Source organism: Haliotis rufescens, unplaced genomic scaffold, assembly GCF_023055435.1.
Source record: "Haliotis rufescens isolate VD_foot unplaced genomic scaffold, xgHalRufe1.0.p SCAF_54, whole genome shotgun sequence".
Classification (NCBI taxonomy): domain Eukaryota; kingdom Metazoa; phylum Mollusca; class Gastropoda; order Lepetellida; family Haliotidae; genus Haliotis; species Haliotis rufescens.
In genome coordinates, this window is record NW_025964268.1 from 2,857,556 (window position 1) to 3,001,734 (window position 144,179).

The 144,179-nt window shown below is 41.4% G+C and overlaps 2 protein-coding genes across 3 annotated transcripts; one reads left to right on the forward strand and one right to left on the reverse strand.

Annotated features, from left to right (window-relative positions):
• The first annotated feature begins 824 nt into the window (after window positions 1-824).
• LOC124111694 (60S ribosomal protein L26-like) lies at window positions 825-12,781 on the forward strand. Its single transcript, XM_046471450.1, has 4 exons — window positions 825-965; window positions 2,111-2,298; window positions 2,476-2,616; window positions 12,636-12,781. The coding sequence occupies exons 2-4, from the start codon at window positions 2,131-2,133 to the stop codon at window positions 12,759-12,761; spliced, it is 435 nt and encodes a 144-aa protein (XP_046327406.1). The 5' UTR covers window positions 825-965; window positions 2,111-2,130; the 3' UTR covers window positions 12,762-12,781.
• A 7,683-nt stretch (window positions 12,782-20,464) lies between these two features.
• LOC124111712 (VPS10 domain-containing receptor SorCS1-like) lies at window positions 20,465-80,930 on the reverse strand. 2 transcript variants are annotated; one of them, XM_048385141.1, is made up of 26 exons: window positions 80,612-80,930; window positions 78,594-78,658; window positions 74,015-74,117; window positions 72,430-72,594; window positions 71,849-71,922; window positions 70,884-70,945; window positions 69,754-69,875; window positions 69,407-69,496; window positions 68,560-68,727; window positions 65,878-66,012; window positions 65,111-65,281; window positions 60,149-60,249; window positions 59,677-59,787; window positions 59,056-59,173; window positions 51,015-51,154; window positions 47,927-48,037; window positions 45,062-45,233; window positions 42,456-42,639; window positions 37,460-37,599; window positions 36,734-36,872; window positions 34,775-34,890; window positions 33,698-33,811; window positions 30,625-30,733; window positions 24,719-24,836; window positions 23,124-23,281; window positions 20,465-21,817 (listed from the first exon to the last, which is right to left on the reverse strand). In XM_048385141.1, the coding sequence occupies exons 1-26, from the start codon at window positions 80,918-80,920 to the stop codon at window positions 21,807-21,809; spliced, it is 3,306 nt and encodes a 1,101-aa protein (XP_048241098.1). In that variant the 5' UTR covers window positions 80,921-80,930; the 3' UTR covers window positions 20,465-21,806. The 2 variants fall into 2 exon arrangements, with proteins under 2 accessions (XP_048241098.1, XP_048241097.1); XM_048385140.1 differs by having other exon boundaries at window positions 20,465-21,821.
• Between the last annotated feature and the right edge of the window lie 63,249 nt (window positions 80,931-144,179).

Consider the following 144,179-nt stretch of genomic DNA (forward strand, 5'->3'; position numbering starts at 1 on the left):
CTTATTGGGTTGATAAAGGGACCAAGTCTGTCTCAGTGGCCCGTATAATAAGGACCGACGCTTGCCAAATAATAACAGGGGTCCACAAACGGTATTTCTTCAGGTCTCGTCTCGTTTTGTCGCTTTCTCGTCTTGTGTTTTCACTTTCTTGCGGCCACAATTGAAGGCGAGAAAGCGATGTGCCCTCTCGGCCACTACAGAAATAGGCACCGTCAGTAAGATCCACACTAAAAGAAAATGGGAACAGATATGGGCATCATCCTTAAAGGACTTCATCTCTTTGGCATCGAGTCTTTATTAATACATAATTACAGTTGACGACGTGCACATGGAAGAACAGGGAACAACACTCCAACTTTCAGTCGTCTTGCCAGCGCCATTTTAATTAGCCCGCGTCATCACCAGACGCCAATAAGCGCCAGCGACCCAACAAACAAGGCTTTTGACAAGCGAGGGGTCAACTGGAAAACCTCCTTGACAGCGAGGGTTAATCAGCGAATGGATGATGCTCACTATAACCTCTTTCACCTTGCAAGTCATCTGCGGGTGTAAATGTGTATATACAGTTATGTAGTTTGGTATGCGGAAAATACGTTTACGTAGTATCTGTTTAACAATGAAATTCAGTTCATATACTCAACAGCAAAGACCATCATATTTTAGGCAAACTGTAAATGACACAACTACTCCCATGAACCCAGTCAGTTCTTGAGATAGAGTGACTTCCCCTGGCCGTAATAGTCTAAAAAGTTATTTTTATCACATGCTTCTCAGTGCGCTTGAATTTCATTTTGAGCATGCATTTGAATCTGGATACAAAATAATAGTAGTAAATATAGTTGAAATTAAAAGCTGTAAATTTTTATTATGTAATATTAGAAACACAAGGAACTTTCTCGGCAGGGGACATCACTCATATCAATCACCCGGATGTTCCCTTTCAGCCGAGCGGCCATTGACGCGAGGTTAGCTTAATGTGTCTTTGTCAGAATCGGTGCACATCGGCCCATTTCTTCTTCATTTGGCCAAATAAACTAGTCAGATTGATTTTCACGACATTCATTTATTCATCTATGCATCTATTTTTCATAGGATGAGCTATTTATGTATCTAAATTGACATGTAAACATCGCATGATACACACGTTTCGTCAATTGTTCTTCTATCACATTGAGCAGGCCGGTAGAAGTTAGTTTATTACCTTTTTCTTTTATTTCGTTGACATTACTTCGACAGTTGTGTGGTTAATTATGTTGTTGAACCAGTTACTGTATGTTAGATGCGATGGACATGAGTGGGTGCCACCTATGACGATTGAGTCCTTTCCTTGAGAGCTTGGTATCGAGTATGGGTTTGATAACACGTTAGTAGTTTGCAACTTACCCTATGGGACCTAGCTTTTTCGTGCAGCAAGTAGGCTTTACCAACGTTTAGGTTATAATGCACTAGTATCCATCCTGGATTCCTCTTGTTCTGAGATGAACTTCATCTTCTGTTGTAAATTTGCTGGACATTTTGCTGTGAGAGGGAGTAATTTAGATTTGATTTTTTGTGCCAAATTTGGAAAACATTGACACTAATAAGGGACCAGATTTACCATGTTTACGTTGATGTATTGACCACGTTTGTAATCTGTTGCTCACTCTCGCTAAGAGTAGGACCTCAACTGTGGTATGGTCAACACAGCGTTTGAAATTGGCACTAGTCCTGTAGTCCTTGTCAAACTGCCCAATAGTTAAGATATAAGGACTAGTGGACTAAAACGGTTAGTTTCTACCACTGCAACACTGAGCATGTAGCAAATAATACTGGTGACAAATGACTTGCTGTAAAGACACCAGTGTGTGGTCCACTGCTGGCACCCCAAATCATGATCTGTTTGGGTGTTAGTGTGCTTTATGAGCTAAGATCAGTAAAGATGATGTACTGTACTGGTTAGCTTATGTGCAAAGGGTGAATTCCATCTTAAATTTTTCAGTTCACATATTGTAATCTATGGATAAATGTCTTCCTTCGGCTTTGGAAACATTGGTCATTTGTTCGGCTGATATTGTATTTTGTTACAAATAGCTCATCTTTGTTGACAGATAACCTTTATATGTTGTTTCAGGACGCTCCTCTGACTTCAGTATGAAGTTCAATAAGATGGTAACCTCCTCACGGAGGAAGAACCGCAAGAGGCATTTCAACGCCCCCTCCCACATCAGACGCAAGATCATGAGCTCCGCTCTTTCAAAGGAACTGCGTCAAAAATACAATGTTAGAAGTATGCCCATTAGGAAGGACGATGAAGTGCAGGTGTGCATTGTTGGATAAAATGTTTATAAATGTGTAAATAGTGGTGAACTACATATAATGTAGGGAACAATTTAAAGTAGACAGTTCTGAAATTCATTGCTGACTAATGGTAATTTATAACGGCCCTAATTTACGAGGTATTCTAAATATTGACTAGCCATTGGTGTTACTTTTCAGGTTGTCCGAGGCCATTATAAAGGCCAGCAGGTCGGGAAAGTTGTCCAGGTGTACAGAAAGAAATATGTTATCTACATTGAGAGGATACAGAGAGAAAAGGCCAATGGTGCCACTGTACATGTTGGCATCCATCCTTCAAAGGTTTGTAGTCGTGCCAAAACGTTTTTAAAGGTTTGCACAATAATCAAAAGCCAAATTGACAGCTGTTCATGAATGATGCAGTGGTGTAAAACCATTCATGAACAATGTAATGTAAGTAGGAAATTGCAGTGATTGGTTGCCATGGTTATGGCTAGCAGGTTGGTCTCCCCCCCCCCCCAATGATTTCAGAATCTTCTTTTGTCTGATTGCTGGGTCATTATATGGTATTAGGTTTAATTGTACATATGGATTGCCACTATTTATCTGTACTTCATTGATGTGGAAAGAAGTGTTGGAGAACCATGTGTTTAAACCCTTTCTTTATATCTGGCTTCTCGTCTCCTATGATGAGCGGCCTCCAAGAAAGGGGAGATAATAAGTTTGTGTAGCTGGAGATCATCCTCACACATAGGATAGGTCCATTACCAACCTAACGACATTCCCTGTTATTAAGCAGCTTTGTCAATATTCCCTCCATTTTATGCTCATGATCAGAGCATTCACTGGTTTCCCTCACATTAGTCCATGTGTGAATGGGAAACATACTCAATACCAAACCTGTGAATATTGTCCATGTTGTGAAGACCGCCTTTGTGGTCTAATGGTAGAGCATCTACCTGGAGAGCTGAAGGTCCGAGGTTCGATCCCGGACCGCGTCATACCTAAAGACCATAAAAGATGGTACTTGTTGTTACCCTGTCTGGTGCTCGGCATTAAGGGGCTAAAACAAGGACTGTTCGGCTCGGCGTCGGTATACTGTGTCTGAATGGGGTGTTAAACTGCAGCATGGTATTTTAGTGAGCTAGTACTATAAATCGGAATCAGTCTGGACTAGTACATGTGCACACACACACACACACACACACACACACACACACACACACACACACACGCCACTATATAAGTGCAATAATCTTGGACGGGACGTTAAACCCAATTTCACCTCACCATGTTGTGAAACTTAGTCATGAATAATAAATCTGGACTCTTCACCTTTTAAGATCTGAAGAGCAGATATTCTGTACTTGGCACCCAAATTTCCAAAAATCAAATACTGTTACCAAGACGACAATCTCCAGTTTTTGTTGTTAGCATTGTCAAATATGTTTTACTACATACTCTAGGGGATCTGTGAAGATCCGGGGTAGAATAGGTCTTCAGCAACCCATGCTTGCCGTGAAATGCGACTATGCTTGTTGCAAGAGGGAGGTGACTAGTGGCATTGGTTGGTTGATATGTCATCGTATCCCAATTGTGTGAATCGATGCTCATGTCAATCACTGATTCTGGTCCAGATTATCTACAGACCACTGTCATATAGCTGGAATATTGCCGAGTGCAGCGTTAAACAACAAACAAAACATACTCTGAGGTTTTTGTCGATTTTTTTAAAAATAGTTTGTCACATGCTGCAAATGTTACAGCCTCGGTCGTGTATGTCATCTTGTATCATCTAGGCATTTGTGGTTTAAAGTGTTGGAACCCTTTCTATTTATATGGCTATTTGTCGCCTATGATGAGTGGCCTCGAAAAAAGGGGAGATAATAAGTTTGTGTAGCTGGAGATCATCCTCACATGGGATAGGTCCATTACCAACCGTATGATAAAACCATATAATTGTGAAATCACTGAGCATCAGTTAAGATCTTTTTTTGGCAAATTGATGTGAACAAGTGAAGATATTTAAGTTAAATAACACAACAGATTTTGACCACCCCGCCAATATATTTATAATTGTTGTTGGGATATTCTTTGGCTCAACCTCATTGTGTACAATTGTTAAGGTGAGGTTCTCTAAATTGTTTTTGAAAAGAAAAATATTAACAATTCAAAGTATTATCCAGATGTAGAAGACAGAAATAACATAGGGTAACATACAAAATTCATTATGAAACCCTGCTACCAAATGAGACTAAATATGTTCTTGTTGAAGGTTGTCCGATGGAAATTGAATTGTTGAGATTAACATGGTTATTTCTGAATCTTGGGTGTTGCCCCATATTCAGCTGCTTTCTTGCTGACATTACAAGTCAGCATGCTGTAGCACATGGACTTGGGAAGAATAAATGTTTGGTAAGCAGAGAACTGTTTTCCTAGACAGGTTCACTTTACCAACCATACTACAGAGGCTTGCCTCCCTGTTTATTATAAGATGCTTTCTGTTAATATTGCCAGTCCAGTGTTATGCATACTTAGCTGTTTAGGGTGATTGTTTCATGTTAGTTACTGGGTTAGGTGCGAGTCTTTCTTGCATTGTAATTCAATTGAGCCTTAAGTCATCAAATGAAACTTTTCACAATGTGCTATAAAAAGATGAATTTTGCCAAGTTACTTGCTACGTTAAGTTTTGTTTTTGATACATCTGAAGGAATGATGTTGTAGACAGTATTTTGTGTTTGAGTGTTTTGAACCCAACTGGATCTGCTCTGTGCTGATGAAATGTGATGGCAGTATTTGCATGAGCCCTTTCTTTCTTATTGTTTCTTGTCTCCTATGATGAGTGACCTCCAAGAAAGGGGAGATAATAAGTTTGTGTAGCTGGAGATCATCCTCACACATAGGATACATCCATTACCAACCGAACGACATTCCCAGTGATTAAAGTTTTGGATAATTTATTACCATCCCATCCGTAGTCTTGATCATGTTTCAATGAAACATGGAAATTATCATTGGAGTCAAACTTATTAACTCACATTGGACGGTGTCTGTACACTTGTATCAATTATCAAAGGTTGATGTCTTAGAGCCTGATACAAGTCCACCTGTATTCCAACTTTTGCCAATAGGTCCATAACTTTACTTGAACACTATCAGTGTTAATATGTTTTGTTTTGTTGGTTTCTGGTTTGTATTGAGGGAAGTGTAGGGAAACATTGCATCTTATTTTATCCCAAGTTTTGCATCATTAACCATTGTTAACACATATAATAATAACAAAATCATGTCATTTGAGACAGTTGATGTAAGGTAAGTTTTGAACCTCTTTCTTTATATCTGGCTTCTTGTCTTCTATGATGAGCGGCCTCCAAGAAAGCGGAGATAATAAGTTTGTGTAGCTGGAGATCATCCTCACACATAGGATAGGTCCATTACCAACCGAACGACAAAGTCTTTATGATTATGCAATCACGGGGCATCTGTTAATATATATATTTGGCAGATTTATGTGTGAACATATGAAGGTCTTAAATTTATGTAGCAAAACATATTTTGACCACCCCACCAATATTTTAATGTTTGTCATTCAGGATATTCTTTGGATTAATTTCATTGTTTACAACTGTGATGGTGAGGGTCTGTAATTTTCTTTGAAAAGGAAAATATTAACAGTTCAAAGCATTATTGGGATGTAGATGATATAAGGTTAGGATATCTTACAAAATTCATTATGAAACCGTAACAAGTTCTTGTTGAAGGTTGTCCGATGGAAATTGAATTGTTGAGATTAACATGGTTATTTCTGAATCTTGGGTGTTGCCCCATATTCAGCTGCTTTCTTGCTGACATTACAAGTCAGCATGCTGTAGCACATGGACTTGGGAAGAATAAATGTTTGGTAAGCAGAGAACTGTTTTCCTAGACAGGTTCACTTTACCAACCATACTACAGAGGCTTGCCTCCCTGTTTATTATAAGATGCTTTCTGTTAATATTGCCAGTCCAGTGTTATGCATACTTAGCTGTTTAGGGTGATTGTTTCATGTTAGTTACTGGGTTAGGTGCGAGTCTTTCTTGCATTGTAATTCAATTGAGCCTTAAGTCATCAAATGAAACTTTTCACAATGTGCTATAAAAAGATGAATTTTGCCAAGTTACTTGCTACGTTAAGTTTTGTTTTTGATACATCTGAAGGAATGATGTTGTAGACAGTATTTTGTGTTTGAGTGTTTTGAACCCAACTGGATCTGCTCTGTGCTGATGAAATGTGATGGCAGTATTTGCATGAGCCCTTTCTTTCTTATTGTTTCTTGTCTCCTATGATGAGTGACCTCCAAGAAAGGGGAGATAATAAGTTTGTGTAGCTGGAGATCATCCTCACACATAGGATAGGTCCATTACCAACCGAACGACATTCCCAGTGATTAAAGTTTTGGATAATTTATTACCATCCCATCCGTAGTCTTGATCATGTTTCAATGAAACATGGAAATTATCATTGGAGTCAAACTTATTAACTCACATTGGACGGTGTCTGTACACTTGTATCAATTATCAAAGGTTGATGTCTTAGAGCCTGATACAAGTCCACCTGTATTCCAACTTTTGCCAATAGGTCCATAACTTTACTTGAACACTATCAGTGTTAATATGTTTTGTTTTGTTGGTTTCTGGTTTGTATTGAAGGAAGTGTAGGGAAACATTGCATCTTATTTTATCCCAAGTTTTGCATCATTAACCATTGTTGACACATATAATAATAACAAAATCATGTCATTTGAGACAGTTGATGTAAGGTAAGTTTTGAACCTCTTTCTTTATATCTGGCTTCTTGTCTTCTATGATGAGCGGCCTCCAAGAAAGCGGAGATAATAAGTTTGTGTAGCTGGAGATCATCCTCACACATAGGATAGGTCCATTACCAACCGAACGACAAAGTCTTTACGATTATGCAATCACGGGGCATCTGTTAATATATATATTTGGCAGATTTATGTGTGAACATATGAAGGTCTTAAATTTATGTAGCAAAACAGATTTTGACCACCCCACCAATATTTTAATGTTTGTCATTCAGGATATTCTTTGGATTAATTTCATTGTTTACAACTGTGATGGTGAGGGTCTGTAATTTTCTTTGAAAAGGAAAATATTAACAGTTCAAAGCATTATTGGGATGTAGATGATATAAGGTTAGGATATCTTACAAAATTCATTATGAAACCGTAACAAGTTCTTGTTGAAGGTTGTCCGATGGAAATTGAATTGTTGAGATTAACATGGTTATTGTGAATCTTGGGTGTTGCCCCATATTCAGCTGCTTTCTTGCTGACATTACAAGTCAGCATGCTGTAGCACATGGACTTGGGAAGAATAAATGTTTGGTAAGCAGAGAACTGTTTTCCTAGACAGGATCACTTTACCAACCATACTACAGAGGCTTGCCTCCCTGTTTATTATAAGATGTTTTCTGTCAATATTGCCAGTCCAGTGTTATGCATACTTAGCTGTTTAGGGTGATTGTTTTATGTTAGTTACTGGGTTAGGTGCGAGTCTTTCTTGCATTGTTATTCAATTGAACCTTAACTCTTTCAACACCGTAGGCCGGTTATCCGGCCAAGAAGCATCGAGTCCCCAGACACCGCAGGTCGGTTATCCGGCCAAGCCGTAGTCACGTCAAAATAGTATATATTTTTATGGACCTACCTGTAATGTCATTCATTTATTAAATCTATCACATTTCACAATGTCTGAAATACATATTCCATTTCAATTTAACATTTTTTATCGTTAAATTAAAAAATCATTCACCATTTCTCGCGATGTTATTGAAAATAAAATTCTCGGACACACATTTCGACAACAGGTCCACATCGAACACGTCAAAGAGGAAAATAAAGTTGTTTTAAACAAATCATTAAATATATTATACAAAGTAATAAATAAAATCAACAAAAATATATCTAAAATTAATCAAACTTACATCTAAGTTAGTATTTCCATCTTTTCGTGCTATCGTGTGTCATGTAAGTCAAATGACATCTTGGCTTTCGTCGCCTTGAATTCTCGGCTCGGACACAATGTTTAATGCAAAAATATATGCATGAAAAATCTTTGTCACAGCTCGTAACCTAGCACAATACATTCACGAAGTTCCATATTTTTAATATATATAGTGATTTCCTGCTCAAAACGTTCAGAATAACACGATTTAACAAAGTTCTTTCGCAAACTTCTGTAATTTATCGAACACGAGCTTGGTATCACAGCTGTAATTTGATTGGCTGCCTTAGGTCACGTGCTCAAAATTGACCAATCACGAAACTTGTAGCAGATTTCAACAAGAAAGCGTCATTAGAAACCATTTTTAATACAATGAAATCGCTTGTTATAACTATGAAAAAACACCAGTCGATGTTACGAGCGTGTAGATGAAGGAATAAGCTTTCCAGCGATGTGTCATATGCCATTCTTCGACGAACATGTTATTCACACGAAACCTCGAAAACGGGGGTATTTCTTCATTTTACTGAGCGGACAGTCGCTGTTATCGGGAAATGGGTGATGACAGAAACTATTTATAATTCTTTTTAAAATGATTTTCCAATTACGTAAACAATGAAAATAAAACAGAAATAGGTACGTGGATATTATGAAATCATATATTTGCCGATAATCGTCAAGTTTTCGCTTCCTTGGTCCTTAATCTGCATGTTAACGTGTTAGCGTACATTTTTTATTTACAACGAATTTAATTATGTTGTAAATGCATTATTTTAAATAATGTGAAAAACATAACTTTCATATTTATAAACCATAGGATCAGACCTTTCAAATGGTGTATAACATGTAGTAGCAAATATATTTTACAAGCAGGTATTTTCTTTGATAAATGTTGGCTTCATCTATCACACAAGAGTCTCTGGGAACTCGGTGTCCCAGCAGTAAACACTTCTGGTTGACTGGTGTTGAAAGAGTTAAGTCATCAAATGAAACTTTTCACAATGTGCTATAAAAAGATGAATTTTGCCCAGTTACTGCTACGTTAAGGTTTGTTTTTGATACATCTGAAGGAATGATGTTGTAGACAGTATTTTGAACCCAACTGGATCTGCTCTGTGCTGATGAAATGTGATGGCAGTATTTGCATGAGCCCTTTCTTTCTTATTGTTTCTTGTCTCCTATGATGAGTGACCTCCAAGAAAGGGGAGATAATAAGTTTGTGTAGCTGGAGATCATCCTCACACATAGGATACATCCATTACCAACCGAACGACATTCCCAGTGATTAAAGTTTTGGATAATTTATTACCATCCTATCCATAGTCTTGATCATGTTTCAATTAAACATGGAAATTATCATTGGAGTCAAACTTATTAACTCACATTGGACGGTGTCTGTACACTTGTATCAATTATCAAAGGTTGATGTCTTAGAGCCTGATACAAGTCCACCTATATTCCAATTTTTGCCAATAGGTCCATAACTTTACTTGAACACTATCAGTGTTAATATGTTTTGTTTTGTTGGTTTCTGGTTTGTATTGAGGGAAGTGTAGGGAAACATTGCATCTTATTTTATCCCAAGTTTTACATCATTAACCATTGTTAACACATATAATAATAACAAAATCATGTCATATGAGACAGTTGATGTAAGGTAAGTTTTGAACCTCTTTCTTTATATCTGGCTTCTTGTCTCCTATGATGAGCGGCCTCCAAGAAAGCGGAGATAATAAGTTTGTGTAGCTGGAGATCATCCTCACACATAGGATAGGTCCATTACCAACCGAACGACAAAGTCTTTATGATTATGCAATCACGGGGCATCAGTTAAGATCTTTTTTTGGCAAATTGATATGTGAACAAGTGAAGATCTTTAAGTTAAATAATGCAACAGATTTTGACCACCCCGCCAATATATTTATAATTGTTGTTGGGATATTCTTTGGCTCAATCTCATTGTGTACAATTTTTAAGGTGAGGTTCTCTAAATTGTTTTTGAAAAGAAAAATATTAACAATTCAAAGTATTATCCAGATGTAGAAGACAGAAATAACATAGGGTAACATACAAAATTCATTATGAAACCCTGCTACCAAATGAGACTAAATATGTTCTTGTTGAAAGTTGTCCGATGGAAATTGAATTGAGATTAACATGGTTATTTCTAAATCTTGGGTGTTGCCCCATATTCAGCTGCTTTCTTGCTGACATTACAAGTCAGCATGCTGTAGCACATGGACTTGGGAAGAATAAATGTTTGGTAAGCAGAGAACTGTTTTCCTAGACAGGTTCACTTTACCAACCATACTACAGAGGCTTGCCTCCCTGTTTATTATAAGATGCTTTCTGTTAATATTGCCAGTCCAGTGTTATGCATACTTAGCTGTTTAGGGTGATTGTTTCATGTTAGTTACTGGGTTAGGTGCGAGTCTTTCTTGCATTGTAATTCAATTGAGCCTTAAGTCATCAAATGAAACTTTTCACAATGTGCTATAAAAAGATGAATTTTGCCAAGTTACTTGCTACGTTAAGTTTTGTTTTTGATACATCTGAAGGAATGATGTTGTAGACAGTATTTTGTGTTTGAGTGTTTTGAACCCAACTGGATCTGCTCTGTGCTGATGAAATGTGATGGCAGTATTTGCATGAGCCCTTTCTTTCTTATTGTTTCTTGTCTCCTATGATGAGTGACCTCCAAGAAAGGGGAGATAATAAGTTTGTGTAGCTGGAGATCATCCTCACACATAGGATAGGTCCATTACCAACCGAACGACATTCACAGTGATTAAAGTTTTGGATAATTTATTACCATCCCATCCTTAGTCTTGATCATGTTTCAATTAAACATAGAAATAATTATTGGAGTCAAACTTATAACTCACATTGGACGGTGTCTGTACACTTGTATCAATAATCAAAGGTTGATGTCTTAGAACCTGATACAAGTCCACCTGTATTCCAATTTTTGCCAATAGGTCCATAACTTTACTTGAACACTATCAGTGTTAATATGTTTTGTTTTGTTGGTTTCTGGTTTGTATTGAAGGAAGTGTAGGGAAACATTGCATCTTATTTTATCCCAAGTTTTACATCATTAACCATTAACACATATAATAACAAAATCATGTCATTTGAGACAGTTGATGTAAGGTAAGTTTTGAACCTCTTTCTTTATATCTGGCTTCTTGTCTTCTATGATGAGCGGCCTCCAAGAAAGCGGAGATAATAAGTTTGTGTAGCTGGAGATCATCCTCACACATAAGTTAGGTCCATTACCAACCGAACGACAAAGTCTTTATGATTATGCAATCATGGGGCATCTGTTAATATATATATTTGGCAGATTTATGTGTGAACATGTGAAGGTCTTAAATTTATGTAGCAAAACATATTTTGACCACCCCACCAATATTTTAATGTTTGTCATTCAGGATATTCTTTCGCTTAATTTCATTGTTTTCATAGAATAAATGTTTGGTAAGCAGAGAACTGTTTTCCTAGACAGGTTCACTTTACCAACCATACTACAGAGGCTTGCCTCCCTGTTTATTATAAGATGTTTTCTGTCAATATTGCCAGTCCAGTGTTATGCATACTTAGCTGTTTAAGGTGATCATTTTATGTTAGTTACTGGGTGAGGTGCGAGTCTTTCTTGCATTGTTATTCAATTGAGCCTTAAGTCATCAAATGAAACTGTTCACAATGTGCTATAAAAAGATGAATTTTGCCCAGTTACTGCTACGTTAAGGTTTGTTTTTGATACATCTGAAGGAATGATGTTGTAGTATTTTGTGTTTGAATGTTTTGAACCCAACTGGATCTGCTCTGTGCTGATGAAATGTGATGGCAGTATTTGCATGAGCCCTTTCTTTCTTATTGTTTCTTGTCTCCTATGATGAGTGACCTCCAAGAAAGGGGAGATAATAAGTTTGTGTAGCTGGAGATCATCCTCACACATAGGATACATCCATTACCAACCGAACGACATTCCCAGTGATTAAAGTTTTGGATAATTTATTACCACCCCTATTGGGTACAAAATAAGAAAGCCTAAGAATGTAATCTAGATCATGTTTAATTTAAAATTATCATTCAGGTGTCAAACTTAACTTACATAAAACCGTAGCTGCACACTTAAATCCACCTAAATTACAGCTTGCACGTGTAAAGTCTATAACTTCACCTGAGCACTATCAGTGTTAATATGTTTTGTTTACTTGGTTTTTGTAGCTTGAGAAACTCCTTGCACATAGGATAGGTCCATTACCAACCTAACAACAAAACTCCACTGATCAGCTGTTCCTTTGGTTGTGTAAACATGTGGATTATTTCTTCAAATGATGTATGTTCCAGGTGGTGCTGGTCAAACTGAAGATGGACAAGGATAGGAAACGCATTCTGGAGCGCAAGGCTCGCTCTCGGCAACAAGCTATGGCCGACAAAGGCAAGCACACAGAAGAAACCATCATGGAGTCTTAAAAATAAATGCCTGATGTGTACTTGTAATGTTTGTTTTGATGTCCAACAGTATAAATTTAGAACCTGAAATGGTTTGTTTGATGTATTCCATGGGAAGAGTGAGTGAGTTGGGTTTAAGGCTACTTTGAATGGTATTCCAGTTATATCATGGCGTGTCAGCTTGTCTGGGGAAAGCCTGAAGTGACGCATGTCTTAGACGTTTACCACTTTGGTGAAACCGAGAACAAGTATGATGCTGACACCTAGACACATAATCAGTATTAACTTGGATTCAGACCCATGATCGTATGTTTCTGGTGTGCCACTGATGTCCCTACATTTTGGGGAGTTAATGTTGCCACCTGGAGGACAAGGCATGGTAACTGTTTCCATTTGGGGGACATGGCATGGTAACTGTTTCCATTTGGGGGACATGGCATGGTAACTGTTTCCATTTGGGGGACATGGCATGGTAACTGTTTCCATTTGGAGGACATGGCATGGTAACTGTTTCCATTTGGAGGACATGGCATGGTTACTGTTTCCATATGGAGGACATGGCATGGTAACTGTTTCCATTTGGAGGACAAAGCATGGTAACTGTTTCCATTTGGGGGACATGGCATGGTAACTGTTTCCATTTGGAGGACATGGCATGGTAACTGTTTCCATATGGAGGACATGGCATAACTGTTTCCTAAAAAGGGAATTGTTTTGTAACGCTGTGATGGCATGACCAGCTGATACAATTGAGTCCCAATATAACGTAATGGGGACCTATTTTTAATCCCACTTGTCCTTGATATTTTTCTTGTTTTGCCATTGGACAGCCTCTGGTCTAGTGGTTGAGCATCTGCCCTGAGAGCAGAAGGTGAGGCTTTGATCACCACAGTGTTGTACCAAAGGACGTTAACAGATGGTACTTGTTGTTGCATTAAGGGGTTCAAACGGACTGGTCGGCTTAGGAATTGGTAAACTGTGTTGGAGAGGGTATTCATGTTAAACTGTGGTATGGTATCTCATTGGGCTGCCACTATTAAAATCGGCATTAGTCCGGACTCACTCACCACCATTGCATGGCAGTACTTGCAGTTGATGAGGACAACACCTGCTCAGGGATGTTTATGTAGTGACATTTCAACCAGGTTGAGCACTGACGATCCCTATGGGGGATCGTGTATATTGTAAGAAATGTTTTCCACACAGTATTACAAATCTATACGAAAGTAAATGAGTTCATGTAATTGGTTCAACACTACTTGAGTTCAAAATTACTCTGCACATAACTTGGGTTGAGCGGTGCACTGTGTAGACATGGACGTCCATGAAACATACAAGTAAGGGATTCTGGGGAATGCCTCTTGAAAGAAGTAACATTTCTAATATTGGAACATTCAGATACATTCATTTCGAGGACCAATTATTTTTACCCCACATAGACAACAAAAAACTATTGTGTTTTATTTGTTTATTTACAAGAACAGAATGATTATGTACAGCAAAAGTTACAGAAAGATTGGACAAAAATGTTACCAGTTACATGCATTTCAGTGAAAATAACATCCATTGCTTGTCCATTTTTATTGAGGTACAATTTCACCTCGCCCCAGTTAGTATTTCTTTACACAGTATCCTATAGTTGTGGCAAGAAGTACATGCATTAATTGTGCAAGAGAAGGGTTTCTAATTTTCAGGTCAAAGCATTTTGAACTGCTTAGAATGACATTCTCATCAACACCTTTCCCAGCACCAATTTAACTCCGACCTCTGTGAGATAATGTTGGTTTTGGAACTGAAAGACTGAACCCACGGAGTGTGTTTTTGAGATGCAACCTTGTTAAACCAATCCAAGTGTGTTCCCCTCATTGTCCTGTATCTAACATTGAGAAACAAAGTAGCGAAGATTGAATCAGGGCAGCGCACAAAATATAAAATATGAAAATATTTTTGATCAATACTATTTCTGTAGGTGTGCAAAGTAACTTGGGACAACAGACTAGTCATGAACATAAAACCCAAATGAACGATGATCAGTTGAGCTAAGATCATTAAGTGAGTGAGTGGTGTTTATGTCCCTTTCAGCAATGTTCCAACAAGATCACTGCAGGAGACACCAATGGCCTTCAAACATTGTACCCATGTGGTGAATCAAATCATGTGATGAGCACATGCTTTAACCAGAAGGGTGTTGCAGCCCACTTTGTAAATGAGTTGATGCAGAGTCACTGACAGCTTCACACAGCATGAAGAAGCACTGGTCCTGGATTTATAGAAGATTGGCATTTCTAGGGAAGACAGTGGAAAGTGACAGCAGTGCTCTCCAGCTTTTCAAGAGGTGCATGGCTGCCATGTCAATACATGCCAAATGCTCTGTTCCATACTGCTGTTGTTTTTGGCAGAAACAACACAACTTAGGATAATATAAATATCATGATTACCGGTATGTAATCATACATTTTTCTTACATATACATTAACATTATATATTTAAGGACAAAATACAATGCTGTTTCCTTGTAATCAGTTTTCCCACTCACTTTGTTGAACAGCAGTTGATCAGACTGAAAAGTGATTTCTTTCACAAAAGTCGATTAGAATAGTTCTAAGATCCAAAACTGACCTGATTGAACATGTTGCTTCATTTATACTTCTACTTGCCTCAAACACAAACACTGGATGAAAACCTAGGGTATACAAATTTATTTAAGCCCAACACATACTGAGTTCTACTTCACAATAGCTATTTACATGAGATTTCTAAAGGTGACACATAACGATATGTTGCAGGATATGACTAGTTGAAAACTGGCAATAACATAGAACGCAAGCCACAGGGTAAGGAGTGACATTATCTGAGTGTTTAAATAGGAAGAGAGTGTGTCTGGTCCTGGACATAAAAGCCCACAAGTTTATAGATCTCGAAACATGTCAGTATGTCCAAATTTAATAACTCACAATTTCAATCATAATCTATAAGTGCTTTCTTCTGCCAAAATGGATTACTGACAGATTCATATGAACAATATATTGATATTTCAGACCTGATGAAAATGAAAACTTAATAGAAATCTCAGTCTTGTGTTTAAACATAAAACAATTGTACAAATCCTTCATAACAAATAAGCACACCAACATAGCATAATATTAATGAAACACAGAAATCACAATCAATGTAGGTTAATACATAGCTTTGAATCTGTTTTCCAAAGAAACATCAATAGCAAAAAGTTATATATATAAAACAAATCTATGACGCTATGTACAGCAGAATACAAATGGCATCTAGCATTACATGGATGGAAGGAACGTGTGGCACAACCAGGTGTAGCATCACTATGTGTACAATATTACAGTCATCAGTGTGTTATCCCAAGGGAGCTTAGAATGAAATTTGAAAAAGCAGCTGATCCAATGACTCGGGTAATGATGCTCTGAGAATATGCCCTCTGGGAAGGGGAATTTGTGGCCATAGCATCATCATCATCATCATCATCATCACAAGATGACTTTGTAAGTGTTTAGATGAGGTTTGGTTGTGTAAATTGTTTGTAATTTCCTAGAAGAGGTGTGTGTGAATATGCCCTCTGGGAAGGGGAATTTGTGGCCATAGCATCATCATCATCATCATCATCACAAGATGACTTTGTAAGTGTTTAGATGAGGTTTGGTTGTGTAAATTGTTTGTAATTTCCTAGAAGAGGTGTGTGTGAATATGCCCTCTTGGAAGGGGAATTTGTGGCCATAGCATCATCATCATCATCATCATCATCATCATCACAAGATGACTTTGTAATTTTTTAGATGAGGTTTGTTTGTGTAAATTATCTGCAAGTACAAATACTTTTTATTAAGAAGCATTGAATATATTGCTATGAAGTACCACAGGTGAGTGGGTGAGTTAAAATGTTACAGCGCATCAGCAATATTACAGGTATATAGCGACACCATTGCTAGGTGTGATAACATTCACGCCACATGCTATTAATTTGAATCTTTTTAGAAAATGAACATATACTTTCTATATGAATAACAATATAACTCAAGAACAAAGTGGGGTTTCAACAGATTCACCTGTAGTCTACTGTTGGTAACTTTTCCAGATATGTGATCTTAGGTGTGGTGGCATGCAAAGTGAATCCACATGGAGCAGAACGGGTCCAAAGCATCCTTGAGATACTGAAACACTTGCACATCAAAACAAACTGGATGCAAATGGATATTTGTGTGTGTGTGTGTGTGTGTGTGGGAGTGTGTGAGTGAGACAGTGTTTTGTGTGTGTGTGTGTGTGTGTGTGTGTGTGTGTGTGTGTGTGTGTGTGTGTGTGTGACAGTGTGCGTGTGAGTGTGTGTGACTGGGTGTGTGTGTAAAGAGGGACATGGATCTGTAAAAACAAGTAATTAACTTGGTCTGGCCTAATACACGAAGCCCCACAAAACATGTAACTATACTTATCTCACCTTACATTAAAATACTAGCCTCTGATTGGTTAAGGAGCAGGCAATTATTTTCTTTGTAGCCCATTCGTGTAGCCAGCTCATGTACCAGTGAGATAAATGTGTTGTCAACTGATCCCTCAGGGCATATGGTGGGATGTACCCTGTGTGATGCTGATACTTCATAGGGTCACACACAGGGTACATCACACCATATGCCCCTCGTGGTCGGCCAACAACATATATTGTTCCATGTCTTTGTTGTCACATTATTCAACTATAGTGTGGAAAGGTTGGTGAAAATGTGTTGGGTGACATGTCACAGAACACACTATACACAGAAGATTTTCTGTAAGAACCAATTCTTGAATAACAGTTATAATTACTATACCAACTATAAGTCTATTTTCTATTTGTAGATTATTCCAATCCACCAAGAATTTTTTAAATAAAAAATAATCCATGAACCAAGAAAAAATATAGTGTTGCCTCATATACAAACATATAACAATGAAACAAAACCACACAGACACTAACCTGTTATACAGGTACATAGGTTAGTTGCTACATAGTTCACATATTGCACAATTAAACACCACACCAAACATAAATGATAACATCACCAATAATGGGTAATACAGTTAGGACATACACAATGTTCATATTTTCTCTCTGCCAGCTTGACTCAGATGCTGATAACCATCGCAAAGCATCAATAACTTGTCCTGCTCTACAAATGTTTAGGATTTCAAGTTACAAAGTATTCATAGTTCATATTTATTTGGGGAAACAAATTTTGTGCTGTGTCTGAATGAAAGTTACCAAATGTCTTACTAGCACAAGTATCATCTAAAAATAGATTCTTTGAATAGAATGCATTTAGAACCTCTTTACATATCATAAAATGCTGCGACATAAGGCCGGCTGGAAGCCAGTCTGTATGAACTGGGCTTTATTACTTCTTGGGACAAAACCCTGGTGATGCCGAGGGAAGAGCTGTATGGCACAATTATTGGTAAGCATCAAGGAAATGGAGAGAGTCTGTTGAATCTGCATCTTAAACCCTGGTTTCATAATCACTGAAGTAGATGTTTATTTAATACCAAACAAAAACTGCATCCAACTTTTGAAGAAATAGCAAACTGTGATTTGAAGAATTCTTTTCATTAATAACTAAACATAAGAATTTCGGAATCAGTGGTGGAATTTCCAGGATTTTATCAATGAAATCATCAAGGACAGGATCTCTAAACAACTGGACATGTGTAGTAAACAGTGCATATGAAACACAAAGGCAATGTCATCTATATCCCTGCTACATTTGAATATGTTAATAAAATCATAAACTCAAGTATATGTATGTCACATAGCTGATGTAACTAATCCAAACTGTGCTATACTTGCGAGTGCACGTGACACTGTGACAGACACTGGCTGAGTCTAGGAATCCTTCTGTCCTGCAAATGCTTTCTCTACCTTCCAATCAAGTGGATAAGAAAGGTACTGTTCAATAATCAGAACATTTCATTCAGAAATAGTTGACAGCAATGTTATATTATTCAGAAACTATAAATAATGAAAGAAAAAAGGTTTAAACAACCTCTGTTTAGAAAGAGGAACCATCTTAGCACTTGCCTGATGTAGATTCAAATATTCACTTAAGAATTGACTTCAATATCTTTTCTGTTTATGGAGGCATAAATGTTTAAACCAATGTATTTATGCAAAGAATGCACACCAGTGTTTATGTTTTTAACTCCATCAATGCAAAAACATGTAGTCAACTCTTATAAATATATACATCAACAATAATAACTTCACAGACTGCTACTTAAAGCATGAACACAAAAAAAATGTAAAAAAACGTAGAAAGCAGTACAAAATCAGTTGACATTGTTCAGCATAATAATTCTATTATCAGCCCTCCCATTCTATCATCAGCCCTCCCATTCTCTTTTCAGCCCTCCCATTCTCTTATCACCCCTCCCATTCTATCATCAGCCCTCCCATTCTATTATCAGCCCTCCCATGCTCTTATCAGCCCTCCCATTCTCTTATCAGCCCTCCAATGCTCTTATCAGCCCTCCCATTCTCTTATCAGCCCTCCCATTCTATTATCAGCCCCCCCATTCTATCATCAGCCCTCCCATTCTATTATCAGCCCTCCCATTCTATTATCAGCCCTCCCATGCTCTTATCAGCCCTCCCATTCTATTATCAGCCCTCCAATGCTCTTATCAGCCCTCCCATGCTCTTATCAGCCCTCCCATTCTCTTATCAGCCCTCCCATTCTCTTATCAGCCCTCCCATGCTCTTATCAGCCCTCCCATTCTATTATCAGCCCTCCAATGCTCTTATCAGCCCTCCCATGCTCTTATCAGCCCTCCCATGCTCTTATCAGCCCTCCCATGCTCTTATCAGCCCTCCCATTCTATTATCAGCCCTCCCATGCTCTTATCAGCCCTCCCATTCTATTATCAGCCCTCCAATGCTCTTATCAGCCCTCCCATGCTCTTATCAGCCCTCCCATGCTCTTATCAGCCCTCCTAAATGAGTGCTCAGTGTTCAATATAAGTGCCTGCCCATAGGCCCATGGCAGGTAGATTTCGGGCTGGTAGTTCTAAATTTGTATCGGTCCTTATGCAGTAAATTTATGTGTCAATGTATTGAACACAGTGAGCTGCAGTTGCTAAAGTCTGTGGGTCCTGATGGAAGCCTGACAATTGTTATATATCATACACTGGCTCAGATTACATCTGCAATATTTCTTCTGCAGCATATGCCAGTCTTAGTCTTAGAGCCTCTCTCTACACTTTGCTTCAGAGTCAGGCAGTGGTAGGGTTTGCACAGTGTTCATGCCATAGAATGGAGACTGACTCATTTGACTTCCGTGACTTATACCGAACCTCATTTCAGCTTGTTGACTTAAAATAGACACACTCTTACACCACAAAGCAACGTTTTATATATTGATGGGTGATGGTGGCATGTTGTATATGAACCAAAGACATATTGAGGATGACTCAGGTCAAAATACACACAAAACTGACTTCAAGAAATACTGACACCAACCATGCACAATGTGTATCAGTGATACATACATACAATAGTAAGAAAATAACATGTACATATGTTGTGGTATTCTTCATCTCATATAAAATGAACTTCCAATCATTTGTTTCATAACGCTTTCCAGGTATGTGAAATACTTTGAAATGATTATTAAAATAAGAAAATGGAATATCAAATCAAATCTTACATTTAAAGAATTTCAAGAGGGCTGGAGCAAATCAAATCAAACATGTCAAATATCTTCTTCATCCATAAATCAACATTTATCAAAAAACCGTTCAATACCTTTCAGATGTTTATCTTACATATCATGCTTAAAGAGCTAGCAACACCTGGAACGAAATATAAAGTGTTTGAGTAATGTACTTCTGGTTGGGAGGATTTAAAACTCAAATTGATGCTATTACAGGTACAACTGAGAATGTCTGCCACAACTACCTGACAACGTATAGAGGTCTGTGCCAAACACTTTTGAGTCCAAACTTGTCACTTGACACCATTTCCAGTAGATCTTGGTGTTAACAATTTCCACTTTTCTTAACAAGGCTTACTAAACCAATTACAAATCCCAGGTCTCAGAATAGTCTCTAAGGCTGCTGACTTCTGGTGGATCTACAGAGGAGAGTTCAGGGTCTGCACCCCTCCACCGTCTCCGACACCTCAGGTGTCCAGTAATTATGTGTTTCTGCCCACTGGTAGTGTGCACCCCCTCTTTTCCAAAACCCTGGATACGCCTCAATGTAGGCTTTAATTATTACAATGACTCATTTTGAAGTGAATGAAGCTGAAATAATTTTACACTGAAACTATAATGATATTTCTGTACTGTGGCCATGCAGGTCAAATTGTTTTCAGAAAATGTAAATGCACAAGAAAATATTCATTTGCACAATCCGACTGTAAACAATTAATGTTAATGCTCCAACTAAGGGAGGTAATTTCCTCTTCAACAAAGCTGAACATTCCAAATCTGATAAGTATTTGTCCTTGAGGTCTTTCAAGCATTGCATCACGAAACATCAGTATCTCCTTCATCTGAGACAATGACAGTAGGAGAACAAACCAATCATAAAATATCAGGATCAAAATATATTTAAGCATGTTTCAATTCAAAAAGTGATACAACTGTTACATTTTCCCCAAGTAACAATGACAAGCATCAAATATAATTTTTAATACCATGACAACAATCAGATATAATTTTTGCCGTAACCATGGGAACAATCTTAAGTACCTTTCTCCAGTAACATGACAATGGTGCGACATTACCAGAAAACATAACTTTTCTAAACGTATTTTCAAGTGACCATGGCAACTATCAGATGTCATTCTTCCAAAACACAAAATAACAAACAATTGTAACAATTCAGACTATGTTTGCTTATCAAGCTATACTTACTATCAGTCACACACAACACACTCTCCCTCCCACTCTCCTCTCGTTCTTCATCTATGCAACTACTTCATCACAGATCATTTTGGAATGTCCTTCTTCATCACTCATTAATATCTTCTTCAGCAGTTGATAGAGTTGTCTCCCCCATCTCCACGTCCAGTGACCATCACCAGGTGACTGCCTTGAAAAATATAATCCATATCAACAAAGTATACATGTATATTTTCTAACCTGCCATGAAGCTAAATAACATATATAACTCTTTGATAAAGGTTTGACAGGTTTGACAATAACAGATTCTGCTTCACTTAGGCATTTCTGATAGGTCAATCAAGTTTGATTGCCAAGTTGATGGTTTCCTATAGAACAGGATGAAAAGAAACAGGTCCATCTAATGTCTTCAGTGAGAAAAGTTTAATGGTTTTTTTAATGGTAAGGCTTGATATTGTTGCAACCTAACACCTTGTTTCTCAAATCTGTAATTTGATGACATTTTGCAGTTATGGCCTCAAATCTGCAGAGTTGAACTATCTGATTTCAGAACTTGGGGGATTTGACATCAGTTACTCTCACTCAACATAGTCTACTTCACAGACACATTAGCTCAGCTTGCAGGTGTATATATATATAGCAACCGGAAAGTTCACTTGCCCACATTTCGACACCATATAAGGACACCCAAAGGCCTAGCATTCTACTTGACCTCAAGCTACAGTTCAAAAGGCAAGTGCAAATTTCTATTCTTGCTTCAAGCAAGTTAGATAATATATTTATGTAAAAATTAACACTTAAGAATTTTCTTATTTTAAAAAGTACCAAATTGAACCAAAGTAAGGGGAAAAAATGTTAGATTAATAAAAAAAATAATAATTTACCTTGAACAAAATATAAATATGACAATAATAATAAATATTAACCATTTGATAATTTTCCTCCTATTCAGAGACAAAAAGTAGTGAGTGAATGAATGTTGTTTAATGCTGCAGTCAGCAATATTCTAGATATGTGGTAATATAAATAATGGAGTCTGGACTTAGGAAACCAGTGACTGAAAATAGGAGAAATTATCCATCCACACCATATCGGCTAAGTCACAGAGCCTAACACCCGTGAAGATCTGGGTTAGAATTGGTCTCCAGCAACCCATGCCTGTCATAAGAGGTGACTAACGGGAATGGGTGGTCAGGCTTGCTGACTTGGTTGAGGCATGTCGTAATATCCAAATTGGGTGGATTGATGCTTATGATATCAATCACCAGATTGTTTGGTTCAGACTCGATTATTTACAGACCTCCGTCATATAGATGGAATATTGCTGAGTGTGGTGTTAAAAAACAAACAAACAAACAAAAGCCTGATCACCTGATGTCAGTTGGCTGGTAAATCAAGCATTGTTAACTGACCAATTCTATACGTAACTATGACCAGTTCTATTAAAAAACTAACAAAACAAAACAAAACAAAACTATAGTGAGTCTCCGACCTGTTCCCAGGTCCAATTGGTCATCATCTGCACGATCATTGCTGCCAAAGTCTGGGTTCAAATCCAGTGGCGGGTCATCATCTTCATCAGCTCCCAACAGGGCATCGGAGTCCGACCTCTGTCTCAGGATGGAGTATCGACGTACTTCACGGAACTTCCTGTAGGACCACAAAAGAAATGACCGGGGTTCAGAAGCTCACCTTCAAATGTTGGGGTTTCATACTGCACGTAACAATTGAATGGAAATAAACTCTCAGGGTAAAGATTAACCTGGATTTTCAAATCCATTTGGTGCTATTGTGACAAAAGACATGCTGAAGGACAAAATGGCAACTCTCAACTCCTAGCCGAGGGTTCTGATATGTATATGTACCAACAGTTCCATATATCATGGTGACACCTTGATATCCTTCAGTCACTAGCTGGCTACTGACACTGAATGGGGAGTCAAACAGTGGTGTAGATGGGTTGCTGCTCTCTAGCCTGATAGAGTCTCCTGTGCCACATGATTAGCAACAGTTAGTAAAGCGGGAGATCACGCAAAACCAGAATATGGAGTACTGATGTCAAAGAAACACTGAGTATTTGTCATCAGCAAAAGATAATAAGAGGGCCCCTTTTATCGGGCACAAAAGATTAAGGAGAGAAGGAGTGAATGTAACACCGCATTATCATCATCATTATCATCATCATACAGACTAAAATAAATATATTCAGCAAAGAGGGTTTGGGTGATCCTGGCACAATCATGCTTGTTAGGCTCATCATCAGCTCTGGGCTCTTACCCCATCTACAGCGAATGGGAACCCACTGAGAACTTTTAAGAGAATGTGAAACAGATTGAGAGGTATCATTATTATTGTTATTATTATTTACAGATTACAATAAAAAATGAAGATAAGTGGGTTTGGGTGATCCTGGCACAATCAGGCTTGTTAGGCTCATCATCAGCTCAGGGCCCTTGCCCCCTCTACATGCAGCCCAGACAGCGAATGGGTCTCCTCCCAGGAAGCGCTGCCTCGTCGACCCGACCCAGGACTTTTCGGAGAATGTGATGACATCCCAGCACTGCAGCCTTCTGCATTACTCAGATTGTCAGAAGGGCTGTATTCCTGGTAGCAAATCCGGGTACTCTCCCAATGTCAGTCAACAGATTGGGAGGTACCAAACCTAAGGCACCGAGAACAATGGGGACTCGGACAACATGGTACTTGGGATGCAAGTGTGATATTTCCAAAGCGAGGTCTGCATATTTGCCATGTTTTCCTCAATCTTGTCAATCACATTACTGTCAAAGGGGACAGCAAATTCAATGACCTAAATGATTTCATTGGATTTATCAAAAAGGACAAGATCAGGTTTGCTGGCCTGGATACGTCTAAGGCTGTAAATGGGCCTATTCCAAAGACTTTTGTATCTATCATTTTCCATGACGCTCTCTACATATTCCGGGTCGTATCATGAGTGGACCTCAAAACCACAAGCATGGTGAAGACGGTAATAAAATGATCAAGCTACACCATCATGTCGTTTAAGATACTGTGCTGTCTGTATTATTATTATTATTATTATTATTAGAGCATGCCTTCACAAACCTTTTGTAATACACGATGACGAGGATGGTGACAAAGGCTGCTCCCAGCAACACTGGCACGGCAATGTAGACGGCCCGCATGTTGGGGCCCTTGATGTCTGGTGCTGATGGGCCGCTATCTGGTGGCAGACACCATGAATGTTTATAGTCATTTGTTGTGTTTTCAAATTGTTTGTGCATCCAATAAAAAGATAATATTTGTGGTCGGTGTCTACATGAGAAAAAGTCCAGTATGAGGACAGTTTGCATAAAGATGGTGTGAAGACACAGTCCGTGGGGATAGTGTCTGTATGAGGACACAGTCCGTGGTGATAGTGTCTGTATGAGGACACAGTCCGTGGTGATGGGGTCTGTATGAGTGAGTGAGTTGGGTTTAACGCTGCTTTTAACATTATTCCAGTTATATCACGGCGTGTCAGCCTTATGTGGGAGGAAAGCCCGAAGTGATGCAGGTCTCAGACGTTTACCACTTCGATGAAACCCACGAGCACGGGTATGGTGCTGACAAGCCTAGAAACATAATCGGGGCGAACCGGGATTCGAACCAACAATCATAGGTTTCTGGCGTGCCTAATGGACGCAACTCTGCACAGCGAATCGCGGCGCCTTAGACGACTGGGCCACCTGTGCCCCCGGGTCTGTACGAGGACACAGTCCGTGGCGATAGTGTCTGTATGAGGACACAGTCCGTGGTGATGATGTCTGTATGAGGACACAGTCCGTGGTGATAGGGTCTGTATGAGGACACAGTCCATGTTGACAGTGTCTGTATGAGGACACAGTCCGTGGTGATGGAGTCTGTATGAGGACACAGTCCGTGGTGAGAGGGTCTGTATGAGGACACAGTCCGTAGTGATAGTGTCTGTATGAGGACACAGTCCGTGGTGATAGGGTCTGTATGAGGACACAGTCCGTGGTGATAGTGTCTGTATGAGGACACAGTCCGTGGTGAGAGGGTCTGTATGAGGACACAGTCCGTAGTGATAGTGTCTGTATGAGGACACAGTCCGTGGTGATAGTGTCTGTATGAGGACACAGTCCGTGGTGATAGTGTCTGTATGAGGACACAGTCCGTGGTGATAGGGTCTGTATGAGGACACAGTCCGTGGTGATAGTGTCTGTATGAGGACACAGTCCGTGGTGAGAGGGTCTGTATGAGGACACAGTCCGTAGTGATAGTGTCTGTATGAGGACACAGTCCGTGGTGATAGTGTCTGTATGAGGACACAGTCCGTGGTGATAGTGTCTGTATGAGGACAGAGTCCGTGGTGATGGGGTGTGTATGAGGACAGTGGGTGGTGATAGTGTCTGTATGAGGACACAGTCCGTGGTGATAGTGTCTGTATGAGGACAGGGTCCGTGGTGATGGGGTGTGTATGAGGACAGTGGGTGGTGATAGGGTCTGTATGAGGTCACAGTCCGTGGTGGTGATGTCTGTATGAGGACACAGTCCGTAGTGATAGTGTCTGTATGAGGACACAGTCCGTGGTGATAGTGTCTGTATGAGGACACAGTCCGTGGTGATAGTGTCTGTATGAGGACAGGGTCCGTGGTGATGGGGTGTGTATGAGGACAGTGGGTGGTGATAGTGTCTGTATGAGGACACAGTCCGTGGTGATAGTGTCTGTATGAGGACAGAGTCCGTGGTGATGGGGTGTGTATGAGGACAGTGGGTGGTGATAGGGTCTGTATGAGGTCACAGTCCGTGGTGATGATGTCTCTATGAGGACACAGTCCGTGGTGATAGTGTCTGTATGAGGACACAGTCTGTAGTGATAGGGTGAGGACACAGTCCGTTGTGATAGTGTCTGTATGAGGACACAGTCCGTGGTGAGAGGGTCTGTATGAGGACACAGTCCGTAGTGATAGTGTCTGTATGAGGACACAGTCCGTGGTGATGGGGTCTGTATGAGGACACAGTCCGTGGTGAGAGGGTCTGTATGAGGACACAGTCCGTAGTGATAGTGTCTGTATGAGGACACAGTCCGTGGTGATAGTGTCTGTATGAGGACACAGTCCGTGGTGATAGTGTCTGTATGAGGACACAGTCCGTGGTGAGAGAGTCTGTATGAGGACACAGTCCGTGGTGAGAGGGTCTGTATGAGGACACAGTCCGTGGTGATAGGGTCTGTATGAGGACACAGTCCGTGGTGATAGTGTCTGTATGAGGACACAGTCCGTGGTGATAGTGTCTGTATGAGGACACAGTCCGTGGTGATAGTGTCTGTATGAGGACACAGTCCGTGGTGATGGGGTCTGTATGAGGACACAGTCTGTGGTGATAGTGTCTGTATGAGGACACAGTCTGTGGTGATAGTGTCTGTATGAGGACACAGTCCGTGGTGATAGTGTCTGTATGAGGACACAGTCCGTGGTGATAGTGTCTGTATGAGGACACAGTCCGTGGTGATAGTGTCTGTATGAGGACACAGTCCGTGGTGATAGTGTCTGTATGAGGACAGGGTCCGTGGTGATGGGGTCTGTATGAGGACAGGGTCAGTGGTGATAGTGTCTGTATGAGGACACAGTCCGTGGTGATAGTGTCTGTATGAGGACACAGTCCGTGGTGACAGTGTCTGTGTGAGGACAGGGTCCGTGGTGATAGTGTCTGTATGAGGACACAGTCCGTGGTGATAGGGTGTGTATGAGGACACAGTCCGTGGTGATAGGGTGAGGACACAGTCCGTGGTGATAGTGTCTGTATGAGGACACAGTCAGTGGGGATAGGGTGAGGACACAGTCCGTGGTGATAGTGTCTGTGTGAGGACACAGTCCGTGGTGATAGTGTCTGTATGAGGACACAGTCCGTGGTGATAGGGTGTGTATGAGGACACAGTCCGTGGTGATAGGGTGAGGACACAGTCCGTGGTGATAGTGTCTGTATGAGGACACAGTCAGTGGGGATAGGGTGAGGACACAGTCCGTGGTGATAGTGTCTGTATGAGGACACAGTCCGTGGTGATAGGGTGAGGACACAGTCCGTGGTGATAGTGTCTGTATGAGGACACAGTCAGTGGGGATAGGGTGAGGACACAGTCCGTGGTGATAGTGTCTGTGTGAGAACACAGTCAGTGGGGATAGGGTGAGGACACAGTCCGTGGTGATAGTGTCTGTATGAGGACACAGTCCGTGGTAATAGTGTCTGTATGAGGACAGGGTCAGTGGTGATAGTGTCTGTATGAGGACAGGGTCTGAGGTGATAGTGTCTGTGTGAGGACACAGTCCGTGGTGACAGTGTCTGTGTGAGGACACAGTCCGTGGTGATAGTGTCTGTATGAGGACACAGTCCGTGGTGATAGTGTCTGTATGAGGACACAGTCCGTGGTGAGAGAGTCTGTATGAGGACACAGTCCGTGGTGATAGTGTCTGTATGAGGACACAGTCCGTGGTGATAGGGTCTGTATGAGGACACAGTCCGTGGTGATAGTGTCTGTATGAGGACACAGTCCGTGGTGATAGTGTCTGTATGAGGACACAGTCCGTGGTGATGGGGTCTGTATGAGGACACAGTCTGTGGTGATAGTGTCTGTATGAGGACACAGTCCGTGGTGATAGTGTCTGTATGAGGACACAGTCCGTGGTGATAGTGTCTGTATGAGGACACAGTCCGTGGTGATAGTGTCTGTATGAGGACACAGTCCGTGGTGATAGTGTCTGTATGAGGACACAGTCCGTGGTGATAGTGTCTGTATGAGGACACAGTCCGTGGTGATGGGGTCTGTATGAGGACAGGGTCAGTGGTGATAGTGTCTGTATGAGGACACAGTCCGTGGTGATAGTGTCTGTATGAGGACACAGTCCGTGGTGACAGTGTCTGTGTGAGGACAGGGTCCGTGGTGATAGTGTCTGTATGAGGACACAGTCCGTGGTGATAGGGTGTGTATGAGGACACAGTCCGTGGTGATAGGGTGAGGACACAGTCCGTGGTGATAGTGTCTGTATGAGGACACAGTCAGTGGGGATAGGGTGAGGACACAGTCCGTGGTGATAGTGTCTGTGTGAGGACACAGTCCGTGGTGATAGTGTCTGTATGAGGACACAGTCCGTGGTGATAGGGTGTGTATGAGGACACAGTCCGTGGTGATAGGGTGAGGACACAGTCCGTGGTGATAGTGTCTGTATGAGGACACAGTCAGTGGGGATAGGGTGAGGACACAGTCCGTGGTGATAGTGTCTGTATGAGGACACAGTCCGTGGTGATAGGGTGAGGACACAGTCCGTGGTGATAGTGTCTGTATGAGGACACAGTCAGTGGGGATAGGGTGAGGACACAGTCTGTGGTGATAGTGTCTGTGTGAGAACACAGTCAGTGGGGATAGGGTGAGGACACAGTCCGTGGTGATAGTGTCTGTATGAGGACACAGTCCGTGGTAATAGTGTCTGTATGAGGACAGGGTCAGTGGTGATAGTGTCTGTATGAGGACAGGGTCTGAGGTGATAGTGTCTGTGTGAGGACACAGTCCGTGGTGATAGTGTCTGTGTGAGGACAGGGTCCGTGGTGATAGTGTCTGTATGAGGACAGGGTCAGTGGTGATAGTGTCTGTATGAGGACAGGGTCCGAGGTGATAGTGTCTGTGTGAGGACACAGTCCGTGGTGACAGTGTCTGTGTGAGGACACAGTCCGTGGTGATAGTGTCTGTATGAGGACAGGGTCAGTGGTGATAGTGTCTGTATGAGGACAGGGTCCGAGGTGATAGTGTCTGTGTGAGGACACAGTCCGTGGTGACAGTGTCTGTGTGAGGACAGGGTCAGTGGTGATAGTGTCTGTATGAGGACAGGGTCCGAGGTGATAGTGTCTGTGTGAGGACACAGTCCGTGGTGATAGGGTCTGTATGAGGACACAGTCCGTGGTGACAGTGTCTGTATGAGGACAGGGTCCGAGGTGATAGTGTCTGTATGAGGACAGGGTCCGAGGTGATAGTGTCTGTATGAGGACACAGTCCGTGGTGACAGTGTCTGTATGAGGACACAGTCCGTGGTGACAGTGTCTGTATGAGGACACAGTCCGTGGTGACAGTGTCTGTATGAGGACACAGTCCGTGGTGACAGTGTCTGTATGAGGACACAGTCTGTGGTGACAGTGTCTGTATGAGGACAGGGTCCGAGGTGATAGTGTCTGTATGAGGACACAGTCCGTGGTGACAGTGTCTGTATGAGGACAGGGTCCGTGGTGACAGTGTCTGTATGAGGACACAGTCCGTGGTGATAGTGTCTGTATGAGGACAGGGTCCGTGGTGAGAGGGTCTGTATGAGGACACAGTCCGTGTTGATAGTGTCTGTGTGAGGACACAGTCCGTGGTGATAGTGTCTGTATGAGGACACAGTCCGTGGTGACAGTGTCTGTATGAGGACACAGTCCGTGGTGACAGTGTCTGTGTGAGGACAGGGTCCGTGGTGACAGTGTCTGTATGAGGACACAGTCCGTGGTGACAGTGTCTGTGTGAGGACACAGTCCGTGGTGATAGTGTCTGTGTGAGGACAGGGTCCGTGGTGAGAGGGTCTGTATGAGGACACAGTCCGTGGTGACAGTGTCTGTGTGAGGACAGGGTCCGTGGTGACAGTGTCTGTATGAGGACACAGTCCGTGGTGACAGTGTCTGTGTGAGGACACAGTCCGTGGTGACAGTGTCTGTGTGAGGACAGGGTCCGTGGTGAGAGGGTCTGTATGAGGACACAGTCCGTGGTGACAGTGTCTGTGTGAGGACAGGGTCCGTGGTGACAGTGTCTGTGTGAGGAAACAGTCCATGGTGATAGTGTCTGTATCAGGACAGGGTCCATGAGGATAGGGTGAGGACATGGCCTACATGAGACCAAGTGTCAAGAACCACACACAACAGAAATCAATTTTCAAAGGACATTTACGTAACAGGGCAAGGGGCATGTAAGCCAACCATGTTGCTTTACCTACCATTGACAAGCTGGGCTCCCACCACATAGATGATCTTACTCTTTTCCTTGCCGTCCATGGGGATGAGGAGCGTCCTGCTCTTAGCAGCTGTCTGGATCCTTGACACAAACTGGAACACAACCCACAGCATCCAGTAGTACCATCTCTCTATTTTGACCAGGGCCCCATTGCACAAAGCTTCGACTATCATAAACCTATGTTAAAGTATGGAAGTTGGGATCACCTAAGTGTTAAAATTGCTTTAAGCAACGGGCTCAGGACTTGTCCTGAACCAGGGGTAGTGTGTGGCTTAATGCATTAGATCCCTGCAATACACTGACCCCTATGACTATAGCCAGTGCTTAATGCTTGAGCTCATGTTCCCTGCAGTATACTGACACCTATGACAATAGCCAGTGCTTAATGCTTGGGCTCATGTTCCCTGTAGTATACTGACACCTATGACAACAGCCAGTGCTTAATGCTTGGGCATATGTTCCCTGTAGTATACTGACACCTATGACAATAGCCAGTGCTTAATGCTTGAGCTCATGTTCCCTGCAGTATACCGACACCTTTGACAATAGCCAGTGCTTAATGCTTGGGCTCATGTTCCCTGCAGTATACTGACACCTATGACAATAGCCAGTGCTTAATGCTTGGGCTTATGTTCCCTGCAGTATACTGACACCTTTGACAATAGCCAGTGCTTAATGCTTGGGCTCATGTTCCCTGCAGTATACTGACACCTTTGACAATAGCCAGTGCTTAATGCTTGGGCTCATGTTTCCTGTAGTATACTGACACCTATGACAACAGCCAGTGCTTAATGCTTGAGCTCATGTTCCCTGCAGTATACTGACACCTATGACAATAGCCAGTGCTTAATGCTTGGGCTCATGTTCCCTGTAGTATACTGACACCTATGACAACAGCCAGTGCTTAATGCTTGGGCATATGTTCCCTGTAGTATACTGACACCTTTGACAATAGCCAGTGCTTAATGCTTGGGCTTAAGTTCCCTGCAGTATACTGACACCTACATCTTCCCGAGGCAAGGTAGTTAACTGACATTTAAAGTCAAATTTCTACCCTTGCCGAACTATGCTGGAATTCCTGGGCTCAATCGTAGTGCCACCAGTGGCTATTACAAGTTATGTCCCTTCTATGCCTCTCCTATGGACCAATCAGATTCCACCTCTGGTATCACATGCATTTGCTTCAAACAAAATGGCGGCGCCCTGATCGAAACTCAAGATCTATATTGTGATAAAACGGGTCTTACATTGTGAAGTGCATCAAATCAAGTGAGCACCTTGATTAAAAACATGAACAGATTTGGAAAATATCTGTTGACTATATAATATAAGTTGGCGGTGCACATTCTTTGCACATCCTGCAATCGACCGAAATCTGCACGACGGTTTACGAACCTGATTTCGATTTTGTTGCGTGATTGTGATTGGACTATGCATAGACTCGTTAGTCCAGCCAAAATGTAACTCCATAATACCAGCCTAGTTCGGCAAGGGGGAAACTGGACTTTTATTGTCAGTTAACTCACTTGCCTCGGGAAGATGTGACACCCATGACAATAGCCAGTGCTTTATGCTTGGGCTTATGTTTCCGGCAAAATACTGACACCTTTGACAATAGCCAGTGCAGTGTCGATATATACAGTAAGTGGTGCTTACATCAGCTGTAGACATATACAGTAAGTGGTGCTTACATCAGCTGTAGACATATACAGTAAGTGGTGCTTAAATCAGCTGTGGACATATACAGTAAGTGGTGCTTACATCAGCTGTAGACATATACAGTAAGTGGTGCTTAAATCAGCTGTGGACATAAACAGTAAGTGGTGCTTACATCAGCTGTAGACATATACAGTAAGTGGTGCTTACATCAGCTGTGGACATATACAGTAAGTGGTGCTTACATCAGCTGTAGACATATACAGTAAATGGTGCTTACATCAGCTGTGGACATAAACAGTAAGTGGTGCTTACATCAGCTGTGGACATATACAGTAAGTGGTGCTTACATCAGCTGTGGACATATACAGTAAGTGGTGCTTACATCAGCTGTGGACATAAACAGTAAGTGGTGCTTACATCAGCTGTGGACATATACAGTAAGTGGTGCTTACATCAGCTGTGGACATATACAGTAAGTGGTGCTTACATCAGCTGTGGACATAAACAGTAAGTGGTGCTTACATCAGCTGTGGACATATACAGTAAGTGGTGCTTACATCAGCTGTGGACATATACAGTAAGTGGTGCTTACATCAGCTGTGGACATATACAGTAAGTGGTGCTTACATCAGCTGTGGGCATATACAGTAAGTGGTGCTTACATCAGCTGTGGACATAAAAAGTAAGTGGTGCTTACATCAGCTGTGGACATATACAGTAAGTGGTGCTTACATCAGCTGTGGACATATACAGTAAGTGGTGCTTACATCAGCTGTGGACATATACAGTAAGTGGTGCTTACATCAGCTGTGGGCATATACAGTAAGTGGTGCTTACATCAGCTGTGGACATATACAGTAAGTGGTGCTTACATCAGCTGTGGACATATACAGTAAGTGGTGCTTACATCAGCTGTGGACATATACAGTAAGTGGTGCTTACATCAGCTGTGGACATATACAGTAAGTGGTGCTTACATCAGCTGTGGACATAAACAGTAAGTGGTGCTTACATCAGCTGTGGACATATACAGTAAGTGGTGCTTACATCAGCTGTGGACATATACAGTAAGTGGTGCTTACATCAGCTGTGGACATATACAGTAAGTGGTGCTTACATCAGCTGTGGGCATATACAGTAAGTGGTGCTTACATCAGCTGTGGACATATACAGTAAGTGGTGCTTACATCAGCTGTGGACATATACAGTAAGTGGTGCTTACATCAGCTGTGGACATATACAGTAAGTGGTGCTTACATCAGCTGTGGACATATACAGTAAGTGGTGCTTACATCAGCTGTGGACATAAACAGTAAGTGGTGCTTACATCAGCTGTGGACATATACAGTAAGTGGTGCTTACATCAGCTGTGGACATATACAGTAAGTGGTGCTTACATCAGCTGTGGACATATCCTGGGGATCCTGGGAAGGGACCAGCAGGACGTTGGCAAGCACGGGGTTGGTCTTGTGGATCTGGACCACCAGTCGGTTCGCACCTTCACCGTACGTCTGAAACAGGATGCAAGAGATGATATACAATAAGGGAAACCTTAAAGACAATTAATATCATATATATATATTATAGCTGGGGCTGCATTTGTCTTAGTTTTTCAAGCTGACATATATATTGGTTGAGAAGATTGACACTAACCATGCTATACTAACAGGAAGAAAGGACTGGTAGAACTTGTTCTTGTGTTCCGCCATGCTGCCTGGGCATCGTTCCACAAAGCGATCTTAGCACTACAACTATCGTAAGCCAGTGTTAAAGTATGGGAGTTACAATCACTTTAGCGCTAAGATAGCTTTGTGGAACGGGGCCCTGGTCTAGATGGTAAATATTCATATAAAGGGAATAAGGTATAATTCTAGTTCTCTCTAGCGTCTATGCCTGTTGTCATTTCTTTAAAGTAGTTAATATTTCTACAAAAACTATCTTCAACTGAGATTATCACACATAATGAAAGGCAGTAAACCAGGGATCAAACAACAACATGCTTCCCCCCAAAAAAGAAACAAAATATAGCAACTGTCATATTGCCTGTTTAACAGCGGTAATTTGTTGACTGTAACCTTTACTACATATTCAGTGTGGTCCACTACATCACATTAACTATCAGGGACATTCTTTAGAAGTTGTTAACACGACAGGTGATAACACACAATGTTAACACTACTTGTAACCAAATTCAGTTGCAGTAAATCAAAAATGTTTTTTTAGTAAATCTTCACTGACACAATAATAAGTGCTCAAAGTTTCAGGCAGATATGCATATATTTCGCCCATACTGAAAGAAATGTTACCAGTCCCCAGACAGTGGGCAGGCAGCTATTCTGGACACTGATAGTGGTTCCACAACGGCACTATTGTAGTGCTTCCACAACGGCACTATTGTAGTATTGCAAAAGTATCACAAAACCATTTTATCCTTTCCTGATGGTTCAAAAGCCCCCCCAGTTACCTCTACTCACCAGAGACAGGGCTACCTTCAGCAACTGCAGGAACATCAGCTTGTGGAAGATATTCTTGTCAAAATGATAACTTTCTGCATTTGGTGAGAAATTAAGACGGATGATGATACCCTTTTCTGTAAAAACAATATAGCAAGTCTTCTATGAATCTTGTTTACATGGCATCAGTAATGTGGCAGCCTAATAACGCTAGTCTAATTTGAAGATGATCAACAAATCTACAATTGTGCATTGATGGGGATAAGGTTTCAGTGTTTCAGTGCTCTCAATAAAAGTGTTTCCAGATGCCATTCATAATTAACAAAAAGGCTACAAATATATCTGATCTATCTGTTTTATCTTGGCATTCTCGGGTCGTTTTTCTCACAGTCTACAGAAAATGTTTGTAATAATTCCCCCAAAAGAATGGTCAAATTATCACATTGTGGTTAGAATATGCATCACTGATGTTTAAGCTTTCTTTACCATGGTGGCTTGTATTTCAGTGTTTTTCACTATCACAACAAAGAGGATAGATAGATAGTGGTGACAGTGCTATTTACAAATTGCATGAACCCAGAAGACAACATCAATTTTTAATCATATTCACCATTAATGTGAACATCTACTGGTGGAAATGAGCCTTCTGGCACAACCGTTTTTAGATGAGTGTACCGTACCACACAAGAGAGACAGATTGTGTGACCAAGGATTATGTGGCCCTGACACAGTGGTAAATGTGTGTTTTACTTAATTGTGTACTCTGAAATTTATTTTATCATGTTTGATAATCTGTTGTTCTGATATCACATGTATACAATTCTATTCGGTTATCGACAGCCATTGTTATATGCATCGATGCTTGACTGAGTTTTCAAGATAAATTTTAGTGTGAATTTTGAGGTATCAAATGGAATTAAATACCTGATTTTTACCTTTTTATTATTATCATATAGCTTTCTTTAGTGCCAAGGTAGAACGATAATTCAATGGCAGGTTTAGCAACATTTTAAACAAAGGTTATCAGTAATAATATTGTCTGAAGCTCTCTGTTTCTACAGGTACTCCAACAGTTGTGAGATCTACATGACGTCACTCTGGAATGCTATGAAGTTGTAATACAATTGATCATGACATGTTGGCAAAATGCAGTGAAAAATAAACTCATTCATAGTTGTTTCTGATACATATTAATCGAACACAACATGTGGATGTTACATTCAAGTCTCCATGCTGAATGTCATGTTTCCTGCATTGGGAATGAAGTCCTATGAAGCCCAGAAGTCGAAGGATTTCAGGCTTCAAACTCCATTTAGCAATGTTTTCAATCAGATGGCGGCACATACATAATCCAATATCAATGAACGTTGTACCAAAGAAATAAAGTTGAGAAAATCTATTGCCCAGGGTTTCCATTCCATGAAGCGATCTTAGCACTACAATGATCGTAAATCCCATACTTTAACACCTGTTTGCGACAGTCGTAGCACTAAGATGATCATAACTCCAATCATTTAACATAGGTTTGTGACAGTCGTAGCGCTAAGATGATTGTAGCTCCCTTACGCTAACGTAGGATTGCAACAGTGGTAGCACTAAGACAATTGTAACTCCCATACTTTAACAAAAGATCGCTTTGTGGAATGGGAGCAGAACTTATCTAGGATTCCAAACCCAGTGCAATAGCCAGTCGAATTGGGGAAAATTCTTTTGTTTAAGTTCCTATTTTCCTAAATTGAGATGCATTTAATACAATACTGTAATCTTAGCAAGCCTCTTCCTCTTAATTGGTCCTGTTATCAGTGAAATACTAGTCACCTCTACAAAGCCAGTACATTAGTATAAATACTACATGATTTGGGAAGATCTTATTTCCAATTTGGGATTTTCAGATGGCATCAGCTGCAGAGTACGGGCCAAATATCTGTCTTTGAGAAGCACTTGGAGGTCCCAGTGTGTCCGTGGAAAGTGTTGACTCACCAAACACCTGGACATTGTAGCGCTTGTACACAGTGCTCACAGAGTTGATGGCTTCCGCGGTGACGGTGTAATTGCCCGGTTTGCTGTACGAATGCTGGACACGTCGTTCCCATGACAACAGCGGCCTCACATTTCCGACCTACAGGAAACCAAAAGTCATCAAACATGTGGGTGCTCAACATTGTTATTTGTTTCTAAATTGTTGTTGTTGGTATTCATTTTATAACAGTAAGTGAGTGAGTGAGTTGGGTTTATCGCCACTTTTAACATTATTCCAGTTATATCAAGGTGTGTCTGGTTTATGTGGGAGGAAAGCCCGAAGCGATGCAGGTCTCAGATGTTTTCCACTTCAGTTAAACCCACGAGCACAAGTATGGTGCTGACAAACCTAGAAACATAATCGGGCCGAACCAGGATTTGAACCCACAATCATAGGTTTCTGGCTTTCTCAAGGGATGTAACTCTGCACAGCGAATCGCGGCGCCTTAGATGACTGGGCCACCCGTGCCCCCCATTTTATAACAACAGCCTGTAAATATCAAGTCTGGAACAGACAATCCAGTAATTGATATCATGAGCAACAATCTACTGGGTCAGGGTATGATGACACTCTATCAACCAAGTCAATGAGCCTGACCACCAGGTCCATCACAGTTCTTCTTGTGATGGTGTTGGGAACGCTGTTCTTACCTGGAATCCCCATGAGGGGTTTAAAGGGTGACTCACCTCATCCCCAAAAGTCCACAGGAAGTGGATGTGTGCCTGGTTGTTGCTCACCAGTGGTCCAAAAACATCGATGTCAAAGTTAGTCAAGTGATTGACCTTTGTTGCTGATGGGACAATGACAATTGTGCGGGTGATCTTATCTGTTGAGAGAGAACAAACAAGGGATTATTTTTTGCAGCTGTAATAAGCAATATCATGGCTTTCCACTAGTGACGGGTACTGGTCTGAACTTCGTATCACAGTTTATTGCAATACTTTTTAACATATTGTGAACGCACCACAATATATTGCATGCGTCCTTTCATCTGTAATTGTTAAGAACCTGAATAAACATAAGAGTCATCAGGAGATGACATATCCCCCGGTCATGTGCAAATCAGAAATGGTCTTTGGCTACTCATTCCACACTTCTGGTTCATTGCCATTGGATACCTTCAGTTCAGTGAAGAAAAATATATTGCAGTTCAGTATTTTTCAAAATCCCAAATCATCAAAAGGCACCAGTTCACCACTAGTCTGATCTGTATAGCAGGTCTCATCTAGAAATATTCAACGATTTTGGAGTTCTGCTCTGGAAACAAGCACTACCCTCATTTTCAGTAAAGTCCAACTTGTTGTCATGAAAACATAAAAAATAAATAAACAAGAGTCATCAGAACAGACAAATCCCCCATCTGACTGTTACTTTAAGCCCAACTTGATGAGAGAATTTCTATTTAATCTGTCTGTCCATATACAAGAGCAGTTATTGAGCTATCAAAACAAAACCATGGAAATGGGATTCAGAATTTTGTATTTCTACGTCAAAGTTAAACTTGTTGCCATGGAAATGGAAAAAATATAAATTCAAAAAATCCCTAAATAGCAAAAGTCACCAGTTGACAACATGGTCTTTGTTTGTGCACAGTTTAAAAAAAGAATACCTATTACTTTAAGAGATATCATCCGGACAAATACACCACTATGAACAGAATCAAAGTAAAACTTGTTGCCATGGAAACGGATAAAATATACATTCTAAACACACCTAAATAGCAAAAGGCACCATTTGACAACCTGGTCTTGAGTGTGCAAAGTGTCAAGAAAAAAATACCAATTAGGTTCAGAGATATGGTCTGGACAAACACATCACTATGAACAAAGTCAAACTTGTTGCTATGGAAACAGGAAAAAAAAATTACTTAAAAATTCCTTAATAGCAAAAGGCACCACTTCAGCCCTTGGTTAATACATGTGTACCAGGCTTGGATGAAAAGTCTTTCACTGTTTTCAAGTTGTGCTCTGGAAATCCACCATGCCCCTTCCCCAAAACAACTAACCTGTGGTATTGTCCTGATGTAGATGTAGTAGAAAATAGGGAAAATACCATAGGGATTGATATAGCATTAGTTATAATCCCTTGTCTTCTCCACTGGTCCAACTTGTCCCATCTGTTGTCATATAATATATAAGGGAGGATGAAGGTCTCCCTGATCTTGCCACAGCTTCCGAGGCAAGCTCAGAGTATCTGGATGTCGGCATTTTCTGCGTGATAACTTCCAGGTGGTTGGATGTAGGCTGGACAGATTGTCATGGAAAATGCTTGACTTGGGTTGTTGTAACAGATCTTTACATAGAGGTAGCTAGATAGGTTCTTCCATTAGTAGTCTTAATCGTAGTCTTGGTAATCATTGGGAACCACGCTCTGCTGGGGGTATGACGGATGACCTTGTCTAGGAGAGACCATGTTGGGAATGCATATGCAAAACGGCCCGTCCAGTCCATCGATAGTGCATCGATCTGGTGAGCTCTTGGGTCGGGAACTGGACTGACATAAACCGGAAATTGATGGTTCTGTCAGGTGGCAAATAGATCTGGGTGTGGTGTGTCCCATAACCTGGTTATCCAAGCAAAGATGTGGATCTGGTGATGTAAGGACCATTCTGTTGCCACTATTCTCCCTGGCGGGAAAGGCAGTCGGCGAGCATGTTCAGTTTCCTGGGTATATGTCTCACTTCCATCTGGCAATTGATGGAGTCTGCCAAGGCAAACAATCATGTAGTCTCTATCATCAGGGAACTGGATCTGGTTCCCCCTTGTTTCTGGATGTAAGCCACTACTGTGGTATTGTCCATGGCTATGAGGATGGACAATTGTGAGAGACATATCTTCCATGCCAGGATAGTGTAATACATGGCCTTCATTCCCTTGCAGTTGAAGGTTCTTCTCTCCGATGTTCAAAAATCCCTGTACCGTGAGATCGTCCATATGGGCTCCCAAACCCGAATCTGACATGTCTATGAATAGATGGTGTTCGGGTGTTGGAGAAGTCAGAGGAATGCCGCTCATCACATGCACTCTGTGAGTCCACCAATGCAGGTCTCATGCTAAGTTGGGAGGTAAGTGAGTCTTGCACTCTAAGGAGTAGCATCGTGGAGAGTTGATCCATGGCTGTAGAGGACGTAACTTCAACCTTTCTCTGAAGGTCATATCCTGTAGAGACATTAAGTTGCTTAGAAGAGACACCTTAGCGACCTGCTGGGTTGACTTCATAGGGATTGAATCATCGTGATAGTCTTGATGAATCGATCCTCTGGTGGACATAGATATCCCTTGTGTGGTTGGACACATGCTCAGGTGTATATGATGTCTTCAACCTGAGTGGCCTCGGACTTGGAGGGATTGACTAGGAAGTCTAGGTAGGTCATAAGCTGGATCAGAAATATCATGTTCTGGTGAAACTGAGCTTCCTCTTGATATGCAGCCAGGAAATCGTCCAGGTATCCATTGATTCATACTAGCTGGAGATGGGCAAACCTGATGACTGGCGCTGTAATCCTGGTAAATAGCCAAGGGGCTATTGATATCCGGAATGGTAATACCTGGAACTCGTAAAGTCAACCAGTGATTGCAAAGCGCAGGTATTTCCATGACGATGGTTGTATCGGGACATGAAGATAGGTATCTTGTAGGTCGAGGCTGATGGGCCAATCTCCTGTCTTTAACATCCACTGTAACTTCTGTATGGATTCCATCTGGAATTTTGGCGGAGGTACCAGGAATTTCTTGTTTAGGATCTTTAGGTCGATTATCATCCTCATGTCAGTCGTATTCTTCTTCGGGACTAGGAATACTGGCGAATAAAAGCCTTTGGTCTTGTTGGTCTCCGCTAGTTTCTGAATGGCTTGCTTCTTTAGTAGCCTCTTGATGGCCAGATCTGCTGCCGCTAGCTTGGCTCTGACTAGATGAAATCTGTGTCCAACGGCTTGGGTCTTCAAGATAGGATGTTTCTTGAAATGCAGTTTGTATCCGTGAGCCATGACATCTAGAATACAGTGATCGGGCGTAATCTGCTTCAAATTTTTGGTGTATGACAGAAGGCGCTCTCCCACTGGTCCTAAAGTCTGCAATTGGTGCAAATCGCAGTCCACAGACATAACCAGGTCTGAAGGGTCTATAATGTCGGAGTGGGTGGTAAGGAAGTCAGAATCTGCGTTAACCTCTGCCCCCAGATCCGCCCTGGCGATGGGATCCACGTTTCTTGTCGTCAGAGAGATGAAAAGATTCTTGAGAAGATTTGGGCTTGTCGTACCCCTGACTCGGTTCGAATGAATTGAATATCTGGATACCGAAGACAGATCCTTCATCCATGAAGCAGGTAACGTAACATTAGTACTAGGGTTGAGTACAAGCTTCGTAAAATCTTTGATGAGTTCCACAAAGGTATGTCCCTCCATATAATCCCATTGGGGTGAAACGTCAGCCTGATTAATGTCTTCATAACACTCTGCCTCCGAGTGACCATGGGTAGCTCATGTGGGGGGAGGATATTCATAATAGTCCGCCACGTATTCCCCGTGTGGTTCGTCTTCCTCTGGTGTCCAGGATTCCATTAGGAATCTGTGCGTCTTGTGATGGCTGCCCGTGTGTAACAGAGCTCGTACATGGCAGACCGGTCGGTTGGACGGCCCCATGTGGTCCGTGCGGCTGGCTTGGGTACCGTCGGTTGATGGAGATCATACAGTAGGCCGATTGGCTGGATGGTCGTCAGGTTCACAGTGGAGTCCATGCTGTAACCGTACGGTGTCCTATTCGTTGGCTGGGCTGCCGGCCGGCCGGCGGTGTTGCCATGGAGTCCGTGCAGCGACCGTATGGTGTCTTAGCTAGAGGCTATGGCCTTGTGGTACCCTGCTGGGACCAAAACGAGGTCTAGCTGCCCGTGTATCACGATAGGGAAAAGCTTGCAAGTTTATACCTGGCTGGTCAGACAGCTGGTCATATTACTGGACGGTTGGCTGGTCAGTACGATGGGCTGGGGTAGGCCCTATGGCCGTGTGTGTTGCAAAGACAGATGGCTGTCCCCCATGCGGTCTCTTGACAATAGTCTTCATCATCTTCGTTTAAGGCTGAGAACCGAGTCTCAAACATGGCCTTCATCATCTCTCACACTGCTCACATCTTGTTTCCGCAGTTCATATTGTCTCTCTACACATCACACAGTTAACATGAGGAACTCCCGTGATCATGAACCAACCACACTTCTTGCAACCGGGAGTAGAAGGAGACTCCATTACGACATCACAACAACACATCACACCAGCTTATACTAACGTGTGTGTGATCGTCACTCCATATTTACTTACTGCGTCTGTTTTATAGAAAACTGTTAGAATAATCATAGATTAATGTAACTAATACTAAGTGCTATATCGTTACAGCTATAACAATAGGTGTGGACTCGAGCACACACAGGAAAAAAGTGAGGTTCCGGCCATAGCTTGGGTGGTTACGATGCTATTGGGACAGAAGGAAGGTGGACAGACGAAAAAAGATTTGGGAGAGGACAAGCGTAATAACATAATTTTTGGCTCAAAATCATAACTAAGTACATGTACTATTACGTCAAAATCCTAATGGCTGGCATCACTGCTTAACCATACTGTCATCATGAGGTGAAAATTGCAAGCTCCCAGTAACATATTGAGGGTGCTAGTTTTATCAAGATGTGCTTACTTACCTTCAACTCTGAACTCCAGTGACTTGGTGACACTGCCCTTGGCATTGGTGGCCGTGACAGTGACATTTTTAAGTCCATGTTTAGTGAAGCTGTGTTTCACAGAGCTGTTCTTGAGACTTGTCTTGGTGACAGGTGGGGAGCCATCTCCAAATGACCACAAGTACTTCGTTGACACTTTAGAACCCTGGGAGAGTGACAAACCACCATGATCAGTTTTCTCACCAAATTTAGTCTGTGCATTTTACTGATACATAAACAGTTGTGTTGGGGAAAGTTGAACATTGTGAACCTAGGACTTGGATTTAGTTTGGTTGAAATCAATCTCACTTTTGACTTGGTCGTATGACCTTTGCTTTTGGTAACATTGACTGTTTGGCTAGTTGTCAGACTTGATGTTACCACAGAACTGTTTACCATTGCATAATATCTATGACCAGGTGAGCTGATAAATGTTCAAGATACAAAGGTCAAAAGATCATCACATATATATCAATGCACATACTTGTAAGGTCAGTTGTAGAACTCAAGTCTGTGGCATATTTTGTATCTATGGTAGATCTTACGTTCACATGTCTACAGTTGTAGGGAACAGTGTCAGTCATATTTAGTATACATATCTCAGTTCCTAGCCTTGAACAAAACTAACCATACGGACCGAGAGTAAGGGGGAACAGAGCCAAAGAATAAATCTGGCGTCATCCCTTGATTGAATCAACATGATGTTTGACAAGAATGATGTCGTCTGCATCCTGTATCACAAGCACATGATCCTCATCTCATCAGGATCATGAAGACACGATGAGGAAAATGTCACTTCTGACCAATCATACCATCAGGATCATGAAGACGCGATGAGGAAAATGTCACTTCTGACCAATCATACCATCAGGATCATGAAGACGCAATGAGGAAAATGTCACTTCTGACCAATCATACCATCAGGATCATGAAGACGCAATGAGGAAAATGTCACTTCTGACCAATCATACCATCAGGATCATGAAGACGCAATGAGGAAAATGTCACTTTTGACCAATCATACCATCAGGATCATGAAGACGCGATGAGGAAAATGTCACTTCTGACCTATCATACTATCAGGATCATGAAGACGAGATGCATCTTCCCGAGGCAAGTGAGTTAACTGACTATAAAAGTCTAGTTTCCACCCTTGCCGAACTAGGCTGGTATTATGGAGTTACATTTTGGCTGGGCTAACGAGTCTATGCATAGTCCAATCAAAATCGCGCACAGAAATCGAAATCGAAATGTCGTGCAGATTTCGGTCGATTGCAGGATTTGCAAAGCATGTGCACCGCCAAATCGTTGTCAACAGATATTTTCCAAGTCTTTTCATGTTTTTAATCGAGGTGCTCACGTGATTTGATGCACTTCGCTATGTAAGACCCGTTTTATCACAATATAGATCTTGATTATCAATCAGATCGTTTTGACTGGTCGCCTCCATTTTGTTTGAAACAAATGCAAGTGATACGAGAGGTAAAATCTGATTGGTCCATAGGAGAGGCTTAGAAGGAACATAACTCATAATAACCACTGGTGGCACTACGGTCGAGCACAGGAATTCCAGCCTAGTTCGGCAAGGGTGGAAACTGGACTTTTATAGTCAGTTAACTCTGGGAAGATGGACGCGATGAGGAAAATACCATTAGATGCAGATTAGAATCTTGTTTGTTGTTAAATGTTTAACTCAGCAATATACCAGCTAAAACCCTGGTGATCTGTCAATAATCGTATCTGGACCACTCAAAACAGTGATTGATATTATGCGCAATGCCCAACAATGACATTCCGTCCACCACCTGGAGCCTGACCACCCTATCAATTTAGTCGTTGACCAACCAAGGATGACAATAAGGGCAAATATTCAATTAGAACCAATAAGAGGCAAGATTAGGGGAGACAACTTTGCATGGTGAAACTGCACCAGAGGCTTGTCTGTCTGTCTGTCTGTCTGTTTGTTTGTTTGTCTGTTTAACGCGTCAAGCAGCAATATCCCAGCTATATGACAACAACCGGTAAATAATCGAGTCTGGACAAGACAATCCTGTGATCGAAAAATTAAGAGCAATGATCCCCACTTTCGTGAATGATGACACACTATCAACTAAGTCACGGAGTCTGAGCAACAGATCTATTTGGTCCCCTCTTAAGACCAGCGTAGGTTGCTTGGGACTTATTCTAACCCGGTATCCCCACTGGGTCTGTACTTTGAAAATTGTATATTCAATCTTTTGTAATATTTGGCAAATTGGCACAAAAATTAAATGAAGTTGTTCTGTGTATTTAGGCATAAGGAAATCAACACAACAATGTAGTCATTCTGGTTTGAATCTCATTCAATGTGTTTCAAGATGGATTTGAGCACTAAACACAACATATCTGATGCTTGAAAACAGGATTATGCATTGTCATTGTATGTCAGTATATGCAATTAACAAAGTAAATCCAATCTGATGTTGTCTCTATCCTTTAAGAATTGACCATCTCTTGTGTAGGTTCACTGGAGTATAGACCTACATTCAGTGAGGGACCAACTGTATGAAGGTCGGAGCTTGACTTGATCACTCGATGCCACCACTCACCTTCCCTTGTATCAGCGAGAAAACAACATCGGAATTTGTGGCTGCAATTGGCTGATCGGTCTGAATCTTCAGATCCCCTGGTTTGACAGTCGGACATGTCATTAACGATGGCTTGTACTTGTCGTCATCAGCTTTGCCACCTGTACAAGCATCGGCAGCAATTTTGCGGTATCTGTGCCAATGAAAAGACAATGGGTAAAGTTTGATCACACAGTTCACAGCTGAATGAGTGAGTGAGTGAGGTGTAACACTGGCTCTTGCAATAGTCAGGGTTTTTAGTGGTCATAAAATATTGTGCCCTTATAACATAAAACTGCAAAAATGGCAAATGGACACAAATAACACAATCCCATTAAAATCTGATCTTAGTTCTTGCTACCGCTAAACAAAGAATCCATTACAGGTCACGCCAGGACATCTTTTAGCGAACTTTGACTGACGAGCTTTCTCGAGCTTTACAGCACAAGTTTCAAACTGGCGTCTTCCATTCCAGACTAAACTTTGAAAAATAGATTCAAAATACGAAATCTAAACAAAAGAAAATTCTTGAATGTCTAATAGATGGCCGAGATTGTAAGTCAATGCTTCCTACAGAGTTGCCTAAAGTCACCATTAATTTTGAATGAGATGGAGCTTTACCCATTACATTTTAACAATCATTCTAAAACAGGAAGCCTTTTATCCACAATAAATGCTCTTAAAATATTGAAACACAATTTGTTAGATATGTTTTGAAACAGAAGATCTGCTACTGCACATTGCAACGTCCACCTGTTCCACACAGTTTAGGTGAGATGGGTGATGGTTCATTGTGTTCCGAGCTGTCAATGCTCTGCTTAAAACAATATACAACCCCGTCCACAGATTGTAAGTACCAGTCACACTTTAGCGGCCATTGTGTCCAACCAAGCAACATATTTATACAAGAAACAGTGGTGTGAGGGCCAGCACGGCATGTAGAATGATTGTTGATATATCGTCTGCTAAGCTAGTCCCACTGCGCATGACGGAAGTGGGGCTGCTGGGAAAATCTCGTGTTGTGAGAATGTGAGTGAGCATGTGCCGGCCGGCGTGACAGGTTGTTTTTGTGTGAATGGTGTAAAGCTAAGGAAGAATAAAAGAAGTGTCTACAGCGGTTGGTTTTGGTTACTGGACTGGCATTAACAATGGTAGCAGAGCGTGGTTGCTGAAAGGATTGATAATTCCCAGACGTAAATATTACTTCTTCTCACTTCATGATAGAACGGAAAATTTATCACCGTTCGCAATTTGTTTACAAGTGTCAGATTTTATCTTAAATTCCAGACCTCTAGTTTATCACAACTGTGAATGAGAGAAACATTTGTGAGTGTATTTCAACAAACAAGTAATTTTTGTGATTGATGCGGCGAGATAAAAGCGTGTTTGGGAGATCGAAAACTGGACAATTTTGGAGTGTTGACATTTTGTTTACGAGTGCTTTCGGCGTTGAATAGAAGATAGAATGGCAGCGAAACTGAATCCCCCCGAATTCTGCAAAGGGAAAAGTTATGAGAGATACAGACAGGAGCTACTTGCTTGGCGTGAAATTACTGAAGTTAAGAAAATGAAACAAGGAATAGTATCATGGTAGATCAACAAGAGTATTTGGACGAGTTGGAGATAGGAAACATTTCATTACAAAGGAAGACACAGAAACATGAACCTCTGAGTCCTCATGAACATACCAGGCTCAGAAGTCTTGTTGGAAAGCTCAACTGGCTTGTACAAGGTTCTAGGCCTGACCTTGCGTTCGAAATGATTGAACTCAGCACAAAGTTTAAGAGTGGAATTGTGGATGATCTATTGAGGGCTGTAAAAGTGATTCGGAAATTGAAAGACTCTGAAGCAAAGATTTACTTTCCATACATTGGAAATTTTCTGAGTTGGAAACTTGTGGTTTTCACAGATGCATCACATGCCAATTTATGTGATGGTGTGAGTAGTGTTGGAGCACATGTGATTTTCCTTGTTGGGGAGAATAATTGCTGCTGTCCTTTGGCATGGTATGCTGGCAAGATAAAAAGAGTAGTGAGATCTACAATAGCTGCAGAGACACTGAGTTTGCAGGAAGGACTTGAAGATGCGTTCTATTTAAGAAAACTCATTGAAGAAATGACAGGCATGTTTAACATTCATGCGTTTGTTGATAACAGAAGTGTGGTGGAGGCTGTACATTCAACCAGTCTTGTTGATGACAAGCGTTTGAGACTGGATATTGCTGCAATTCAGCAGTCTCTACAAAACAAGGAAGTGACCTCTGTCAAGTGGATTCCTGGTCATCAACACCTTGCTAACGCAATGACAAAAAGAGGAGCGTCTGGGGTTCATCTTTTGAGTGTGTTGCAAACTGGACATCTTAAAATTGATGGATGGTGACTTTGTGATGGTTTAAAAGATGCATGTGAGTGATAGTATGGGGCAGAATAATCCCCAAAGCAGGAGGGAAGTCTATCCCTGAGATTGCCTTTCACATGCCTGTGTACATTGTATTCTTTTATATAAGTTAAAAAGTCCTAAAATATTTTTGAAAACATTAATTTCTTTACAGATTTTTATGAACAATGTTTGACACTGACTTCTCTGCTGGCAAGTAATGAAGAAGAAAAAAAATAGAAAAAGAAAATGTATTGAATGTTGATATATCGTCTGCTAAGCTAGTCCCACTGCGCATGACGGAAGTGGGGCTGCTGGGAAAATCTCGTGTTGTGAGAATGTGAGTGAGCATGTGCCGGCCGGCGTGACAGGTTGTTTTTGTGTGAATGGTGTAAAGCTAAGGAAGAATAAAAGAAGCAAGTGTCTACAGCGGTTGGTTTTGGTTATTGGACTGGCATTAACAATGATTACCCGTTACTGGAGTTGAACTTCTTCCCTTCCTGGCACTCGTTGATGATGCTGTCCTTGTTAAACCATCCCGCCTTAGTGCAATTGGCCTTGCTGGCGATGTACCCATAGTCACTGAAGAACAAACAGCACATGCTTACTCCCTACTCACTTCAAACTTCTCATCATATACTACCAGTGTTTAAAATACCCTGCCTGCCCGAAAGTCAATTCTGCTGATGGACGGTCAATTTTGAAAAGTTGAATTCCCAATAGTCGGGCTATTATTGTATTCCCTAAATTATCCCAGCATTCTAGTTTTACTTCAATGTAAGAGGTAAATAAACTGTAAACGTTCAACACATAACTGATGAATAAAATTTCAATGAGTTAAAGTTACTAAGTTGACACTGCACCAGTTTATTGTTATTTTCTGAAAACTAACATTAAAAAGTAATATTCTTATGGTTACTCTGTTCTTACTGTTGTTCATTAGTCTAGAAAATTCCATCTTCCTGAGGCCAGCTTATGTATAGCACAATAAAAAAGGTGTAGCGAAATCGACATCCAGTTCGTAAACAGCATGGATTTCAACTTTGCAGTGATTTGATGCACTTTTTAAGGTGAGACCCGTTTTATTACAATACATATCTTGCTCATCTATCGGATCATCTTGACTGGGCGCCACCATTTTGTTTGAAGCAAATGCAAGTGACATGAGAGGTGGAATCTGATTGGTCAACAGGAGGGACATAAAAATGGACAACTCATAATAGCCACTGGTGATGCTATGATAGAGCCCAGAAATTCCAGCCTAGTTCGGAAAGGGTGGAAAGTGTGCTTTGAGAGTATATTAACTCCTTTGCCTCGGGAAGATGAGAAAATTCTGGACTGGCAACATTTCATCTGGTCTGGTAACTTTGCAAAGTTGCCAGTCTGGGTGTCTGACTGAAATTTTAGGGAATTTTATACACTGATGCTACTCAACATTTGCTAAGGACCAAACCTTTGACAAAGGAGGGCTATTTTGGTCCTTAGCAAATGTTGAGTAGGATAGTATCATCATAGTATTACATGATGTCAAATTTAACTTGACTCTTAACAAACAAAAATATAAAAACTATGGTGTTCAAAATAATCCTATCAATGACCACAATGACCGCAATCAAGTGAAATCCTGAGAAAATGTCCGGAAATAAGAAAGGAAATAAAGTAAACAGGATACTGACGCTTCGTTCAATAAAAGAACCAAAATAAATAAAACAAAAGAATTAGAAAGTAAGATAAATGATTTAGAAGATAACATATGGCGAAATTTTCAACAAATGGATGAAAAACATCTATGAGAATTATCAAAATACACATCAGCAATGGAACAAATAGGAAAGAAGATGAAACAAGAGAAATACAAACTAGAAATAGAATGCAGTGGTATGGGGAAGGAGAAAAGCCAACAAGTTATTTCTGCCACTTGGAAAATAGAAATTACAGTAAACTATGTTTACAACGAACACACTTATAACGAACTGACAGACATAACAAAGTGGTCTTTTGGCCCTGGCCATTTGCTGTATATATGTGTGTATATAGGCCTATAATGAACTACAATTAGTGGTCCCTTTGAGTTCGTTATAACCGTAGTTTACTGTATGTCAGTGAAATAATAAATAAAGTTATAAGTGAAGATGATATGGTTATAACAGATTTCATTGTGTATTGGATAAGTTAAAAAACTTTGATAAACAATTTTATACATCTGATGGCAGGTACGACAAATTAAGTAAAACTACCAAATTTAGAGATTCCAAAATTAGAGAACCAAATGATAATTTATTAGAAAGAGAAATTGAGCTTGATTAAATTTCATTTGCAGTTTAAGACATGAAAAATAATACAAGCTCTGGTATTGATGGCTTTCCTATTGAATTTTTTATTTTTTTTGGTAAGAACTAAAATTCTGGACATACAAATTTGTAAAAACATACTTCTGTTAATAACAAAATAAGTATGACAATGAAAAGAGGCGTTGTATACTTGTATACCAAACTACCCTTACTACTACTAAAATCTGACAAAAGGTACAACATAAGACTATAGATATTTAACTTTCAATATACCAGACTCATGTAAAGCAACAATCAAGAAAGGTAAAATAAAAAAATAAATAAAAATAAATAAATAAAAAAAATATAAAAATGACCACTCTATATCAATACAGATTTCACAAGCAGCACTATGTGATACAGTGGACTTATGGCTCTTATTTGTGGCAAATTCTCACTACTGCTACAGATCATTGCTTTATGGTTGAGAACTGGCGATGCCACATTCGATGCTAACTTAACACCACACTCAGCAATATTCCGCTATATGAATAATATACTAAATAATCAAGTCTGGACCAGACAAATCGTTACCACTGGTTGATATTGTGAGCAACATCCCATGCTGTCCGGTATGATGAAAAACAATTCAACCACGTCGCTCACCCAGCCTGCCCACATGATCTAAATCTGTTCAGTTTACATAGGCTAGTCTTTCTCAAATATCACTTCCTAAATGAATGCTTGTCATAAGGAGATCAGACAAGCTGACTTGGCTGAAGCATGTCATTGCATCCCAATTGCATAGATTGATGCTCATGATGTCAATCACTGGATCATCTGGTTTAGACTTGATTATTTACAGACCACTGACACATAACTCCAATATAGCTGCATGAATCGTTAAACAAGAAACAACACAAACAAAGCTAAAAAATAAAGACGACACCACAATAAACAGCATACAGTTGATATATACACTATACATGCCAACAAGGTTTTATATTCAAGCTGCACTGTGAATGCTCGCATAGTCTAATCTTATCATGAAAGACAAACACTTCTACTTAACACAATGAATAATGCTAGGAGAGTAACAGCAGACATGCCTATTTTAGTGAAAATATTGCATATTTTCGTTTAACAGATCATACTACTTTGAGTAACAAATCTTGAAGTCTTTTCGATCCTCAACATTTGACCTGACCTCATTTAAATGTGTCTTACCGATACTTGGCATTTGCTATTATTCATTTTCACAGAAGAGAAAGATCCTGTCGTGTACCCACCATTCGAAGTCTTCCTTTTCACACTGACAAGTTTTAGTGCTTGTAGGTCTTCTGTAATCATCCCCATTGTAACACAGTGAATCTTGCTTCCTTCGCTCATAGACAATTTTCCGTCCCAAGATGCAATGTTGTTTTTCCATCTGTCAAACAAAGGTATTTTTGGTAAAAAGTTTTTACAAACCTGTAGAGGTTATGAATTCTCTGATGAAATCCTCCTTGGGGCACTTATTGCATTTTCCTTGCTCAAGAAAATCTACATGACAATAAAAAATGTTACCACACAAAAAACTTCGTTTTTGTATGATATACGACCACCCTTACGGGGCCTCACCCCCCACGGCGCCTCACGCCAGGGGGAGCAACTCTCACCCAAATCACTTTCCATATGTCAAATGCTGACGGAATGTGGGGAGGTGGGTGGCTGTGCCCCAAGGAGGATTTCATCAGAGAATTCATAACCTCTACAGGTTTGTAAAATTCTCTTTCAGATTAAATCCTCCTTGGGGCACTTATTGAATCAAGACAGACTCCCAAAGATAATCTAGGAAGTGGCATCCCTTAGCAACAGGCGTAAATAAATACATCGTATTTGATTATTCAACAGAATAAAATATAGAGTTCAATAAATGGAACCAACCTTATCGTGAGGCACCACTGTCGAAAGGCGGGGGCTAGTGACAGGGCGTGGTCAACCATATATTATGATCAAGCCTGTTTTTGCGGCTTGTCATAAGTTGAGAACTTGAAACACCCCCCACCCCCCAACACTTTTTTGAACAAGTGATATAGGGGCGTAGATCACGAGAGACTATAACCCGCGCTGAGCTAGGCCAGAGGGTCCCCGAGGATCGAAGGAGTGTGTGTGCAAAATACAAGTATTATCGAGTAGTAAGGACTGATATTTATCAACCGCAGAAGATAAAATCCGGACCATTACTGAGCAGTATAACCGGAGGACTGTCTAAAATCTCGAATGCTCAATCGGCTAGAGATTAGAACATTGCCCAGTTCGGAGAACTGACTGACCAAACTGAGCATGCTCGCTTGAGTGTTTGTCGAGTTGGTAATGTTTGATGAACGTGCTCCGGCTGGCTCCAAATAGCCGCGGAGCAGATCTCCTCAATAGGCAGAGCTGCAGCATACGCTTGTGACGTAGCCACTGCTCTAACCGAATGAGCCTTCAACCTGGTAGGGGGGGTCCCTACCTGTAAGCGTATACGCTGTACGAATGGTTGAAACTATCCACCTCGAGATTGATTGTTTGCTCGCAGGTGAGCCAGCCTTCCTACCGCCGTAACAGCAAATTAGTTGGTTATCCTTACGGATACCCATAGTTCTGCTGATATAGGCCTTGAGGGTCCTGCGGACATCCAAGACATGAGCATGTCTTGCAGTGGTCCCCGACGAGGAAGGCTGTGAAAGAGCAGGTAGCTCAATAGGAGCCGTTCACGTGGAAGGCGTGTGCGACCTTAGGGGGGTAAGAGTCCGGTAGTCGAAAACTGACTCTGTCCCGGTTGAAGACAGTTATTTTGGGATCGGCTGACATAACACGAATGTCGCCTACCCGTCTGCCGGACGTTACCGCCACAAGGAACGCCGTCTTCCAGCTCAACAGCTGAAGAGAGAGAGACGACAGATCCCGAAAGGAAGGACCGGACAGCCAATCAAGAACGATTGACAAGTCCCAAGTCCGGCGGTCGGATCCTGTCCACACCTGCTAAAAAGCGCTGCACTAATGGGTGTCGCATAGCAGGTCTATCTATCCTCGTACTGAACGTTTGTCGAATCCCTCCGCGAAGCCAGTATTGTGTCTGCAACTAGTGCAGGCATACCGCTCTTGTGGAGGCGATTCCTGACAGTGGCCAAGCCACCCACTGAATCCTGGGATTCGGGTGGAGGGCCCCGTTCTGGGATAGGAGGTCCGGTCGTAAAGGTAATATAACAGGAGGCTGAGCCAGAAACCTGAGTATTACTGGAAACCAACTCTGCGCTGACTAAAGAGGTGCCAGGAGCGCAAGTAGTCGCGCAGGCTGAGTGCCTAGCTGAGACAGGACCTTGGAAATCAGAGGTACTGGGGGGAATGCCCACAGAACTCTGTCCGTCCAATCTAGCTGGAAGGCGTCCAGTGCCACCGACCTCGGGTCGGGGACTCGGGAGCAGAACGTTGGTGTCTGGTGATTCACTCCAGACGCAAACAGATCCACCTGTAACGACCTGTATATCAGGGAGAAAATCCCGAATATCCCCGGGTCGAGCCTCCACTCGTGAGGAGCGTGGATCCGGCAAGACAGAGCGTCCGCACGGACGTTGTCCACCCCCGGGAGATAAACTGGTAGCACCCTGATATCGTGAGAGTCGCACCATAGTAGGAACTGCCACGTCTCTTGGGGAAGCGATGGAGACGCCGTTCCCCCCTGCTTCCGGATGTAAGTCATCGCCGTTTGGTTGTCCATCTCTAGACAAACCACTTGGCCAAGAAGCAAATCCGGGAAGCGTTGGAACACCAACCTGACCGCTCTCAGTTCTAGCACATTGCTCTTAGCTCTCAGTTCATGCAGTTTGATCTCCTGCTGGGAGTCCCATATTCCCGAGGCAGTGTGATCATTCAGAACGCCTCCCTAGCCGGAGAGTGACGCGTCTGTTTGAACTGTGAGAGACGGAACGGGAGTGTCGAGGGGGAGCCCCCGGGACAGATTCCCGACCTCGGTCCACCACTGAAGGTGTGTAATGAGCCACTACGGAGTCTCAAGCACAGTCTCGAGATCTTCCCAGTTCGCCCAAAGTCGACGGATTGCTTGTTGAATGGGACTCATTCTCAAGCGCGCCCGCCAGACCACATCCACTGTCGCCGCCATGTTGCCCAGTAACTTGATATCTTGTGACAGAGATACATGTCCTCTCACCATATTGAAATTCGCCCCTAGGAAGACTAGATTCTGAGTAGGGCTCAGATTTGACTTCTTGAGATTGACTTTCCACCCTAGAGTGATCAGAATGTCTGTCACATCTTGTGTAGCTATCTGACTCAGGGATTGCGATAGAGTTCTTAGTAACCAGTCGACGAGGTACGGATGGCAGAACCGACCTTTCGAACTGGCCACTTGAGCAGGAATCAACATCAGCTTGGTGAACACCCTCGGGGCCGTGGAGATCCCGAACCCTGAACTGATAACACCTCCCGTCGAAAGAAAACCACAGGTATTTCTTGAACTCGGGGTGTATGGGTACGTATAGATAGGCGTATTTTAGGTCTATTGACGTTAGCCATTCTCCTGTCTCTACAGCTGAGATCACTGTTTGGTGACTAGGGAATAAGTCGAGTAGAAGCCCTCGCTTTCCTGTCCCTCGGGACCCGGTTCGATCGCAGCTTTCATAAGAAGTGCGTCGACCTCGGCACGGAGGAATTCCGCCTTCTCTCGGGTAGCAGGCACCGGAGTGGGCTTTATCCCGGAGAAGGGGGGCGGATGATGTTTCCACCGAGGCAAGTGGCCATCCCTTATAGTGGACAGGGTCCCGGGATTGGGATGTAACTGTCTCCCATTCCTTCAGGAATAGAGCCAGTCGGCCGCCTACGGGGACATCCGGCTTGAGGCAGTGAGCCCCGGCTGTTGGCAGTTCGATAACTTGCGACTGTGGGTCCACCCGGGGCTCTTCAGGCGCTAATGGTAACCCGATGGGTTCCCGGCCCCGCGAAAAAGCTGCTGGCCTCGACCAGCTGCCTTGCCCAGGCCCCTGCCTCTCTTGCTCCTCCTGGCATCCTTACCTGAAGGAAGCGTCTGCTTCCAAGCAGGTGTGGACTTCTGACCTGGTGCGTCAGCGTAGGAGGGGTCAAGTGGAGAGGCCCGCTTACGCGGTTTTAACACTTGGTACCTCCAACAAGGCCTTAGAGTCTTTGATGGAAGTATACAATTGAGCGGCCTCTCGGACCACCTGCTGAGCCCCAGGGAAGAGGGTGGCACTCATCTTATACGGCAAAGCAAGTAGGTCTTGGCGTGTGGAAGTCGAGTTTAGATACCGACATCTACAGCCTGCACATAACAGCGCACATCATCTGCAAGGCACAGCTACGAAATAGCGTCCCGCGCAAGATGACTGAACTTCCGTTAGTTGCGCGGCCAACTCCGAAGAGTTGGCCGGCCCCTCTCCCGTTAACTCCCTCTGTACAGCCCACAGATACGCAGAGTGTACGGACACACGGAGCTGTTGGCATGCATTATGATATTGCTCCTCGAAGCATATGTAAGCAGCCTTCAACTCCGCACCCCACGCGGGAAAGGGGGGCAACCGCCAGCCCTGCTTGACCGTAGTCAAGTTGGGGGTCTCTGACTCTGGCATGGGCGCAGCCACCTGAGGTAGTACCTGGACAATCCTGTCCCGCATGTGCCTCTGCACCCGGCCCGAAGCCGAGTCCCGGTGCCGAGGTGCCGGGGGTTCAAGGGAACCCACCTGGCTCCGGGCTAGGTATCCACTTGTGGGTCGGTAGTGCACGGGCCGGCGCCCGCCATCCCTCTGCTAGGGAGCGACCTCGAGCCGGAGCCGAAGCTCGGTATCGGATCGTCCCCGAGACCAAGGGAACCCACCTGGCTCTGGGCTAGGTATTCACTAGTGGAAGCCTTGGCCTTGGAAGAGGCGTCTGGCTCCGCAAGGGAAAATTGTGCGTCAGTAGTGCACGGGCCGGCGCCCGCCATCCCTCCGCTGGGGAGCGACCTCGAGCTGGAGCCGAAGCCCGGTCTCGGATTGTCCCTGAGACCAAGTGGTCTGCCTCGGCCGAGGTCTTAGCAGATCTGATATCTACCCCCGCCTTTAATAGACCTCTTTAAAGTGGAGCAAGTCAACTTGTCTCTTTTTTGGGGCCCGGGGGGTAAAGGCAATGTCCTCCGCCAGACATTTTAGGCAGCGTTTGTGCAGTTCCACAGTTTGAAAGTCTTTGTAAAAAAAAACGTAATTTCTGAGGTGGGCGGGTATTAAAGTGTATCAGTGCGATATAAAGATCGGAAAGGTACGTGCATAAATTGTGAAACTAGAAGCAAAGGCGTAATGTAGAATGCGATTTGTTACACGATACTAATAGCCAATGTCGTAGTATAATTGTAACACCAAAGGGGCGTGTTACGCGCTAAGGTGTAAAACCCGTAAAAAAGGTAAGTGTAGTTTATAAATTAACACACCACCTTGGGTTTTTGTAAAGGAAAAAATTGTAGACCAATGCTGTATGATATAACAAAACCCCAAGCCGTTTCTAATGGCCTTGGTGTTACATTTATCAGCCCGTGGAACTACAATATGGACGCCATTACGGCCTTTTGAATTCAAAGGTACCGTGCACATGGCGTATAATTACAACTCTATAACTTTACAATGCGAGGTATTATGCCTTTGCAATGAAAGAAATGTACCATACATACAGTTTGGTCAGCCATGGTTCTCGTCGAACGATAGATTCTCTTATTTTGTCTTGTGTGAAAAATCAGCACGTCTGTCTCTTACAGATGACATAAGGAAAGTGATTTGGGTGAGAGTTGCTCCCCCTGGCGTGAGTCGCCGTGGGGGGTGAGGCCCCGTAATGGTGGTCGTATATCATACAAAAACGAAGTTTTTTGTGTGGTAACATTTTTTATTCAGGAAAATGGTCACAACTATGTCATGTAGATTTTCTTGAGCAAGGAAAATGCAATAAGTGCCCCAAGGAGGATTTAATCTGAAAGAGAATGAGTGATATCGTCAACAGTCACTTGTGCCACAACTATGTCCCAATGAATAGAACCAAGTACCTGCTACCACGGAATTGACAATCCGTTGCACACGATCCTGATGGTTTTACTGACTAAAGCAAACTATCGTTCTAAACCTTTAAAAAAAATGTAAGCAGCACTGAAAAACTGCTGAGAATAAAATAATAATACACTACTCTTTTTACAGTTGGCAAATGAGTACCTCATGAAAAACACTCAGTCTCAGTCTCACTAGGTTTGTATTGTCACTGACTGCTGTCAAACACTGGTCACAAATTCCATGACATTATTACTGTCAAATGACAAGTGACTATTTTGTGTGTCTATCAGTAGCGTCTGGCCCTGGTCTATAGATGAAATGAGAGTACAGACCATCGAATATTAGCTCACTCAGCCTGTAGTGCATGTGCAAGCTGTTGTTGTGTCTGTTGTTCAAGATGGAGCTGTTGTAAGCAATAATCCATCTTATCTCATAGGTGTTATATCGTTATTCAAAGCCAGAGATTTATTGGGCCATTGGAGGAACTACACTGCAAAAAATAGGAGGAGAGGTGTGGTGATATGGGTTTAATGTCGCTTCTAGGATTATTGCACTTATATAGCGTAGTGCATGCACATGTTTTTGTGGCTGCTTATACCAGTCCAGACTAATGCTGATTGTATAGTGCTAGCCCACTGAAATACCATGCCACAGCTTAACATGGATACTCATACCCACTCATACACAGAATACTGACTCAGAGCCGACCAGTCCTTGCCCCTTAATACCAAGTGCCAGACAGGGTAACAACAAGTATGTTATAGGCTCACATCACGTGAGTTACGGTTGGTTGTTCTAGGCTCATGTCCCATGCCATTCGGCTGTTTGTTATAGGCTCACATCATAGGCCATCCTGTTGGTTGTTATAGGCTCACATCATGTGCCATCCTGTTGGTTGTTAAAGGCTCATGACACATGCCATTCTGTTGGTTGTTATATGCACGCATCACATGCCATCCTGTTGGTTGTTAAAGGCTCATATAGCCAAAATGGATAGAATTATCATTAAACCGCCCGCACGTTATCAGAAATGAGCGGGCCACTGTAACTTGATAATGCCCTCATATTGCTTGACGACAGGCCATTATCAAGCCCGTTGTTAGGTGACGTCATAGGGTAGAGAAAATGACGTCACGTATTATAGTGACGTCATCTGGTTTGTTCTATGACATTTCCATATTTGTAAAATGTGGTCAGTGAGATTCGTGTTGATTGCAGTAAGTGTTTCAAAACCGATGTTGTTGTTTCTTTTTATTTGATAACAAATTCCATCCATTTTAGCTATAATAACGATAACGCTCTTTTTCAGGGCATTATCATTTGCAGAAGCCTTCGGTCTTTTCAACTGCCCTCCTTCGTCGGGCAGTTAATAGAAAACCTCAGGCTTCTGCAAATGATAATGCCCTGAAAAATAGCGTTACCCTTCTAATGACACATGCCATCCTGTTGGTTGTTAAAGGCTCACGACATGTGCCATCCAGTTGGTTGTTATAGACTCACATCATGTGCCATCCTGTTGGTTGTTATAGGCTCACATCATGTGCCATCCTGTTGGTTGTTATAGGCTCACATCACATGCCATCCTGTGGGTTGTTTTAGGCTCACATCATGTGCCATCCTGTTGGTTGTTATAGGCTCACATCACATGCCATCCTGTGGGTTGTTATAGGCTCATATCACATGCCATCCTGTTGGTTGTTATAGGCTCACATCATGTGCCATCCTGTTGGTTGTTATAGGCTCACATCACATGCCATCCTGTGGGTTGTTATAGGCTCACATCACATGCCATCCTGTGGGTTGTCATAGGCTCACATCACATGCCATCCTGTTGGTTGTTATAGGCTCACATCACGTGCCATCCTGTTGGTTGTTATATGCACACATCATGTGCAATTCTGTTGGTTATTATACGAGCACATCACGTGCCATCCTGTTGGTTGTTATAGGCTCATATCACATGCCATCCTGTGGGTTGTTACAGGCTCACATCACGTGCCACCCTGTGGGTTGTTATAGGCTCATATCATGTGTCATCCTGTTGGTTGTTATAGGCTCATATCACTTGCCATCCTGTTGGTTGTTACAGGCTCACATCACGTGCCATCCTGTTGGTTGTTATAGGCTCACATCACGTGCCATCCTGTTGGTTGTTATAGGCTCACAACCCACAGGATGGCATGTGATATGAGCCTGTAAGCCATCAATGCTATGCCAATATTCCATCATCATCATCATCATCATCATCATCATCATCATCATTTCTTACCTGGTCAGCAGGGCTCCAGCTTGTGTAGTTATCCTGAACACATTTTTGTGTCAGCACAGAAGAGAAGTTGAGCTTGACCACTGTCCAGATGCTGCCTTTGTTCTCATGGCCGTATACACTGTGATCATAGCAACAGAAAAACGGTAACCATAGCAACAACAAAAACTGAAAACCATACCCCCGTTAAAATAGCAACACAAATGCTGTAACAATTGCAAAACTGGTGCCACAACAGTACTCTGCTCTCATGAACTGGATAAATTGTGTGCTAAGTTAATGATAAGAGAGATGGCGATGGTATTGTCAACCAAGCAACCAAGCAACCAAGCAACCAAGCAACCAACCAAGCAAGCAACCAACCAATCAATCAATGAATCACATGTACATTTGATAATAAATATAATTTGAACATTGAATATGTTAGCCTTTGTTAGAATATGTTGGAACATCCTAAGCTTTCTATGTCTGTGATTATTGTCAGCACTGCGATGTAATTATGGGAAACATTTATTACATCAGTATGGAAAGGATAATTGTATACAAAGTGTGCACCAGTTGAAGTGAGTACAATTGGACCATGAACTTTGGAAATACTCAATAATGATTCCAATCTCTCCCTACCTTGCAATGAGGGAGGTGATGCCCGGCTCGTTGAGGACCCCGTCCACACGGATCTGCTTCGATGACAAGAACTTCTCAGTTTGCCAGGTCTTGCCTTCATCAAGAGAGTAGCTGCAACCAATGAATGAGACTTTACACCATGTTCAGCAACGTTACAGTGATGTTCAGTAATACTTCAGATGACTCAGTAATGAAGTCATTGCCAAAAACCCAGTGGTTGAATAACAATGGCACAAATAATTATGACAACAATCATCCATGGTACATGCTAGTCCTTCCATTAAATACTATAACTGGAACTCCACAGTAGCCATTTTGACCACGCAATACATGATTCTCTTACCTCCCTCATAAGCATGGGGGTTTGAGAATGTGTTTTGACAAGTTTCCATGGCGACATGACATGACAGATGCAGATATTGCATAAAACTGGTGGAAAAATGCTATGGACACATGTAACTCCTTGACTTACTGCACGGAGTCAGTCAGGTTGATGGAGGCATCCTCTATGGCCGTCAGGACACTGCCCTGGTCCAGGATGTTGAACTTGTACCGACCTGCAGCCAGCGAAGTCTGGATCAAAAAGGAGATGGCTCTAACTGGCATTGCACGGTGTGTGTTTTTAATGTACAACTGTTCTTATTTTCTTAAAGATGTAAATGGAAATTATACACATTTGCCTGAATTTTTTCACAAGTCAATGCAAATTCTATAAAATTAAGAAAAAAAATGTAAAAAATTTGGAAGAAATTAGTAAAATCTAAATATTTTTTACATTTGTATACTTATCCTGCATTACTCCTTAATGCATTCACTGCTTACCTTGCGACAAAGAAACGGGACAGCTTACTGGTGATGGTCCTGGGCGAAAAATTAATAAACTGCTCGTAGTCCCACTTTTCACACCCCATCGCCGCTGTCCTGTGACCTCTGTGACCTTAGGTCACCTCTTCACATTACTGCCTGTCGCCCTTAGCTTAAGAAAGACATACTTTTGAGGTTTCTGAAGCTAAAGTGGGGAGGCAAGTCTGCGACGGGTGGGCCTTAAACGTAGTAATGCAAGATAAGTATTGAAACGTAAAAAATATTTAGATTTTACTAAATTATTTAATTATCCTGCATCACTCCTTAATGCATCTGTATCGGACAGCTTGGAGTTGGGAAACCCTCAAAATACAGAAACCTCAATAATTCACACCCTAATGGAAAGGTCACCAATTGATCGATACACCAGTGAAGCGGAAAAGTTCAGACAAACACCCTTATGGTCGGGTTATTTCAATGTGAAAACAAATGAACATAGGAATTAAAGAGTAGCTCCCTATACATCTTAGTAATAAAGACAAATAGCTCATCAGCTAAATCTTTAGTTAGTAGAATATAGAGCCTTGTAGACAATCGATTGTCTAATATTCTTCCACTGGCGAAATCTGATCGACTGCACCGAAAATTGAAACGGCTCTGTATAGGGTGAGTTCATTATTTGTGTTAAATAGCCAAGGAGGCCACTGAAATGCCAAATGGGAGCACTCCCCACTGGTAGTGAGCCCTATTGAACTGGAACCTGAGGAACCTGTGGTCGTTGGGATGGATCGGTGTATGCAGATATGCATCCTGCAGATCAAGACTGATCAAAGAATCGAACGCTTTTTATGCTGGTTCTGAGTAGTCTTGTGATTTTTCCGGAACGGCCAACACTGAGTTAAGGGCAACCAAATACGTAGTAATGGTGCCACCTTTCAAGAGTCTTTGGCTAAGAACTGAGGTGACACAGTTGTAGGGTCTTGACTTTTTGCCCTGTTTCAAGTTTCAAACTTTTGTATTACCCTTGGAAGTAAAACTTGTGGCGGAAAAGCATACGCTTTTAGCCCTTCCCTAGGAATGCTGAACGTGTCCACCACCCAAGCTTGCGGATGTGGTAACGGGGAGACATACATCCTGAGCTGGTAATTTTGGACAGTTTCACACAGGTCGATGTTTGGTTGCCCAAACTTCTGAAGCAGTAACTTGAATGCTTCTGTGTGAAGTTTCCACTCGGTGGAGGCCACCCTGTCTGGATGCGATAAAGCATCAGCCAGAATGTTGCGACATCATGGGATGTGCTGAACTATGAACTGTAGTTGCAGGCGATCCAATAGATGGAAAAATCTGAATGTGTTGAAGTAGAGAGTGGGAGTGTGTTGTTCCCTGATTGCACAGACCCCACACCAGTGCTGTTGTCTGTGGATATTGCGAGTTGGGCTGACTGTAGTTGATTCTGCCAATGAGATATGGACAGAATTAAGGCTTCCAACTCCAAGTTGTTTATGTGCCACTTTCGATTAGCGCCTGACCATAGCCCTGAGGCTGTCTGGCCTTGCAGGCCTTGAGCCCTTCTTGGGTACCAGGTAGATGTGAGAGAAAAACAACCCGGTGTTAACGCTGGAGTGTGTATAATCTCTACGGCTCTCTTCTCCAACAACATGACTATGTTGGCCTTTAATAGCAGACGTTGTTTTCTTGGATAATTCCAAGGGAGAAGAGCCATGGTCAACGGTGGAAGTACCTCCACGTCTAGTTGGTAACCGTGACGTAGAACGTTGAGAACTTAATCGTCCTTGAGGATGCTCCAGTTCTTCCAAAATCGATTCAGTCTCCCGCCTGCAGGGGTATCAACAATTAGGACGACTGGGGGCGAGAAATCCTAGTTGTGACTGTCCAACATTTCAGTGTTTACCCCTCTTATCACCTCCCTTACTGTGGTATGTACCACGCCGAGATTGATAAGAACCTTGAGGTGCATGTCCATAATCTGTTCTTTGAACAGAGACGTGGAAGACCAAGGTTGACGTAACAACATGCACTTAAACTCCAAGTCCCAAGTAGATAGGGCTAAATAATCAAGCCTCCTTGTGACAGTTATTTCTGCCAATGCAGCTTTAAGGTGATTTCTCATATGGACAATCTGACGCTGCTGAAAATCGACTATAGTTTGGAGGTGATCTAGTCGGTTAGGGTTATCCTCTGACAGATCCTGCTCTACCGCACGTGTTGACGATGCTAGTGCTGATAAAGGTTTTAATACCCTTCAAATTTCCGTTTAAAAAAACGCACCTCTGGTATCCTGAACCTTGAGAGTAGTAGGCCTTGACAAGCCTGCCATTCTCTGTATATCCTCATCCAAACTATGTGCCTGGTCTGTTGCCTCAAAGCCAAGGATAGGAAATTTATTTCCTTCTAAACTTGGGTGGCTAAAATGACAGCATAAGCGTCAGCCTGGAGAAGTCCTCATCCAAAGATCTAATCACATCTGTCATCATAGGGTCGACCGGAATCGACGTAGGATGTGACCATATGGTATCTTTTTTATCCACCCTGTTACCCGAGGAAGGCACTGAAATGAGGTGGTCCGCTACCCAATCCGGTACTAGTGACAGACCGAGATGAGCATTCCATTCTGCCGAGGAATCTCCCCCTTCACCATTAGAGTATTCTGACGAATCAGAACGATGTTGACATGTGCGTCTAGATGGTGAACGACTTCTACTCCGATGTGTAGTACTACGTCTGACCGAGGGCTTAGATGAACTGCCTGGTGAATAGGAGTCATACATCAATGTCTAAATATGCATTCTGGTACTACTCAACAATGAATGCGCTGTATCATGACGCACAATGGGAGTATTATATACATTAGGCGCCGGAGTAGATGGTTAGATCTGAGCCGTAGATGAAACTGATGCAGGTGTCTGATACATAGGCGTAGGCGTGGGAGCAGGATACAGTTGCATCATGGATTGCAGCCACAAGGATTGCAAAAAAAATGCATCAGATTAGTGTTCTGTAATGGCATTGACGCCTGAGCTTGCATCTGCTGCACTGGATAAGTTGGTACAGCGCTAAGCTGATCATGCGCTGCCTGCGTAACATTTTACGCTGATAGCCCTGGGGCTGACGTGATGCGCAGGCATCTGAGACGCAATGCTCAATGGTGTTGGCTTGAACGTATCTTGGGTTTGCGCTACCCCCATCAAAGCATCTTGAGACGCTGGCACAGTCTTCACAGATCTAGCAGATGTAGATTTCTCAGGCGACTGAAAATTAGGGTCAATTATGATACAATATCCTCTGGATTTGAAGTTTTCGGCGGTGCGTGCATTTCAGAAGTGACAGTAACGGCCGACATATTACCCGTCGAAGATAATGGTTGCATAGTAATGAACGAACCATGTCCCTCGCTAAACCGAGATTGTGACATCTGACATCTCTATTCGTAGTAAAACTCATTGGAGAGAGATTTACGCAATGAACACATTTAGAGTTTGGTGCACAAACATGCGTGCATGCCAGACAACACAGATGAGGCTCAAGCATAAGATACAGATTTTCAGATTTTAATTATCCTATCAGCAAAATATTGTAACAAGTTGAAAGTGTATTCAATAATTTGTATATACACAACTCAATGAAACGCCAAAGCTAGTAGTATTTAAGAACACATAAATATGTTATACAAACGTTGCTGAGAATTGTAAACAAATTGACTACCTTGGCAGACAAACAATTGTAACACAATTCAAAATGGCAGCGAAAAAACACATTTACGCCTAAATAAATGATATATAACTGCACAACATGTTGAGAGAAATATGAAAAGAATACATGACAAGGGCCGATGAATTTTAGAATTGTAGACGAAAACAGAAGGTCTAATATATCCAAAACGAGAGCTCCGCTGGTACACGTCCATGCTGTAGCGTGACAGGCAGTGATGTGAAGAGGTGACCTAAGGTCACGGAGGTCACAGGACAGCGGCAGTGGGGTGTGAAAAGTGGGACTACGAACAGTTTATTAATTCTTCGCCCAGGACCATCGCCGGTATGATGTCATTTCTTTGCAGTGAATGCATTAAGGAGTAATGCAGGATAAGTAAAAAATAAATTAAATCAGAACATATAATAATAATAATAATAATAATAATAATAATAATAATTCAATTTAACTTATGGAGAGTTACAACTATCCCACCCTGAAAACAATGGTTGTATCTAAAAGATACAAAAAAAGTATATATGATGAACAGTATGATACATAACACAGGGATTTGAACAGACTTTAAAACAGTCCATCTCAACACGCATGTACAGTACTTGGATGTTATTGGTAAATGATGCTTTCATAAATTTTCATGTACATTCACAATAGCACAGACATTTTGCAGATGTCCTTATACTCGTCAATTGAAACTCCTTACAGAGAAACATATACACATATATTAATTTTACGTCCATTTATTTTCATGTTGTTGTAAATTATAGACATGGCAGAAAGATAAGTTTGTTGTTGGCATATCCCTTAGAGAATATGGTTTCATACTGAAAGTGATAAGTGATATATTGAGTGAAATAATAGTTGTCCATGTGACACTGCCTGTTGCAGAGCTAGAAACACTCACCTGTGTCCAGGTCCAGCCCCCATCACGGCTGATGAAGACGGACATGGGCCCATCCTGAAGCTTGGTGCCAATGTTGCCGTGAGCCATCAGGATGCCTGGCGCCTTGGCCTCAGCCAGGATGCCCAGCACGTAGACACCTCGGACCATCAGGTGGATGGAGCAGTCGCTGGTCTGAGACAGAGAGTTGTTGATTGTGTCAAAACGTTTAACACGTGCTACTGAAATAATGATAGGGGCTGTGTTATGCTGAAAGTTACTTTGAAGAATTATTTTATCACAGCCTAACAGCCCAGCATGGTGCAGGTTGCAAGCATTGGGGAAATCCCACAGCAAGGACACGGTGTCGGTCTACCAAGGATCAATGTTGGCATGAGTCTTGGATTTGAACCCATGATCAGCAGATCCCGACAATGCTAAGGGACATAACCCATATACGTCATCACTGGTAGTGAGAAACCTCTTCGTTTAGGAATTGCTGTTGCATTCATACATGTCCTACTACGTGAGATGATGAAACTGCTGAATCAGATACAATGGCACGAGTACATTGAAAGAGTAATAATTGTGTGAACATGAGCATGATGAGTCTTACAGGTAATCACTGACACAATATGTCAAAATGACACCATTCTTCTTTAAATTTCAGAAACAAACCTTTCATGTCTAACACTAATTTCATCATATATGTCAAACAGTCTTCAATGCAGAGTTAAACCCCTTTTTATTCTACCTCAGATTAATGCAAACTTAAACCTTAAACAACTCACATTACATTTGGTCTTTGCTGATTTGGGTGTTGGAATGTCATTCCAGTTACCTCCCTTGTCAAAGGAGATTCTTGTACGGAAGCCATTATTATCAGCTATCTGGTTGACGATGTAGGTCCCGGAGATGCCTTTAACCTATTGAGAAAAATACAACCAAAATATTGAAGATACATACCATATTCACTGTTTTATGTGTCCATGTGTCCAACATTTACAAGAGTAGCTACTTATTTAGGACCAACTGCTGTAAATCTAGAAAGTTTTGCGTCATGAAATTATTGCGAGTGGCTAACAACAGCCTTAACTGCATCTGGAAATTTCTGCGACACCCTGTTGATGAGATTACCAGAGATGACAACTTCTTTTACATGTGTTATGTTGTTAGTAGAATGTGGCATGATGAAAATGTATCTGAGTGTCCGTCAGTGTTCATGAAAATACATGTACGTGATGTAGTAGTCCACGAGGAAGGTTGGAGTAGCGAGTTTATCTAACAGTCCTTTTATAAGGCTGGCGTATGTCTGGACTACACAGTGTTTATGAAAGTATACATGTACGTGTTGTAGTAGTCCACGAGGAAGGTTGGAGTAGCGAGTTTATCTAACAGTCCTTTTATAAGGCTGGCGTATGTCTGGACTACACAGTGTTTATGAAAGTATACATGTACGTGTTGTAGTAGTCCACGAGGAAGGTTGGAGTAGCGAGTTTATCTAACAGTCCTTTTATAAGGCTGGCGTATGTCTGGACTACACAGTGTTTATGAAAGTATACATGTACGTGTGGTAGTAGTCCAGGAGGAAGGTTGGAGTAGCGTGTTTATCTAACAGTCGTTTTATAAGGCTGGCGTATGTCTGGACTACACAGTGTTTATGAAAGTATACATGTACGTGTTGTAGTAGTCCACGAGGAAGGTTGGAGTAGCGTGTTTATCTAACAGTCCTTTTATAAGGCGGGCGTATGTCTGGACTATACAGTATACATGTACGTGTTGTTGTAGTCCACGAGGAAGGTTGGAGTGGCGTGTCTATATAACAGTCCTTTTATAAGGCTGGCTTATGTCTGGACTACACAGTGTTTTGTAAGCAACTTGACGAGGTGGGGCAGGTAAAGTGACTATACCATTGACACTGAGTGACAATGTAAAATTAAGGAACGATTTTGAATTGCCAAACAACTTTTTCCCCTTTTTCGGAAACACATTAAATGGCTTGGCCGGGCCTGTGTGCGAAATACGCTGCAGTCGGAAAGCGCACGTAAAATCTCCAATATAAGTAAGTAAGTAAGTAAGAATGAAAAACCTGAGTAACGTAATAGCTAAAAGAGATTTTTCAATATGGCAGCGGTGGTGGCCATACAGAAAATTGGAATTTTAACTTCTTAAACAAATCAGGATGTCATCATTGGTAGGGACAAATAGGGGAAGTTTCAGCTTCTTTGGTTGAGTGGTTTTAGGAGGAGAAGATGCTGACAAGGGACGATGCATAGACAAACAAAATGTTAGAGATAGGATGGAACTCTCGACATGCTACCTTATCGATAACAAAGAACATGTGAGATTTTGTTCCCAAAACATATGAGGGAGTGGGATGGGTGGTGCTTATTGGATCAAGATACTTAAAATGTCAGATGTGGTTCAAATATTTCAATCGATAGAGGACATTTGTAATTTCTTCATGTTTACAGTATCATGATTTTTGGGTGGTGAAGTCTCATGTGGAAATATCTAAAGTTTCTTGTTCATAAGTCATGATGAAAATGGTATAAGCACGACACATTGAATATTTTCATAGATGTTCAATTTCAGTGATCATGGCACAAGTATTGACTTCAGGGATATTTCAGGCATTGAAATACCTATCAATATTTTATCACTATTTCCCATAGAAAGCTGTTGCTAGGACACGCCATGATGACATAGCCCAGAAGCTGCCACAGAACACAAGCACAAGTAGCTACTGTTCCAGTATATTTTGCAATACATGACCCAGTCGGAACAAAGTTTTGCATAGGTCACCAGAAACCTATTGCTTCTTGTACGGCGTGAGTAAATTGGATCAGATGGTTTGGCTCTTTGTCTTGAGTGATTGATTGTGCCCTGATGGCGTGCGGCATTGGACATTAATTGATATTTTAACTAGTTCACAAAAACGATCTGCTACAGAGTTGCCATGTACCTAATGCTAAAAGTGGTAGTCCACAAGGAATTTTACTTGTCTCAGATTAGCAGATTTATCATGATTTATGTGAATTTCAAACCCTGGTATGGAATGCTGCTCATGATATCAAGCCTTGGTTCATGGAGTCCTCACTGTTGTGTTACTACCCGTGAAGATCCGGGTGAGAATTCGTCTTCAGCAACCCATGCTTGTCATAAGACGCATATATGCTTGTTGTAAGAAGAGACTAATGGGAATGGGTGGTCAGGCTCACTGACTTGGTTGATGCATGTCATCGTATCTCATTGCGTAGATCGATGCTCATGATGTCAGTCACTGGACTGTCTCATCTAGACTCCATTATTTACAGACCGCCCTAATGTAGCTGTAATACTCCTGAGTGTGGCGTTAAACAACAAACAAACAAACAAACACTCTTGTAATTTTGTTTGAATATTGTTGACTGTGGAATAAAACAAGAAGATAATTGACTACGAAATCACCACTATATATAAATCTAACCCACCTCATATATGTCAACATCAAACCAGTTTATCCGAGGTTTGAAAACACAGTTGGCAATTGTCAACACATAGAACTGTCCAGTGGCATCGGAGAGGTAGAGGTTTGCATTTGACAGGTGATTGACAGCAATGAACACTTGTCCTTCATCGGCATTCACAATCAGAAAGTCCTGGAACACCAATCAGATTCCACCATTACAGGTGAAACAGGTCATATCAGATTAAACTGTCAGTAAAAATACTAATAATTAGACATGGACAAGATTAAATATATGTTAAAAAGGAATTTTTCGAAAACTGAAAATGATGAATGACCATATACGTCAAGTTTTATATCCTGTTCTCTTGTTCCGAAAGCACTCGAGTATAATACTCCATTTTGGGGTATATCAATGCAACCTTGTGTAACAATGTCCAATAATAAATGAAATTATCCATACAATTAATGAATTAGACTACAAACGTAGACCAAGAAACAACCTGAAGTCTACACATTTTAGTCCAAAATAAGTGGCTTATTTCAATGTATATTTATTGACAGACTTGTTCCAAGATTACATGCTTACAATAATATTTATGCATCCCCTACATTTGCAAGACTGAATTTGCTCAATTCTTATGGGGAAAAAGAGGATGGTATTATCTATATTTTGCAGAGAACTAACAAAACAAACACCCCTAAAACCTAGGTTGATTCGTAATGTCACAGAAGTTAAAAAGAAAAAAGAAGGAATGCTTTTCAGATCTGCGCTTTTTTTTCATTTCAGGTTTTTTAAAGGGTTGGCTGTTTAACACACACACATGCCACCCCCACCCCACCACATCCCATGTACAGAAGACTGTGATCACCTTAGTGCTGGTCTGGGGAGGGAAGTAGGCTCTCTTGAAGTCTCCTCCCTTGTAGGAGACGTGCATGACGCTCTCAAACACTTTGCTTTTCTGAAACAAGACAGGAACATGAACTGCTCATTCCGTCAAAGCTAATTTCTGAACCAAGAAAGTATCACATGAAAAGAGAACAAAAATCTTAAAACAATGAACATTTAAGAGATATGTCCTAAAAGCTTGCAATATATCTGAACAGTAAGAAAACTTGTTAAAACAAGAAAATGACCAGCACCTGCACAAAGACATACTCTTTGATGATCAGTACCTTACCTGCACAAAGACATACTCTTTGATGACCAGCATCTTACCTGCACAAAGACATACTCTTTGATGACCAGCATACTGAAGGGGTCAAAGCTGCCAACGCTGCTCTCAAACTCTGCAGCATCACACTTGCTGACGATGCTGCATATCTTGTAGCGAGCTAGACCTGTTACATAAGAAATTCAGTGGTTTGTAAAGGTTACTTTTAACGACACAAAGTTTTGTGACTGAATAACGACTTTTCATGGGGCATTTTCCCCAATCTGGTATTGCCATCTGGTCTACCGATGACTTGGCCTAGATTGCTAGTTTTGTGTTCAATGTGGACAGCATATTAAATTTTGGACAGGGATATTCTTGCTTTGTACTCCTACACATCTATACAAACTCAAAACAACTTTTCAAAATGTTTAGAACCAACATTGTGTCCTTAAAGCTGTCACAACAATTACCTAAAGCTGATGCAGAGTGTGAATGATCAACACTACAGCAATATTCATACAATATGGAGGCGGATCCAGAATTCTAAAATTCATTTAAAATAGCTTTGACCAACAACCGTATCATTGTTATCAATAACAATGTAGTGAATAATGGCCAGTGGGAGCACAAAGAAGGCTATCACTGGCCCCTTGTCATTATTCTTATTATGCACTCACCACTATGCTAGCATCGTTTTGCATTAAACTTTATGACAACATCTAGGCCAATCTTACCCTTACCATGCTTACAATAATGCATTTGAGCCATTTCATGCTAGTCAGTAAAACCCTTCAGGATCATTTTCTAATTCCTTAAAAGCAACAGGCTAGTGGACCAGTATAAATGTCAATCCCTGGCATATGAGTCCTAATCCTCTAAGGCACCTCAAGTTGCTGTGCAGAGTGGCATCGTTTAGGCTAGTCACAAACCTACAGCAGAGGTTCCAATTCCTGTTCAATCTGGTTATGTTTCTAGGTCTGCTAGCACCAAACCCGTGCTCCTGACTTTCATCCAAAATGCTATATGTCTAAGATTAGCATCACTTTGGGCTTACCTCCCACATCAGACTGACAAGCTGTGATGTAACTGAAATACTGTTGGAAGTGGAGTTGAACCTAACTCATTCACTCTATCCATGCTGAAGGATGGGGGTGTGTGAACTAGGCTATGGTGTACACACAAGGAGTCTTACCGTTGGAGGTCTGAACTTCAACATGCACAGAGGTCTCGTTCTTGTCATACTTGGCATCAGCCCTGAAACGAACATCAATCCATTCTTCACTTAAAGAAACATGTGGAAGAGTCTAGTTGACAGTGTAGTACCACAGATACATGATAGACCATCTGTGGCTGACAGAAATAGTATTTTTTGTCTACGTTATGTGAATGTTGTGTCACAGCAGCCTGTAAATAATCAAATCTTGGCCAAAGAAAACCAGTGCAACATTGTGTCCTGTTGGGTGATGATGACATCCAATAAGCCATGTCACACATTACGACTGTGTTGCCTCTTATGACAAGTATAGGCCTTCTGGGATTCCGCTCTGACCTATTTACATGGTAAAAGGCTGAGTCTTAAATATTTTTGCCAGATGACATGTCCAAGAGTTCTCTTTTCATTGCTCTCTCCTCCATGACATATTCAACTTAGTATACTTTGGATGTACACGTCTGCCTGTGCCAACACTCAACCCGTAGGGATTCCGGGTAAGAATACAGGTCCCCGCAACATATGCATGTAGTAGAGGTGACTACATGGATCAGGTGGTCAGTGACTTGGTCTGCTATATATATATGTCATCATATCTCAATTGTGTGGATCGATTATCACAATGCCAATCACCGGATTGTCTGATCCAGATTTGGTTATTTACAGGCAGCTGTCACATAGCTGGAATATTGCTAAATTTGCAGCATCAAACAACAAAGCAACCCACACACATTAGGTCTTAATGTCAATATAGTTACTCTTTTTAGTTGCGCTTTCTAAGCAAAATGAAATTTCCCCTAAACATGCTAAACACTGGCTTTGCACAAATGACTGAAGTCACAGAGTGCCCTATCATGACAAATGTGAAAACAGATAATTATGACCACAAAGACTAATAATTTGAACAACAATCTCATGTGTAAATTACCGAAAAACTCATTCCTTACCAAAACACTCGTGGAGTGACGCCATCTTGGTTCATATCTTGCCATGTTACACCGAAGTCCTTTGACACGTAGAGCTGTAAAGAAAGCTTCCAGTGAGACTGACTGCTCATAAAGTATCAACAGTATCAAAATGAGTGGAGAATATTAGCCAAATGTGTTTCAATATCATAAATATCATTAATAACAACTTCATAAAAGAATTGCAAGTATAATACATATTTTGTATTCTTAACAATTTAATATATGCCGTGTGATACAATAACAAATGAGAGGTAATCATCTCCTATCATATACTGTCATCCTTAAAACAATCTATACTTAAAATGTATTTTCACTCACTGCAGTGCCGCCGTGTAGCTGGAATATTGCTGAGTGTGGCGTTAAACAAACAAACAAACACTGACATGACTTTTGAAAACGATCACCATGACCATGAATACAACACAACATATATTCAGTGACATTACAAACTTTATAGCTTTTTATTATTGATCAGTTGGATATGAATCATATTGTACAATTAAGCTTCTGTGCCGCCCTCAATAGGTGCATGGACATAGAGTTGCTGCCCCTTAACTCACCTTCCTCTGTTGGAGCGTGTACCCCAGGACGTAGTCAGCCATCGTGGGATGGGGCTTAAGCCGGTCTGGGATGAAGGGGATGGTCACAGTCTTCACAGTCTTCACATTCTTCAGCTCATCATGTGTGATATACAACGTCTTATTTGCTGTGTCGGCAAATATCAGCTGTGGAGCAAATGCATAATCTGGGTCATTATCAAGCATGCTACTTCCATTGCATTGTCACTTGAATCTACAGGAACAAACACATAAATAGAGCATGCAACACCAGAAATACAAATCTGAACTCAAGTCTGCAATTTTAATCCTATTATTACACTATCTGCTTATAAAAACATGTTCTTGTATATCTGGACTTATGTTTGTAACATATTTTTAAATTTTATTAAAAAATTCATTCAATATTGTTTACATTAATTTCGGTGAAAATTGTGTGTGAAGTGATCGGTAGATCACACAACTCATCGTTATTTACAGTAACCGCAGTCAGATTACCTCTAATGACGCCTTGAAACGAACTTTAGTTAACAGAGAATGGATACATATATCATAAATGCCATACTTTGACTCCTTAACAGTCATAACTGGGAGAAAGCATGTGTACAACTGATTGATGTTTCTGGCGGTAATCTTAATCTCTGCATATAAAACAATGCCTAGCAGACCAAGAAATACAATTTTAATGATAAATCATCATGTCTACAGATCTATCTACATTCTATCTAATTTTTTTACATTTTTATTGACGAAGTTTGGTTGTTCACCTGAATTCATTGAAGGGATACTGTGTGTTTTTTCTGAGCACAACACACAATAAATCTTTTTTCACATTATGAATCATAAACAACTACAATATCCTTATCTTTTTTCAAACTCTGAAACATGCAGCATAGATCGTGTTAGATAAGCAGAGCAAGCATGTATTGTTGTGTCTACCCTCTACGACTCCATGTCGGCTAAATCACTGATAACCTAAAACACTCATCAATTATTTGGACTCCCAAGGTAGCATTGTAGCAAGGGAACACTGTACAACATAACTACTCATAACCAGGTGATAACATAAACCCTCTCCCACTAAAATATGATAACAAAACTCCCTCTATACTATTTCCCACAACAACAGATAAACACAATATCTTTCAAGAAAAACAAATACAATATTACCCCACCATAACATTTGTATGCCATAACACTGTTTCCTTACACTCCTGGTGTTAACAACATATAACACAAAATATCACAAAAACACAATATATCCCCACATAACCATGCGACCCGTGAAGATCCAGGGTAGAATAGATCTTCAGCAACCCATGGTTGCCGTAAAAGGCCACTATGCTTGTCATAAGAGACGACTAACGGGATCAGGTGGTCAAGCTCGCTGACTTGGTTGATGCATGTCATCGTATCCCAATTGTGTGTATCGATGCTCGTGATGTCAATCACTGGATTGTCTAGTCCAGATTCGATGTTTTCGCTACAAAATTTCCATAAATAAGAGTTTTCACATAGAAACAAGATTTGACAAAATTTGCTAATGATACCACAATGCTGACAATGTGCCCCCCAACAGTTGCCTCACCCTGCTGGAGTTGGCGGGGGAGACGTAGAAGAAGGTGATGAGCGCCTCCTTCCCATGGTGTGTCAGGGAAACCTTCTGGTAGTGGGAGCCATAGTCCTGCGACCTGGCATAAGCAAATCGTGAAAACATCAACGAACGCTCAAGTATGTTACAGGGTTATTGAGTTATTCAAGAGTCAACAAGTTAGATGGCCTTACGTTGAATGCTGGCAAGCAATAGCCTATTTTACATAGCATCGTTGTGTAATAGTCTGACAAAATTATGCATATTTTCATCTAGTTGGCAAAGTTTACCTTACTCCCTAGTCAAATTGAAATTAGGATATTCAGAAATTAGCAACTGATTCCTGTGAGAGAAGAAGTGAAACTATTCATGGCTAATTTCCTGTATATAATGTATCTATTATGCATGCTTTGTGACCATAGCAACAGCTAACAAAATGGTGGATGATTATGAAGTTGTCAATAATGTGCGGGGGAAGTGTTTTTTATTCAGGTTCATAACGAATTACAGATGCAAGAACACAAGCAATACATTGTGGCATGAAACGCAATACATGAATCATTATTCAATAAAATTGCAATTATTGCAAAAGTCAGGCCAATATCAAACTCTACAATATTCCATTGTATACCATCAATCATGGTCATCAAGTTCCATGTCAAGCACCAAACTTCACTTCCCCATTGTCTGTGTAACCATGGTAACAGTTATCATCATCATCATATGATATGGTCAGGGATGGTAGAAATTGTCTGCTATAACTAATTTGATTCATTTTTATGCCATGACAGCTTGTAATGCATATTGTGGGAGGCAAGATTTAAGTGAAACCATGGACATGCAAATGGATGGACGTAACGAGACATGGAGAAACCAAGAACATGCATATGGGTTGACATAACGAGACATGGAGAAACCAGGAACATGCATATGGGTTGACATAACGAGGCATGGAGAAACCATGGACATGCATATGGGTTGACATAACGAGGCATGGAGAAACCATGGACATGCATAAGGGTTGACATAACAAGACATGGAGAAACCAAGGACATGCATATGGGTTGACATAACAAGACATGGAGAAACCATGGACATGCATAAGGTTGACATAACGAGACATGGAGAAACCATGGACATGCATATGGGTTGACATAACAAGACATGGAGAAACCAAGGACATGCATAAGGGTTGACATCACGAGGCATGGAGAAACCAAGGACATGCATATGGGTTGACATTATAACGAGACATGGAGAAACCAAGGACATGCATATGGGTTGACATTATAACGAGGCATGGAGAAACCATGGACATGCATATGGGTTGACATAACGAGGCATTGAGAAACCAAGGACATGCATATGGGTTGACATTAAAACGAGGCATGGAAAAACCATGGACATGCATGTGGGTTGACATAACGAGGCATGGAGAAACCAAGGACATGCATAAGGGTTGCCATAACGAGGCATGGAGAAACCATGGACATGCATATGGGTTGACATAACGAGGCATGGAGAAACTATGGACATGCATATGGGCTGACATAATGAGACATGGAGAAACCAAGGACATGCATATGGGTTGACATAACGAGGCATGGAGAAACCAAGGACATGCATATGGGTTGACATAATGAGGCATGGAGAAACCAAGGACATGCATATGGGTTGACATAACGAGGCATAGGGAAACCATGGACATGCATATGGGTTGACATTATAACGAGACATGGAGAAACCATGGACATGCATATGGGTTGACATAACGAGACATGGAGAAACATTGGACATGCATATGGGTTGACATAAAAGGCATGGAGAAACCAAGGACATGCATATGGGTTGACATAACGAGGCATGGAGAAACCAAGGACATGCATATGGGTTGACATAACGAGGCATGGAGAAACTATGGACATGCATATGGGTTGACATAACGAGGCATGGAGAAACCAGGAACATGCATATGGGTTGACATAACGAGGCATGGAGAAACCAAGGACATGCATATGGGTTGACAGAACGAGGCATGGAGAAACCAGGAACAGGCATATGGGTTGACATAACGAGGCATGGAGAAACCAAGGACATGCATATGGGTTGACATAACGAGGCATGGAGAAACCATGGACATGCATATGGGTTGACATAACCACGCATGGAGAAACCAAGGACATGCATATGGGTTGACATAACGAGGCATGGAGAAACCAAGGACATGCATATGGGTTGACATAACGAGGCATGGAGAAACCAAGGACATGCATATGGGTTGACATAACGAGGCATGGAGAAACCAAGGACATGCATATGGGTTGACATAACAAGGCATGGAGAAACCATGGACATGCATATGGGTTGACATAACGAGGCATGGAGAAACCAAGGACATGCATATGGGTTGACATAACAAGACATGGAGAAACCATGGACATGCATAAGGTTGACATAACGAGACATGGAGAAACCATGGACATGCATATGGGTTGACATAACAAGACATGGAGAAACCAAGGACATGCATAAGGGTTGACATCACGAGGCATGGAGAAACCAAGGACATGCATATGGGTTGACATTATAACGAGACATGGAGAAACCAAGGACATGCATATGGGTTGACATTATAACGAGGCATGGAGAAACCATGGACATGCATATGGGTTGACATAACGAGGCATTGAGAAACCAAGGACATGCATATGGGTTGACATTATAACGAGGCATGGAAAAACCATGGACATGCATGTGGGTTGACATAACGAGGCATGGAGAAACCAAGGACATGCATAAGGGTTGCCATAACGAGGCATGGAGAAACCATGGACATGCATATGGGTTGACATAACGAGGCATGGAGAAACTATGGACATGCATATGGGCTGACATAATGAGACATGGAGAAACCAAGGACATGCATATGGGTTGACATAACGAGGCATGGAGAAACCAAGGACATGCATATGGGTTGACATAATGAGGCATGGAGAAACCAAGGACATGCATATGGGTTGACATAACGAGGCATAGGGAAACCATGGACATGCATATGGGTTGACATTATAACGAGACATGGAGAAACCATGGACATGCATATGGGTTGACATAACGAGACATGGAGAAACATTGGACATGCATATGGGTTGACATAAAAGGCATGGAGAAACCAAGGACATGCATATGGGTTGACATAACGAGGCATGGAGAAACCAAGGACATGCATATGGGTTGACATAACAAGGCATGGAGAAACCATGGACATGCATATGGGTTGACATAACGAGGCATGGAGAAACCAGGAACATGCATATGGGTTGACATAACGAGGCATGGAGAAACCAAGGACATGCATATGGGTTGACAGAACGAGGCATGGAGAAACCAGGAACAGGCATATGGGTTGACATAACGAGGCATGGAGAAACCAAGGACATGCATATGGGTTGACATAACGAGGCATGGAGAAACCATGGACATGCATATGGGTTGACATAACCACGCATGGAGAAACCAAGGACATGCATATGGGTTGACATAACGAGGCATGGAGAAACCAAGGACATGCATATGGGTTGACATAACGAGGCATGGAGAAACCAAGGACATGCATATGGGTTGACATAACGAGGCATGGAGAAACCAAGGACATGCATATGGGTTGACATAACAAGGCATGGAGAAACCATGGACATGCATATGGGTTGACATAACGAGGCATGGAGAAACCAAGGACATGCATATGGGTTGACATAACAAGACATGGAGAAACCATGGACATGCATAAGGTTGACATAACGAGACATGGAGAAACCATGGACATGCATATGGGTTGACATAACAAGACATGGAGAAACCAAGGACATGCATAAGGGTTGACATCACGAGGCATGGAGAAACCAAGGACATGCATATGGGTTGACATTATAACGAGACATGGAGAAACCAAGGACATGCATATGGGTTGACATTATAACGAGGCATGGAGAAACCATGGACATGCATATGGGTTGACATAACGAGGCATTGAGAAACCAAGGACATGCATATGGGTTGACATTATAACGAGGCATGGAAAAACCATGGACATGCATGTGGGTTGACATAACGAGGCATGGAGAAACCAAGGACATGCATAAGGGTTGCCATAACGAGGCATGGAGAAACCATGGACATGCATATGGGTTGACATAACGAGGCATGGAGAAACTATGGACATGCATATGGGCTGACATAATGAGACATGGAGAAACCAAGGACATGCATATGGGTTGACATAACGAGGCATGGAGAAACCAAGGACATGCATATGGGTTGACATAATGAGGCATGGAGAAACCAAGGACATGCATATGGGTTGACATAACGAGGCATAGGGAAACCATGGACATGCATATGGGTTGACATTATAACGAGACATGGATCATAATCAGTGAGAATCTGGGGTTCAACACAGAACTAGAGAAGCCTGACCAGCTAATTGCAGCACCTTATGAAACATAGTTCAGTGGTTCTCCACTGCCTGACAATATAACCACACTTGAATTATTTCTAAATATGAAATAATACTTACTGCCAAAGTTTACTGCTGATTACTTCTCCTAACAAATTTCTCTGACGGGTGAGAATGAATATCACCTGAAAAAAAGATGTAAGTGAATTACTAAATGCCCAAGTCCAAAACATAATAATGATTAATAGTAGGGACCAACGATTTGATATGGCATGATATCGGGGGGTTGGAATTTTGTCTTTAGGTTAGACATTATTTCAGCTAGATATTTTTATATTTAAAACTTTGGGCCTGAATTTTTTTAAGATAAACACCTAGAAACAATATCATTTTTGCAGCAGGCAATTTCTTTTCTTCAAACAGAAAGAAGCATGATTATTTTCTAAAAATAAATTCTGGGGACTATATAATTATTTTAGATACAATCCCAGCCCAGTGTATCAAATGGTCAGTCCCTTATTAGGCATCCTATAGGTATCATGTGACATGAAAAATGGTGTTCTGGAAACACGTCTTGCTTTAGAAAGGTGAGAATAAGGAATTAAAAACAAATCGGTTACCATGTTTAGTATCTGTATCTCAAGTCACATGTTATCTCAAACCTGAAGGGTTGGTTCCTTCAAGTTCAAGATAGAGGGAGTCCACTGTATGCCAACAATGGTCAAAGTTCTGTTTCCTACATCCTGACAATTTCAGATGAGAAGATGTTTTCAGAGAATTAGAAAACACAACAGTCAAAACACTGGACAAGTAGGCCATGACATGCTAGACTTCACTCAGGTGAGCTAATAAGAGTAAGAATTAAGATGATTTATATATTTGGTGACTAACTTAGTAAACAATGATCAAATGGATATGGCTTTTGCTTATTCGTGTTCATCAGCCTTCAACAATTAGTTGGTTGTCAAAATTTGGTTTTCTTGGACGAGCCGACATGCTAATACAGAACCCAGGCATTATCATGGTAGTGTTGCATCTAGGCTTAGCTTCACATCACGAACTATTAACTGGTGACTGGACCAAACATACATCTATGTGTGTGTCACTTTTATACTACATGGCCTTGAGAAAGATATTTCTCAACATAATTGACAGATGGTAATCTGAGGTTGTCCTCCTCCTCATAATTACTATGTTGTCCCAGTGCCAACAGAGCCAGGATACAGACTTTATGAGAAAACCTTCAATATATTTCTGTGCAGTACAAAATACTTTCAGTATGTTCATGTTGTAGCAAAACATTCTGAGTGCAATTCTTTTTCATTTAAAGTATAATCTACTACACACTAGTGGGTCTAGTCATGCTTTCAAAACACAAACTTGAACACTTAATCATGTTTTATTGTAGTAGCCTGACACTCTGATAGCCATCATTTCCTTCTTAATATTGACTTCCTGATTTAGCATCTGTTCATAATCCCCCATTACACAGTATATTCCAGTATGTTACCTAATTATGACATGAAGGGTTAGAAGGTCCACAGCAACTTTGTCATGGCAAAATGAATTGGGTGGTCAGGCTAAGTCATGTAGTAACTTGGCTGAGTGCATGTCATAATGCCCTGGCAGCATGGGGGACATTGCACATCATGTCGACCACCGATTTGCCAGATCCACTATTGTAATCATTGTTATATCACTTTCAGCATGTACTGATAGCACTTGGCAGAAAAACACGAATTTTATGAACACAACTGAAAGCAGAACATAAATTAAACGTTTGCTTTGTCACACTATTTACTGACATAATAAGATTCTAAAACCTATTTGCCCTGATTCTACTGACAAGTTGCCTATTACTTCCTCATGACAACTGCATTGCCTTCTGCATGTCATGTGACTGACAGTCATTCAAATGTCTTGGAAAATGTCATACGTAAGTCGGAGAACCAAATGTTTTCGTCCGCCAGAGATCTCTGACATCCTTCGCCTGTGTCCTTGCCATATCGTACCTGGTACCTGGTACCTCCCCTCTCCCCGGGATTACAGGGACTTGTAGGTAAACAGACGGTGAAAGTAAACACACTCTACAACATCACAACTGCTACACGTTTTGTCAGTTAAATATGTATACATACGTTGCTTTTGTTCCCAGACCAATGCATGTATGCCTCTCTGTGCTTCTCCGTCTCGTCTAGGTACGTATCTGTGAAATCGAGGTGTGTATCGCTGTAGTTTGACGGTGCTGGGCTCGCGACATCGCGCCTCACTCTGACATGAAGAAAATCCTCATGATGCTCGCTGATGTCGAGTTTCCTTGGTGTACAGCTTGCTGTGTACCTATCCTCCCGTAAATGAACAGCTGAAACCAATGCGAGTTCCAAGGAGACAAAAACGGCGATAAAAATAGCCATGCACACTGGGCCCGGAATGTTTTGGTACGCCATCTTTGATCTACTACCGTCCGCAGCAAATACATTGGGCGTTTTGATTGGTTTAAAGTTTCCCAACTTCCGTGTTCGGAAAAGATCAAAGAGATGTTTGCTATAAATGATATTACGTACTTACATATCATTACATGCTAGTGCGTTGTGTTATCTACAAGACAAAGGTATTGACATTTCACTGAAAATATAATTGAATGAATGTGCATGTTAATGCTACCAATGGTTCGACATGAAACACAATTGAAAATATAAGCGTGTGAGTTGGTCGAATTTACCGCCGCTTTGAACAGTGTTATTTCATTATTGGGAAGGAGTGTCACAAAAGTATGTTAAAATGTAACGTCGCATCGGCGTTATGCCAGCCATATACCGACGAGAACAAGTTTAGTTATGAATACAAATTTATATTTACAAACAAAATTGTTAAACAATTTTGGGCACACCAATATAATTTATAACTTTAAAACACGGGCTATAAGCCATCAGTAACCAAAGCTCGGCCACCTCGCTGGGGATCATGGTGACTTACTGTGCCGAATGAACGTGCTAACCATCTTGGCGAAACCTACTGGCACTGTGTGTAGATCAAGAGATTCGATTGGAGAAAAGCATTTACGTAAAAAAAAAAAATAATGTTCATAGAATTCAAATAGATAGTTTTGAACAATGCTTTTCAATTAATGTTAATATTGAGTGAGTATGGTTTAACGCCGCTCTTCAATCATAACTCAAAAGTTATAATAAAATTAGCTTTGTGAGTGAATGCGACCCGTGAAGATCCGGGGTAGAAGAGGTCTTCAGTCGTAAAAGCGACTATGCTTGTCATAAGAGGCGACTTACGGGAATGTGCTGCCTGATTGTGTTGTTTAAAGGGATAGTCACGTGAAAGAGTGAAAATAGTGAATCCAGTTTCAATATGGACACCTCAAAAAGGTGGTCGAGGTGACCCACGGGATTGAGGTGATGGCTGAAAGCAATGAACACACTTGTAATGCCATTGAGAAAGTGGTCAAATGTAATATCTGGGATAACACTTTCTTACTAAAGTACAGATTCTCTTTTGTGTTGAGTCCTGCCCGGGAAGCGAACCCATACTGCCAGAGTAAGGCACCTAATCGCCAGCACACAATATCAGCGCTCTGACGCACTCAGCCACCGAGGCTGCCACAAAAAGGAAAGTCCGACAACTGTTAGTCTAAATTACGTACTTTGTGTACCCCCTCAGCTGGCGATTAGGTGCCTCAGGTGCAATGTGGGTTCGAATACCGGACGGGACTCAACCCCAAAAAGTACTACAAGAATCTGTACATTACTCAGAAAGTGTTATCCCAGATATAACATTTGTTACATTTGACCACTTTCTTGAAGGCATTGTGCGTTCATAGATTCTGATATAACTACTTTTTGTTGTGGAAGACAATTCAAGACATGTCGGTGGGCCGAACCAAATCACTACCTGTATTCATTTTCGATATTCACTTTCACTTTCGATGTGTGTTTGTTGAACAAGGGATATAGTTTTTTGGATATAGAACTTCTTTATTACAATGACTTCGTTACAATAAAGACGTTGTATATCCATAGAACTATCTCTCTTGTTCATCATACCAACTTCTAAATGCCACTTAAAGAAAGTTGTTAGTTTGCTGTTTAACGCCGCACTCAGCAATATTTTCGCCATATGACGACAGCCTGTAAATAAGTGATTGATATTAAGTGTGAGCAACGATCCACGCAGTCGGGTTACGATGACAAGCTATCATCCGAGCCATGAGAAGTCGTCTCTTACGACCGGTCTCAGTTGTTGGGGACAGACTGTAACCCGAAACGTCCACGGGTTAGGCGATAGAGGTATGTTTTTGTTTGTTTATTTGTTGTTTAACGCCGCAATGAGCAATATTCCAGCTTTACGACGGTGGTCTGAAAACATTAATCAAGTCTGGACCAGCTAATCAAGTGATTGACATCATGAGCATGGATCCACGTAATTGGCCATGGGATACGATGATATGCATCAACCAAGTCAGGGAGCCCGACCACCCAATCCCGTTAGTCGCCTCTTACGACAAGCACAGTCGCCTTTTACGGCAAGCATGGGTTGCTGAAGACCTATTCTATCCCTGAATTTCCAGAATGATAGAGTATGATCTTTTCTATGATTTGTAGCAATTCAGATATATTTCCACTTTAAATACTGCCACGTAAAATGGCAGACTTTTTCCTACCACCGGTGCCACCGGTGGGGCAGGATATGATCACCTTTTCGCGTGCCATATTTGTTATGGGTTTGAGGAAATTACATGGGGCCATGGGCAATTAGGATGAGTAATCGTTGGAAAGATGTAACCAAAGTTTTTAAAGAAAAACTTTATCTTTGTCTCACATGTGCATAATGACGTGCGTACATACGATATACATAAATCATTATAAATCAATATTTTATAAAACATTCCTAACTGTAAATTTTACACAGAACATGTTTATGTTATTCGGCAACAATCGTAACAGTGAGCCACGTTCTATATCATAGACTGGTTTACCTGCCCTAGAGCGTATGCGCTCCTCGCCTTCAGCCGCCAGTAGGCGAAGGGTCATCTTCCCGAGGCAAGAGAGTTAACTGACTTAGTCAGTTAACTCACCTGCCTCGGGAAGATGGCGAAGGGCAGGGTACCAGTCTAGCTCTATGCAACCTATTTCCCCATATAGCATTTCGCTGCAGTGAAACGATGACCAATTTCCGTGAGGCGGGCTGCCTGTCGAGAGGGATGGAGACAGACCTACAGCATATCACTTTGCGGGAAACATTGACCAAGTTTCCATGTACCGAGATATTAGCACTTTTGGACAATGATAATAATTGACGTTGTCAGGCTACAGGAGTAAAAATATTCCCATTAGGGAGGTAACTCTCATAGAGAAGTATAGTTCATGGTTCAAACGCACAGACAACGTGCATGGTGGGTTTCAATTTTAACACTATATGCATGTCTCCATGTGCAGATTAAATATTAAAAAATATTGATAACTTTGCCACTGTAGATATATATCATTGTCAACAGTGTCAATTATACTACAATGTTTGTGTCAACTTAATACCCCATGTTCCTTGAAAACAATCAATGTTTCAGGAAGGCATTGTTGTGAAAACATATTACTAGTTTTGTTTTCATAATATGTTTGTTTTCTACTTATGTATTACATAAGTATTTAAACTGACAAAGTGCTATATTCCCATTCCTGATTCTAAAGGTGCCACATGCAAATTACAATATGTTTATTCTTCTGGGTTACACATAAGCGCTTTATGACAGTCTAGATCAAGGTACTTGCATCAACAGGTAGGTTTGCCACAAGCTTTCTTTGCGCCGTGTTGATCCTCTGGATTAAAGTTATCTTGTCACTATTTGATAGTGATTCATAGACACATGCTCACGAAAAAGTCGGAGTCGTACAATCTTTCAGGGATTTCTAAAGAATATGGAAAGGGATTTTGTTGCATTTATTTACGACAGGACCGCAGCCCCCAAAAGTGACACAGTGAACCTTTGATGGCAAACACGCGGAGCACGGGTAGACAGTAAACACAGCTAATATAATACTGCCGTCACGAGAAGTGATTCGGAACAGTTCATATAGCGGTCATCTATACATACCCACAAGGAATCTTTCTCGGTTGAATACACAACGTATTCGCCTGCGTCACAGTGTAAAGGAGGAACTGATAGGGATTGCCTAAAAGTCGGGCCAAGAAAAGTCGGGCCGGGCCAGCGGGTAATACTAAAAATGGATTGCAGAATAATAAAACGAAACGTACATATCTCGGCAGATCTCAAATGTCCACAAACGTATAGTTTTTTTTCATTTAATTGAGTTTGAATCAAAATGCATCTTCAACAATGTAATAAATTGTTAATTATGACTACATACCGTGAGTCCTCGTAGAAAAGTCACTGACTTTACTGTGTGTTTTCTTTGATGAGAAGGTTTCTCACCGACCTTAGCGTATAGGGGTGTGATGTCCTGGGCAGGAAATGACAGTGTTTCGACTACTCTTCTTTCATTAATTAACGTGTTCGGCATCCCTAATTAACCTTTACTAAATCATGTTAAACAAACACAGGATGTTTTCTGGAAGTGGATATTCTTCGAATGTCATAGGGCTGACACGACACGTGTTAATAACTGTCCTAGCACTTCAAAAGTTACTAAACATTCTTTATACCTAAAGACTAGTATTATATCTACCTATATATCACTTTAGTGTCTCATATTGCAGTAGTTAAAGAAAACACGGTGCTCAAAGGGAAGCCCTTTTCCCTATACATTCTAAACGTTCTTTATTAGAAGTGATTGGTCTGTGCTCGGTCCGACTTGGCCCGGGCTGTCACAATCAACTTAAACTCACAGATGTATGATCAAATGTGTTTACATCTATGGACTAGTATTATATCTACCTACATATCACTTTATAATGTCACAGAACACCGCATTTAAAGGAAACGGGCCCGTTAAAGTCAAGCACTTTTACTGTATTTTCTCAAGAAAATCTGTCACATGTGTTTGCCGCGACGCGGCCCGGGCTGTCAAAATCAACTTAAACCTCATATATGTATCATGCCATGGATTCAGATCTATAGATTAGTATTATATCTACCCATATACCACGTCATAGTGTCTCATATATCTAAAGAAAACAAGGTGCTCAAAATGAAGCCCTTTTTATTCCACATTCTCAACATCCTCAAAATAGTCTATCAGAAGTGTTTGGCTTGTGTTGGGTCCGACTTGGCCCGGGCTGTCAAAAAATCAACTTTAAACATACAGATGTATCATCAAATGTGTTTACATCTATCGATTCGTATTATATCTACCTATATACTACTATACTATACTTATAATGTCACAGCACATAGCATTGAAAGAAAACTGAACCGTTAAAGTCAAACACTTTTACTGTATTTTCTTACGAAAATCTCTGTCAGAAGTGTTTGGTCCGACTTGACATCCCTTATATATCTGTTCTTATGTACGCGGTCTAAAATATTGGTTAAAGATTACAGAAATGTCACCTGATCGTATTCCACGTAAATGTTATGAAATGCTGAAATACCGCGACAATGTTGGTTATATAACATGGGTCACTAAGATCAGACAACTTTTATTTCTTCATGGATTTGGATATGTTTGGATCTACCAAGGTGTTGGAGATAAGACAGCTTTTCTTAGTGTATTTGAACAAGTTGCATCTGATATGTTTATCCAAGAATGGAGAGCTACATTGGAAAATAGTTCAAGATACGACCTTTATAAAACATTTCAATCCTGCTTATCTCCAGAACAGTACTTAACAGAAATAACAGACAGAAAACTTAGAGTGTGTTTTACACGTTTTAGATTAGGTTTGAACAATATAGTATGTAATACGGGTCGTTTTTCCTCAGTTTAAAAAAATATGCGTTTTTGTCCTTTTTGCCCCACATTTATTGAAAACGAATACCATTTTATGCGTATCTGTCCATGTTATGAATCGCTCTGAACAAAATATTTCCAACTGGAGCCAAACACTTCTGATGGAGACTATGTTGAGAATGGAGAGGGAAAAGGGCTTCACTTTGAGCACCTTGTTTTCTTTAAATATCGCGATCTGAGACACTATAAAGTGGTATATAGGTAGATAAAATACTTATCTATAGATGTGAATCCATTTCATGTTACATCTGTGAGGTTTTAAGTTGATTTTGACAGCCCGGGCCAAGTCGGACCGAACACTTGTGAGACTGTTGAGAGTATGGGAAGAAGAGGTCTACTTTTTAACCAACTTGTCTGCTTTAAATACGATGAACAGTGACATTATTAAGTGGTATTTACTTAGATATAGTACGTTCCTATAAATATAAACGATATGCAGACAGATGGAAATTTGTATCACGATAGCTAGAAGTAATTGATCAAATCTTATTTCGTTTAACGATTGATCTTTTATATGTTACCTAGATCAGCGCGCTTACACACAGCTCCACTTTCTGGTTTTCAAGTGATTTACTCCGAAATACTTATTATATATATGGAGCACGTTTTTGGTTGGTGATTGTTCAGTAATGTCATGTGTGTATGTTGCATCAATAATATGTAGGTATATGATCGCCGATAATGAAGTAATTAGCCAATAACACTTTGGCCCGTCTTGGCCCGGCCCGTCCCGACTTTTAGGCAATGCCCTGATAGGAAACCCGTGCTTTGTATAACTGTAGTCATTCTGGCAAGCGAAACATGATTATGTCGGGAATTAATTGCGACTCATTGCAGCTGATCTGAACAAATCAGTTCCGGGATCAGGTGGTCAGGCTGGTTGATGCCTGTCATCGATCCAAATTGCGGGGATCGATGCTCATGATGTCAATCACTGGATTATCTGGTCCAGACTCGATTATTTACAGACCGCCGTCATATGGCTGGAATATCGTTGAGTGCGCCGTTAAACAACAAACAAACAACAAATCAGTTCACTATCAAGTATACACTGAATGTCATTCCTCGCAGGCAATCCAATGATCGAACCGTTTGAAGCTGCAGTAAAGAATCGAGGTTCGTTCAAGAATGGGGCGGTGGGGCAGCCAAGTCCTTAAAGCTTTTGCTCGTCACGCCGAAATCCCGGAATCGATTTCCGCAATGTGTGAAACCTTCTGGTGGACCCCGTTGTGATATTACTGAAATATTGCTAAAAGCGGCGTAAAACCATACTCAATCACCAGTTCTTGAATGTCCGAAGTCGTGTTTGGATATGTGTTCACGAGAGCTTCCAAAAGCGTCCGATGACACAATATAACCGATATGGCGGTGACTCCCTGATGGTGCTGTCATCCATTGTGGTGGAAGACTCACGTGTGGTCGTTATCGTGATGAACATTGGAGGCAAGTCGTGCTACCTTTTGCGTGTAGCACGGGGCGGCAGTTTTAATCCCAACATAATAACGCCCCTTTGAAATCTGTAGTATTGGCCTGGGCGCATCACAATCTGGAAAAACTCCATGCAGCTATTAAAGAGGGGGGACTCCGGACCCCAGGGGCTGTCTCCAGGGTCCCCACCCAGAGAAAACCCAATCCACGGGGTCACAGTCAGTCGTAACATTTAACAGCCATGTCACAGCCTATTTCATATGATCCCATAATTGTTTCCACATGTACACGAGTTTCCTGCACCCAGTTGATACCCGTGAAGTTCCGGGTTATGATCGGTCTGCCGTAAAAAGCTACCATCCTCGTCGTTAGAGTCGACTAACAGGATCGAATGGCCATGATGTCTTTACCAGACTAATGTAGAACTAAGGAATATATTCTGTATGTGTGTTCTTTAATGTGTGGGGACACAGGTGGTCCAGTCGCCTAAGGCGCCACACTATCTTGTGCAGCGTTGCCGCCCTTGGTGCGCAAGAAACCTATGATTGTGGGTTCGAATCCCGGTTCGTCCGATAATGTTTCTAGGTTGGTCATCACCATACCTGTGCCCTTTGGTTTCACCAAAGTGGTTTACATCTGAGACCTGCATCATTTCGGTCTTTCCTCCCACATTAAGCTGACATACCCTGGTATAACTGGAATACAGTTCAAAACGGCGTTAAACAAAACTCACTCACTTAATGACTTAATGAGGTGGATGCTGCAGGTCTTGGACGTTTACCACGTGTGTGAAACCCACGAACGTGTATTGTTCTCACAAATCAAGGATCATGGTCAGGTAAAATTTTGGACTCTAACCCAGGATTATCAAATAAAGACAAGCTTAAACGCAACTATGCACGACGAAATGCTTCACTTTGGTCCACAGTGCCATGCCCCTAGCGATGGGAAAATATGCTCATGTTAATCTGTGGTGTTTAAATTAATTTATTATGCCCAGAGGTTAAATTACCTTTGTGTTTTGTTAGTCTCTTCCAAGATGCCATGTCCAAATACAAATAAAATCAAGTTAATAATCTGACAGTTTGTTATTTTCTTCAATGATTACCTGGGCTACTGGAAAACATGATGACGTCAAAATCAATAATTCTAAATGAGGTGTGGTGCAATGGGGTTTCGGTCGCCTTCGAGATTGATTTACTAGCACACGCACGTGTGTGTGTGTGTGTGTGTGTGTGTGTGTGTGTGTGTGTGTGTGTGTGTGTGTGTGTGTGTGTGTGTGTGTGTGTGTGTGTGTGGTGGTTGCCTGTATTGGTCCAGACGTATGCCGGTTTCATAACGCTAACGTCCTTGAGTCTTTCAATAATGACAACTTGAGTTAACCCTTTAATTTCACATAGTTAGTTTGAAGATAAAACCTTTGTAGATTGCTTACAGAGTGGCCTCTCTGCATTACAGGGGTTGGTTCATTAAATATGACACGTGCCACGGAGAAGAAAACATGTTGTGACGCAGTGTAGATTCATCCCCAGTTGTTGACCTTGTTGCCTTGTCTCATATCTCAGCCGATCGCTTCTTCTTTATGTATTGATTGTCCCGATGTCGTGTGCCGTCTGATTATCGGATCTATCATGACATTGCGACTGCGCAGGCCGGCAGTTCCAGCTCTCGATCTTTATCTATGTAAGTGAATGTTGTTTTACGACAATCAGTATTATTACAGCTATATCACAGCGGTATGTAAATGATCGAACATAGGATAGACAAACCAGTGGTTGATAGCATGAGTAACGCCTTTGGTGTTATTATCACACGTGGTAACGTTGCGACTCTTACGACGCGTATAAGGTTTATCGAGACATCTTCTGCTCCAATTCAAACAGGACGGGAAAAGGAATGTTAGAGTTGCGTCCCTTGGGCCCCTGACGATCCTGGTTAGAATTGGTCTTCAGCAACCCATGCTTGTCGTAAGCGGCGACAATGCGGTGTTAAACAACAAAGAAACAAACAAACCCACAGATACCTATGATTATGTGATCGAATCCCAGATTTCTCCTGATTATGTTTGTAAGTTTGCCAGCACCATAACACATAAGCCCAGGGAAGGGCTCAGCCCCGTTCAACAAAGTGATCGTAGCGCTAAGATGACCATAACTCCTCTACCTTAACATAGAATTACGACAGTCATAGCGCTACGGTCGCTTTGTGGAACGGGGCTAATCACTTCGGACTTTCGTCCCACATAAAAGTGACAGTGGCGTGGAGTGACACTGGTCAGGGAGACACGCCTTGCTTGGCTGGGGTTCCTACATCGGTTTACTACTAGCCGGAAGTGTCGACTGCGCATGTACAGATTAAATCTGGAGGAAACATGTGGGACTCGAACACCAAGACACGGATTCTCATACCCATCGGCTGAAACAGCGTTAGATGAACATATATCGTGTGCAGTATAATAATGTCCGAATCTAAATGGTTTAAAATGTTGCCGCAACAAAATTGTAGAATAAAGTGTCTTTTCATAAATCATGATCTACATAATGAAAACAGCATCCCGTGTTAAAGGGTCACATTAAGTACGTTAAGAGGGGCTTGTCACGCACAAATAGCAACTACAAGATAGATGGTTCCATCTATATATGAGGATAGTACTGACACTGTTTGGCACCATATATCTTGTAGCTGCTATGTTTTGCGTAACAAGCCCATGTGAATGCGTGTGTTTGGTGGAGCGGCGTAAAACCGAACATAATAACCTAGTCAAGCTGCTTATGGATTCTGCTATTAATATATATATATTAAATTGTAAGACTATTTATGGTTTATGGTTTGTTTTTCAGGGAATTTAATATCTCACAGAAACTTTTCTCGTAAAGTCGACATCCTCGACGTCCGTTACACATCAGCATCTGATTTCATCACAGAATCCATTCTAAATGGAGGTTCTTGGATTTGTCTTCTACCATTTACTTGTGGAGAGATATGAATATGAATATGAATATGAATACCACTAATGCTTTGACGTTTTGTACAAGTTAATTAATGCATGTTTTGTTTGTTGTTTAAAGCTGCACTCAGCAATATACCAGCTATGTGGGGGCGGTCTGTTAAAAACATCGAGTCTGGACCAAACAATCCAGTGATTGACATCATGAGCATCGATCTACGCAATTGGGATACGATGACATCAACCAAGTCATGGAGCCCGACCACCCAATCCCGTTAGTCGCCTCTTACGACAAGCACAGTCGCATTTTACGGCAAGCATGAGTTGCTGAAGACCTATTCTAACTCGGATCTTCACGGGTCATTAATACATGTAGACCGTTAAAGAGTGAGTGTGTGAGTAACTGAGGTTCCACGCCGCTTTAAACACTATTCCGCCAAGAAAGCACTTAACATATCTGACACCATCCTCGATTGTACAGAATATAAAATATTTATTCTGTAACAATAAACACATGGACACAGTCGCTACCATAGTTTCGTTTGGGTTGATTCGAAAGACAGGATCCCAGAAATAGAAAACCAAATCACACTCATGTACGAGATACGAGCGATACCTTACTGATTTGAGAGACGGATATGTATTGTCACTTCCCAAACGAAGGTCACTCGCTCACTCACTCACTCCAGGGTTTCAGGGACCGCGAACAGATCATGTGCATATCAAAGCGTTCGATACATGTAATCTGACAAGCGCCATTATCTTTAATGAGTACATGAAGTGACACCGGGATGAATGAATCCCAGATTCCATTGAGTTTGATTTCCTTTTATCAGAGTGACTTCAAACCCGAGGCTTAAGGCTTCTAAACTGTTAAAAAAGAGAGTTTGAATGACGCATTTCTCATGGATTTGATGTCTCGCTGGAGTGGCGGCGGCCCAGGGAGGTGATCGGAGGGGAGGGTTGATGTATATGGCAGCTGTCAAGGGCAGTAGACTTATTCTCGGCAATTCCCGTCAGAATTCGGAATAACGTAGCGTGTGTTGTGTTGTGGTCATCTTCCCGAGGCAAGGGAGTTAACTGACCATAAAAGTCCAGTTTCCACTACTGTAGTGGTGTGTAGTGAGGTGTGTGTTGTGTGGAGAGGTATGTGGAATGGTATGTAGTGATGTGTGATGTGTTGTGTGGAGTGGTGTGTGTTGTGTTGTGTGGAGTGGTGTGTGGTGTGGTGTGTGGTCTGTTGTGTAGTGTGTCGTGTAGTGATGTGTGGAGTGGTGTGGTGTGGTGTGTGGTGTGGTGTGTAGTGTGGAGTGGTGTGTGGTGTGGTGTGTAGTGGTGTGTTGTGTGGAGTGGTTTGTGGTGTGGTGTGGTGTGGTGTGTGGTATGGTGTGTAGTGATGTGTGTTGTGTTGTGTGGAGTGTTGTTTGGTTAAGTGTGTGGGGTGGTGTGTAGTGTTGTGTGTATTGTGTTGTGTGGAGTGGTGTGTAGTATGGTGTGTGATATGGTGAGTGAGGTGTGGAGTGGTGTGTAGTGAGGTATGTGGCGTGATGTGTGAAGTGGTGTATGATGTATGGAGTGGTGTGTAGTGAGGTGTGTGTGTGGTGTGATGTATGGAGTGGGGTGTGATGTATGGAGTGGTGTGTAGTGAGGTGTGTGTGTGGTGTGATGTATGGAGCGGTGTGTGATGTAAGGAGTGGTGTGTAGTGAGGTGTGTGTGTGGTGTGTGGTGTATGAAGCGGTGTGTGGTGTAAGGAGTGGTGTGTAGTGAGGTGTGTGTGGAGGGTGTGTGGTGTGTAATATGTTGAGTGTGTTTTGTGGTGTGGTGTGTAGTGAGGAGGGGTGTGTGGTGTGTAGGGATGTGTGTGTGGAGGTTGTGTGGTGTGTAATATGTGGAGTGTGTTTTGTGGAGTGGTGTGTGGTGTGGTGTGTTGTATGGAACGGTGTGTGGTGTATGAAGCGGTGTGTGATGTAAGGAGTGGTGTGTAGTGAGGTGTGTGTGGAGGGTGTGTGGTGTGTAATATGTTGAGTGTGTTTTGTGGTGTGGTGTGTAGTGAGGAGGGGTGTGTGGTGTGTAGGGATGTGTGTGTGGAGGTTGTGTGGTGTGTAATATGTGGAGTGTGTTTTGTGGAGTGGTGTGTGGTGTGGTGTGTTGTATGGAACGGTGTGTGGTGTATGAACCGGTGTGTGATGTAAGGAGTGGTGTGTAGTGAGGTGTGTGTGGAGGGTGTGTGGTGTGTAATATGTTGAGTGTGTTTTGTGGTGTGGTGTGTAGTGAGGTGTGTTGTGTGGAGGGGTGTGTGGTGTGTAGGGATGTGTGTGTGGAGGTTGTGTGGTGTGTAATATGTGGAGTGTGTTTTGTGGAGTGGTGTGTGATGTGATGAGTGGTGTGTAGTGAGGTGTGGAGTGGTGTTTGATGTGGTGAGTGGTGTGTAGTGAGGTGTGTGTGTGGAGAGGTGTGTGGTGTGTAATATGTGGAGTGGTGTGTGATGTGTTGAGTGGTGTGTAGTGAGGTATGTGTGATGTGCTGGTGGGTGTGTAGTGAGGTGTGTTGTATGGAGTGGTGTGTGATGTGGTGAGTGGTGTGTAGTGAGGTGTGTGTGGTGTGTAATATGTGTGTAGTGTGTTGTGTGGAGTGAAGTGTGATGTGGTGTGTGTTGTATGGAGTGGTGTGTAGTGAGGTGTGTGTGGAGGGTGTCTGGTGTGTAATATTTGTAGTGTGTTGTGTGGAGTTGTGTGTGATGTGGCGAGTGGTGTGTAGTGTGGTGTTTTGTGTGGAGTGGTGTGTGATGTATGGAGTGGTGTGTGATGTGTTGAGTGGTGTGTAGTGAGGTGTGTGTTGTGTTGTGTGTAGGGAGGTGTGTGCTGTGTGTAGTGTGTTGTGTAGAGTGGTGTGTGGTGTGGGATGTTTAGTGAGGTGTGTGCTGTGTTGTGTGTAGGGAGGTGTGTTATGAGGAGTGGTGTGTGGTTTGTAGTGTGGTGTGTTGTGTGGAGTGGTGTGATGTTTGGAGTGGTGTGTAGTGAGGCGTGTGCTGTGTTGCGTGGAGGGAGGTATGTTGTGTGGAGTGGTATGTGATGTTGTGAGTGGTGTGTAGTATGGTGTGTAGGGGTGTGTGATTTGTGGAATGCTTTGTAGTGTGGTGTGTTGTCTGGAATGGTGTGTGAAGTCGTGTGGAGTGATGTGTTGTTGTGTGTGTTGTGTTGTGTGGAGTAGTGTGTGTGTTGTGATGTGTGTTGTGATATCGTCTGTATTTTGGACCCTCAATAAACAGATACCACCATTTCTACTATACGAAGGTATTCAGCGTGAAATGACTGTCAGTATCTGTATAATCCTTCTACAACAACAAGGCGCTTGCCATGGGACCGACCACTTGATATTCTGGTGGTATGTATGATGACTGAACTATATGTCAGCTTCAGCAGCAAAGCAGTCAGACCCGCATCGCACTGATGAGTAGCCTGGAAATAAAATGCCTCTACTATCTTCCCACACAAAACGGAATCGGCCATTCTTTATAACATTCTCTCACGTTGCCTACAAGGTATATTAAATGTATTGCCGCACGTTATGAAGTGTCTTCCTGAGCTACCATCCACACAGCGATGAAACTGTCTCTCGACATACAGGAACTCGTCTCAGTGAGACGGCTGTGAAGTGATCAATCGACTCATTAAACTTTAGTAGGTTTTACAGTCTTTCACCTAACCGGCAAATATCATCAAGTCACATGGCGACAGACAGATATTTGCACATGCTCTTAATGTCTGGTACTTGCAGACACAAGGTGATGGCGTTATGTGCCGAGCTAGTAGGTATTCCTCCTATATATCTCAACTAAATCGCGTATAGATTGGTATGACTCATCGCAAACTTCGAGGATATGATCGGCTGGAGGGGATATCGTCGCATCTCTTTGGTGACACTGAAATCAATGACGTGTTGAGCGATATCCTGCGGGGAGGGAAAGCCTGGGAGATGGCCCTTTCGGGGTTCCGTAGATAATGCGATGAAGCCACCGACTCATGTACAGATGGAGCTAGGCTGAAGGACGCTCTGCATCTGCTTCGTGTGATATTTGTGCCATTTCAAATCTTCGCAATCCTTGAGTAAATAGTAGTCCTTAAGATGGCATGGAATGCATTTATTGATGAAACGACCTTGGATAAAAGAGTTTGATACTTTTGTGAATAAAAATAAAATGCAATTAATATACTTTCTCTTTTTCCTATTGTTATGAATGTGGTTGTTCTTTTGTACTTGGTCAAGATGTATCTACCACCCACCATCTAGTAGTATCTACCACCCATCATCTAGTAGTATCTGCCATCTAGAAGTATCTATAATCTAGCAGTATCTACCATCTAGTAGTAACTACAACCCACCATCTAGTAGTATCTACCATCTAGAAGTATCTATAATCTAGCAGTATCGACCATCTAGTAGTATCTACCATCTTCCATCTAGCAATATCTAATATCTAGCAGTTTCTACCACCTAGTAGTATCTACCATCCTCTAGTGTCTGCAATGTAGTTGACACGACTAGTATAAGTGACGAAATATTTCCGTAGTATCACACTCGACGACCGGAAACACAATGTCATCTCTGTTCGGACGGAACAAGGAAGCCGTGTCGCAGACATATTTATGGAATGGCCTCAGCGCGAACATTTTCACCAGTGTTATTCTTAGCACCTATACGGATATGAATTCTCGACACATTAAGGCAGAAGGCTACCAAATGTCAGTAATGTAGCGACATAGACTAATCAATGTTTGCTAAGGATCACCACTTTAAAAGTTGATACGTCAAATTTTGTGCATCTGTTGAAACAGCCAAAGACAATGTTGCGTGAACACACAATGCGAACAAACAAAATGTCACCAATCATGAGGCAGATCACCATGAAGTCCGGTCCGATTGCACCAGCATACGGTCTCACGTCATCGCTGTGGCGCACACGTGTCATCGTGCCCCGTTGTGGGATGGATATGTACATCTGTTCCAGCTCCCTTGATCCCACCCCAAATCGTCTTTGAGCCCCTCCACAGCGGTCATGTTTGGTAACGTTGGAATACTGCCACAATAACTGTCAAACTGACGTGATCTTCAGCCCAATCAAAACGTGCTTGCCTGTGATGTCGAGTCAGTTGGATGCCAGTACATGCCATCCATGGCCGAAGACCAGCCTCACCGAGACGATTACGCACTGTCTGAATAGAAACGTTAACGCCAAAGGAAAATGCAAACATAGTCAATTTCCAACCCCGAAGCCTTTGTTTGTAATTAGAGGCAGAGAAAATGGGCGCTACTCCGTGGATCCCTATAAGTCATGAATGAGGTGGGTTAACGCCGTTTTAAACAGTTTTCAAGTTGCATCACAACGTGTCAGCTTAATGTGTGAGGAAAGCCGAAGTGATACAGGGTGAAACCCACAGGCACGGGTATGGTTCTGACAAACCTAGATACATAATCTGGGGAACCGGGATACGAACCCACGATCATACGTTTGTGTTCTTTCTATTACAGCAAGATTACGGGGACACCACAAATGGTCTTTCAAGATTGTGTCCAAGTGCTGGAAATGAACCCGGTCTTTAGCGAGCTAGACTACGCTACCGAACTCGTTACGAGCGGTTAATGCGTTCGCTCGTCACTACGAAGATCGGGTTTGATTCCACACGTAGGTACAATATGTAAAATCCATTTCTGGTGTCCCCCATCGTGATATTGCTAGAATATTGCTAAAAACGGCTTCAAATCGCACTCACTCACTCACAGCAATTTCCTAGTAACAGCATATACAAACGACTTTAGAACGAACGACCGGTATGGGTTGTGGCCGTGGTTTGGTTTGGAGGGAAGATGAGATGGGGTTTAACGCTTCGTTCCAGATTATTTCACTTCATTATTTCGCCAAGTCGTCTGAGGCGGGGTAATTATAACTCGCTGCGCATAGTTCCATCTCTGGACACACCAGAAAGTTGGTTCGAATCCCGGGTCCGCTTTGACACAGCACCAGGCTAGGCAACAACAAGTACCATATTTTTAGTTTGACGCGTCCAGGGAGTCAAACCATCCACCGTCTCCAGGCAGACGAAAGTGGTCATGAGCAAGGCTCTTGATGCTGATGCTTCAATAGGCTTATCGTTCAGTTGCTGCTGTACGGGAAGTTATCTGACAATATATCCTTGACATTTCTGGTATCATAAAACATTAATTAATATTTAAAAGAAAAATGTCCATTAAACTGAGGCCCAATTTAACTTATAAAAATCGCCCACGTCAGTTTCCTTTTTGAATTTAATCATTCCATGAAACAATTGGAAAAAAACGTGTAGTGACGTCACATTGCTTACCCGAGTGAACGAAACAGGAATCATATTATTTTCCTGAAAACTTTGTCACACTGCCTCCGAGATGCAAAACTGTCTATAGCTCAATCAACTTTTCAAATTTCAACGATCATGAGTTGTTTTTCGAACACCTATTTTTGTACAAATCAATGAGCCAGTGTTTGTCTGGCGAGGTTGATGACGTCACAGCCCTCCCGCGGGACAGCGGTGATGAATCGGGCTGTTGAAGACAGCGATGGGTAGTCTGTCAAACTAAGTTGTACTCTGCTGAGGTCGCCGTAGATCGACAAAGATGTCCGGAAATAAACCCACGGTGAGGGGTCAGACTCGCGTGACCCTTTTCAGACATAGCCTTGTTTATTTTGGGCGCTATGGCATTATTTTTGGGTTGTATTTTTTCTGACAAATCTTGCTTGCGTGTGCTTAAAGATTTGGCAATTTTAGTCAGAAAACTAGTCATTCCGTAAGCCTTGTTTAAGAGAAAAAAGAAACTTGCCCACACAACTTTTGTGTAATTATTTTGGTTAAATTGACCAGGAATACATCAATGTCACTCCCTCACGGGCGTTGGAAAACAATCGTAATGAAGGTAGAAGTCACTGAAGGCGGTTGAGGTAGCCCAACTGCTTGTTGTATTGACATCAAAGGATGTACATATCCTCGCTGCCGTTCTTAGATTAGCATTTTCTCCTCCAGACTTAACTTCAACAAGGACCCTGCTTCCATTCTTTGTATTCTGTTTGGCAAATACGGTTCAGCTGGAGATTTATAACACTGCGTTTATGGGAAATCCCAGAATGAGCGACGAAGGTATATATTTCGGAGGCCTTTAAATCAGTTCGGCTTTAATACAAAGAAGGCGATTATCGTGGTATTGATGTGACTGCTCACAATGTACCCATGGAGATTCGAACCCAGATTCATCGTGTCGATCAATCGCTTTAACCACCTCACTACCCTACCGCCCCAAAAGTAAAAGCTCCCGTTGGATTCTGGGTTAGATTTGGTCGTGTCGTGTCTAAGAAAAGATCCACCGCCTTTTCTTGTCATATTACAGAGAGTGTTTATGGCGTGACTCCGCTTTCAACAGTTGATTTAAACATATTTATTCACAAGGAGTGATCGGGATAGGGGAACAAGTTCTTCCAACTCAGATTGCCCTCTCCCTGGTGTTTACAAAATTTCACAATTTAAATTCAATATATATGCAATCAACACTATAGAAGGGACATGAAATGTTGAGAGAGAGAGAGAGAGAGAGAGAGAGAGAGAGAGAGAGAGAGAGAGAGAGAGAGAGAAGGAGAGAGAGAGAGAGTTTGAAGGGGAGAGATGCATTGTTGAATGAACAGTTCTTTACACAAATCTTTTAGTTGTACATACATGTATATAATGTTGTACTGCCTTAAATATAGCTTCATTTTCTGTAACGTGATCTGCATTGCCATATAACAGTAGGTGTACATCAACAGGTATGTTATGAACAATATTTTTAAGGCTGTTAAACATAATTTCACGCTGATGACGAAACAATGTACATTCCATGAAATAATGATATGCATTTGAACATGTACAGTTAGGGTGATCGTTTATACCAATTCTATATAAACCATAATTCAATTGACTTCACATGTTTCTCAGCTTTGTGTGTAAGACATTATATTTCCTTTTTTCCATATGCGAAGTATGCAGGTGACGTGGGTTGGTGCTTTTGTAAAGACTTTTTAAAACAAGAAATCGTAGAATTTCGATTTGATAACGGAATAGATTCCACAATCGGATAGACGATGGGTAAAAGGATTCACACGAATGTCTTAGTCTTGTGAGAGAAACACTGATGTTTTCAGAGTTTCTGAGACTGTATGATTTTTTTGCAGCGACTGTTTTTGGTAGAATATCTGAGATAGGAAGGGGCCATATTATGATTAATTTTGAAGAAAAGACCAAGTTTACGTTTCTTTCTATGCTCAACTGAGGGTTCCCAACCGGTTTCGTAATATAATGAATGCCTAGGGGCATATCTGGGTAGACCAGTTACAATGCGTGCAGCTTCTAATTGTAATTGTTTCAATTTCTCATTTTGTCCGTCGGTGCAACCATCCCATACCTCACATGCGTATTCAAAGTGTGGTCTTATGAACATTTTATACATATTGTTAATAGTATTTCTGTGAAGTAGATGTTTGAGTTTTCTCATTGAGTAAATCATCTTGGAAGTTGTTTTAATTATGGTATCTATATGACAAGACCATTTGCCACTGGCTTCAAGTATAACACCCAAGTGCTTATGACTATTTACAGAGCTGATTTCTTTTCCGTTGAAATATAGTTTTTGACCTCCATTGTTGTCTTTGCGAGAGAATAGAACAGATTTAGTCTTTTCGGGATTGTAAGTTATCAGCCAAAGGTTCGCCCATTCACTTAAGATTGCTAAATTTGTGCTTAAGGCACGTTCCAGTACACTGTTATCATTGTATGACATGCCAATAGATGTATCGTCGTCAGACAGTCTTGTCATACAGTCTAATTTATCAGCAATGACATTTACATAAACAATAAAGAGTAAAGGACCAAGCACGGACCTCTGTGGCGGGCCAGCTTTCATGTATCTTTGTTTGGATATTTCCCCATTCACAAATACGCTATGTAACTGGTAAGCCATTGTAACAATTGGCCTTTTATACCATACCTCTCTAATTTATACACAAGCCCACTGTGCCATACATGATCAAAGGCTTTTGATACATCACAGAATACGATACAATAGTTTTCTTTGTTATCTAACGCTGTACAAATTTGATGATAAAGTTCTATTAGTTGATGGACAGTTGCGTGACCAGCCTGAAACCAAGATTGGTACTTATACAACAATTTGTTCTCATGAAAGTAATTATATAAATGTTTGAACACAACTCTCTCAAACAATGTTCCTAAACAACTAATGAGTGATATCGGTCTATAATTAGAAACGATAGTGTGATCACCTTTCTTAAATAATGGCATAGCGTTTGCTTTTTTTCCACACTGATGGAAATATACAAAAATTCACTGAATTATGTGCCGGTCTGTAGACAGTGCACAATAAAATTTAGCTTTGAGGTAAGCATAATTGGACCCATATCGATTCGTCTTGCATGTTTCAATTTCTTTATTCAACGTACTGAGGAGGCCACAGGCTATAGTACAATCATGATTACAGGAGCAATTGGTACAATCATATAATTTCCAAACTTGATTTTCTTTGTATAAAAGCATGATATATGTACATAGAAAGATTTCTTATGGTTTCAATGTTGCTAGTGGTCAGTAATAGTTTAAACTTAAATGTACAATGGTTTACATGAAAATATTTTGGTAAATATACTTTTCTTAGTTCATCAAAATGCGGACATACTGTGCATCGTCCTCAATTAATCCTAGGTCACATAGTGGACAGAGTCTATTTTCTCGCGGAATATTTTGATATCTACCTTTTTCAATTAAAAGATCGATGAACATCGGAATCTTGCAAGTGCTACCCTAAATTTTCTAAGACTAACACTGAAAAGGTATTGCTCTGCAATGATATATGACTTGAAACTGCTATATAACAGGGACTTTGGTGAACGCGTTAGAGTTGCATTCCATGACTGAAAATATAAATCTTTTAATCTTTGTGTTATATCATTTATGAACAACTTCGGATAAGCAATATGTTCTAATTTAAAAATGTAACCAAAACCACAATTATTCAGCAGGTTCCTTAAGTCGGTTACCCAATTGTTTTGCCATTGCTATCATACAAACACATCATATTGTAACATTTCTTAGGGAATCTTGATGAGGGCATATTAAGTAGTCTTATCCAATATTTTATTATTTTCATACGTGCTTCTATACACAAAGGGACTCGTCCACATTCACCATAAACCATCACGTTTGGGGTATTCATTTTAACTCCTAAATATTTCTTACAAGCATATAAATGAACTTTTTCCAGAGCATCTATGTGTGTAAATCCCCAAATATCTGCCCCATATAAAAGAATGGGTTTAATTTTCGTGTCAAATATTTTGAAATATATTCTATAGTTTACAGCCCCAACATTTTTTAAACTACTGAACATGCCCAACAATATTTTCTTTCCCTGTACAGCAGCATTAATTCCATGTGTATTCCATGCCAACGTATTGGAAAAATACACACCTAAATATTTGTAACCCTTAACTACTTCTTAACACTGACCTTTAAATAACCACTTTTCAAACCTTGATAATTTGCCACCTTTTTTGAAAATAACGATTTTTGTCTTATTTGTATTAATTTTCAAATTAAACTTATCACAATGAACTTCTAATTCTGCTATTTGTTTCTGCAATCCTCTCACCGTACTAGAAAACATGATAATGTCATCAGCAAATAACAGAAGGAAAAGCTTGACAATGTCTGGATGAAGTTGTATACCATCTGTACAGTTCTGATGAACAGCTGTAGCTAGTTCATTAATGAAGAAGACAAACAAAAAAGGGCTAAGTATACATCCCTGGCGTACACGAATACTGCAGTCAAAAGCGGTGGACATTACACCGTTATTTCTTACACATGCTTTTACATTTTTATATATGTTACATAATAGTTTTACCATTTTACTGCTCAGGCCATGCTTGGTAAATAACATCCATAATTTACTTCTATCCACAGAATCAAAAGCTTTAGAGAAATCAACAAATAAAACGTAAAATTTACCCCCTTTGCTTGATATATAGTGCTGAATGAGACTATACAAAATAACAAAATCTTGCATGTTTTCCAATTCATGTCTTCTTTTAAAAGATAACAGTTTATTTACATATATCATAACACCACCTCCAAACATATTTCTGTCTTTTCGTACCGGGTCGTAAAGATTTTTCCCAACTCAAGGCTTCATTTTTAATACTGTCATCTAGGTGTGTCCCGGGAAAACAAACGACGTTGTAATCTGAAAGGTATTCACTCAAAAAAGAGAGTTTGTTACGTAGACTTCCAGCATTTAGGTTAAATACAGACAGTGGCTGGTCAGAGTTGTCACGGTTCGGCGGTCCAGAGATGTACGTCCCCGGCTAGCATAAGCAACAATAACAATACAATTGTTACATTAGCGCTTCTGATCTGAGCTTGCATGAAACAAAGAAATACAAACACACTGCACGCTCTGCATTCGACATGAAGTATATCACACAATTTGTAAAATTCGCTGAGAAAAGATACAGTGAATGAAGGACTACTTAGGCTGAATTTATGTGTGCAACGCAGGCTCTTTTGACACAAACTATAATTGAAAACCCCGATCACCACACGGTGTTGAATTATATCATTACCCATTCGCTAAGATGAATATATACTATATATATGTATATATATATAAACTATATATATATATATATATATACTTCTCATAGGTGTTTGGTGGTGTGATCGGGAACACTGACAATAGTAAGAAATAGTAACAAAATATCATGCATATTTAACAAAACCGGCAATGCAGATCTTGACAAGGAATTATGGCAAGGATACTTAGTCATCATAAAACTGTGTACTCCAGAAAGCAGGATACATGAAGGTTTCAGTAGGAATACACAGGAAAGCTGGCAGAAAGTAGAGACAGTGGTAAGCTTATATATAATTATAGTACATGACTTAACTAACAGTTACAACAGATACATGGAGTGTTTTCCGTTGTGTGGACACGAGACAGTAGTTAGTTTTGATGACATTACGATAAATATGCTTTGGTGGATCCTTAACTATCACTGTTGCATCGCAGTACGAATCACTTGTAACTGAAGCTATACAGTGCAGGGTACAAATCTAATGTAATGTAAGTTCTCAATAACATCAACGAAACCCATCTCACCCATGTGCACGGTTCCTGACCGTAAGCGTGTTCCCGGTCCCTGGTTCACTCCTGAGAAACATTTTCATCCCGTCGATGTTTTTTTCTGTTAAATATACGTCAAAAGTGGATACATATTAAGAGCGAGGTAAGCTCTGAATTGTCATTCAATGTCATCTTTTCTTCTTGTTCTTGTTTTTTTTTTTGGCTCTTCGAAGATCTGGTCGCAAGTCGATGGTCGTTGCCCTCAGAATAGGCTCCCGATACCTCACACTTGTAAGGCGGGTCGTCAGGCATTGTGACTTGGCTGACTGCGTGTCATAGTTTCTCAACGACGTGCGATCATTCTATGAACCACTGGTTTTCCTGGCATAGGCAGATCTCCATGATATAGTCTGGCATGTTTTCTAACTGCGACATAAACAAGGAACAAACACAGTGACAACATGCGCAGCACATGACCGTAACGGTATCGAGGAAGTCGCCACGGGTTCAGAGCAATGTCACAGCAAAAAAAATGCAGTTTCCGGTATCCGGATACCTGCCGGATACCACCGGACACTTACCCAAAACGCGTCCGGGTATCCGGTGGCAGATACCTTGCCGGATACCAGATCCGTGGTATCCGGCATGGACACCTCACCTGAAAGTATGCCACCTGGAATCCGGGTATCCGGCACCGGATACCTCACCGGATACCTCAATCTGGGTGTCCAAGGATCCGCACCGGATACCAAGAATCCGGCACCGGATACCTCATCCTGAGTTTCCAAAAACATGTCACAATTTGGGGGTGCATTTTGTTCAATTAAGTGTGAAACACCTAAATATATATTGGAAACTAACCATGAAAATTGAACATTGCTGAAGGTATCTGGCAGGTATCCGGCAGGTATCCGGATGCAATTTTTCGAGATGTCTTATTTCTGGTAAATAATGTTAGCCTGGGCATATCAGATAGCTGTAGTAATATTCTGTGTCATTTTAGTTGTAAATATCCCCTTAAAGTTGAGATCTATGGGCATGCACTTTTGGAGAAGACAATTTTTTTCAATTTCATCTATAATTCTTTGTAGATGTTAAGCTGTTTAATGAACAAACATCAGTTCTAATACATGTATGATGATATCCTTAAATTTCATGTTCAGACTTCCAGATTATTCTGAGTGAAAGTATAAACTCATCGACTGTGTGCTCACTTGGGCCTTTGGTCCTAGTGAGATGATAATATGATTATTTGTAAAGGTACAAGTACTTGTTATGAGCATACCAGCTTCATTTAAGTTTGAAACACAATATGCCTCACTCTGAGGGTGACATGTACCAGATTTCATCACACTACAGAGAGCTGTTCCTCAGTTACTGTGAACATTTTTACTGAAAGACATTGAAAGCTAATTTGACCTTCAATATCAGTTGCGACTATTTCAAAAACAATTGTAAAGTGCTTCATTCAGTGTAATATTGACAAACATATGACAATGATATACAACTATGTGTATAAGAGTTATTTAGACTTCTGCGGGAAAAGGCACATTAGAGAACAAGAGTCATCAGAAAGATGACATATCCCCCCGGCAGCTATCTGTAAAGTAACCACTAGTGCATTTCTGTATGTAATGAGTCAACAGTTGAATGTTCTTTAAGAAGCATACATTGTTTACCCACAAAAGATCCACCATGGTCGCATCCATATGAATGCCAAGTTTCGATCAAATACATTGAATGTTTTTCGAATTCTGCCCCAGAAATGAACCTCATCCCCAATTGAGTCTATGTCCAACTTGATTCCATTAAAAAAAAAAAAAAAAAAAAATTAGAAAAATCCCAAAATTTGAAAGGCACCACTTCAGTATGTGCATGATAGCTTTGCCAAGTTTCGATCAAATACACTGAATGGTTTTCGAATTCTGCCCCGGAAACGAACCCAATCCCCAATTGAGTCTATGTCCAACTTCATTCCATAAAAATTTTAAAAAATAAAAATTAGAAAAATCCCAAAATATCAAAAGGCACCACTTCAGTATGTGCCTGATAAAGAGTTGCCAAGTTTCGATCAAATACACTGAATGGTTTGGGAATCCTGCCCCGGAAAAGGAAATGATTACGGACGGACAGACGGACAGACAGGCTGATCACTATATCCCCCGTATTATATGCCGGGGGATAAAAAGTAAGTGTATGACCTGTTGCCAACTTCTATCCCTGCCCTAAGGAAGAGTTTGGCCATTAACAATTTTTTTGTCTGGCTGTGACATTGACCTTTGACATAGCAGATCAATGTGTTATTCCAAAGATGTCCAAGCAATGCATGGTTTTATACGATAACTGTGGCTATCAAACTGAGGCAAAATATTGGAAAATCCCCATTTACACAGCGGGCTAAAGAAACAAACAACAAACAAATTATCAATTTCTTTTATTTATATGCATATATCACACATTGAACAGTGTTCATGTAATGGTTCCTGATGCAGTATGCACTTTCCTCCTATTCTTCAATACTCATAACAGAGCGGGATAACTGTTCGCTTGAAAGCATCAGCAGACCATGCTCACCAGTTCAGAGTTACTTGCCCTCAAACATCCTTTTCCTTCTATATTGCCATGGAAAAACAGGATGAGGGTAGGCCAGATGGGCTCTATCCCTGTTGCATTGTGTTAGTAGAATTGTGAACATTCTATTTGGTGTTTGGGTCCACATTTATAGACAAGTAGTCGCAAACATCATTCCTTTCAAGTGATTACCACATGGCCAAAGACAATAATTTCTTCAAGGTCCTTGAAGGATCCCACTCCGACTTGGCATTGGTTGGTCTTCTCACATTTGCCTGACCACCCTTTGTGAGTGTGTCCCAGTGTCAATTGGCATATAACTTCTCGGTAGGCTCCCATTGAAATAACAGGACTCTCCTCATCGCTGTCTGCCAATCACTTCGGATATCTGGAAGGGTCCTTCCAGACTGTCAACCTGTCATCCGGGTATCTCAAGCTGGACTTCAGTTTCTGCAAAATTATGTATAAAGATTGTAGCAAAAGAAAAGAATTGTTGCAACATGTACTTACAGATAAAAGGCAGCAAATTCACTTAATTTATCATCTTTGAGTTTTGTTATATACCAAACATTTGAGATATATATTGTTCCATGCTGATGAGTTGAAACAATCATTAACTGACATCTCTTAAAAATGTTCCTAGCAACCTATGCTTGCCATACAAGCCAAAGTAATAGATGAGGTAGCAAGTGGGCTCATTGAAAGCTCGTAATCGTACCCAATAACATGGGATGTTGTCCATAACAGTCATCATCGGTGCGTCTGGATCGAGCTCATAACATTAATCTCTGGTTTGTCTAGTTGAGATTTGAGATTTGATTAATTTATAATCCTTGTCATTTAGCCGAACTATTGCTAGATGTGGTGTTAAATGAGTGAATTGGGTTTAACGCCTCTTTGAACAGTATTCCAGTTATATCACGGCATGTAAGCTTGATGTGGGAAGAAAGCCCGAAGTGATGCAGGTCTTACATGTTTACCACTTTGATTAAACCCACAAGCAAGTGTATGATGCTACCCTCGATTCAAACCCACGACCATCGGTTTCTGTCAAGCCCAAGAGATGCAACTATGCACAGCAAGTTGTAGTGCCTTTGATAATTAGGCCATCCATGCCAACAGGTGATAAAGAACAAGCAAACTGAAGAAATATTTGCAGAATAGCTACATGAACATGATGAACCAAACAGAATAATTTCAAATATTTACCACTCACTGCTACTCTTCTCTTGTTCCTCATTGCTTCCCTTTTTCCATTGATGCTGTGCAGATGACTGACTCATTCATTCATCCAGACATTCTGCAAACATAAGTAGCATTCACATTAGAGAAATGTCCAAACTGTACATGCTGTACATTGAATTCAATTGAAAAGGCCCCAGTTGAGTTTCCAACTTAGAACTGTCCTTATTAAAATATTTCATCCCAAACATTCAGAGATAAAACATAACCCCATATTTAACAACTGTCAAACAATTATTTGACAACAAAGCCAGGGTCATTCAACATACACTTTACATAAGGAATCACTTGTTGCAAAAAAGATCCTCGCCAAGGTCAGAGTCATTCCATTAAATATTGAATGATTAAGTTATGAAGCTTATACAAAACAAGGACATAACAGTGTAATTATAACAATATCCTAAGCGTAAAAAATATAAAGTCTTTGGTGGCCATTATTGTAAATTATAATCTGTATTAGCATCCCACGAAAGTTAAGAGTCAATAATCGTTCCTAGATCTTGGTACTTTTCTTCATTATCTATAAAAAAGCGGATCTAATTTGGATCATCTTGTTTTGACCACAAATCCATTACGCCTCTTATGCTAACAAACAGTTGACCATAATACTAAAAAAAGGACCCTTGGCGTTTACGGTAAAGTATGTAGAGCAGGAAAATATCTACATCAATCCGTTCCATAAGATCTCTGCACAGAAATCATAAGGCCTCGAAGCCCTGCTACGTACCTGGCAATGCCAATCGCCTTTCCAAATACTGTTGACTTCCGCGTTGTGGATGGCTGAGAGGAACTTCGGCCGGCATTTCCGTGGTGGAGGTGAATGAGAACAATGTATCGATACACGAGGTAAGCTTATCGTAATCAAGAATCACAGTGTATATCGATACACGAGGTTTGTTTACATCCATGTTCTAAAATGGCGCCCTGGACCGTAGGGGAATATGGGTAAAATGGCTTGTTCCGGGTTAACACTAAGCTGGGCCCCGTCTCTAATATCACATTATTGTTTGGCGCAAGTTGACGACGCGCATAGGGAGCCGGGAACCAGGTTAACACGACATAAGCTGGTTCCCGGCTCTCTATGCGCGTCGTCAACTTGCGCCAAGTTATATTAGAGACGAGGCCCAGCTTATACACTGAACACGATCGGTCATTTCGTCAAAACTGGCCAAATATTGAGATTGCAGCTGAGGTCATGCTGGCAGCTGAAGTGACACATTAAGGTAAGGAATATGTGAATATTACAATGATCACGTATTAAAGTAATTTACCACATGTAAGCCTGTCACATGTGACACATTAACTTTTATAGCCAACATGTAAGTAAATGTATAATTATATTTTTATATGACAAGTAGCCTGTCTATCATATGTTAGTATTTGCTTATGTATATAATGTAGAAATATGTTTACTTTAACTGGATAATTTGTATGCTAATGTGACTCACTGTCTTATTTCATATACTCCCTGTACTCTGTGAGAATGATTAATAGCCTCAACATATTTTTCCAGATGTGAAGAATCAAGAACAGCTTTAATAACAGGGAAGTTTTGCATCAGAGATCATCGTGAAGTGGAAGAAAAGACATTTTAAGGGTATGAACATTTTCACTTGAACTAGTTGAACAATAACCATGATGACAACTTTATCATGGGGGAATTTTTGGTGGTGGGGTAGCCTAACGGTTGAAGCGTTCACTCTTCGTGCTGAAGACCCAGGTTTGATTCCTGCCACATAGCTGCGATATTGCTGAGTGTGGCGTTAAACATCAAACAAAGCTAACAGCCGCATACTTACTCACGTGGGGATTCCAGGTTGAAGTTAGTCCCCATCAACATGATCAACCTATGCTAGTTGTGAGAGATAACTTAATGGATCGGGTGATCAGGCTCCCTGACTTGGTTGATCCATGTCATTGTATCCCAATTGTGTGGATCGATGCTCATGATGTCAATCACTGGATAGACTGGTCCAGACTTGATTATTTACAGACCGCCGTCATATAGCTGGAATATGGCTGAGTGCAGAGTTAAACAACAAACACCAACATGATTCTACAACCTGCTCTTGTGGATACCATTTTGAAGATCCTACACATAACTTCTTTTCGGGTCTTAACTATTGCAATATGTTCTACTACATGTGTTTTAAACATATATTTTTTTTATAGTGAACTGGATTTGCAAACAAGCCGATGGCTTATCTAAATGATGCTGAAATACAAAATAAGTATTAATAAAATACTAATTCTATACTATTGCAAACTATCAGTTGAGCAATAATGTAATCATCTGATTATAAGTAGATAATGAAGGAGAAGTCCATATTGATTAAATCTACCAGATTCTGAGATAAATGCACGTATTGATTGATTTATTTCAATGTTTTCCTGTACATAATTTTCAACAATTCCATATAAAGCTTTCTTATATCATATCCATGCTGTATAATAATACCTATTATTTCTAATAATAGCATAATTTGGACACACAAATAAGTAATGAATGGTATTTTTATAACAGGTCCCACACATGCGGGATAGGTCATTTGACATGAATCAGTTTTATGTGAATTTAAATCACTACAAGCTGATCTGAGTCATGAAAGGATATGCCTTCTTTTCTGTGAAAATGGAAATGCTAAAACATCTCCCAATATTAACCATGCTATTACAGAATCTGTTCACTTGTTTTTGTATGTAAAATATTTTTGAACGATTACATCCATCTAATGATTGTTTGTATGTGTGATATGCCAGTAGAGGTATATGTGTACAAGCATGTGCATACACATAAAAAAAATTATGTTTGTTTGGCTAGGTACCAGTATATGAATAGGTTGTTTAATGCGACTTGTATATTAGCATCATCATAGTTTCAACAGACAGTTTATGTATATCAAATGTTAAATTCTTTGTAGGGAGAATTGCATATCAAAACTGTCATTATTTTATTACTTATGAGTAGAACTTTTTAAGTATCTGGCATGATACATTTCCTTGGTCCACAGACACATGTTACCAGTAAACTGACTTGACAAGTAGCATAACAGTCAGTTTGGTTGGAAACTAATTAAGCCGTCACTACTCAATTAAGTAATTAACAGACAATTGCAAGTGATAATACCCACCTGACACTAATTGCCCTGTTAATCCCTAATCCACCATGAGTTGACATTGGGTTCATCTTGCTAATGAGCTGTTGTGAGCGTAACGAGATGATAAACATCAAAGTTGGGGCAGGCTTTGATCAAGTGTTCTGTTGAAGAGATTATGTCACTTGTTTAATGTTTATTTAGGATTAGCTACATCCCTTGATGCTACCAAGACCATACTTGAGATTATCAGACAGTTTGTCTGGATACAACCTGATGTCTCAGCTGTACTTATTGGATTCTGCCTCGTAGCAAACTATGTGTGTGACAAGGACTTTGACCACTCTGTGCAGATGCATAACAATGCATAATGAACTTGGGGTATGATTCAATTATGTCACACAAGTCAAAGATGGGTTCCACTGTATTTAGAAACAGACGATAGATGCAATACTGTGTAACTTTATAACAATCAAATGAGTATTCAAATAGGAATACACATATATTTACAATTACCCTTGAAAAGTTCCATAACCAAATAGAAGTACTTATATTATGATTACACTTGACCAATATATTTGGCAGTTTTTCCTGTTATTGTTAATCTTAATTAACGATAGGATAAATGATAAAAATATGATAATGATTTTACTCATGACTATTAATGGGCCGATACAGCTTTTTTTAAAAGTGGGGGTGCACAATTAAGATCTATTTATTGTCTTTGGTGGTAATTTATACAGAAATAAAGATTTTTTTCGAAATAAAAAGGGGGGTGCGCACCCCGACCCCCCACCCCCACCCCCAACCCCCTCTGTATCCGCCCATACTATTGCCAGCAGCCGAATTAAGGTCCCTTAAATGTAATATACATAGTTTTTAGTCGATTGTTCAGAGGGTTCTTTTCATTTGATTTTTTGTATCAGTGTCTATTTTGGCCTACCAATTAATGGTAGATATTAAATATCAATAATAAGTGAGATAATTATTTTCAGTGTGGCTCCCATTGCAACTAAAGCAAGGAACGATTCAAATTAAGCCTGATTCAGCTGCTACATTGAAATGTATTTGCTCCTCTAATCAGTAATTCAATCAGTTGTATAGTGACTTGATATTTGGTGAAAATATCTGTTGTATGAAATCCTAATGTTACTTACTTTTGTATTTGAGATGATATTTGTATTTGGTAGCCTAGTGGGTAATGCATTCTCCGAAGCACTGGGTTCTGTTCCCCACATGGGTACTGTGTGAAAAGCCCATTTCTGGTGTCCCCGCAGATATATTGCTGGAATATTGCTAAAAGCTGTGCGGAACTATACTAACTTGCACACTCATTTTATAGTATTTTGATATCACTTACATGACTTGTGTGACTGAAAGTTTTGATAGTTATGAATACCGTATTCGACGTAATAAGCGTCCAGGACGCTCTAAAAATTTCATGGTTTATGCTGGCAGCCTGAAATGTTTATGTATGACAAATATATTTTTCCAGAATGAAATTCCCCATAATTAAGGGTGCATATCACACACAAGTGTGTATTATACACAAATAAATAAGTCTTGTATACATTGATCAATGGGAAAGGGTGCTAATTGGGATTCTTCACTAGCCAATATATTAGCAAATATTCCCGTGGGCGCTTATTAGAGCGAGGCGCTTATTACGTCAAATACGGTAGTTCTGTTTTTATGTATAAGAACCTATTTTATGCAATTTGCATTGCCTTGTTTACCCTTCCTTATGTTTTGATGTAATGCAAACATTTGAGAAAAATTCAGGTGAGCCTGCCTAATGGCACTACAGGAATTGTTTTCAGAAGATCAATTACAATTTTGTATTTTCTGTAAAATTTACTGTTTGCTATGGCTTTTTTACATTGGTTAACATGGTTTGGTTAACAGTTGCTTGATAAATTGTCATTACCTTACTCTTTTTACCCTTTGTCAATATATGTGTGTTTCTTATATTTTTAATAACAAGCTTTTAAAGATGTTATAAATTGTTTCAGGCACCTGGATTTCACAATGACACCAGATCAGACAAGCCATACAAAGGACTCTCCGGATGATGAATAATCCTCCCCAGAACAACTAACAGGTTCACCTCAGAAAGTGATGATTCTGAATGAATAATGCCACATCAGTGTGATTCTGTAGGTTGTTTTATTACGACATTAATCAAGTCTAAAGGAATTAATACCACAGCAGTGAGACTATGTTTATGTGGTGTACACTGACGCTGACTATACAAATCTGAATGTCTTTTGTGGTTTACTGCACAAACATAATTGACTTTAGATATTCTTCTACCTTGAAATTCTTCTGAGATTTGACTAATTTGTTTATTTAGAAAATGGCATTGAAGCATCTGTTTCAGATTTTGAATGTTCTTGCACCTCTGGTTACTGAACCAATGAAATGTCATAAAATCAATAAATATGATTTTTTATCTGAACAATTTTTTTGTTTTGCTTCTTTAAAGAAATATGATATTGATCATTCATAACAAAGGTGCTAACATATATCAAATATACTAATGCCCTGAATGTTTTCCTACAATTAATACAGCTCACTGAACGAAGTTTTTAGTTCCATGTCAGTAGAAAAATTACATTGATATTTTTATGTACCAGTACTTTATTAGGTTCTGTGGATGCCATTAGTCTTATGCACCCATTTGGGTTAATGATATTCTGTTTCAAACTTCAACGAAACTCGTCTCTCAAGATGTAACAAGTACTGATACAGTTCCAAAATAATCTTTTAATCTCACCAGGAACAAAGGCCCAAGTGAGCACATAGCCAATGACTCTCATTTTTTTTGTCAGAGTGAGTATGGTGTTATGCCACTTTACAAAATTCCAACAATATCATGATGGGTGACACCAAGCAATGTACCGATGTGGTGAATCGAACGCTTCAACCACTAGGCTAGAACAAACTGGGAATATGAAGATGAAATGTAAGGATACCATCATACCAGGACTGAATGCTTTTCATTTAATACGCTTAACATCTAAATTGAAATATATATGAACTTGAAAAATGTTTTCACCAAAAGTACATGCCCACAGATCTCAACTTTAAGGGGATATTTACAACTAAAATAGCACAGAATATTACTACAGCTATCTGCTATGCCCAGGCTAACATTATTTACTAGGAGAAAGACATCTCGAAAAATTGCATCCGGATACCTGCCGGATTCCTGCCGGATACCTTCAGCAATGTTCAATTTTCATGGTTAGTTTCCAATATATTTTTAGGTGTTTTACACTTAATTGAACAAAATGCACCCCCCAAATTGTGACATGTTTTTGGAAACTCAGAATGAGGTATCCGGTGCCGGATCCCTGGACACCCAGATTGAGGTATCCGGTGAGGTATCCGGTGCCGGATACCCGGATTCCAGGTGGCATACTTTCCGGTGAGGTGTCCATGCCGGATACCACAGATCTGGTATCCGGCAAGGTATCTGCCACCGGATACCCGGACGCGTTTTGGGTAAGTGTCCGGTGGTATCCGGCAGGTATCCGGATACCGGAAACTGCATTTTTTTTGCTGTGTGTACTGTAATCATAACAGTAGTTTTCCCCCTCCTCTTTGAAGTCAGAACGTTACTTAACCTAATGACACCGTGACACCGGCAACAGTGATATAGTCATACTCAGAGATGTGTGCAAGAAACTGATTCATTTCGGTATGGTAATTACGGTTCAGCTTATATTTTTGTCAATGGTAACCCATTCAGGACTTTCACATTGGCTTAAATACAGGACAAATCTACCCAGTTCCTACCCAGTTCCTCCATACAGTAATAAACAGTTCAACACCCTATATTTGAAATGCTTGAGGGAAACAGGGAGCTGTTCTGTTGATAACATAAATAAAGGATACAGCTTGTTTCTATCATATGATCATCACACCAGTTGGTTGACATTTTGTTCGAGTATCAACGTGAAGAGAAAGCATTTTAAGGAAAAGGATTAAATCATTTACGTACATTTTTAAATGAAAAATCAGTGTGCAGCAATTTATGAAACGAACCAATATTTTAACGTGTTCTTGTTCAACAAAGAGGCGAAGCAGTATTTTATGTTCTCCGTCATGATCGTTCGGAACATATTTTGAAGTCAAATAAGAGTGAGTATTGTTTTACGTCGTTATAAACAATAGTCCGGCGTGGGACACCAGCAATGAGCTTCATACATTGTACCCATGCGAGGAATCGAACCCAGTACTTAATTCTATTGAGACAATAATCTTCCATAACATTTTATGAAATAAGCAGGCTGCGACCCTCATGGTTTATTCTCCTTGCAGTCTTGTATTGTACGATAAACAGCTCCCACTCGTCGTTTATTTCTTAATTATATCAATATATGAAAAGTTAATAACATGCAGAAAAAACACCACGCGGCGACCTAGACCTCTAAGCACATTAATACTCACTTCATAATTCATTATACGGACTCTTAATATACGTTACAATCAACAATGAATAAGGATCAGGCTACTGTACATGAACTATTTGACAACTGTACTTTTTTGCTGATGACGCGGAAGACAGGGAGGAAGAATGATTTTGTTCAGTGAGAACAATTATTGTCCCTTGGCACATGTGAATACAAAGAGTAGATATCGCCGAATGTGACAGCTGCCTACATGCAGTCCATGGGTACACTCTGACGCTGTACTATAAACTACAAACGTAGATACAATGGCATAACAAGCAGTTATGTGTGATGTAGGTTCTTAAAGAGATTAGTTTTGAAAGAGCTTGAAGATGAGTCCTTCGTGTTCATGCTTTCAGCGTCCCATTAAATAGTGTGTCTCGTCAACCCACCAGCATCAGGTCCGCCTCGTCGGTCTCCCATGCTTTCCCCATGCACTCACGAAACCCGACACATCTTCCACCACTTACCACCCTCTCCCATCAACATCTCTCCTCACTGACACAACTACCCATCAGCTCAGTATCCATCCTCCATATCTCTCTCGCACGACCTCCATTTCCCACCCACACCGAGCAACATCCCGACCAAGCCAAGCCAGAAGACACATCCTTCAACTCACCCCAAACCAGCCAGCTCACAACACACACCTTCCAGCTCACCCCAATCGCACCACGCCCCAACACACACCTTCAAGTCACACCACATCATCCCACAACACACACCCTCCGTCTACCACCCCCTCGCCATCAAGCCTTCAACTTCCACCCCCACACCACACCCTCCGTCTCCCACCCCACTAACCCCAAACACTTCCTTCCAACTCACCCCAATCCCCCTACACCACACCTCCCTCCACCTCCCATACCCACTACCCCCCACACCCCCTCCAACTCACCCCCATCCCACGAATCCCACACCACCCCCTCCACCTCCCACCCCACACCCCCTCCAACACACCCACATCTAACCCCACACCACACCCTCCATCTCCCAACCACCTAATCCCCACACCACACCCTCCACATCCCACCACTAATCACCATACACACCCTCCATCTCCCACCCCACACCTCCTTCCAACTCACCCCTATCCAACCAACCCCACCCCACACCCTCCACCTCCCACCCAACACCTCCTTCCAACTCACCCCTATCCCACTAATCCCCACACCACACCCTCCACCTCCCACCACTAAACACCAAAGACACCCTCCATCTGCCACCCCACTAATCCCCACACCACACCCTCCACCTCCCACCACTAATCACCAAACACACCCTCCACCTCCCATCCCACTACCCCCCAACACCTCCTTCCAACTCACCCGAATCCCCCCACCCCCCACCACTCCCTCCACCTCCCACCCCACTACCCCCCACACCCCCTCCAACTCACCCCCATCCCACTAACCCCACACCACACCCTCCACCTCCCACCACTAATCCCATACACACCCTCCACCTCCCATCCCACTACCCCCCACACCTCCTTCCAACTCACCCCTATCCAACCGACCCCACCCCACACCCTCCACCTCCCACTCAACTAACCCCCAACACCTCCTTCCAACTCACCCCTATCCCGCCAACCCCACCCTACACCCTCCACCTTCCACCCCACTAACCCCCATACACACCCTCCAACTCACCCCCACATCACAACCCCCAACACACCCCTCTGCCTTACATCCACACCACAAGCCCCAGCACACCCACCAACGTAACCCACATCACAACCCCAAACACAAACCTTCCATCATCCAGCTCTACCCCACAACCTCACTCCAATCCACCAACCATGAGAATAGAAAGATGGATACTCCGAAGAAGAAAAGATTACTTGACAAGGCCTTAACATATCCCTATATGTTGTTTTCAGCGGCATCCTTGATCTCCGGAAAGCCGTTTGATGTTAAACACCTACAAAGGAAAAATAATGTTCCCATACGTAGTCGTTGATATTCTGGCCATCTGTCAATCACCACGCCTGTCACCACATCAAAAGCTATGGAATATGACAATCATCAGCTTGAAGTTCATTCAATTTAAAAGTCGAGATGCTCTCGCACTTCACTGTAACCATCAGCAGCAGCCTAAAGCTTGCAAACACACCATTATGAATGTCAGCAATCAGTTCGCGAGAGAAGATTCATTTGATTCTAATAATAACATCCATTTGTCAATGACAACAACGTTTTTTTCTAATAAGTAGGCTAATTGCGGACGTAGTTTGTTTTATTGACATTTTATTAACAAACTCTGATTAGTTGAGGATTTAAAAAAAAAAAATTACTCGGCGTAACAACAGCAAATGAGGCAACTACAACAAATCGTTCCAATGAAAATACACATTATTGATCAAGGAGAGAAGAGTGGAAGATCTTTTGAAATCAGGACTGTCTTTGATGTAATATATGTCGTTTGAAGACAGTAGGACTGAGTTAATGTTTAGAGTTTGAAGGTGTAGAGGATATGCAACTTTGATGTCTGGGGCGCGATCACTTAATTTTCTCATGCGGGCTACTCTGAGGTGTAGGCGTCTGTGGGAGGATAGCCCCCAAATCTTCGATTATCCAGTGTATTATATCTCCAGTTTATTATGATAACATTTAAAAATATCTCCAATATTAATTGCTCATATGGAGGTATGTATGCCAAGCGAAGAGAATATATGCAAATGCCGGCTTTAATGTTTATACTCCCGTTAACGCAAAAACATACAGAAACAAATTCTTCTAAATCAGCAGCTCAACAATAGTAACTTCACAGACTGCTTATTTAATCATTGATGCAAAGAACACCTCCAGACAATCATCGTTCAGCACAAGAACCGCCCACTGTATTGCCGTATTTCCTCGATTAAGCGCCGAGCCTCGATTAAACTCCGGATAGTTTGTATGCACAGAATTCTTCCCATTATTAACTTGGTCAAACGCCGGGCATAAAGAGCGTCTGAAACATAAACATACGCCCAGGGGTTTAAGCCAGAACATACGGTATCAGCCAATCAGGAAACAATAGTCCGCTATGGGCTTGGCCTTCTTTGTTGTTTTGTTTTACTTTTTAGGTTTACAAACACATGTACGAAAATCAATAATTCCTTGGTCATCCAATCAAATTCCATAGAATCACTTGCAATGTATCTACGAATATTCATTCACAGCATGGAAAATTAAAACCTATGGAGAACGATCAAAGCACCTGGCACGAATGTCAACTTAGCCAATAATTTTTGTCATGTTAAAATGCGCATATCATCTTGTTTTTTGTAAAGAAATGATCCGTGAGAGTCATCTTCCCGAGGCAAGAGCGTCCACTAGCCTATACCAAAGTCTAGTTTTGACGAGGCTTCGATATTGGCTAGTGGACGCTCTTGCCTCGGGAAGATGGTATGAGTAAGCTTTACTATGGCATATAGAAACTATGTCAAGGGCATGAACCGACTGGACCAAAGGCTAAAACAGATTCTCGGGCAACAGCACGTCACTTTAAATCCCGAGAGTCACTTATTCGTATTGTCAATAAAAACCATGTATCATATGCCCCGCGTCATAGGGAGCTATCTTTTTCTAGATTTGGTATCAATAAAACTGACATTGTACTGAAGAGCTGAGTTCAGGATGTGTTTGTTGTTATTCTTGTTGGAACAAAAGAAGTGTTCTTCGCGCATCACTTTTGTTTTCAATAAAATATAAAATAGAGTCCTACCTCCGTCCTCACTTTTGGGAAAATGTTCCCCAGGATTTCTGCATGTTTTAATACGCAGCCTTATGTCTGTAGCGTCACTCGCCTTTTGAAATAAAGTCGTAGTCCCGGATTTCAACAGTATGACATAAAGAATAGGAAGCTGTTATATATAACGAGGTTGGGAACATTTCATTTCCGAAAAATCAATGTTTGAAAGCTGAATTACGAGAATGAGTATGAGCTACTGAGCTTTTCATCTTTTGAACATGCCTTATAAGCCTGGATCACAAGAGTGATGTTGAGTATTCGAAGTTTCCATCCTTTTAATGTAAGCATTGAACACGTCCTGTTCTAAATTCTGGAACCCGTTTGTCCAGAAACGCTCTTCGCTCTGACCAGTCTTGGGCAAGGGTATTAACAAATTTCAATGTGTTGTGTTCGGCACAAACCAAGCAAAGAAACCTTCACATATTGTTTGTGTGACGTCCCGCCGTTCATCTTTTAATACAGAGTTCATGGGAGTGGCATTAGCGACTTTACGTCACGACGAAATTCTGAGAAGGGGTCTCAGGGATTATTGACATTGCTCGACATTTTGAAATATCAATATCATGAATGCCACGCTTCAATATTGATAGTATAGATACACGTATTTTTTACTGTTTTTCATATTTTCCATTCGTTTTTATTCAAAATTTAACACATTGGTGCTTGAAGAGACATGTTGGTATCAATTAAAACACATTCATAGTCATATCAGCAATAAATAATCGGAAGCAATGTGCTGAATCTATGAGAAAAATGCAAGGGACTCTACATACAGAGAATTTGAAAATACTCATCAATACTATTGCCAATATAAGCAACAAACCCTTTCTATAACAATAAATAGAGTCGCATGAGGCTCTTTGATCAACACTCGGTGCAAAGTCAAGCACAGTGAACACCTGGGTGACGAAACTAAACCGTCGGATACGTCGAGGACCGGTCGAGACCTGTCTGGTGAAAAATAGAAGTCCATAGGAGTGCATGTTAAAGTATGGGAGTGAATGTTGAAGGATGGGAGTGAATGTTGAATGATGCGAATGAATGTTGAAGGATGGGATCCTTCAACTTTCACTCCTATCCTTCAACTTTCACTCCCATCCTTCAACATTCACTCCCATCCTTCAACATTCACTCCCATCCTTCAACATTCACTCCCATATTTTAAAATTCACTCCCATCCTTCAACTTTTACTCCCATATTTCAACATTCACTCCCATCCTTTAACTTTCACTCCCATCCTTTAACATTATATATATATAGTCAAATTAAAAACTTCACATTTTTTAAAGTAGTCCCATATATTATATACAACGGACAAATGTACCAGAGAAGGTAATTTTTAATCATTAATGTCCAAAGAAGGATGTTAATTAACGGTGGTAACCATATTTTGCTGCAAAATGGTGCCAAGATCTTGCAAATTCTGTTGTTGGTTCTGGAGAGTGCGCAGACGTCTGCCAAGAGCATCCCAGACGTGTTCGATGGGATTGAGGTCGGGAGACCTTGACGGCCAGTCCATGACGTTGACTCCCGCATTCTGAAGGAAATTCCTTGTCAAAATTGCTGTGTGGGGTCTGGCATTGTGTTGGAAGATCAAACATGGTCCATGTGCTGCCATAAAAGGCAGAAGTTCTGGTGCCAGTACCTGGTCGCGGTAAGCAGCAGCGTTGCGGTTGCCACGGATGACAAGAAGCCTGGAACGTGCATTGCCACAGAAAGCACCCCACACCATGACACTTCCGCCTCGAAATCTGTCAACTTCCTGTACACAACACTGGGCGTAACGTTCATGACGGCGCCTCCACACCCTCACCCTACCATCAGCAAATCGAAGATTAAATCGGGATTCATCACTGAAGACGTCACACGTGATCGACCTGGCCGAGGGCGATCAGCGGTGGTACCCGTTTGCTGTAGGCGCGTCTGTAAATCATAAACAGTCCGTCGACTACAACCCATCGTCCTTGCGACTTCAGCTACGGACGTTCCCGTCTGCAACATGCCGATGGCACGTTCACGTTGCACATTTGAAAGGCGTGGCATGATAAATGGCCGTAAAGACTTTTGTTTTCTTGTGTTTTTCTTTTTTTGTTAATGGCTGCTAACAAGTATGGCTGAAAACACGTGCGGTATTATGGCCACGTGACCAGTTGCACGTGAAAAAACACTTTTGCCACTATAGTGCTGTGCACATGATTTTGATCGATTCACCTGCACAAAAACGGGTGTTATCTGAAGACAATACGTGGCCATTACTGTTTAAATACACAATAAGGGCCCACAATGATAACTGGTCAAAATGTTAAAATTTTAGGATTGTGAAGTTTTTAATTTGGTTCAGTATATATATATGCCTTCCTTTATCCTTGACACAGTCTCTCTGTCATAATATCATTGCATGTTCAAACAGTAACGAAATGACACAGGGTTAAATCTCATATTGTATGTGTATCTTTTTGGGTGGGTAATCACATGTATTGTCAGTGCTCGGAGTACGAGGGTTGTTGCTACCATTCCAAGAGTTCCAGGGGACTTCTAGCTTCCAAGTCACTTCACAGAGTTTGGTGTCACTCGTTGTTGTTTAACGCCTTGGAAATTATAGCACTGGGTGATATGAATATAGTTTAAGGATTGGTGACTGCGGTGAAAAACAACATTCACTTACACGCTAACAACACGTCATTATGTCCTTTGACTAGACTGACGTTAAGTCCAAGAAATAAAGTTATTTCACTTAAAAAATATGAACAAAATAGAAGGAAAAAATTCAAATGGAGTCCCGAGTAATCCTTAATTTCGGCCTAGAGCTGGGGCAATCTAGACCAAATCATTCTTGTCTTGAGTTGGACTCTTTTTTAAATATATTCTATTGGGTCTGGAAGGCTGACTATTCTTTGAGCAGTGTGATTTATATTACAAAGGCCATTGATGACACTTTCTTCCCGGATCGGTCCTATTCCTCATATTCAAATGTCGTGGAATCGCAATGGTGATTTCAAAGAGTCATGTTCTATCACACCGGATCAGCTTACAGCGCTGAATGGCGATCAGCACACCTGAACATGGACAGCAGTGCACAGTCTGGAAATGTCAAGTATTTAATGGATTAAGGAAGAGGATTTATGGATGTCACCTTCTTTATTATGAGGAACACAACGTTTCGGAGTATATACTTACTCCTTCATCAGGTGTAATCCTCTTCCTTATGTGTATCACTTCTAAATGTCTTTCAAAGACCTGATTTAATGGATTCTATTCCAACAGCTTTCTTTGTCTTTGGCCTATTTTATGTGATGGGCTTTGGTGAGTAACAAACAAGAAACAAACAACTCCCTTTTAATTGAAAACGACCCCCAGTGAGATGGAGATTCAGACTGACGTGGAAAATCTAGACTTACTTCAGTTAGACCTATAGCAATACAGTAAGGGCTGGCCAGAAGGGTAAATAATATGGTTCTGGGACTGTGAGACAGACGAGGTTTCATGACATACTGGACAGTGTTTCAGTCACATCGCAGCGTCACAGCTTGTACTTGAGGCGCAGTGACGAGTACTACTTGTGTACTGTACTGTTATCCGTTCTCTGTCCATTCCATCATCCAGATAAGCAAGGTACAGGTTAATTTAAGAAATAACTTTTAACAATTAAAAATGGCTTTCTTGTAAACATTATCCTCATGCTGCTTGCCTGAATCCCATACAGGTCACGCTGTGGAATAGCTGAACAAGTGTTCAAAAAACGTTCAGGACACTCGTTCGAGTACAGCTGGAGGTAAGGGCCCTGTTTGACCCACTAGAAATGTCAAATATTAGAGTCGCAGAATACTTTGAAATATTTGTATGAAACGTATCAAAGAAGTTTAAGTGGCTAGCGCCTTTTCCTTCTTACATTTGGAAGTTTTAGACGTCTGACATTATTAAATATACTCTTCAAAAAAAGACACGTAAAACGGATATTTTTGGCCATGAAAGCAAAATTAGCGGACCAAAGGTTGCAGAATGAAGAGATAATAGTGTCAGTGACAAATTTCCCGGATCAAAATGATCACAACAAGGACATGCAAACCATTAGTCGGGAAACACGCACACAGTGCACAAACAAAAGGGTCATGGAGCTGCACAGATTAATAGAAGTGCAAAGCTGTAGCCAGGGATTTCCGTAGGATCGGTTTTAACAGCATGGGTCGACGCGTGATCGGCTAAGGTCTGGACGACTAAGAGTTAAGACTTTTCCTATGTTTCCATAACTGAAATGACTACACTCTCTCCACAATATTTATATTCAATACTTTGTACGGTTCCTCGTATAAAGGTATTTCCTACCTCACACAGATCTGGCTTTGCGTTTCTTTTTTATGAAGGGTATATATAGGTATGGCTAAAATGAGTTACAAAGATAACGATTTGCAAAGGCTCCCCACATTGCCAAAATAATGCCTTCCCCGTGGCCCCAAAGGGGTCTGAGCTCACACAATCCTTTAACAAAAAGGGCGAGTCAATATACATATCGCTCACGAACACACTAAGTACTTGATGACACCTTTTATCATACTAAAAGGTCAGAACGTCGCTTATCACCTGTTTGGTCAATAACACCCTATATTACAGTGACCTTTTGCTTCGCTATCGATATGCGTGATAAGTATGTATTGAATCATGATCATCGCATGCACATATTTATTTTTTATGTCGATTAACCTTCAGACGATCCAGTCCAGATACAATAGTATATGTGAAAAGGATGCATTTCTGTCTATTTCGACATATGTGAGTAGATACTTGGCTATTTAAGGCAAACGCGAAGGTTACTGTTCAGAAATGAGTCATGTTTGTTTTTTCTTCATTTGTAGGGACTGAGACTGTGTTTTCTTCTGAAAAGTGAGCTGAGATTTTTTTTACGCCACATGTAAATCCAACCCAGGGAAGGAATGTTAAAATTTTCTCACTCTTCACTAAAACATAACTGTACAGATGTTGGTGATTTTGAAACAGAACAATGAAAATAATAATTATATAATAAATAAAAGATAATATTTTACCACCATGTGTAGCAAAACCTAATCAACTTGACATGTTTGTACTCACAGCTACTGGAGGAATGTACTGTTCAAAATTACTAAGATTGTAGATGATGGGCATAAGTAGCATAATGTTTGATATAAACTGACGAGAAAAAGAAACGTTACCAAACTGAAAGTCCAAAACCCGAATAGTGTTACAAAAGAGTTGAGAATCAATCGCAAAAACACAACCAAAACAGTTTGCTGAGTTATGCAGGTGATACATTACCAGGATCAGTGGAACTTGAGTTTGAAGTGAAACTATTGCTGCCAGCTAACAAAAATATAGACATAAAAGGAACGACGTACTGTTCATTCACCCCCAAACCGCTGGACAGTGACAAATACCCCGTTGAGATTAAGGTCACTGAAGGAACAAGCTATTGGTATGATACATCAAGAAGCAACGTATGGCCACGTTGCAAGGAGTTTGGGATTATGGTCCGTTTTAGGCACATTGGAGTGAGGGGACACAGTCGATACTTCATCGTCGACGTCGTTGGTGAGGAGGCAGCCTTGGCCGACGCCACGACTAGCCATGCACCGTAGCAATTCCCCATGAATTTTGTCCCCAAAAGCATTTTTATAATATTGAAAGTCAAAGTACACAGTAGAATGCATTTATCCAATATCAAAGATCAGATTTTGCCTCAGATTGGTCAGAATTAGGAAACACTCTCTTACATCATCCCAAAATAGAAACAGGTAACACCAGACATATTGGACTCTCTTTTTATAGGCAAAACGCACCCATTAGGCAAGACTGCTCCAGACAGGTGGATGGAATCGCCCCGCAATTGGCCACAAAAATGCTCTTATGGCATTTCTGCAAACCATTTCAGAGGCAATAAACATATGAATTGGCGTTACATACTAATATATACTGAACCGCAAAAGAAACGTCACCATAGATAGGTATATGAGAAACCTTTTTTGTCCAAACACTGTGAACATACTTTGAGACATATATAAAAGATCAAACTTGGCAAAACTGATCATCAAGGTTTAAATTAAAGTATCAAATGTTCTTAAAGTGAAACACGACACTTGTCTCTGAGAAAATGGCATCAGAAGTCAGTATCTCGTGTGTACGCCATGTGCATTGATGACTGCTGTGCAACGTCGATACATGGAATGGATGAGGCGGTTGATGAAGGCCAACCAAGTCAGCGAGCCTGACCACCCGATCCCGTTAGTCGCCTTTTACGACAAGCATAGTCGCCTTTTACGGCAGGTATGGGTTGCTGAAGATATATTGTAACCCGGAATCTTCACGGGTCGATTTAAATTGGAACTGAGGGCAGGCCACTACATGGTTTTGATGCCATACTGCTGGAGGAAGTCTCTTATTGCTCTTGCAGTGTGGGCACGGGCGTTATCATGCTGAAATTCGTGGTTGCGGCGACGTGCCAAATGAGGTATGGTGTGTGGTCTCAAGACTTGATCAATGTACCGAGCTGCTGTGACACCATTGCCTCTCCCTGGACCGATGTTCTGGAAGACCACAGGGCCGACCCTCTGTGCAAGAACAATTCCACCCCACACCATGATGCTCGGACCACCCCACGAGTCTCTCTCAACAACACAAGCATCCGAATAATGTTTCCCACGGCGTCGCCAGACTCTCTCTCTCTCTCTCTCTCTCTCTCTCTCTCTCTCTCTCTCGCTCGCTCGCTCTCTCTCTCGCTCTCTCTCTCTCTCTCTCTCTCTCTCTCTCTCTCGCTCGCTCTCTCTCTCTCTCTCTCTCTCTCTCTCTCGCTCGCTCGCTCTCTCTCTCTCTCTCTCTCTCTCTCTCTCTCTCTCCCTCTGTCTCTCTCTGCCATCTGCTGTTGATATACAGTAACGGCTCTCATCTGAGAAGAGGACTCTTCGCCACTGCTGGTGGCGCCAATGCTGGTGCTGTGTTGCCCACTGAAGACGGTCCCGGCGATGACGTGGTGTCAGAATTGGTCCTCGGTGTGGCCTCTGACAGTGGAGGTGTCTGCTCGTCAATCGTCGACGCACGGTGTCCGCACTAATGTGTCGCTGGTGTGTCCACATGGTCTGTCGGGCAGTTTCAGCAGCAGTAACAAAGTGATCTTGAAGATGCTTTCGCACAATCTGACGATCCTGACGTCGGGTGGTGACCCTTGGTCGTCCACTAGGTGGTCGGTCATCTGTAGTGCTGGTGGTCTGGTACCGTTGCTGGAGCCGGTATACGGTCCTTACGTGGACTTGAAATGCATTGGCTACTTGCCGGGCGGTTGTCCAGCTTGCAATCGTCTCAGGGCTTGATGTCGCTGATTTCTTGTCAATCTTGGCATGTGGTAGCAATTCAATAACGAACGAATGTTATCCGAACTGGGTGGAAGTTAATAGGGCAAGAAATGGGGGAACGGATGTGCATTCAATTTGCACGGAACTCACGTGCATCGGGTGGTCATGGCCGTTGCCGTGATGCGTTTCGGCGATCGGTTTTATTATCATCTGCTTCGTTTTTTATCTTCAAATTTCATTTTTCAGGACAAGGTAATGATAAATTTTAGAAACTTTGACAAAAATTACCCAGATATTTAAATGACAACGTTTCATGCAATGTTACTTGGGGTGACGTTTCTTTTGCGGTACAGTATATGTAGATGATACATAATATTTTCTAAAACGTTTTCAAAACATTTGAGTCACCTCAAGGCAGTATTCCAAAAGATCAAAGAAGCAGGACTCACAAGTACATTTGCGACCAAACATCTCACCTACTTGGGGCATATCTTCAGGAAAGATGGTATCCATGTTGATCCTTAAAAAATTGATTCAGTCACACAGATCCCACCCCCTCAAAATATCCATGACGTGTGTCATTTCTTTGATTTGGCCCCGTATTATCACAAATTTGTAGCAACCTTCTAGACGCGTCTTTCAAATGGTCAAACAATTTGAAATGATTATTAATAAATAAGGGTTACAAGCATACTGCTTCTCATGGCCATGTCTCTCTGTCAACGATTATGTCTTTGCTAACAAAATATTCTGTATTGATGAGGATGGCCATATTGTGGTCAAGACCTGATTTTTTCAAGCAGATGGAGGCTGAGTTTTTTATTTACACAAAATTATGAGCTGTTGTCCCCCCCCCCCCCCCCCCCCCCCCAAAAAAAAAAAAAAAAAATAATAATTTTTTTTAAAAAATGGGCCCCCTAGAAATCAAATGGTCCTCCCCTAACGTGATATTGGTTGTTTTCGCGACGTCTCCAAACCCGATAGTACATGTGTTGCCAACATTCAGTGACCGATGCTTCAATGTTATTATTTGTGAGGGCAATGCGTTATTTGGTTTTACTGAACGAAGATACGTACAGATCAGACATGTGTATGTAACTACACATCCATTTGACGGGGCACAGTTTGGAGGCTTGTATCCGAATCCTAGAATTAATACAATTTCTGGTGACACATCCCATCTCTACGCACATCCCGTATGGCTCGAAGATTGCTTCAAACAATAGCAGGCAATCGCCATTCGCTCAATGCCCGCACCTGCGTTTCAGTTTTCAGGGAAAACTGAGAATTTCAGGAGGTAAAGTTCATTCTGAGACCCTTGGTCTAGAGTGTCTGCCAAGAGAGAGGAGGGTCAGGAGTTCCCCCCCCCCCCCCCCCGGTCATACCAAAAGAGTGAGTATGGTTTTACGCCGCTTTTAGCAATATTCCAGCAATATCACGGCGGGGGACACCGGAAATGGGCTTCACATATTGTACCCATGTCGGAAATCGAACTCTGGTCTTCGACGTGACGAGAGAACGCTTTAACCACTAGGCTACCCGACCGCCCCCATATCCAAAGACGTTGAAAGATGTTGTTTGCTGTTACCCTGCCCGGCGTTCGGAATTAAGGGGTTAAAACAGGGACTTATCGGCTAGGAGTTGGTATACTGTGTCTGAAGGGGTATTCATTTCATACGTGTGGTATGGTATCTCTTTGGACGAGCACTATACAATGAGCGATAGTCCTGACGCGTACAATCAGCCTCACACAGGCAGCGCATCACAGCATGTCAGACCGGGTATTTTACCCACCTCCATATAGCGCATCACAGCATGTCAGACCGGGTATTTAACCCACCTCCAGATAGCGCATCACAGAATGTCAGACCGGGTATTTAACCCACCTCCAAATAGCGCATCACAGCATGTCAGACCGGGAATTGAACCCACCTCCAGATAGCGCATCACAGAATGTCAGACCGGGTATTTAACCCAATTCCAGATAGCGCATCACAGCATGTCATACCGGGTATTTAACCCACCTCCAGATAGCGCATCACAGTATGTCAGACCGTGTATTTAACCCACCTCCAGATAGCGTACACAGCATGTCAGACCGGGTATTTAACCCACCTCCAGATAGCGCATCACAGCATGTCAGACCGGGTATTTAACCCACCTCCAAATAGCGCATCACAGCATGTCAGACCGGGTATTTAACCCACCTCCAGATAGCGCATCACAGCTTGTCAGACCGGGTATTTAACCCAATTCCAGATAGCGCATCACAGAATGTCAGACCGGGTATTTAACCCACCTCCAGATAGCGCATCACAGCATGTCAGACCGTGTATTTAACCCACCTCCAGATAGCGCATCACAGCATGTCAGACCGGGTATTTAACCCACCTCCAGATAGCGCATCACAGAATGTCAGACCGTGTATTTAACCCACCTCCAGATAGCGCATCACAGCATGTCAGACCGGGTATTTAACCCACCTCCAGATAGCGCATCACAGAATGTCAGACCGGGTATTTAACCCACCTCCAGATAGCGCATCACAGAATGTCAGACCGGGTATTTAACCTACCTCCAGATAGCGCATCACAGCATGTCAGACCGGGTATTTAAACCACCTTCAGGTGGTGAGTGAGTATGGTTTTACGCTGCTTTTAGCAATATTCCAGCAATATTACGGCGGGGGTCACCAGAAATGGGCTTCACACGTTGTAAACATGAACCTGGGTCTTCGGCGTGACGAGCGAACGCTTTAACCACTTGGCTACCCGACTGCAGCGCATCAAAGCACGTCAGAGCGGGTATTCAACCCACATACAGCACATCCCAGCACTAGGCCAGACAATACTTCCAATAGAATTAAAAGGTGTATCACGTTTATTCGACATTTATGTTGTAGGTTTCATGAATGTCGGTTGTGCATTACAGTAAAATCACAGAACGTTGCAATATATTATGGATGGGAAACTGCATGAAGAATAGGTTTATAATGCTGTATCTCTACCGTTGGATAGAAATGACAGTGAAACGAAGATCCTCGGTCCGTGAGCCTATTCCTTGTGTCTCCCGTCGTGATATGGCTGGAAAACCAAACTCACTCACTAATGAACGCATGTAAATAGAATATTGCTCATGATATCGACCACTGGTTTGCTTGGTCGAGAATCGAATATTAACGGGATTGAGTGAAATAACTGGGATATTGCTGACCCCTTGACTTAACACAAGATGTGTGGCATGGGTGAGGGGCGACAATAACGTTAAGTTCAAACAGATTACAAGTCGCGACATCAAGTTCGGTAAACATCATGCACGGTATTTACTGTGGCAATATTTGTCCTCATTAAAATTGAAATGTAATAATAAATGGAACCTGGTCGTCACTGGTCTCTGATTATTCTTTCATCGTTGATTGTGTCGACAGGTTTGCAGTGTTCAATTTATAACATTAATATACTGCAAATTGAACCTTGAGGTGGAGGAATCCCTCCTGAAGCCGTTGAGGACATGGCCCTTGATGCATAGTCATTGGCACCGTCGCCATGTTGAACTATCAATCATATCATTGGTTTATCGATGCTTGTGACGACAGGTATGCGGTTTTCAATTATCTCAACCAGTGTGATCCTGCTTGTGTATGGCCCTTACACAAGGGACAACCTTGACGACGTGAACTTTACATTTCTCGTCAATGCCCGAAGATCCCCTCCGTGACGTCACTGTTGGTAAATGCTGATGCCCATGGCAAGGCCAACTGACATTTCGAGAGGCTAGCTGTGACGTCAGGGAGAGTTGTCTCGAGGGTCGACGGAATATGTAAAATGTGCCATCACCCCTCAGCATCGTCTGGCCTGGGGGTGGGGCGTGGTGTTGATGCAAACTGTGCTGCATCGTCTCGTTTTGTCTGTTGACAGCTGAATACTTTATATGATCTATTGTAATATACAACAAATACAACTGTACGAGTATCGACTGATCTGCAGAGCTCCCTGGGTGTGTGAGTTTGGTTTGTGGTTCGTGGTCTTCGAAATCGCAAGGTGTTTATGCAAGTTTAAATCTAATAAATGGTAAAATGCTACATATTACTATTAGACATATACTTAAACGGACAATCTTGATTTTGTTACAGAGCTCTACCACATGGGTGGGGGCATGGGTGGCCAAGTCGTCTAAGGCGTCGCGATTCGCTGTGCAGATTTGCGTCCCTTGGGCACGCCAGAAACCGATGATTGTGAGTTCGAGTCCAGGTTCGTCTCGAACATGTTTCTAGGCCTGTCAGCACCATACCCGTGTTCGTGGGTTTCACCGAAGTGGTAAACGTCCGAGACCTGCATCACTTCGGGCTTTCCTCACACATAAAGCTGACAAGCCGTGATATAACTGGAATACTGTTAAAAGCGGCGTTAAATCCAACTCACTCACTCACTCACTTACTACAAAGTGGGTGAAACTGACAATCTGCTTGCAAAACCTGTCAGGGTAATAGTAAATTGCAAAATAATTCTTCAAGCAAGGTTCATTTAACAGTAAACAAAGTAAACGTTTATATACGTAGATGTCTCCCCACTTCCGTAACAATATGAGCTAGCACAGTACCCCCATCAATCGTTGGGTAGTAATGTTCAAACTCATGCATTAGCGTTAACGTAGGACGCATTTTGTGGTCGTGTGGGGAGAGAACTGAAGCCTCATGTTACAAAGATTAACTTTTTCCCATTCAGAGTCTCAACACTTACATGTTTAAACTATATTATGGAAATCCTCTAAAACTTCGCACGTACGCCCCCACGTTCAGTTTTTGAGTTATTACTTGAACTATAGCTGAACACTCATCAGTTCCATGTCCAAATCGACCCTACTCGAACGATGAAATCTCCAGACATCCATGCAGTAGGGATACCGATGCTGTCACATCCGGGCTCCGGGCTGCATTTTGATCGTGTGGCATGTACAACAAACATACAGCTGGATCATTTGCTGACGTGTTCAACAAGAATAACGGTTAATCACCTATTTTTTTATTACAAACGTAAATTGTATCCTGAATAATGTGCTCGCATTATTGTATTTTAATCTGCTCCCATCCCGTTTTTAAAAAAGCTGTAATGTCTAAGGTTTGGGGCAAATACACTCTTCGATACTTCAATTGAATTCCAGAGGTCATGATGTCAACCATTTTTTAACTTATTTCAACCTCCAACAGTTGAATTCTCAACACACATGATTATACTGATGGCCTAATGGTTTCGCACTCCAGCAGGCTTCATTTCCCTGATCAATGGCGGCCGGAAATATAGGGCTGAGGTACGATTAGTCCACGTATTATTATTATTTGTTGTTCTTGGTAATTATGGTGATATTTGATTCAGCATCAAGACTATAGTGCTAGCACTTATAAACACGCCGACAGCAGCAGATGAAGGGAACTGTACCACGCCTTGGGTGTCACCAAATTGCCGCCATCATTCCGGAAGCGAGTTGTCCTTTTAAAGACGTCATGACTTCCGCGACTTGCCCTAGGGACATACGCCCCGTGTCTTGAGGATGAGCCGCAGAGGTAATGAGACATTAAAAGATTCCGCTAAGTGCTTGATAATGTCAAAATATTGACTTTCTAAAATAAAGAACACTATTTTCATGAAATTGTCTATTTTTGAATGACATTTTTTTAGTGACGTAAGTGTGTAGTTCTGAGTTTGCCTCAAGGATGAACCCTATGGCTATTGGTTTCCAACTACCTTGTTCACCCAGTCTCTATTACCTATCAGGACGGACCTGTAATATACTCAGTATCTGTTATTATAATTGTAACTGTGTGCCTTCGATCAATAACAATAATAATAATGTGACATGGAGACAGTCATATACATCATTTTAAGATCGACTGGGTCGCTTAGTGGTAAAAGCGTCAACTGGTCAAGCCTAAGGCCCGGTTCGATTCATAGGTTCATGTGTAAAGCCTTGTAACCCCGCCGTGATATTAGTGAAATATTGCTAAAAGAGGCGTAAAACCATTCTCACTCACACTGCACTATGTCAGAATGGTGTCTTTATCAGGTTTCCTGTAATCAGCGTGATCACATTCACGTTACATTGGTGACTCAAGTCGACTGCTATTTCACAAAATCGTTGAATTTTGTGATTTGGTTCATCCTGAGACATAAACTATTTGATTGCACATGGTCTTTGTGTTGAACGACTTGACTCCAGCTCGCACGACCTGCCACTTAGGCTGAACCAAGAGCCCCTGTTAATGGACACACAGGGTCAACGTTCCTAATCGGTTTGAGACCAATATGTGTCATAAACATTTATGCTCATAAAAATAACGCATGAAAGCCACGCGTTCATTCTTATATCTGGCCTCGCTCTTGGGGTTAGTAATAACATGTGATCAATGAAATCTTAGCAGCTGGGCGGATGTCAAATCTGTACTTATTTAGGGATTGCAAAAGTACATCATCTAACATCTGAAATATAAGAGGTTATTCATAGAATTACCAATATATCTAGCTGTTATTTGCAATCAAAATAGGACCAACGATAAGTTCAAAGTATTTCTTGTGTCAATTGACAAAGGCATTGTATATTTTAATGCATGTTGACAAAATCAATAAAAAACAAATTGACCCGTTACATGCACTATAAAAAGTATGGCCAGAGAGTCTATTTTGTGTGGGTGGGCACTCGGGGATAAAGAAACGTAACTCTGTCAGATTAGATTTCGGGTGTTTCCGTGAGGAGATCTTCCCATTTCTCACAGTACCGCACTGAACCGGCCATGGGCGCACTGTAACGTGACCACCGGCCAGCGAGCCACAAACAAGTTAGCGGTTCCACTATATATTGTAGATTAAACTCTTATTTGTGCCCACTCACTCTTAGTATAATCTCCCTGTTATGGACAAACCGTTGGCGTTGAATACTGATTATCAAGGTCGGTACATGTCACCTTGTCTTCTCCTTTTTGTTACTGTATCATCACCTCGTCATCAACACTCGTTTAACCACTGCCCAGTGAATCACATTTTCAAGGCTGTAAAAACGCCAGCGCCCTCTATTTGCAGACTGGGAACAAATTCAAGAAATTAAGAACATTTTGAATACACGAATGTTGTTAAATTGACAATGATATGATAGGGTAATTGCATAGTTTTGGAAACTTCAAGAAGGTCACATATTCAAAAGGTCTTTCGATAGTGCTGGATCCCTCCGTCTTGGTCTGTCGGCTTGGTTGTCACGTTACATAAAAAGGAAGATCAAAAAGGTATTACATTATTAAATATTTTTTTAATTTTGTTTATTTACATATAGTCTTGAAGACAAGATTAACCCTTGACATGATGTTTTTTAAAGGTTCCAGAATTGCAGACTGGTTTTCGCCAGGGTTATGCTACCATGGATATGCAGTTTTCAAACAATGATTTCATCGCCAATTGGCGGAAATAAGGGTAAAGATAACATTTCTTTTTTTTCACTTTTCCAATTCATTCGATATGGTACATATATCTAAATTATGGTTCGTCTCAGAGCTCAAATGAGTGTCCCACAAAACTGCTTATGAACCAGTTAAATCATGTATAAAAGTTGACAGTCTTTTCTCGGCTATGTTTAAATGTGGCACTCGGCAGGGCTGTGTATTGACGCCCTTTTCTGTTTTCCATATTTATACATGACCTTGGCCGACAACATAGAACATTATTGTTATAGTGATTGTGTTATTTTTAGGCATAACCTACTCAAGAACTGTGTCTTGGAATTACAACTTTGACATTTTGCAATCCAAAATGACACTATTTGGTATTTTAAGACGTTTATCAAGACTTAAACTTATGATGTTTTCTTCAAGGTTTTTGATAGCAATAAACTGCCATTTGTATTGTATGGCGCTGCGGTATGGGGCCTGGATATTGATTATAATTCAGATCTAGAGAAGGTGAATAAGTTTGCGTGCCAGTCTTTTCTTGTGTTAAGACGTCTACTTTAAATCATGTTGCTCGTGGCAAATGCCAAAGGTATCCAGTTTACATCTATTCTTGTAAGCGTTCTACATGCACTGTATTCTACATGTGGGTTTACGTTCACCAGAAATATGTCATCATATGATGTTGTTAAACATTAAAATAAATTTACTTCAAAACTAAAACGATGTTGTATTAAGTAGGTTTTGGTAAAATGTGGGAAAACCTGTAGATACAGCATTTGAAACAAAGTTTATGATACGACCTAAACGGTAATATGAACATGACTGACATGCCTCATTAATTAACAGGTGGTTCTAAAACATTGTCCCATTCACTGTTCAAAATTACATGTGGAGTTTCGAAGTAGTTCCCATAAATTAAACTTCGAGACAGGTTCATATGATAAAACAAACAAGAGAAGAAAGAATTTGTAAAGTATTGATATGTAGAAAATGAATCTCATGTTTTGCTTGTTTGTGAGGTAAATTTATATTCACAAAAATACTATGTACATCCCACTTTACAGAAATACACTTATGTCTCTTGGCAACATTGGACTTGTTAGACATTTGACAATGTTTGTATTTTCTGCAGTAAAGAGACAATAGTGTAACTAAACACTGTATGTTGGCTGCCCTGTAACTTAAGCTGTATGGGCCGGTGCCCAACATCCCCGGTGAGATGATGAGTGTGATGATGATAACAATCAGTCTCGATTATCAGCCGAAACAGATTGCGTTGGGCGACAAAGACAAACTAATGCTGAAAATTAAATGAATGGATCACTGAAAATCACTACTGACACCAGGTGTTAGCCTGTCATACTTGAGACTAGGGTAGATACGTCATTTGGGTTGAGGTAAAACACCATTTACTGGATCAACGGAAAGCAGCTGAATCTTCACACATGACACACGCTACCACATTGGACATTAGTTCTATAGGTAACATGTCAAAAGTCAAAGTTCAAGGTCATCTTCAGTCAGGATCGTGTGTGCCCACTGTGGGAGTGAAGAAAAGCCCGACAGATCCTGCCCGTGGTACGAAACACTGAGAATTTGATCCAGTTGATCTGTAGTGACAGTGACAGCTGTGGCAGAGTCTGTGGCTGTGGTTGACGCTGTTGCACCCGTCTATCCAACTCATCCCATAACGGTTCAACGGAGCCCAATCTGGTGATCGAGAGGCCCAGGACCTGAATGTCGTTGATTTGAAGATATGCGCCGTGAGGAGTCGGAAAATGAAGAAGAAAGAGAGGAGTTTTTAGCATGGGACGAAAGGAGTCCAGGGATGGAGCATGCCTTATGAGAGTGTGTAGTTTGTTTCAGAATGTGAATGCCACAACACTTAAACCGCCTCCGTGGTCTAGTGGTAGAGCATCCGCCCGGAGAGTGGAAGGCCCGGGGTACCTTTCCCGGTCGCGTCATACCAAAAGACGTTAAAAGATGGAACTTATTGTTACCCTGTCTGACGCTCGGCATTAAGGGGCTAAAACAAGGACTGGTCGGCTCGGAGTCAGTATACTGTGTCTGAGTGGGGTATTCATGTTAAACTGCGGCATGGTATCTCAGTGGCCTAGCACTATAAAATCGGCATTAGTCCAGACTGGTGCAAGCAGACCCACACACGTGCATGCACTTCGCTATATAAGTGCAATAATCTTGGACGCGACGTTAAACCCCATTTCACTCCACCTCACCTCACCTCACCTCATCTCACCTCACCGCACCTCACCGCTACAATATCTTTGTTTCAGTTTAGCACGAAGGACAGACAAAAGTTCTGGTTTTCAGATCTGAGGCTGCGGATAGGTTTGTAAGTAGAGAGTTCAGTAGGCTTCGGGGGTGCAGGTCGTGCTGACATTGATATACACAGGGTCTAAAACTGGAACCTGGTCTCTATTGGCAACAAATGCATATTATTGAGCGTTGTTGTTATGTTTGACCACTTGGATGTTCTGGCAATTTTTCTACGTCACGTCCTGCTCGTCACTGAATGTCACATAACACGAGTTTCTATCAAGCAATGCCATGTAGAAAAGCTCACAGTCGGCCAGTTCTGCTTTTGTGCTGTGAATATAAACAGGGTTGAGTAGGGTCGGGCAGTAGGGCTGGGTGGGGAGTTCTGTGTTATTATGGAGTGCGCCATAGAGGTATGCTGGAAAGCAAACATCGGAACTAGCTGAGGTTGTTAAAGCCGACGCAGCGGACAACAAGCAAAACTAGCCGTCGAGGAGTCTCTTTAGTACGGTTGTAAGTGAAGGTTATTGCACGGCAACGATGTATGTGGCCTAAGCTTGGTCATATATGGGCATCGGGGTAATGGAACCAGGGTAGGTAGGCATATGTAATGAACTGCGCTTTGTATGGCAGGGCAATCAGGACAAAAGAACAGCATCGGCTGATCTAGATGACTTCCTAAATTATTTTTTCCTAGTTGATGCGTTTAAGATTGGGGTCGACTGTGAGGTGGTTACATAGCCTGATGGCAGTCCCCAAATCCTGATCATTTTCGACTCCATTGGATGTGGGTTTCTGCGCCGCTTTTGTGCATAAGGCGCACGCATAGAGTAGGGTTATGTAAGGCCGTGATAGGCTGGTTATTGTTGAACAAGTACCGGGCAGTTACGAGGCAAGAGACCTACTTCAAATTCCTCCCATCGAGGTCGGATGTGCATGCTTGAACGTAGCATGCGAGTGGACGCCCACAGTATTCTTCAGTGTGGCTAAAGTAAACTGTCGGCCAAAAGAAAGTATACACTTGAAAACTGGATTTGTCCAAGACATGATGATTACAAAAGTTATCAAAACGTAAGTAGGCTGAATCGGTCGCCGAAACACTGCAAGCCCGTTGATTTGAAAGATGCACGTGCAGCAGTAATAAAGTCGCCAAACACCTATTTTCGGGACCCAGTAATACAATGGTATACAATGCAATGAATTGTTGCCAAAACATTACAGATACTTGAACCCCGTAGACATTCCGGGTTAGAATAGGTCCCCAGCATGGATCGGGTGGTCAGGCTCACTGCTAAAAAAACTGCGTAGATCATTGGATCTGTCATCATCTCGCCGTCATGTAGCTGGAATACTGCTGAGTGTGGCGTTAAACAACAAACAAATTATACTTAATTGTCTATTGTCTGCGTCCAGATTTTGAGCATATAGTGGAAGCTCGTTAATCCGCAAACTATGGTTAATTCGTCCGGATTGAAAAAGTCTCGATCAACAAATCAGTGTGACGTAGTACAGTGTCTTTGATTACTTACTATCTATACTAAATATAGGTTCCGAGCAGTGATGGCAAGTTTCCCGACTTACGAGGTCTGGATTAGCCAGTTGGCACTGTAATGTGTGAGACTGACACGGTGAGTGAGGTAGTGAGCTAGTGAGCTAGCTTGGTTTAACGCTGCTTTATGTGGAATTTCGGTTATATCCTGGTGTCAGCTTGATGTGGGAGGAAAGCCTGCAACATGTCCAAGACACCTACCACTTTCGTGAAACCCACGAGTCAGTGGCTGACCCAGAGAGGGAGGGGGGGTGTAGGGGGATTCTGTAGGCCACACCCTCTTTTTCGCATCTGATGACATTTTGTATGCGCACTACCTTCCATGACAACATGTTATTATTTGGTCGTTAAGGTAAATAATAATTGTTTACATAACGTGCCAAAACCACCCACACACACTGGATCCTGGATCCATCTCTGCACGCGGGCGGGTATGGACCTGCAGCACCGTAGACGCCTGGGCCACCCGTAGACCAAGGGAAGGGAAGTGAATTGCGCTCTTGTGACACCTCTCTGGTGTTGACAAACCAAGGATCATAATCAGTCTGGGATTCGATACCATCATAATGAGATCCTGGAACCCCTAAGGGACGCAACTCCGCGGGGTGCCCCCTGTGTGAAAGAATGACATATGGTTGAGATGATCTGTGTCAAGGAGTGATGGATTTTGTTAAAAAAAGAAACTGAATCTACACACAGACGTACATGACCAGCACCACATATTCTGGTCATGTGCAATAAGAACAGCAGCTGATTTCTAGGCTCATTTAGTGACCAGTAATCATGACTTACCTAAGGCTTCTTTCAAAGGCTCGGACAAGTACCAGACGTAATCCCAGTGTGCCATAATGAAGAGCCTATATCAGCCCCAGCACGATATCATATACTGAAGATGTCAAAATTCTAGGCTGCTCTGTTGAAATCGCTTTTTAACAAAACCTCAGTGCACTCTGATGATGAACTACGGGGCTGGTTTAATCATCAATAAAGGCTGCTTGAACAAGTTTTAAGCCAATGACACAGCGATCGAGAAAGGTCTTGATATATTTCCGTCATACTACTATTTGTGTTATAAAGACATAATATTAGTACAAAAGTTCAAATGTATATTTACAGAGTCTGCATTGCTGAGAGTTGATATACATATACGGGGTATGCGTTTTTCGGATAAACGAAATAAGGTTACACAAACTATCATCTTTGTGATGTATATATAATGGACCAAGAACAATAAAACAGATAATATAACTGAAATATGACATAATTAACGGAAATAATAAATACTGTTCCACAAAGAAAAGTAAACTTGGACTGGAAAGTGAAAGTGTTTTTAATTTCATTAATCAACATAATCTCCCTGCTTTTCGATACACTTCTCATAAGGATAGTTAAACTTTTTAATCCCAGTCAGGAAGAAGTTTTCTGAAGTCACCCTGAAAAACCCATTCACGGCAGCTTTGAGGTCATCGGTGTCGTTCCACGAAGGTGTTCCTTCAGTTTAGGAAACAGGTGGAAATCACTTGGTGCCAGGTCTGGCGACTGTGGAGGGTGAGGAAACCCTTCGAACCCACATTCTTGCACATCAGCCCTTGCAAGTCGAGAGGTGTGAGAAGAGGCATTGTCATGAAATAGAAGAGCTCCAGCAGGCAGCATTCCTCGTCGCTTTTCTTTGATAGAATCTCTCAGGCGATGAAGCAAATCAGCATAGTAGGCACCGGTAATCGTCTTTTGACTTTCTAAGTAATCAACAGGGATCACACCCTTTGCATCCCAGAATACAATGGCCATAACATTCTTCACTTATCTTGAAGACTTGAATTTCTTTGGTGCCGGAGAAGTGGAATAGTGCCATTCCATGAATTGACGTTATCTCTTTTTGAATTTGGCGAAATCCCCCTCCATTAGCTCTAAATTTTCTCTGGCAATGTAAGTTCTTTTGTCCTTAAGATCAGAATTTATTAACTTTCGCATCCAATGAGCAGATGTCTTATTCATCTGTAAATGTTCATGAACAATAGTTCCAATGGATCCATGGCTTAGACCTGTGTCTTCCTCAAGTTCAGTGATGGTAATACGTCTATCTGACAGCATAAGTTTTTTCTATCTCCTTCATTGAATCTTCACTGATGGAAGTTGAGGGACGTCCAAGACCTAGAGTCATCATCCAGGCTTGTTCTCCCAGCCTTGGAATAGGTATCGTACTTATCCCCATACACTTGTGACATGCGGTCATGAAGTTCTTGGGGAATACTTTTGTCTAAAGTATAAAACTTGATGACTGCTCGGTACTCGTTCTTTTCCATTTCTATATCCATTTGCACCCCTATCACGTTCAACTGGCTGTCACAAATATACATACGGCCTAAATGTACATGCAATGAACTACTCAAACAATGTACTACACTGACTAGTTCACTTTGTTATGGCCCATAGTTGAAAGTTAGTCAAGCTCAGAACTTTTTGGCCAGCCCCAACTTTTTTATATGTCATAGTTCATTGTTACTTTGTGTTGCGCTGTGTTTCTTTTCAAAATAACATGTCAAAGGCGTTGATTGGCCCTGTCATGGAGTGATGAAGAACATGTCCACCTGTATGTGGGTGTGATGTTTCGCTGAGACTGACCTACTGTCTATACCGAAATAAGTAGGTGCTCAAAACCAGAATTTGTAGGGATGTTGAAGTGCAGAAGACAGTAGATACCAGTCGAACAAATTAACTAATCCGTCTTTCCGTAATTATGACAACTTTTGCAAAACTTTAGCCAACGACAAAGGTCATTAATGAGATGTCTGAGTGCGCAAAGCCAACAGGTGGTTGATATCATGAACACGTCATTGGGTGACAGGCAAAGTCAATCAAGACACCCGTCCCACCCCATTTAATTAACGTCGCTTCTTACGACAAACAGCAGAGTACTGGGGAAGATATATGGACAGCTTCGACGTCACTAGGCCACGCCTCCCTAAAATATTTTTGCTGTGTCCATCAAGCTTTGGGATGCTTAGTAGTCACAATGAAGGGTCTTGGTGATGGTAACATAATCTATAAATTAAGTGCTTCAGGAAAGACAAAACAACAAGATCCAATAAAAAGGAAAGGCACGATTATAGTGATCATATCCTATGTTGCACCTACACATGGAACGTACTTTGCGTCACGTGATTTTCGTCTACTGTCGGACCTTTCCAGAATAGCCTGAAATACGAGTAGTAGTTTTGCCTGCTTAAAAGGTCAACATTTCAAACACAAAATTTCGGAATAATTCGAATTATTCTTAGTCTAATATTTAAAGAATTTGTTTTTAGTGTTCTCTTTTAAACTACCGAAATAGGTTATGAGTGACTGGGTGAAGGTTTTCTGTATGAATAGACCAGAAATATTAAAAACGACATGTTGGCACTATGCAAGAAAGTAAACGAGAATTCCCGTCCATAAATCTATCTCTCTGCAAGTAGAACATTTAATAAAACATTAACACACATTTAAGCAACAGAAAGCGCCAGAACGAATCTGACTACAAATTAAATGTATAATGCCATTGTACTTAAGCAATAATAATCATAAATCCTCCCCCAACACACACACATTCATAATATGTTCAAAGAAAACACATATTATCATATAAACAATTATTCCTACATTTAAGTCAATGCATTGTTCTGGGGTAATGCAAGCGCTTCACGGGCCTTGTCTTTACGGTCGTCACTGTCAGCGGGCAAGGAAAAAATCTCATTTGCCGGAAGTCCAGACGGTGGAAGGGATCCGTGATTAGGCTACATTCCTTTATAATTTCCTCGACTGTAGCACCTTCAAAGGAAAGCTTAATATTTGTCACTGTAGCGCTATGGAAGTCCTACAACGAGGCTCTGACAATGGCTTCCGTTAACAAGAAAGTATTGGGGTGCCAACGAAGAGGAGGGAACAGGACATGAGCTTATAAAGAACAGTCAGATCTCTCATTCACAGAACGCATGTCTTTTCGAATGGTATGCTGTTTCCAATGCATTTGGCTTCTTGGCATAATTGTTTCCAGTTTCTCACATGTTTTGCTATAAACTTAGAAGAACAAGAGCCTCGGGCACGCTGTGGCATTTCAGGAAGATCTCTTTGGAAACTAATGTTACTTTATACCAAAGGAATGCTGTAGATTAATTTTATTTGATATCATCGCCATGTTTCTAAATCTGGTCGTGGATTCTAAAATATTTCCAGCTGATGAAACGAACTAGCCATTTTTGATAACAACACCATTAGAAATTGGAACTGTTATAATCTGCCGGGCGAACGAAATACACTTGAAAATTGGATTTGACCAAACATTACGGACGTTATATGAAGCTGTCACTAAGCAGACTTGTTGTGAGACACTCAGTCATAGCATGCATGTAATATCGCACGATACCCGTCCAATGACCATTTCTTGTTGGTTTCATTTTCATCCACCATCAAACATGGGTGTATACTTTCTTTTACCCGTCAGTTAATATAGAGAGTCATATAAGACCCTCTCTGCGTACTTTAAAACCCACCATATACATTTGAACCCTATTATCTCGAACCAAGCAGGACCGTGTTGTACCTTCGCGATATCCGAACATTGGAGATAGCGCGGCATGGAGAGCCAGACAGATCAATGTATAGTATTATAGATCCATAACAATAGGGTTGTATACACGAGAAAGTAAAAACACACAATTTAATGACAATTTAATATGGATTTCTCAGGCAATAAGTGACAAATTATGTACAGTTTATATACGCATGTAGGATTGACAATACAAGCCGTGCGCTGGGCAATGCGCTTCATCAATACCGACCAAGTCAAGTGCAAAGAAAATGTGTTGCGCACTATTTAATGACACAATAGGCTTTCCAGAAATACACTGTCTGAATACATGATCACATTATGGTGTGCACACATGAATAATATGCGTGTATATTATACAATCCGTATTATCTGAATATTGACAATGGTTGAACAATTGGGCACAGCCCCTCGTGGTTTATTCTCTCCTGGATTGACTTACTGTACGATAAACAACTACCACGAGTTGCGTTTTTTTCTAATATGAGACATCAAGATGATGCACAGTCTCTTAAAGGATGTCAATAAAATGTGAAAGTTTTGAAAATATTTACTCGTTTTTAAATAATGATGACGCCCTGAATACAATCCGACCTCGGCTATGTCGGACAAGTCTATTTGATGAACAGGGGTGAAGTTTGGTATTCCCCGAATATTCTATATATTTTCTCTCAATACCGATTGTCATATATCTCCTACTTTTGAACGCAATCGTTAGGTCACTGCGTTTATCTGGGTTGCAAGCTGCATACACAGGGAACTACTCACTAGACACTTCCTTCTAAAAAATCACGTCGTCCAATTTTCGACCTTATTAAGTTGCGAGCGCATTTTCGAATCTCCAGAAATGACGTCATCCTAGAACAATGTTTTATTGTGAAGTTAACCACGCGTCGTTCTTTTTTTATCTTTGCCATTCTAACGCGTAGCTATCTTATGTAGTAAACTGACATGCTATGAATCGCTGACCTTTGATGAAGTGATAAGCCGTCACGTTAAAGTCGTTGGCCAAATATGGCGGCGTTATTTCATTACATGAACTTAATATAGTGCCAGTGGTGGCTGTATGAGAGTTGACTGTGACCCCTGGCGTTATATAGTTTCTCACTCTTCAAGATGGCCCAGTCTCACCTTCCGTCTATTCGGGAACAGAGGCATATAAAGACCTTAAGAGGCTACATCCCTAATTGCAAACATGAGTCATGTTTCCTTCCAACCTGGCAGGGCTAGTTAATTTCATAAGCTTATTTCCGAACCAGGTCGCGTGTTAATCCTCTTTCCACAGTCTTCGTGATCTAACGATAAACGATACGGTATCATGACTAGACTGGGAACAGTCCATGTTTCTCAGAATTTAGATTTGATTGTTTGTTTGGTGTTCTATAGTCTGTCATACAGGCCCTGAAACAAAAATATCCATTACAGCCCATGCAAGTCTATAATATTTGGCAAGTCTAGATTACTGCAGTACGTGAAAATAAAGATATTCTCTGGGCTCCTTTTTATTATATTTCATAACTATAATTCAACAACAGTAATAAGTTACTGTTTTTTCTGTAAAATAGGTTCATTTCAGAGACAGGATGTGAGTCTAAGTGTACTACACCAGCAATATCACCGTGGCCTGTACATAATCGAATCTGCACCAGAGAAATCAGTGGTTGATATTACGCCCCGTCCCGTCTGGCTACGATGAGTCACCAAAACCACCCAGTCTGACTACCCTATCCAATTCATCGCCTCTTAGAACCGGGGAAAAAACAACATTTTAACCCAAAGCATTTTTTAAAAAAAACAACAACACACATCTTGCAACGTATTTGTGCCAGGCAATTTCAGTGATTTTCATCAGTTTGAAGCATAGTTATTATTTTCGCAAAATTTCTTGGACAATTTATTTGTATCGATAAGAGTGGAAACACGGGGCAAGAGGGCAGGAGGACGCGTATTCATCCAAGCCTGACCACCGATCAGTGTACAACAAGTATAGGTGGAAACAAGACGATCGATCTATGCCATTGGGACAAGTGGACACCCAATCAACCGAGTCACTGACCCTGGCCACACGAACGAAAACATTTTATGAATGTACAATTCATACATATATAAGGAACACAAAAAGGTTTTAGAAATGTTAATGTAAATACGTTTCTTTGTTTATCTTCTTTTCTATTATGTATCCCTCTATCGTTTGATGTATACGTGTGAGCCTACGGGAGAAAGTGATCTAAGCTGCGGTATCTTGTGCCCGATCCTTTACATGAGAATCAAACATGTTTAAAATACAAAACGAAAACACCTGGTTCACCCAGATTCACCCTACAAGTAGAGGTTACTTCAGACCTACATGTATGTGTTTACTTTGCACATAGCACGACTGAAGGGAGGTGAAATTGGGTTTAACGTCGGATTCAAGATTATTGCACTCATATAGCGATGTGTATGCACGTGTGTTTGTGTGTGTGGTTTATACTTAATCCGGACTAATGCCGATTTTATAGTGCTAGCCAAATGAAATACCATGCCGTATTTTAACACACATACTTTACTCAGACACAGTATACTGACACCGAGCCGACGTGTCCTTGTTTAAGGCCCTTAATCCCGAGCATCAGACGTGGTAACAACAAGTACCATTTTTTAATGTCTTTTGGTATGGTGCGGCCGGGGAACGAAACCCCCGACCTTCCGCTCTCCGGTCGGACGCTCTACCACTAGACCACGGAGGCGGTCCATGACTGAAGCGCCGTGGCACCGCGTAATCCTTGTCGATGACAGCATGAGGAAATCTAAATCTCTTCCGAGGCACTTATTGCGTTTCTGAAACACCAACGTATCTGTTGTTACGTCCAAACACCCATGACGCTAACGACATAGTACATGCAACTTACCACCTGTTTTTATGCGGCAGTTTTATTGTCATTAGCCTAATGCCGCTTGAATTGAGCTACTGTGTAGGTAG

Bases quoted from the DNA above. Each gene is read 5' to 3' on its own strand.
- LOC124111694 (XM_046471450.1), top strand. From the start codon at position 2,131: ATGAAGTTCAATAAGATGGTAACCTCCTCACGGAGGAAGAACCGCAAG. The intron at 2,299-2,475 runs GTGTGCATTGTT...GTTACTTTTCAG, and splicing joins GGAAGGACGATGAAGTGCAG to GTTGTCCGAGGCCATTATAA. The intron at 2,617-12,635 runs GTTTGTAGTCGT...TGTATGTTCCAG, and splicing joins TTGGCATCCATCCTTCAAAG to GTGGTGCTGGTCAAACTGAA.
- LOC124111712 (XM_048385140.1), bottom strand. From the start codon at position 80,920: ATGGCGTACCAAAACATTCCGGGCCCAGTGTGCATGGCTATTTTTATC. The intron at 65,282-65,877 runs GTGAGTTGTTTA...TCTCTGTCTCAG, and splicing joins CAGCAAAGACCAAATGTAAT to ACCAGCGACTGCTCCATCCA. The intron at 33,812-34,774 runs GTGAGTAGAGGT...ATCCTGTTTCAG, and splicing joins TGAAGGTAGCCCTGTCTCTG to ACGTACGGTGAAGGTGCGAA.